This window comes from Cucumis melo, chromosome 7 (genome assembly GCF_025177605.1).
Source record: "Cucumis melo cultivar AY chromosome 7, USDA_Cmelo_AY_1.0, whole genome shotgun sequence".
Taxonomy (NCBI): domain Eukaryota; kingdom Viridiplantae; phylum Streptophyta; class Magnoliopsida; order Cucurbitales; family Cucurbitaceae; genus Cucumis; species Cucumis melo.
Genome location: NC_066863.1, coordinates 15,702,415 through 15,846,593, shown reverse-complemented (window position 1 = coordinate 15,846,593; position 144,179 = coordinate 15,702,415). Strand labels below are relative to the sequence as shown.

General features: G+C 36.2%; 5 protein-coding genes and 1 long non-coding RNA gene across 12 annotated transcripts; 2 read left to right on the top strand and 4 right to left on the bottom strand.

The window, feature by feature from the left end:
- The first annotated feature begins 401 nt into the window (after positions 1-401).
- On the top strand, positions 402-920 carry LOC127150384 (pectinesterase inhibitor-like). The gene has a single exon (XM_051088090.1). It carries the CDS (start codon positions 402-404, stop codon positions 918-920), a length of 519 nt encoding a protein of 172 aa, XP_050944047.1.
- A 27,324-nt stretch (positions 921-28,244) lies between these two features.
- LOC103503110 (pectinesterase inhibitor-like) lies at positions 28,245-28,763 on the bottom strand. Its single transcript, XM_008467268.2, has one exon. It carries the CDS (start codon positions 28,761-28,763, stop codon positions 28,245-28,247), a length of 519 nt encoding a protein of 172 aa, XP_008465490.2.
- A 3,568-nt stretch (positions 28,764-32,331) lies between these two features.
- On the bottom strand, positions 32,332-32,998 carry LOC127150254 (uncharacterized). Its single transcript, XR_007822455.1, has 2 exons — positions 32,804-32,998; positions 32,332-32,624 (listed from the first exon to the last, which is right to left on the bottom strand). It is a non-coding gene; the product is annotated as an uncharacterized LOC127150254 (long non-coding RNA).
- Positions 32,999-90,386: 57,388 nt separating this feature from the next.
- On the bottom strand, positions 90,387-95,840 carry LOC103495764 (uncharacterized). 3 transcript variants are annotated; one of them, XM_051087621.1, is made up of 5 exons: positions 95,740-95,840; positions 92,136-92,342; positions 91,919-92,000; positions 90,876-90,971; positions 90,387-90,780 (listed from the first exon to the last, which is right to left on the bottom strand). In XM_051087621.1, the coding sequence occupies exons 2-5, from the start codon at positions 92,279-92,281 to the stop codon at positions 90,697-90,699; spliced, it is 408 nt and encodes a 135-aa protein (XP_050943578.1). In that variant the 5' UTR covers positions 92,282-92,342; positions 95,740-95,840; the 3' UTR covers positions 90,387-90,696. The 3 variants fall into 3 exon arrangements, 2 of the variants coding, with proteins under 2 accessions (XP_050943578.1, XP_050943579.1); XM_051087622.1 differs by lacking the exon at positions 95,740-95,840 and having other exon boundaries at positions 92,098-93,210; XR_007822454.1 differs by lacking the exons at positions 91,919-92,000; positions 92,136-92,342 and having other exon boundaries at positions 90,876-91,860; positions 95,740-95,754.
- An 18,907-nt stretch (positions 95,841-114,747) lies between these two features.
- LOC103495763 (probable ribosomal protein S11, mitochondrial) lies at positions 114,748-117,004 on the top strand. 5 transcript variants are annotated; one of them, XR_007822453.1, is made up of 4 exons: positions 114,786-115,071; positions 115,167-115,857; positions 116,471-116,635; positions 116,731-117,004. XR_007822453.1 is itself a non-coding variant. In XM_008457419.2 (2 exons), exons 1-2 carry the CDS (start codon positions 114,885-114,887, stop codon positions 115,805-115,807), a joined length of 828 nt encoding a protein of 275 aa, XP_008455641.1. In that variant the 5' UTR covers positions 114,748-114,884; the 3' UTR covers positions 115,808-116,150. The 5 variants fall into 5 exon arrangements, 1 of the variants encoding a protein (XP_008455641.1); XR_007822452.1 differs by having other exon boundaries at positions 116,411-116,635; XR_007822451.1 differs by having other exon boundaries at positions 116,471-117,004.
- Positions 117,005-117,828: 824 nt separating this feature from the next.
- Positions 117,829-134,679, bottom strand: LOC103495762 (potassium transporter 7). The gene is made up of 10 exons (XM_008457418.3): positions 134,087-134,679; positions 133,603-133,831; positions 133,060-133,308; positions 132,778-132,828; positions 124,709-124,969; positions 120,895-120,947; positions 120,475-120,589; positions 120,118-120,372; positions 119,043-119,565; positions 117,829-118,918 (listed from the first exon to the last, which is right to left on the bottom strand). The coding sequence occupies exons 1-10, from the start codon at positions 134,366-134,368 to the stop codon at positions 118,381-118,383; spliced, it is 2,556 nt and encodes an 851-aa protein (XP_008455640.1). The 5' UTR covers positions 134,369-134,679; the 3' UTR covers positions 117,829-118,380.
- Positions 134,680-144,179: the final 9,500 nt, after the last annotated feature.

The window sequence follows — 144,179 nt, the reverse complement described above, 5'->3', positions numbered from 1 at the left end:
TTGCTTAGCTCAACAACTTGTAGGCGATAAGCAAAAGGACATACACAAAAGAAAAAAAAATTACAACCGTTGACTTTACTATGTCGTCTAGTACTTTTCCATAGCACCCCTTAACGTCTCAGCCGTATCTTTTCAAAAAAAAAAAAAAAAGTAAATAAAAAACCCATCTTGGTTATTCATGAATTGATTTTGGTTAACTTTTTAAAGATAAAAATAACAAAAGAACGAAATAAAACAAACAAAATACTAAAATAGGCTCTTTAATAATGTAATTACAACTTCCCTTTCTCCTTCATAAGAGAGAAACCATTTCTCTAGATTTCATCTATATATATATATGTATTGATGAAATGACCCACATCAATAAGGACACAATACTATCAAACAACAAAGAAATTAAAATGGCCAATAACTCTTGTTCCATTATTATCTCTCTCTTTGGAGTTTTTTTGTTCACCATCATTTCAAATGTGGCATCATCTATCGACAACGTTTCCACCGTCTGTCCAAACACCTCAAACCCACCATTTTGTTCAAATGTGTTGAAATCTGCAGGCACTACAGATTTAAAGGGCTTGGTCATATACACCTTAAACCTTGCCAATACAAATGCTTGCAAGTCTTTGACACTAGCCAACTCACTGGAAAAAACCACCACCAATCCTCAACTTAAGCAACGATATTCGTCTTGCGCTGAGAGCTACAATAAAATTGTTGGTCACATTGAAAATGCCCAAAAGGACTTGGCAGTTGGTGACTTTAATGCTGTCAATATTGTAACTTATGATGCCATGACAGAAGTTGACAACTGTCAGGGTGAGTTCGGGCAGCCACCAAAGGATACGTCGTTGCTTTTGAAGAATGGCAAGACTCTGAATGATATATGCAGCATTATTTTGGTTATATCCAATCTTCTTTAAGGGCTATGTACTTGGACATTTTTATCAATAAATAAACTGAAGTTTAATTTTTAAAACAATAATATTACTATTCGATGGTGATTGAAATTGATTATTTCGGTTAATTTTTAGATGATAAAAATATTAGTTACTAGATAATTCTAACAAATCAAAATAACTATAAATAAAAAATCAGACTTGGAAGACATTGTCCGTAATAGACTTATATTAATAGATAATTCCAAGAAATGAAAAATTACTAAAATTTTACTATCCTTTGTAAATATTTTTGTTAATTTTTTCATATTTGAAAATTCTTCTTCACATAATTCACATGATCTTGAAAATAAACCACTCACTATCAATGAATCAATCAACCGGGATTATACGTTGTCCCCATTTAAATTTGGCCTGAAAGAAAGATTAAAGTCTGTCAGTTTTCTTCACTCAGCAAGACGGCACAACAATCTCCAAAAACACTTCATTTTGAGCATTCAAGCTATTTTACATTTAGATTCCTTGCATTCTCGAATCTTCTTAGACTAGACTAAAAATCCATTTTCCAACCTTTAAACCTCAGATTTAAATTCTTAGTAAAATGGATGTCCTAACTTAAGTCAAACTCATTGGATTTTTCGTTTCAATACACTCTCAATATCAACTTAACGAGTAAATAACTTAGGAACTTACCCAAACTCATTTAGACAACCTCAACCGTGTTGATCAATGCTTCCAAGTTTTCTAAATCTTCAATTCCTCATACAAAACAATATTAGTAGCAGAGAAGGCTCAAAGAATTTGAGTGGAGCCCGCCATGTCGGAAAGAAGACCTTCCTTGTTTTCGGGGATGGTTACTAGAAGGAGTCGGAGGCATTGATTTCTTAGTCGAGCCTGATGGTTTCACCAGCTTTGAAAGGGATCATCATCAGACTTTTGGCACACCTGGGGGAAGGACTACCTCATACGAAAGGGTCAATTAAGAAAGTGAATTCACTGATAAAGAGACGAAAGTCAGAACCATTAATATAAACTAAAGACGGAAAGATCACGGAATACTTTTTGAGAGATACCCTCAGACTGAGTGAGTCCTAAAGCCGAAAGCCGAATGCTGAAGCAAGGATAGCAGTGAAATTCTCATGAAAAGGAGAGAGAGTTAATAAGAAAAGAAAGAAAGTTAGGAAGGGAAAGCGGCCTAAGCCAAAGGTACGAAGGAGCAAGCGGAGGCCCCCATTCGAGACAGACACCATGTCAGGGTGGAATGGGGCGGGCTGTAGGAACCGGTCAGATTCGAACCAATGAATACAAGTTTTGCAGACTTATGCCTTAGCCACTTGGCTACGGTTTCCTATCAATTCCATGTCTTTCTCCACTCTTTTGCTGAACAGGGTGAGACCTGGAATCAGAGATGCCAGAATGCTTTGGGAGGAAGGCCACAACATAGGTGGAGATGGATTTGAATCAAAACTCTCTAAAACGTCTTATATCTCAGAGTTCTCCCTACTTGGGCGAGAGTATAAAGAAGCATTTAGGGATTTCTTCATGATCCTAGAAAGTGGATCAAGCCTCTGAAACTGGACTCTTTCTTCCCTCTCTCTTCCATCCATATCTCGTAGAAGACTGGAATTCCTTTCCAATTCCGTAGAAAAATGAACGGGTACAGGGGGCTCGACTGAAAGGAGAGAAGAAATCAAGCAAAAACCAACCGCAGAGTGGGGGATCCAATCGCTAACGTCTAAGTCGAGTGGCTGCGCACCAACAAAGAAGGTGATATTCATTCCTTCTCATGCAAACTCAGCACAACCGAGACAGATGCCTCTTTATGCAATATTGTTCCCTGGACACTCGCCTTCCTCCCAGTGGGCTTAGGGGATTATGATGATTTCATCCTATGGGGATGCTTTCTTCTATTTAGAATAGAGTGAGTTCATTAACGAGATGAAAGAAAACAAAAGGAGTGGAAACCTTCCCTAGATTCCTACTCTCGTAAGCTTCTTATACTACACATCCGAGATTTATTTCTTTTTCATTCCGAAAGAGATGAAAGAACTGCTACAATCGGCTTGGGCTGATGCCTTATGCCTTTCTATCTGTTTGGGAAAGAGCAACGGAAAGGGAAACTTCCCTTCCAGCCTCTACTGATCCTAGCGCGGAAAGATCTGGGTCTTTGAGGCTAGCTTCGATCCCCCTTTATCTCCTGAGAAGTCGTATACCGATCTGGGAGTTGTTCCCTCCTTGTCAGGGGACCCGTCTAGCTACCGATCCTATTCATTCAACTTACAGTCTGAGATCTCTTCTTTTATCCTTCGTTATAGAAGTTCATGAGTTAGTTGGGATCTTCGTTCTTTATAATGCATTTCTCTTTCATTCTTTCTTTTTCAACAAAGAAAGCCAGTCCCAAGGCGGCTTCTTTCTTTATGTTTGAGTAGAAGCTGATTTCTGACACTAAACTCTCGTATATTGAATGACCTATTGATTTGGTACCAGCTCCTCTCTCTCTTCCTCCCTTTCCTGTAAGCAATGGAGATCGGTCAAAGGTAAAAAGACATTGCCACAATAAGAAACATCTCTTTATTGGAAGAAAATGACCGAAAAACCAAGAAGCTAAATTCAGCCAAGGCATTAGTCCTCTTTCCATCTCTCCCCGCTTGGCTATCACAGCATGAACCCCCTCTTTCCCACTCCAATTCAAAGCTTTAAGCACGAGTTGTGGTTCGCCAATCGCTATGTCTGGCTTCAGATTCAAGCCAATTCCCCTAAACCAATGAACCAACCATTAAAGCAGGCCCTTGATTACAGCATTCGCTACTTAGCCTATAGTCAGTCAAGAATGAAGAGAGATGAGAACCGATCCTAGCTTCCCTGAGAGGGCAAAGTCAAGGCATAAGGACCGCTATCCAAGTGGGATGGTTAGTAATCTGAGATATTATGTCCTTTGGTCTCGACTGATAACCTCTTCCCAAGTCTCAGACAAGGCTGAAAAGAGCGGTAAAGAAAGATAGCCATCTATTTGTCCTCTTCATAAAGTACCGAAGAAAGAGGAATAGGGGCAATCAAAGGAATAAGACGAGACTGGTTCGGAGGACTCATTCATTGAAATAGCGAGACCTGTCTGGAGGATAGGCTTTCCATTCATTCCACTAATATTTGACGAAGGACCTCTTTAATCCACTAAGTCAAAGATGGAACTCAAAGAATTGGACGGAGGATGGGAAGAGTCCCACGGTGTTTTAGTGACTTACTAAACTCTGATCTACTATGCGGTTAGATCTCTTTCGCAAATTCTTTGCGCCTTGCTTCTCTCTTAGATGTGAGATATCTCAACCCCCACCGGGAGAGGGGAATGAACTAGCATCAGTGGTTTTGGCTCTTTCCTTATTGTCTTGTTAAATAGACTTAGCATTTCGCCTTTCCTTTTCAGGGACAATTAGAAAGATCGATTGGTAAGCTTTCAATCAAAGGCTGGACTCAGGCGTTTCTTCTTTCTTTGACGTAAATCAAAGTCAATCACACTTTTCACTCCTCCTTAAATGAAAGAAGACGAGGAATCTCCTGCAGCAACCACGGAAACCTACACTCTCACTGGAAGAACCGCCTCAATGAACAAGGGGTAATTGACATTTGACCTCTCTAGGCTTTCTCTTTCTTCCTTTTCGTAAAGTCTTTGACTTTATTTAATGATCTTTGAGCCTTCCTCTTATATCCTTTCTTTCAAACTACTCCTCCTTATCTTTCAAACTACTCCTACAGAGCCTTCCACTTTGAATTTCTTGGACTTGTTTATGGAATTTCATTCTTACGGCGGAGAAGGCTAGGCTTTCCGATTATTTTTAGGTTTATTGGCTTTCCTCTTGAGATATTATGTCTTTCACCTCTTTCTTAAGGAGGGCCTCTTTTTATTTGAATATGATTCTTTCTGTCCGGACCCCACTACGCGGAAGACGGAGCGGAGCAGTCTTATCTGAATCTGATTCTTTTTCCTTCTACTCAAATATCCTTTTATTCTACAAAGTCCTTAAGGACGAGGACTTCCATTGACCTTTTATGAAGTCCAGATTGGTCCTACATAGCTTAATAGACTCCGTTCGGACGGGATAGACTCTTTCTCTACTAGCTGAGGAAATCCACTTATGAAATGGAAGAAGGAATGATAGCAAGGAAAGAAAGACCCTCTCCCTCTCTCCTCCTTCTCTGGAACTCCAACTAATACTGAGGCTTCCGAAAGAACTAAGTATGATATGATTCCTATTCGAATTCACGAGAGCTTCCTACTCCTCCTCTCCCTTAGTATGCGGCTTAGAATCAGAGTGATTGAGACCTATCCAATCCCTATGGTCGTCTGATACCTCATGAGAAGGAAACTTCTACCCTCTCCCGAATAAGGGTTGTTAGATACCTTTATGACTCCCAGAAAGAGAAAGCCTATCTTCGGAAACTGATCATGAAACTGGGACGGAAGGGTTCTCACCTCCTCTTTACGGGACCAAAATCGGTACTTGGTAGTTTAATTAGATTCGGCCGGTCCTAGCTTACTCTTCCGATCCGGGGAGACTGAGAATACCGTCTTACCTGTCTGACTCAAGACTAACTACAAGAGCTAAGCCACAGCCGATTGAAGTGACTGATGAACTTCACTAGGGGCTGATAACCTAATTCCTGACCCTAAAAAGGTACTCCCCAACTCGATATAGACGCTTCGCTATGATCCAACTCGGCAGCAACGGGGGAGTCTAACTCTCTTATGATAATAGTGACTCAGTCTCTTTCGATCCGAATGTCTTCCGCTTATTATGAGCCCCACACGTCTTTTCTTCCTATGAGCAACCTGAGAATTCCCACCGCAACGGAGTTTGCTACTTCAGCTTCAACAACGAACGAGGCTACCTCAGCTACTTCTTCGTTGACCCGGAATCTCGTCCTTATCCCCTCTTTGTCAGACTCTTCTTCTTGAGCGCTCCGTTAGGATCATAATTAAGTTACTGAGGCCCAAAGAATTTGTGGAGAAGAATTTGACGCTTTCATTCCAAAAAATTGCCAGAGAGTGAAAAGAGAGAAAATTACAGCCTTCAAGCCTTAAGCGAGAGACTCCGCATTCGCTGGACGGAACCTGGCTTCGTTCTATGTAGGAGAGGGTCGGAAGAGTCAAACAGTCAGTCGGGAAGAGGATCGAATCCACCACTACGTGGGGAAATCTCTTAATCAAATAAAAAAAAGAGAAAGATCAGATTTCAAGAAAGTGAACCGAAACCGTCACACTGAATAGGAGAAAGTTCAGTCAGGATCGATGAAATATGATTGATGAGAAAGAAATCAATGAACAAGGGCCTAGCCTTTCATTTCATTTTGTGCTATTTGAGCTAAATATGCCACTTTTCTTAGAAAGGAGAAAACTAGTGAACTCAACTGACTCCTTCTTCAACCTGGAGGCAAGGTTATTACATAGCTCGACGCTCAAAGAATTTGAGAAGTGACTGAAAGTTCGCCTTTGAATGTCTCATTAATTTAATAAGGACACATGTTCATATGTCCTTATCAATGAGACTGATCGATGTTCTTGTCAATCAATGAAGAAGAATTAAACTACCATGTACCAGGGAATGAAATCGATACCGGATAGAAAGAAGAGGCCAAAGGTTAAGGGAGAAATCACAAAGGAATCTGGACTGCGACGGAGAAGAAAGATCAAGGGTTTTAGCCGGATTATCCAGCCAGGTGCCTTCAAGGTTCAGATATGGAATGAGTACGGGAAAGCGAAACCTTGAGGTCTTTTTCCTTAGTCTTTCCGGACTTTGTAAACTGACTCCAAGGTATAGGTCTGCCTTCTTCCCTTACCGGTCCGCGGTAGTTTAATTTCGAAATGGGGACCTCTGGCCACATCCTCTTCCGAAACAAGAACTAATCCAGGGATGGATTATGATGCCCCGATCGGCCGATCTCGAGCGCTGTTGATTGGGAACTGATCCTTGACTCGTGCACTCGGTCTTTCCTCCATTACTAGGGACCTCTTTTTTCTTCTTTTCATGGACATATGATAGTGAATGGTCAAGCTTCCGTAAACTCTTTTTCTAGTGCCTGCCCCTTACTCAATGAACCGAATAGCCACTAGCATATTTCATCAGAAATAGGGTGAGGCTTGTTCGGAAAGACATCCCTGGAACTGTGGCGATTTAATTGACTCTTGAATATATGCAATTACCTACCGGTTTAAGTGATTCGCTGGTCGTACTTCTTTGTCCTCCCCAAGACTCTTCCACAACTGTTATTCTAAGAATGATAGGTTATTATGACAGAATAAGAGTCAAGTATCCAGCACAAGACGAGGCAGAGATCCCGAACTACTAGAAATCAGGTTCAAAGAATATCGACAGGTTCAGACTAGCTTAATTAGGGCTTTCTCTTTCAGTGTGTGACGAAAGAATGCATCACTGATCCAGTCGGTCCGGAGTCTATTATTAAACTACGTAGGACTCCGGAGGACATTCGTTGCCATAGATTGCTTAAAGCTACAGACGAAGGACCTCTTTATGGAATCACGGAGTGGGCGCTAGTCCAACTAGTACTACGACAGCTTCAATCATGCTCCTGGGAGTACACGACGGATGAAACGGGTGGGGTTGCTCGCTTCTTTGCTTGCTCTTGCTCTAGCTTAAGTGGAATAAACAAGGATGAGGACGTCCTTCCAGAGTATAGAGGGATCAATCAAAAGTTCGATTCTATCTATGCTACTCATTTGAAAATGGTATCCACTCACACAAAGCTAAATAGAATTTAGACTTCGATCTATAGATCATTTGAACTTTCTGTTCTAGTGAAATCACTTCCATCTGTTCGAAGGACTCATCAATCCATATGAAATACAGGAACTCTCACTTGAACTACTATTTCCGTCGGTCCGTGGTAGCTTAATTAATCGAAAAATCTCACTCTCAATACGGAAAAGAGCCCGAGGATAGCTGTCAATGCAAGATTCCTACTATGATCGGAGTATCCTACATGTAAGGTAAATAGTGGGACAATCAGAACCCTCCTAGATACACATTCTTTTATTAATCTGTCAATCGGGAGCATGTATGATAAGTTTACCAGATCTCGTTCTTTCAGCAGACGGGAAACCGATTACGTCAGGTAACCGATTAGTAGAACTAACAACAACTCGGATGCCTCCATCAAGGAATGAGTCCATTATTCCCATGAATAGTAGGGTGCACATAAATAAATGAAATAAAAGGATGAAATCTGACGTTAGGGAATAGAGATAGCAGCAAAGCAAGGACAGCAACTACGGCTCCTTCAACCAGGTCCGCTGGATCCCCATCCATAATATGACTCTCCCTTGGCTTAAGCAGCTTAGTTTGCCTCCGAACGGGAATAGATGTTCAAAAATGGACTCAAACCTTTGGTATTCATCTGGGAATTAGCCAAGTGAAAAGGATGAGAGGTAGGGAGGTTAGCTGTAACGCCCCATAATTTCGAGGTAAATTTTATCTTGTTATGTTAATTTTTGGGATTTAAAATTTTCGGTATTAATTTTTGGTTGGTTTAGAAGAGGGAAGAAAAAGAAATTGAAGGGTATGATTTTTTTTAATATATAATATAGTATAAATTAATATAATAATAATATAATATAAATTATATTATTATTATTATTATTAATTATATTATTATTATTATTATTTAATTTAAATATATATATATATATATATATATTATTTCTTTTAAAAACCCTAAACGCGCCCCCCCTCCCCTCTCCCCCGTGTTCTTCTTTCTCTTCTCCTTCTTCTTCAGTTTTTTCTTTTTCTTCTCCACCCGACGCTGCCACTGTCCCCTTGAAGTTTCTTCTTCTTTTCCGTCAACGCCAGCAGCTGTCTCCGTCTCTGTAGCTGTCCGCTTCACAACGTCAACGTGCAGTTGTTCGCGGTCGCCCCATTTCTGATCCTCCTCTCTGTCTCACGAAGCCGACCGTCTCCACCTTCTACAAAAAAGAACGCCGCCCACCGTTGTGTGTTCCGATTGGCGTTGCGTCACAGTGGCCGTCGCTGTACGGCACTGTGAAGTCCGACGAAGCTTGGGAAAGCAAAACCGATCGTCAAACTTCTCCAAGCAGCGAAACGCCACTACCGTCGAGTGCCCGAAGATCCGTCGCTCGTGGTTGCCCCGACTTCAAGCTGACCCGACCCGAGCCACCCTTTTTCAATCTGACCCACAACCCGAGCTGCGAATCCAAGTCGTACTCGCGTCGCGAAGCCGAGCCAAGCCGAGGACTAAGCGAGCCGAGTCAAGCTGACCTGAGCCACGAGCCGCGAGCCGCAAGCCGCGAGCCGTGAGCTGTGAGCCGCGAGCCGCGAGCTGAGAGTTGAGCTGAGCCGAGTTGAGCCACCTAAGCCATTTTCATTCCACTTCGGGTCACGGTGAGCCTTCGGTAAGAATCATTTAGTGAGTTTCCTAATGTTGCTATAACCGATTCAAGTTTAGATATTGGATTAAGACATGGTCCTACCTTTCGTTCCTTGAAGGTATTAGGGAGTTGACGCTCAAGTTCTCGGGTTCCACGGTAGGCTTAATTGGAGATAGCTCTCCTTTACTTGGGTAAGTCAACGGATGTTGCTTAGGACCATTTAAAAATGACTTTTACTAGTGTCATCGTTTAAACCCTTGTGATTTCGTTTAGGTGGATTCATTGGGCGTGGGCTCGATCAAGGGGCATAGCCAAGTTTCAGGTAAGGGATTTCTTACTACTGGACCTCGGATCGAGGCTGGAAACGTAGTAACCCACATGGGGATTATATGTTAGTAACTGTATTGAATGGATTGACGCATGTTTAACTAATACATATCACTTATATGCTCTTGACTGATTAAAGGTAACGTGACCGTTAGTTGTAGCTTATGTGCTATCATATGTAATGAGTTGTTTACGGATAGACATCGATGCCCGGATGTTCTGTGTATTGTAGTTATGTTGGTGGGCTACGTTGTGAGCTGGAATAGTATGTCGATGGACTATAAAGTCTTAAGGTTATGTAAGTGGAAGTCTGTTGTTGGGATATTGGTTATGGAGTTATGTCGTGGAAGGATTAAGAGTCCGAGAACCTCTTGTGTACATTGAGTATACGCCGTTGAATTGTGCTATGAACTGAATATAATTGTCAGATATAATGTGGGCATTACGCATAACGTAGATTACCTGGGGATACACTAGAGTTTGAACTGAGTCAAAGTATCGTCAGATAACTTTACAAAGTGAAGATTTGACTGATTGATTGGATTTAAATAAATGTCACAATGATGTGTGAATTGGATATGCATATAGCAACTGAGGAAATAGTTGTTTAAACCTATATTGTCTGACTGGCTAAGCCTATGACTGAACTGTCAGTTTGAACGTTATCGGGGTGTGATTGTTGTAGATGGTTTAGTATAGGCTGTGGGGTAACGGTTAGCTTCATCTATAGGGTAGTGTGCCTTACTGATATGTGTATCCTTTGGGATCACTAGACTGATATGTGCATCCTTCAGGATCACTAGAATGATATGTGAAGCCTTTGGGATCACTAGACTGATACGTGCATCCTCCGGGATCACGAGACTGATGTGTGCGTTCTACGGAACCACTAGACTGTTTATGTAGGGTACCCCTGAATAGGAAGTTAACTGTTATTCCCTAACGGGCCCAGTAGGGGGTCCCTTACTGAGTATATCTTATACTCACCTTTTTTTTTCCTCTTTAACTTTTCAGGTAAGGGTACAGCGAGGGGCAGACCGACGAGAGGCAAGAAGGATGCGTGAAGGCCATATGGACGTGTCTGGTTTTCTTTATGCTTCCGCTGATGTACTTTGTCACTCGTTATTTTCATTGTCAGATCGAGTCATGGTTAGAATATTTGGTTTGTGGTTTTGTGTTTGATGATTTGAGCACTGTATTTTGGAACTCTCATGAATGTGATTTAAAATAGGGCCCGAAACTGCTTTTGTGATATTTTAAACGTTTTTAATGAATCGTAACCAGTCTTTTATGAGCTTGTGTGTTTTACTGTCGAGTCTTAATACTAAGTAGTGACCTCAACTTAGTTCGGAAAGTTGGGTCGTTATATTAGCATTTAATTTGAAAATGCAATCAACTCGTATAGCCTACAACAAGCTTAAGTGGAATAAACAAGTCCTTCGGACCCTTGCCACAACTTTTTCTTCATTCCCCTAAAAAAGAGGCTGATAGCTCCCCAGATCCCGCTCAATCAATCGTCAGCGCTAATTGAGCAGTTCGTTAGGTGGGTCTCAATCCAGTCGTTATACTCTCGGCGGTGGTAAAGAAAAGATCTGTCCTAATGGGTCGAGCTTCCGATCTAAGATCCAACCCCTACTCGATTGATTGATTCTGGAAGTGCCCTTGCCTCGAACTGGTCTCGATCGATCCCGATAGCCTAGAGACTAACCAAAGTACATAAATACACCAGAAGCATGAGGATCCGAACATAAGAAGCCACTTAATAAAGAGGAGAAAAGCAACTCCAACTCCCACCGGACCAGCACGAAGGGAAGAACCCGTCGTAAAGTGGTAAGCTTCCCCACCCGAGGTTTTCTTCTTTGAAGGAGAATTTGCACGTCAAATGGATAAATAAGATGGGAGATACTGGATCGAAGTTGTCATCTCTATGGGGCACTCCCTAGGTTTCATCCTCAATCGCGTAGTGGGAAACAACTTTCTCAACCTTTAGGTAGAGGTATGAAATCGAGACCTAAAGGTTTCTCATATTTCATTGACCATTGTTCATTGAGGCGGCCTAGTGGCGGATGAAACCCTCAGAAAGGGGTAGGGAGCTTCTTGCCCCATAGCCTCACGAATCTTCTTTCATTGATTGAATTTACCATTGGGATTGGAACCTCTGAGCTTGACCAGGAAATCCATAAATACGCCTTTCTACTAGAGGCCAAAGAGAGGTAGGGGAATTCTACTTAGAAAAATGAAGGTATGAATGAAATCTTAGTGGAATTCATGAATTTCGGTCTAAAAAGAAAGCCTATCAAAAGGACCTCCGCAGATTCAATTCCGTTTCAGTTCCATAAATTAGTCCGACTATCCTGGGAAGTAGCGTCCGCTCCCTTGCTGCGTCTGTAGTTGCGGCTATTGAAGTACGAGATTCAGTGATAGCTCGACGTTTCAGAAGTGGCTGCTGAGGCAGTCCCAAGGCTTGAATATTGAAAGAAAATGAACCCATATAGAAAAGAAAAAAAACGAAATCCCTACGGGTGAAGACTAGGAGCCCCCACTAACCCCCTATCATCGAGAGGGTACATCTACATATGCCCTCTTTCATCCGCCGAACGAGAAGAAAGAGACCAATTGGGGGATCTCCGTGGCACAGTAACAATAATAAAGGGAATGAGATGTGAAGGAAGGTAGAAAAAGAGAGTAGGAAAGGTTAGTCCCCGGACAATGAAATGAAAGACCTTCGGACGGAGAAGAAGAAATCGCCCAAACAATGATCTCTTTATTAAGTGGGGAGACGCCTTACTAAGAGCTTTTTCCTTTGTGCTTGTTGTCGAGCTCTACTCCGATTCTTCATACCCCCTTGTAGCGCCACCAGGCGATTCCCACGGGGCGGTACGGGTGGGACTGAGACTACCGCCCTTGAAGTTGTTGTGGAAACTTGCTTTTCTACTTTATCTTGTTCAAGCAAAAGCTTATCTTCTTTTTCATGAATATAATTCTCATATCGTTCATCTCCATCCAAATCAAGAAAGCATTACGCCTCCGAAGGCGTGAAACGGAGCGACTTAAATGAAACTAGTGGGGACTTGTCTTCTTCTTATAAGGAATAGGAAAGAGAAGAAAGTGAAAGTGGACGACTCGACCCAAAGGCACGTTCATAGGCTCAAAGAATGATCAAAGTGTCCCCGAATTAGATCTTTTTTCTTGATGAGGACGCTGTCCCATTCTCATTCCATATAGCTGTCAAACCTTGCAAGGCCATTTCTGTAAAGAAATTTTCTAAATCAAAGACATTCCTATATATGTTCAACCTTGTCAAATGAACCATCTCTCTACAAGTTCTATCTTCCTACAATCAAGGAATGATGATTCTTAGGCTTCAACCAGCTCAATCCAATCCACAGTCGTTCTGTTATACTCTCGGTGGTAAGCACTTGTTCTAGCCAACCCCTAAAGCCTATTTTCAGACGTACGTCTTGGAACTTTGATGAATGATGTTCCCAATAGCGTGCACTAGACTCTCGATAATACAACCTTGAGATAGAGAGACTGATAGGAACCCGACTCAACGAAAGAGCAGGAAAAGTACTCTTTCTACTTCCCTTATGAGAAAAGACAGTGCAAATCTAGGATAGAAGCTGTTAGAGAGAAAGAGGAAGAAAGTCAATGAACAAGGGCTTTCTCAATTCATTAACGAGAAAAGCAAATTGTTACGCTCAATCCCAACAATCAAAGAAATTTCTAAATCATAAATGAAGAACTATTCATATCGGTAGTTCTAGCTCAGTCTCTTCATCTTCTTGGTCTGAATCTCAACCTACTTAAAGGAAGAAAAGGGGCGAAGCCAAGCGACTTAAGAGGAGCGCACAGACTCATATTACATTGAGCCTTCAGAGACGTAAGTAGGAGATTCTTTGCCGTAGGTTGTCTTTACAATCATCAAAACCTTCTACGGGAGCGCAAATCGACATAGGTTTTGATGATTTACAAGACTATTACAAAGATTACTATGCCTACCGAGTCCTTCTTAAATAAATGGAAGAAAGCCTATCCGAAGATCTTGATGATTTTCTAAGACTATTACAAAGATTACTATGCCTTCTACGGGAGTGAAAAGAGTCCTCAAGCGATTCCGTTCAAAGAGTGAACGACCCAGCTTCCGTTCCATAAATCAGTCCTTCGTCTACGACTATAAGGGTTCTGACTTGCACTCCTGTCTCAACCCTTGTTCATTGATTCAATCTCGCTCTCCTTTCAGTCGAGCCTCCGGACCGGCTGGATCCACATCTCAATCCAGTTTGAAGCTTGTCTTGGGAAAGAGAGAATACGAACTGCAACATCTCTTTCTAACTTTCCCCTACGAATTGCAGTTGGAACTCATACTCACTGGACGCTATGAAAGAGTATTCCTCAGCTACTTCGATCCCTGTCTTCTTCTTAGTTCAGTTACCTCAGTAAGAGATCAGACTTTCTTCTTCCTTCTCGTGATAACCTCTGATTCAAGTGCCCTGGCTTAGAGTACTGATCACACTAACTTCCTTGATGGATTCCTCTTCCTAGCAGCCTCTTCCGAAACCCAGCAGGCTGAGCATCTCGTACTAACGGTTAGCTACTTTTGTCAATGCATTCTTTGAATAAGAGAAAGAAGAATGAGATCTTGAATAAGTCAATAGGTCTTCAATATTATAGACGGGTATTGAAAATCAACTACCACGTACCGATAGCATGAGTGAGAGGGGGAATGAGAGAGAACAAGAGTCCGCGAGAACTCATCTTCTTTAGTTGGATTGGTAACTTCAAGAGAAAGACTTCCAGAGTCAGCTACACCGGATTGACCCTCGAGCCTATGGGAGAAGACAGGGGATTGCCGCTCGAAAAAGGTCCCATCTGGATCCCTTGAATGAGAAGAAGGAGAATTGGTTATCAGCCGCGAGAGAAAAAAGATCAGTTTCGGGCAAAGAAGTTGAATCATAAGGAAAAGCATCAGACTGAGTTTCGTAGCTTCCCGAAGCCTCACCCATTTAGTGGGGCATTGGCAGGAAGCAAGTCCCGAGGTATCGAGTCATCTCTGTAGATAGGAATGAGAGTCAAAGCAATTAAAACTAGTTAAACCGACAAAAGAGACTATTTTCACTTCTATAATGATCTTTGTCGAAAAGAATCCTTTCTGAAATTCTTTGAGCCTCGTCTGGGACTACTCTGACTCAATCCCCGAAAGAGATCTTGAGGCCCACTCTACAGTCACGAATGAAAGAGCATCCAAAAGTTCTACAACTCTGTCGAGGAGCCTTTCTTGCACTCCTCTCCTTCGTTCACTCTGTCTCCTCAATTACATCTCTAGGCTTGATCTCTTTCTTCTCTACTCAAATCAGCCTATTCAATGAATTAGAGAAAGCCTTTCATCCTGAATTTGTCTTTCTTCCTCCGCTACTGAACTAGATGCCTCAAAAAGCTCCAACCCCTGTCCCACTCCGTGGTTTTCCTCTCCAGGAGATGAACTCCTCTCCTCTACTATTCTATTAGTAGAAAGAAAGGTAGTCAAGAAGCGGCCCTTCTTAAGAAAGAGGAAGAAGAATTTCATTTTGATGGGCTCTGAATTCCTCTCTTTCTCCACTGCTGAGTATTGAGAGTTCCCCCTTGCCTAATCGACTAAGTCAGTGCCAAACCTTCCTATCTCTTTGGCCTTAGTCGATCGACTCCTACTCCGCCTTGTTCATTAACTTTCCCTCTCCTTCTTAGTCTCGTTTTACACTCCTTCGCTTCACATACTAATCTTTGGAAGACTATTAAACTACCACGTACCGGTCCCTTCTCAATTGAATCGAGCCTGAACCCCTTTAGGAATGCGACTGAGTTTTGGCCATTTTCATCAATATTCAAATGACTATGGTGAGATGGTACTTTTCACCTCAATTGGGGCATGAGAGCTCTATATATGCGAAAAGGAGATTGATGATCTTCTAAAACGGGTTTCCATCTTGAAGAAAGGGTGGAAGAGTGGAGCTTTGCATTTACTTAAGATGGGGAATTTGGTCTATGGCCTGCCTATGCCTGCCCCTAAACCCATATTCTTGGCGAAAGCCTACTTCGGAAAAGGCAATCCCCTACCTCTTCAAAACCAGGACACTGAAATCCTCGAATCCACCGGGTCTGGTCTGGTAAAGGAGGAAATGGGAGAGAGGACTTTCCCCCTTTATAGGATGCCCCGTCTTATGGGCTTTCTCCTCTTGAAGAAGTAGAGAGAAGTCGCCCTTTTTTTCTCTTTAGAAAGAAAGGAAGAAAGATTACTATCTCCGCGGTGAAACCATTGGTTGTTGCGGCTCTTGCTAAAGTAGACCTTCTTCATTCTATTAGATAATGGAGAATATGAAAAGAGTAAGTAGAATTTGAAGGAGAATATCGGGAGGCGGGAAGAGGGGGTGTAAAGAACGCCCATATTTCATTGCATGAAAAGAATGGGAGGTCCAAGAGAAAGGGACGCTCGCGAATTCAATCTTTCGCTTGCGCCCACAATACGGTGGCCTTTATCGTGATCTTGCTCCTTGACTGTATTCACTATTCACTTTCTGGATAGGCTTTTTTCGGACTGCTCTTTCGTATGGTCAACTCAACCGTCCCCACGGGTAGAACGAGGGGTTGATTCCATTTATCTTAGAATCTTTGGATTTCTTCTAGTCCAAGATTGAATTTAGGCCAGATCGCATTCTTTTCCGAAGAAGACGAAGACCGGCAGAGAATTTTCTTCTTCAACCAGAACTGGTAGAATCGCCTAGTCGAGCTTTTTTCCTGGGCGGGTCATGAATAAGATTGAGGCGGCTATGCCACAGCTCGTGCAGTTTCAGAAGCCAGGTAATTGTAGAAAGCATGAGAAGAGGAGATCAAAATTCCCCAGACGCCTACTAGGACCTGACCAATATTCCAAGGAAATCCCGATCGGTGAAGGCAGAGCTTTTCTACATTGTGTGAGTGAGGAGTTGTCCCATCTCAGTCCCCAGCTCTTTTTCTTGAAAGTAGTCGATAAGCTAGCAAATATCCTTAATGATAGAGGATTCTCCATCCTTTACGAAGTGAAAACTCGACTAAAGTGGACGAGGCGAACGAGGCTCCGTAGGGAAGAACTCGACTTCCACGGGGCGGTATGACGGGCCACAACGATTTTTTCCTAGTCTTTGAATCAGAATTTAGTACACGAGAACTATGACTTAAGAGATAGAAGATCGAACTACTAGACTTGTCCTCGAACCACGGATGGACTTCGTACTTGATTGAGTGAGAGATTTGTCCAGACCGATCCTGAGCTCGTGGTCTTCATGAGAGATCTTGCCTCTGGCATCTATTATTCATATCCTATCTTTCATAATGAATAGAAAGAGAAAGAAAGAGGATGAGGCAGAATCAAAAGAATGAAGGAAGACCATTAGTCCGCTCCTGGTTCGGAGAGTCCTCAAGGCCAATTTGAGTTGAAAACGAGGACAGCCTAGGGTGCAAACTCAAATGACATTCAATCTGCGAATGCTCGCCTTCCAGGATCGGCATATGGGGTCAGGAGTCACTCTTGCGAAGATGAGATCTAAGAGAGAAAGATCAGAGAAGTTATGATTTCTGATTCCAGGATTCCGCAATCTATATCCCACTACGCGGTAGATTTTCTCTTTGCTCCGTCCCCATTCAGATCAAAATGCTTAGTCGATTTTCCTCACTTTCTCTATATTACGATAAAGGATGTTTTTAGGTTTTCATGCCTTGCATTTTATTCATTTTTTCTAATAAACCGAGGAACCCACGTAGCGGTGCGAAGCAAAAAGTTCTCAGGAGCTCGCCGAAAGAATTGGATATAATGTCTTCGTCTATGTCCTATGGATCTCCCCGTTCTTGATTGGAAATTGGAAAGGGATAAAGTGACTGAGGTCCTCATATGCCCCAAGAGCTCACATCGACGGGAAGGGCACCTCGGTGTCGGCTTAGTTTGCTCCTTCACCTCTTCCTCCTTCTTCGATGAGGGTCGTGTCGACTTTTCTGAATTGATTCGAGCGAGATGGAAACTCTCTTATCTTAGTTCCTCGGACCAAGGGAAGAAGGATTCTCATTCTCTGAATGGTCCTATCCTCGTTTTCAGGGTCCCTTTTTGGGAAAGCATATTCATTCAACTCGGCCCATAGCGGTCTCATAGTTAGTACTGATTCTTGAGATGGTTCTGCCTTCTACTTCCTTTGGGACTGATGGGATCCCTCCAGACATGGAAGAGAAAGATCGAATTCACCGCTCCCAATCGGGGCCTCTGATTCTCATTCTACACTCAACTGGGACTCGCTTGCCTTCGGCCCTTTCTGAAAAATCTGGCCCTACTTCTTTAGACTGAGACGAATAACCTCTTCTGAGATGGATTCCTATTGAAATGAGTTCGCGCGGTCTTCTCTCTCCATGAGAATTCTACCTTCTTAAATGACTGAATAAGAGGAGTCTTTCTATCCCCCCTCTCCAACTCAGGAGCTCCTATCTTCAGTGACTCAAGAGAATTCTTCCCTTTCTAAATAGAGTAAGGCAGGAGAGACTGATTCCGCTGTTGGGATAGCTCCTTTCTTCCTCTCCGCTCCGTGGGATGAAATAGCGAGACCAATCCATAAAATAAGAGGGAGCCCCGCCCAGATAGGGACAAAGGAAAGCACAGACAGGGGGAGGCAACAAAACAAAGGCAGGGATCTTCATTTGGATGCCATTAATATTTCGAAGGACTTCTCATTCATTCTGATACCATAGTGCGAGCAGCTTCTAAATTGGTCTAAATTGGTCGTTCTAGCTTTCCCTCTTCCCTGGATGAGGCTTATTCCTCAGACCCGATCCGATCTCTCTCCTTCTACAACTCAGTCTCACTTTTCTATCTCGTTCGTAAACTCAATCTTCCACTTATCTTACTTACCTCTCCTTCTACAACTCACTCTCACTCAATTTCATCGATCCTTCTCCTCATCCTATGTGCTCTGGTGGGGACCCTAGTGTACGAGCAACTGATGCCTGCGATCCGACTTGTGGTCGGTCTGCCTTTGTTGGGCGAGTTACTTAGTCCCTTAATTTTCTTAGTTTGGTATGGAGAATGGGGAATCTTTTTGAAATGAATAAGGAGATTAATGAGTGAATTAATTAAGAAGAAAGAAGGATGCAACTGAAACTGAAAGGGAGTCCTAAAGAAGTCCTTTCTTCTGATCCAGTTGGCCTACTCCCTTGTTTTTCCTGTGATAATGGACGCTTTATTCTGTCTCCACTTTTGAAAAACTCGTTCATTCCATCGTCTTGACCCAGCCGTAGGCTTCCCATATTAAGCTACGTAGGACCAGCTTGATAAGGACGCCCCAAAAATTAGGCCTTATGTTCATCAGTTCTTCCCTTATCTTAATCGTCTTTGTTCATTGATTGTGCTCCGTAATCAAATTCTTTGTATATTCCGTTGGACTATTCACTATTCTAGGTTAATATGGTAGATTTCAGACTACGAATTAAGCTATGGAGTGACTTCCAGGTGCGAAGGATGAATGCAGAATATTGCGGTTTGTGTGAGGTGGAACGAATATTGTGAATTTGAGAGACGCAAAGAATATTGCGACTTTGAAGCCTGTTCATTTCACTAGAGTCAAATCAGAGACTAAACCAATCTATAAGTCAATAGACAAATTGGCCCCACGCCTTACGAGCGCATTCCCTAATGATCAAACTACTAAAGGAGATGGGAAAGCCCTTGAGATTCGATCAACCACTGAAGAAACTACTGAAAGAGAAAGATCCTCGTCCGCCCGAGCCCAAAAGTCTAGAGCTGAAACTGGGTTGAGCACCATTCCGATGTTCCACTCCGACTAATTGAGTGATTGCTCTCCGAAACTGCTCCTCCTTCTTCCCTTGCTGTAAGTAAGGTCTCACTACCGGTTACGATAGCAAGATGGATTCCGACGAGACTGATGTATGAAAATACTAATTCCCTTCCTTGTCTGGGACAGGTTCCCTTGATTCCGGTAAGGTCGAGCTTCGGCAACTGAGAATGCTTCACTTCTTTGTGACTATTTTTTGGTCTCATTGATAAGGACATCTAGACCTTTGTTCTTTGACCGCCTTGATTTTGCTGAACTTTTCATTGAGCGGAGGACTTCGAAAACAAAAATAATAGTCGCAATATTCTTTTGCAATATTCTTTGCACCGGTCCGTGGTAGTTTAATTCCCGTCCTCCGGACCTGTCTTATGGCGTTCTTTTTGGAGCAAAAAATTTGATCTTTATCCATATTCATTAAATAGTGGGACTTCTTAATGGAACTAATATTTTGGATAAAAGACAAAGAGATCCCTGCCTTTGTTTTGTTGCACCGCGGAGTGGGGCAACTCATCACGCAATATTCTTTGCGCCTCAAATTAACCTAGAAAATATGATTCATACTTGCACTCCTCGCAATATTCTTTGCGCATCTGCATCCTTTTTTGTAATATTCTTTTCACATCTGCTTCCTTTTATTTTGTAATGGATAATCCTTCGGATCGGACCACTATTTCATTATTTTGGAGAAAGATCAAGCTTTTGTTCATTGAGTTTCACTTTCTTTGACATTCAAAGCCTTTTTTAGGTTGAAAGTCCCGCAACAAGAGAAGTCCTAGAATACCGATATACCATAACAAGTATATATTCCATAAATCAGTCGGGATATAAGGGCTTTTTCAGTGACTTACTCAATCAACTCAACAGGAATCAAGGTCAGACTCCTCTACGCGATGCTCAACCACGAGACTAAGAAGGGGAGGCTGAGGAAGCTCTTTCATGCCCCTGACTACTCTATTGGCTTTTCACTCAATTTCCTTTTATTCTAATTAAGCTACCACGGACCGGTAGCTGGCTCATCAAGATTATCTGTTGAGTAAGCTATCCCAACATTGTGCAGTTTCATTCTCAGTTTCAGTTGAAACCTCGGACTCAAGGTAAGAAGTCTCAGTGCCTGCCAGCAGCTAGGACTAGCGCTAGAACTCAGAATAGAAAGTATCCTGGGAGCAAAGCAAGCAGCTTTCTTGGGGAGTACCTTACTACTAGGGGAGTACGAAAGGGTCAAATAGGATAATCCCACGGAGTGGTAGCAAGAGATCTTGAGTCTGAGACTGTGTCACTGACAGAGGAAGCCAACCCCACCTTAGGCTATCCTGCTGAGGAATTCGATCTTGAGGCAAAAAGGGATAGAAGTTCTTCCATTGAATAACAGAGTTTACGCCTCCTAAGCGTGAACTATTTCTTAATAGTTTCCGAGTGGTGGAAGGTTAGAATACGACTGATAAGGATTATCATGACCAAAGGGATGAGGAAGATGGTTTAACGAAAATTAAACTACCACGGACCGGTGCGGAGGCGAGGTCAATATTCTTTGTAGATTTCGTCGGACTTCTTTATATCCATATTCACTCCTTTCCGACTACTTCTTTGTGAGAACGGATTCTTTTGTTCCTTTCTCACTTTCATCTCTAGCCATGGGAAAACCCTACTTTTTTGACATCCTTCCCAGGGAGCATGTAAACCCCCGTATTTGCACTTTGGGTCGGATCGATCGGCTGAAGCAAGAGTAGTTGCGGTAACATGAAGAATCAATCTCTCTATCCTTTAGAGTCAGCTGCCTACCTAGACCTTCACTGTGCTTGAATCTCTTCCTTGCCTAGGCTTTCGTATTGATTTGAGGTTTGGAGTGGAACGCAGTTTCTAGAGGTTTCGAAATCGAGACAAAGTAACTTGGCCTAGTACGGAAGAGGGACGCTCGCCCAGAAGTTTAGTCCGCTGGGGAAGCATCAAAATTCCATTCTTCTTTCTTTCATTCTTCTTTTTTGTCTTTTCTTGCTGTTGTGAATATGGGAGAGGTTCATATGGAATTCAGACTCCTTTGTCTACATGGATATAAACAAGGACTGAGGGTCAAATAATTTGAGGGGCCTAATTAAGCTACGTAGGACGAGTCAGAAATCCATATTCATCTGAAAGGTCGAAGAAAGTCGACTGGTAAGGAGTCAATGAACAAAGGCTCATTGAAGAAAGAACTCGAGTGAGGTTAGGAAGGAGAGGTTGAAAGCTCTCAATAATAAGGGACTGTTCAGGCTCAAAGAATGATCGAAATGCGACTTCTTCATTGAGGACCCCTTATAACGTCATCTTGACTATTATTCAAAATCAAGTAAGGAAGTCCTTTTCTTGACTTGGCCTGCGTGCATTATACCTACCCCCTTTTTAAAGAACTTGATTGAAGAATAAAGAAATGAAAGCAAGACTTGTCCTCTGACTCTTTGAGTCTGCCTTGTGGAGGTCTCTTGGGTGTTTACGGCAGATCCGATCAGTCTTGTGATTCAGAGAATTTCCGATCTTCCACTAAGAAAAGAAAAGGGTATCGTCACGACAACTCAATTTTCCCGGTAAACTACTCGGGGCTCCCCTTAGTAAAAAGGAGTCATAGGGGCCTAGGGGGTGAATTTCATGAATTATGAACTTGATGACTCTGACTGATGAGTGAGGTCTTCAAAACAGAATATAATGAAATTGGATGGATTGCATCTCCATTTGTGCTTGAAGCAAGTAGGCGAGGCGAATCTATGCTTTCTATCTTGAAATGGGATATCAATTGCTTGGATGCCTTTCTTTGCAAGTCTCGAGATAGGATCCAGATCCTTACCCCTGGTTATTTATGAGGTTCATGATAGGTTCCGGTTCTTCTAGCCGTAGGTGCGCTCGGATCCATTTGAAAGGTGATTCATTTCTTTATCTTTTAGATCTTGTCAACCCCTTTTTTCATCCTCCAAAGTTAGACCTTCGTAGCCGGTTGAAAGCCTCTATTTTCAAGGCTTGTGTTATCAACCAGGGGAAATGGGGAAGGTTAGACAGAGCTAACCCATTATCAAATTAGTTTCGAAAATGCTTTCATGCTTATGGGTTGAATGACTGAAATCGGCAGCCCTTGCTTGCACTCAAGACCTTCAGAGACAGGGCCATTAGACTCCTTCTAAACCTAGAAGAGGGGAAAGCCCTTGCACTCAAGACCTGCTACCTGTCCACGACGTGTGCTTAGTTGAAGCAAGACCCAGAGACCCCCACGTAGTGGGGTACCTACTTATGTTGTATAGAATGAAGACGAATGAATGGGATTATGAAAAAGGGAAGAAATCCATCCCAGTTGCGCGAGATCTCCAGCTATCGGCTAAATCAGTAGTGAGTGGTCAAGATCGGAGTTGGGGAATTGAGTTAGCAAAGGCATTAGGCGCCAATGAATGATTAATAAAGAAGGCATGAAAGGGCTGATCTATAAGTCTTCAGTCTCGGGGCCAGAAAGAAAAGAATCTCCGAGCTTGATAAACTAACTCATCTTATTCTTTATTCTTATTTCTTGAACAGGGTTCGGAGTCTTCCTTAATCGAATCGATCATACTCTTTCTCTCTAAAAGCTGAGCACCGCTACGTGGGGTCGAGCCCTTTGTCCTCTTCTTTTTATGGTGGGCAGTTCTTTACAATTTACAATGTGAGAAAAATGGAAGGAAAGAATCAGTTAATATGGATAAAGAAGAGACCTACGGAAACCTACTTAAAGGAATGAAGGAGTCCAAAGGTCTTTCTAACCTATGGCACAGAATCTGACTCCTTCGAAGGCTACGACATTTTGATGATTTGGATTACTATGTCAAGGATTAGAAAGGAATGAAGGAGTCGGGACTTATGATAGTCAAAAACTATGTCTTGAATTAGTATTAGGTCTTGAACCTACGGCAAGGTCCTTTAATGGAAAGAAAAAGATTAAATAAGGGTTCGTCCGAAGGACTCAGAAATCCATATTAATGAATTAGGCAAGGTTCAAATATGGACAGTCAAAAGGACGTAGGACGGAGGCAAGGGATCTGACTCCTCCGGAGGGCACGAAGCGGAACGACCACCTACGGCACGGAATCTGACTCCTCCTACGAGAGCGCAAAGAGGACAAAGGACGTATGCGAAGCTCCGCTTGACCTAAAGCAAAGAATAAGACTACTCTGTAGGAGTGGGGGAGGAGGATCTGAGACTAAAAAAAGACATATGAAAAGACTTTGAATTGGATGGGTCAGTGGCTCAAGGTATTCCCGTTCTGTCCCTGTCTTTCTCTTAAATGAGATAAGTTATGCGTGGTCTAGAGCTCGTTGGTACGATTTGACGTTCAAAGATTCCCCATTTCATAATCAGTCTCGGGCAGAATTCGATGTCGAGGGCCAGGTGGTGGATGCGGCTTACCCTATTCCGAAAGCCGAGAGTAACCCAGCAAGCAGGGAGGTAAAGGAGAAATGATACAGTGAGGTTGGTTACGAACTAGAAGGCTCGATGAAATTTAGTCGATCTTGTGCAAGTTTGTAGAAAAAGAAGGAGCAAGGGTCAGCAAGGTCCTTTTAGGTGTCTTCCCGTGTCTTTGCTCTTCCTTTCAGGTACGGGGTTCTTGAGTGCTTGGTTCTTGCTTTTGTTCTCCTTTCTTTCTGTGGTGGATGTCGGAACTAGCTTTGATTCTTTCTTTGCTCATGAGAAATATTGTATATGAACGAGAATAAATGGATACGGATTCAAGGTACAAACTCCCCAACAGAGGAAGTGAAGGAAGGAGACCTACGAGAGAGTTTTATCAGTTTAGATAAGAAAAAAGACCAGAGGGAAGAGGGATCGGATGACGAACTCGGTTTCCGAATGAAGCATTCAAACTCCCCAAGGATAGGAAGTAGGTCTGGCCGAGGAAGTACTGAAAGCAGAAGATATAAGTGAAACAGGTAAAAAAGAGAAAGAAGTATTCCCAGTTGACTAGATCCGTTGTGGAAGAAAGTCGAGCTGCATTTCCCTTTTCTTAGGGTCAAGTGTACTCTTGAGGTTTCAGCTGATTAAAGATCTGTATCTGTAGGGAAGCCGATTTATTGACGGGTAAAAATGACTCAGTGGGTGGTCTTCTTTCCTAGCCGAAGAAGAATCTCATCTGATATATGAAAGACCCCATGTCTCCTATAGGACAGGACGACGAAGATGAAAAGAAGAATACCTGTGCTCCACACCAGTGATTTGACTTGATGAACTGAGAAAAGCCTCAACCCTTCTCGCCTATCTACAAGACCGGGCCTCAACGACTGCCCTCTTTCGCATTCCTGGGAACGGAAAGATAGAAAGAAAGAGAAGAGGTCGAGCCTCCATATGACCCGTGTGATGGATGGAGGTAGACCTTTCTCCTCAGTACCATACGAGCCTAAGGTGCTTCTCTATTTTGGTACATGATTTATGGAGATTAGGTCTCTCATCCATTTCTTCTTACTTGTTCATCAAATCTTTCTCTTCAGCAAGAACGACTGGGCGGCTACTTCCCCAACTGCTTCAACCGTAAGATCAACCTAGACGGAGGATACAGGAAGGAGAAGAACCGGTACGTGGTAGTTTAATTGCTACAACATCGTCCGACCCAAGACCCTACTTTCCGGATAGTGATAGTTCGCGCTCTGACTTCGTACTTTGCTTGAGGCACTGACTTCTGAGACTTTAGGAGAATATCCTGAGATCTAGCCGGCAAGATTGACAGCCGCACCTACTAAATCATCATAGTGGTCCCGATTCTGGTCCTATTCGAGTGATGCCTCCTTTCTCTGGACAACTTGTACGGATTAATCCGTATCCATTGATCCTCGTTCAGCATCAAATATAGAATAATCACTTCTTGAAAGAAAAGAAAGAACGTCAGCCACCTTTCACATTTCAACCTAAACCTCTTTTCTAAGCGGAGTGGGGTAGAGGAGTTCTTTATTGACTTCTTTTTTCAAGAAAGAAAGGGATTACTACAACTTGGAGAAAACTTTCCCATGGAGTAGGTTGGATGGTAGGTGGACTGGTACAATCGAGTTGGATTGGACAACTCACTATCAGAGTTGGGCCCCACGTAGCGTCGCAAATTCTTTGTGCCTTGTTCTTCAATATTCTTTTCACCCTTTCTTTGTTGCGCTCCTAATCCTAATAAGGGATAAGTCCTTTTAATTAACAGGCTCAAAGAATTCTCGAATTCCACTATCATGAAACTAAAGCGGACGGGTCCAGGTGTTTTAATACTCCTAACGGAGGGGTTCAGACCCGATGAGTAGACAAAGGATTAGTAGTGGCTATCATCTCAAGATTGAAGGATTGCATTACTATACTAAATTATGGAAAGGAAACCTATACGCAAGGATTGAAACCCCAAGGATGCTTAGAATCAAGGGCAAATTTAATTAGTTTACGAGGTCAAATCTCCATGGATTTTGAACCCGTGCAGTGGGTACAATTTCTAAGAAGTTTCAGTCATAATTCCACTAGCAAATCCTCCATTAAGTAAGCTACTTCGGACCGGCCCCTATCATATCTCATTATTTTGGAATTAAACTACCACGGACCGGTGAGAGGTTCACTCAGAATATAAGGTAGAAGCTTTACTTAGTGAGGTATGCTGCCCAGTCTCAATTAGGGGAGAACTACCGGATCTGACCTTGCCAGATAGACTGATTCTGGTCCGAGCTATGCCGCCTTCTGCTTTATGACTCTGCTTGGGTACGTATCGATCCAGATCATTGAGTTAATCTACTCATTTTTATTGATTATATACTCTATTCGGAAAGAGCCCACGTAGCGGTCTAGCTTTAGAAGATTTCTCTTCTATCATAGCCGGACAGATTCTGATGTATCGGGTTAGCTATATTCCTACCTTTTCAGAAAGAATACCGAAAGCTTAGTCCTTCGATCCGCACGCACCCCTTCCATTTCTTGAATCTGACCGGGAAAAAGAAAAAAAATTCATGGATGTGTCCAATCGAATGTACCAAGACAAATTGGCCTTTCATCTCTCATGAATCGAAGAACTTATCTTGCAAGGCGAAGAACTTCCACAAATAGAGGTAGCCTAGGATGGATGAAGAATTCCCCTTTCTGGACCATAGGAATCAGAGTATTTAAGAGCCCATGACTTTCTCCCCTTAGATGAATGGGATAAACCCAGACTTTCTTCTATATTATCTATCATTCTAATCTGGGCCATGCCCCATTCCCCCTTCCACACCTTTTCATTCTCTTTGAGTAGATGGAAAGAGGGAAATCAGAGTGAAGATCACGTCTTGGGCGAAAGCCCTGGGTCCTTGCTCCCAAGTCGAGTCAATCCTTGAGCTGAAACCCCCGTTGGTCTATGGTGTGGTACCAGAAGGTATGCCAATTCAGAAAACCCCTGCTTAAAGTAAGGACAATTTGAGGTTGTGTTTAAGGGGATTTTTTATTACCCATTAAGTTTAAGCTTGAGTTTAACAATATCCATTTCATTTCGTTGTTAGATTTGGATTCTTGGGTGATTTTAGCCACTGTCCAGCCTATAAGAAGCTCACAATTGGGCATTTTCATACAACTTGGGTAAGATTCTAAGCTTTATGGAGTGAGTCTTGAATATCCATCTAATTTTATTGATGATATTAAATAACTCATGATGTCGGATGCTTGATTTCGAATTTAGAAGGTACTTATGGTGCTTTACATTGAGGTTTAGATTATTAAGTTCTTAGGAGGTTTTGGAGTATTTTTGTTGAGTTGTTCTAGAGTTCTTGAATGCCCATTGGGTTTAAGCTTTAAAATTTAATTACCTATGATACTTGGATCCTTGAGTTGAATGTTAAAGGTTTAAAATCGACGTTCCATTATCTTTATAGTTTACTTGGTTGTTACTTATGTAAGCTTCGAAACATACAATGATTTTAGGTACTAGATCAGAATTTAGAAAGCCATTAATGTGCTGTCGAGGCCATTTTAACAAGGTATCGATAAGGTTTTGGATAAATTTAGTGGGTTCTCTCATAATTCTTAAATATTCATTTAGTTTTAGTGTAAACTTGATTTTACCAATATTGTTTTGTATGAGGAAATGAAGATTTAGAAAACTTGGAAGCATTGATCAACACGGTTGAGGTTGTTTAAATGAGTTTGGGTAAGTTCCTAAGTTATTTACTCGTTAGTTTGATATTGAGAGTGTATTGAAACGAAAGATCCAATGAGTTTGGCTTAAGTTTGGACATCTCTTTTACTAAGAATTTAAATTTGAGGTTTAAAGGTTGGAAAGTGGATTTTTAGTCTAGTCTAAGAAGATTCGAGAATGCAAGGAATCTAGAAATGTAAAATAGCTTGAATGCTCAAAATGAAGTGTTTTTGGAGATTTTTGTGCCGTCTTGCTAAGTGAAGAAAACTGACAGACTTTAATCTTTCTTTCAGGCCAAATTTAAATGGGGAAAACGTATAATCCCGGTGGATTGAGTCATTGATAGTGAGTGGTTTATTTTGTGAATTATGTGAAGAACCATTTTCAAATATGACAAAATTAACAAAAATATTTACAAAAGATAGTAAAATTAAAATTTTAGTAATTTTTCATTTCTTGGAATTATCTATTAATATAAGTCTATTACGGACAATGTCTTCCAAGTCTGATTTTTTATTTATAGTTATTTTGATTCGTTAGAATTATCTAGTAACTAATATTTTTATCATCTAAAAATTAACCAAAATAATCAATTTCAATCACCATCCAATAGTAATGTTATTGTTTTAAAAATTAAACTTCATTTTATTTATTGATAAAAATGTCCAAGTACATAGCCCTTAAAGAAGATTGGATATAACCAAAATAATGTTGCATATATCATTCAGAGTCTTGCCATTCTTCAAAAGCAACGACGTATCCTTTGGTGGCTGCCCGAACTCACCCTGACAGTTGTCAATCTCTGTCATGGCATCATAAGTTACAATATTGACGGCATTAAAGTCACCAACTGCCAAGTCCTTTTGGGCATTTTCAATGTGACCAACAATTTTATCGTAGCTCTCAGCACAAGACAAATATCGTTGCTTAAGTTGAGGATTGGTGGTGGTTTTTTCCAGTGAGTTGGCTAGTGTTAAAGACTTGCGAGCATTTGTATTGGCAAGGTTTAAGGTGTATATGACCAAGCCCTTTAGATCTGTAGTGCCTGCAGATTTCAACACATTTGAACAAAATGGTGGGTTTGAGGTGTTTGGACAGATGGTGGAAACGTTGTCGATAGATGATGCCACATTTGAAATGATGGTGAACAAAAGAACTCCAAAGAGAGAGATAATAATGAAACAAGAGTTATTGGCCATTTTAATTTCTTTGTTGTTTGATAGTATTGTGTCCTTATTGATGTGGGTCATTTCATCAGTACATATATATATATATATATAAAGATGAAATCTAGAGAAATGGTTTCTCTCTTATGAAGGAGAAAGGGAAGTTGTAATTACATTATTAAAGAGCCTATTTTAGTATTTTGTTTGTTTTATTTCGTTCTTTTGTTATTTTTATCTTTAAAAAGTTAACCAAAATCAATTCATGAATAACCAAGATGGGTTTTGTATTTACTTTTTTTTTTTTTGAAAAGATACGGCTGAGACGTTAAGGGGTGCTATGTAAAAGTACTAGATGACATAGTAAAGTCAACGGTTGTAAAAAAATTTTTCTTTTGTGTATGTCCTTTTGCTTATCGCCTACAAGTTGTTGAGCTAAGCAATAAGAGGTACACTATAAAGCTAATGTTAGCCCGCATTCCATTATCCTTTTATGTATATTAATATTCTCTAAGTTGTGAAATACAAGTTTAAAATCCAATGCGTTCATGTATGCGACATGCGAGTGAGGGTATCCTATGCAATGAGTTTGCATAAGACTGTACCACGAAATATAATCAATGTACCACGCAAATTTCATTCTTAATTTGAAGGGCTCTTTCTAAGTCCTTTCGCTTCTTCCCTCTCCTCTCCTTATCATTTTGAGTCGAGTTATTTTTATAACCTCCTTTTGAGTCTTCTGGCTGATTATTGACGCTAGGAGCAAAGAATTTGCGAAAAGGTCCTCAATGAACAAGGGCCTATACCACCTCATTCGTTGCACTAGAAGAATCTGAGGATAGGCTTTCCTCATTGACCCTATTGAGTTCTTGCTTGAGACTAGTCCTACTGATCTAGCTGCCTATCCCTCTTGTTGTTATGCTGCCAATGGCTTTTGATTTGAGTGACTCACGGAAACATCGACTAGAAAGAGCGAGACAGAAAGGGGAGGGCAGAATATAGGAAAAATAGGGTCCGGGGAGAAGCTATCACTAAGCAAACGTAGGCTTGGGCTCGAAAGCAACAAGAGTCAGAAGTCTCCTCATCTTAATAGGCATGAATATGCTTACGAGGTATGAAAGGTAACTGAAGTAAGAAAAGACTTCCACTGAGTATGATCAATGAAAAAGGAGCCGCTGTATAACATCGGGGAAGAGAATAGGAGAGAGACCGTTTAGCGAGAAAGAGGAAGAAAGAGTTGATTTGGATAGGAGGCAAGGAAGAAGACTCAAAAGTATGAACCTACTACCTACTAAATAGGAGTCTGAACCTACCTCAGTCCTTGTTTGAGGAATATTAGCTTTCTTTTCACAATCGATGCCCTATTTGGAATGCTTGTGCTAATGGTTTAGTTTTCATCCCACGTAAAAGTCAAAGAAAGAAATAAAGAAATAGGTCGACGGCCAGATCGCATTTTTCAGCTGACCGCAGAGTGGGGATTGATCGATCGGACTCTGACCTTTACCTTTCTGCTTCCCCAACAATTCAATGGATCAAAACAAGGGTAATGGTCTCGCCAGTTCTTTCTGCCCAAAGAGAGGGTGAATCCAGCCAAGGGGCAAAGAATTTGCGAAAACGATATGAAAACTAAGAAAGAAGGCATTTGCGCACTCCTTCCCATGTTCATTCAGGCTCCTGAAAATAGTTCAATTCATGAATGAAAAGAATGGTCAATGAACAAGGTCATTCATTCCTAGATTTCTTAGTCGGTTTGGCGAAACTGATTCTGAACCCTAGGCTTTATCTTCTTGTCTTATTCTACTTTAAGTGGATAGTCAGAGCCGTATTAAACCTAGTATTTCAAGCTAGAACAAATTTTCGTTGTGCTCATGGTAGATGTATTGTTTATTCTAAAAGGCAGTTAGTGCATTAGTCAAATCAACAACATTACAAGAAACTCATAAAGGTCATATCTCATTCTAAACATCATCTTTGTTACACTTGGCTCCTTACTCTTTAATTGAGAACATCCTACCCTCAACTATTTTAAAGAACACTAAGGCATCCTTTAGCTAATCAAACAAATTGTCAATACGTGGCAAAAGATGCTTATTATGAACTATTACCTTGTCCAACTATCACTTATTAATACTTACCGTTAGGATGTCATCTTCTTCTTGTCAACTCAAAACTAGTGCATCGAAAGAGAAATACTAGGCTACATAAAACCTTTACTCACAAATTTCTACAATGAGCCTTCAACTTTTTCAGTTTCATTAGAGTTCTGTTGTATGTTGCGAAGGGATTGGTGTTATACCAATATTGGATTCATAAATAGCTCAATTTCTCTAATAGAAATCCTTGAATTCCATTTGGAAATACATTTTGAAAACCTTTGTATCATAGGAATGTCTTCAAGTTTTAGTTCTTCACTTGGGTGCTTTTTACATAAGCCAGGTAGGTATTACAACCCTTTGTTAGACTACCTCGCTCTTACCACAAAATGACATACGCGATAAATCTTTCCATTGCCCTTGAACTCATCTCAACGTCACCTTGTTACTTAAACACTTTATCTTTTATGATATAAATCTATAGTGGTGTGATATGTTGACAAAAAATCTAATCTGATAACCTCATCAAACTCCAAGGTTAAACCAGCCATTAGACCTTTCGGATGGTAAGCGCAAAAGGTGGCTATTTGAGCACCCTGTAAGATTTATTTCTAAGCCTTCATATCCAATAAGAGCTCTCTCAACTTGTTTAGTAATATCAACAAGTTTAGGAATGAAGTTCATTCAGCACTAGGAGTATCATGAGTATAAATTTCTCCACTTAAACTATCCCTTATTCTTGTGCAATTGATTACCTCATCTTGGGGCACTAGGATGACATACCTACAATCATTTGTAATACTTTTTAATATCCTACCCCAAACATAACTTCTCTCATACAAGCTTCAGAAATTCCTTCTGTTTCACATCTTGGGATGACTTCAGATAAGTTATCATGAATAACCCTTCCATGTGCTTTCCAACAAACTAGCATGTCGCTAAGGCATAACTTAGTATAACGACATCAATACTTTGCCCTTTTCTACAACAAGGGAATGTCAAATCCCACTTGCCTATCTAATACCAAATGATGTTGTTCCTAGAGCTTTTAAAAGTTCAAATCCCCAATTTTGTTTTTTAGGATCGGCTCATAAAATTCTCCTACCAACTGATATTTTGAGTCAAAAGAGACATCATCAGCTCAACAAAATTCTTTTTCTGCCTGAGGGTAACTAGTGTCGCTTTAACTTCCTCAGACATCATCGTATGCCACAGTTGTGTATGTTTCAGTGCAACTTACTTATGCGATTCAAACTCTTGCTAAGTCTCTAGTGCATAAGCTCTTGATTTTCCAAACTCTTGCTCATAACCCTTAGGTTTCCCAAAACCATGCTCTGATACCAAATATTCACACCCCGGTCTAAGTTTTCCCCTCTAACCTAGATCGTGGTGTGAATCTACTCCTTAAACTCATACCTTTCATATATAGGATTAGTAAAACATTTTCCAAGAAATTCTATAAAAATTTTGGCATAGTCTCCCCTGAAAACGAACTAACCATACCTAGAAAATAGAAGAAAGACACACTTCTATACTTTTCAAAACTCAATTATCCTCGAGTGTGTCTCACCACACACTCATCCAACATAATCCAGAGTCCCAAACAAAGTTTATATTCAACTACGAACTAGTTACAAAGGAATTACAATTTAATAAAAGACCTCTCAGACTCAAATTCTCACCATGACTCTCGTTTCTTTTAATAACCCAATAATACAATAGAATGCATAAGTATATACTACACAATGAGATACTACAACCACTGTCAGGAAAGCACAACCAATGCTTGGTCCTTAACCGTTACCTGGAGGGGAGAAAACATTGAAAACATGAGTTGAAACTCAATGAGTGGCAATTTTGTTTATTTTTCTCAAAAACTTATAAAACATACATTTAACGGTTTAGTTATAAAATCAACACCGAAATGATAATTAAAACATTAGAATCATGTATTACCATAAACCATAAGTAAGGCCAACAAACCTGTATCCAAACCAACCATGGCAAGGCATCTAAATATACGACCAAAGATAGCTCGCACATGACTAAAAATCATGCGGCCAAAACTAGCTCACGCATATTTAGTACCCGCCACGATAACAACCTCCATCCAATCCAATCCAACCAATCCAATCCATCCATGATAGCATACTAAGCATACCGCCCAAGGATAGCTCACACATGATCCAATCCACAAGGAAACATGCGGTCAAACGGAGCTCACGCATACTTAGCACCTACCACGATAACAACATACCGCTCCTATGTGCACATAGAGCCACCTAACCATGGGTTAAGCTAGGCCCGAAGCCATGTCACAATCCTCCATCCATGTCCTCACCTAGGCTCAGGTTCTCGGATCTCTAGTCACGACCACTTTCAGCCCCAGAATCCCCTAACAACCGTAGGTGGCGCTACAAAAACACATTCACGTAGCCTTAAGGGTAATCACCAACATCCATAATATCACATAATTCAAGTTTAAACCAAACATAGTTAGAAACTCATTTTCACATCATTTTCGATCTTTTGCCATCAATACATACTTTTAGAACTTATTTAAATCTAGTTATAAATCAATGAAGATTTTAGAAATCAGTTGTCATCCAGAACTTGTTTAGTAAAGTTGGTTTCAACCACAATTCCGAAGTACAAGAGTTCATGGAATACCAAAATTCATATTTGAAAACACTTTTGACATATAGATCATAAAACAATCATACAAGTAATCGTCACAATTACAGCGTACTATAATAACATATATAAATTTAGAACGAAAATATTTGAAAAGAACCACTCACAATCAATTACTCGATCCCCTGGGATTTTACGCTTTCCCCATTTCAATTTGGCCTGAAACAATGTTCAAGGTCACATCATTGTCTTCACTCAGCAAGACAACACAATAATCTCTAAAATTACTTCATTAGAGCATTCAAACTACTTTACATTTGTTGAGTCCTTACATTCTCAAATCTCCTTGGACTAGACTAAAAGTCCACTTCAAACCTTTAAACTTCAAATTTAGATATTTAGATTTAAATCGACTATGTCAACATGAACCAACTAACTTTAAACTTCATAAGGCCACCTAGATCCATTTTATGTTTCTAAGGTCCTCAATTTGTCAAAGCGCTTAGGATTAGACTAAACCTTTCACCTACGAACCCTTGGACTTGAAATCTAGATACTTAACTCCATGAGCATCCAAGTTAGTTCAAATTCAACGGGTCTTTTATGTAGAAATTGTGAACTAAATATGATTGGAAGTAAGCTTAATTTCATAAACAAGTCAGGGGATAGCAGAAGACTTCGTTTTTGAACACTCTTTGTTTCAGGCCAGTTCTATAGCAATCTGTTAGAAATCGTATTGTCATTCCTTCAAGTAAATTATAGAGGACAACAAAATGAAGATTTTGACATAAAGAACACTCATTTTGGTGAAGTATTGGAAGAGTTATGATCATTTGAAGTTCATGTTGCGAATCTGGAAAATTTTGAGAAATGTGTTGTCGAGGTGATTTTGATATGGTTTTAGATAAATTTTAGTGGGTTCTCTCATGTTTGGGTGCTTGTGGCATTAAGAGATTAATGTGATGCTAAGGGTCCAAAGTTGGAATTTTTTATAATAGATTAAAGCATGAAGGGATAATTCAATTTAAGTCTTGGAAGAGAGAAATTGGAGTCTTTGGAGCATAAAATAGTTTGAGTTGGCTTTATAAAGTATGTTGAAGATTATTGTGTCGTCTTGCTTTGTAAAGTTAATTGATAAACTTTAATCTTGTTTCAAGCTAGATCGAAGTGGGGAAGGCGTAAAATCCCGAGGGATCGAGTAATTGATTGTGAGTGGCTTAAATTCAAGGCTGATTTATGTACTTTGACATGTACCAACTCAAATTCAGAAACGGAAGGCAAGGACAGAACTTACTAAAAGGAATAAGAACGTAGTAGGAGCCATAGGGTTCGAAGAAGATCGAATTTAGAGGATCGTAGAGGCTCGACCAGAAGGAGAGGTGAGATTAGATTGAGTCCTGAAATTCATCAGTTGTAGAACAAGATAGAAGAGAGAGTCGAAGTAAAGCTAAAGGAGAGGAAGCCTCATCCATGTTTGGAGGAAGAGGGCTAGGCCCACCAGTCTTGGTTGAGGAAGCAGAAGTCCTTTCAGTTTTTCGGGATAAGCGCTGATCCTTTTATCTACTGTGATTTGACTTTCAGATGATTTAGCCTTTATGGGATTGAACATATAAGGGAAAAGAAAAGAGGTGCTTTCTTGAAGGTTCTTCTCAAATTCTTTGATCCTTGAACTTCAAAACAAGGGTTCGCACAGGCGCGGCACTAGGCAGTTTCAGTCTCTTTCAATGAAAGGGTAGAAAGACAGCTACAATCCCAGTCAATTCAGAAAGAAGCAACGCAAACAACATCACTTTTCTAAGCAAAGAACCTCTCCTCAGGGTACCAAGAATTGTTCGTTCGTCCTTTATTGTCAAAAAGAGAATATCAAAGACCAGAACCAGAAACTGTAGAAAGAGTGGCTCGTCGCAGCGTGCGTCTGAGTTTTTTTCCCTTTTAGCCTTCTTTGATTTAGCTTGACTCCCCGCTTTCTCTTTCATCTGGGCGCGAACGAAGATCCTTGTGCCTTATCCTAACCTCTCTCATTCACAATCAAAGAACTCAAGATTCCGCATGAACTATTCAATCCTCATAATCCCAAAAAAAGAAGAAAAAAAAAGGAGGAAAAGAAGACAAGTGCACAATTCCTTGGCATTAATGGAAGAAATCAGTCCAAAGGACGGCTGCGCACCCGTCACAAGGGATCTCAGTCATTCTACGGGGGAAGAGGTCTTCTTCTAAGAAGGTAGCATTTCTCATTTCATTTCTCACCCACTCCACGCTAGCCCCATGGGAATGAAATGAGTCACTAGTTTGCTCGAAAGACAACCTACGACAAGGAATCTTCGGTCTTTAGACTCCTAATGGAGGGAGAATCGTCTTCCGAATCTAGTAATAAAACATCCTTTCATTCTCAATTTCACTCAATTTCACTCATTTGATGAAGAATTTCTCAATCCTCAGTAGTTGGAAACTGGTTGATGAATCAGTCTTTTGAAGTGATTGGAAACTCTTTGACTAGGGAGTGAGTCACTTTTTGCCTATGCTAGCAGCAAAAAAAAAAGAAGAAAAATCAGACAAGAAAGAAAGATTATCTTTATATAGAGAGAGTTGAGAAAAGAGCCAAAAGAGGTCATTTTTAGCCTTTTTTCTCGGGTTTCCGCCAAGTGAGAATCTACCCACCGATTCTTTGCTTAACACGGGTTGGTTTTTGGCAAGACGATCAGACGATCAGACGAAATTGAGTGCTCCGAATCGTCTTCTGAATCGTCTTCCTTCCGGCTTTCCCTTCTTTTTCTTCTGGGGAATTTTCCCCCTTATCTTTTTCCGGCTTTCTCGAAAAGATCCCTTGAACTGTGACTGGACTGCGCCTTTGATTATGAGTACTTTATCTAAGAGTACTTTATCTAAGAGTTCTCGATCCGAGTAGATCATAGATTGGATCGTATCGACTTTGCCTTTTCTTTTCCTTCTTTATTCGGGGAATCCTCCCCCATGACTTTATCCGATAAATTCCCCTTGATTGACTTAGGGGCCGAGAGGTACTAGCTCGGTATCGTCATTCCCTTCTTCGAGATCGGAGATCGGTATCGGCTTTGCCTTTGATTTTCCTTCTTTCTCCGGGAAATTGTCCTTGACTTAGGGGCCGAGAGGCCGAGAGGCCGAGAGTCATGCCCTTCTTTATCCTGTGGGGAATCCTCCCCCTCTTCTATTTATTATCCGAAAAATGCCCCTTTTCCTAGGGGCCGATAGGCCTCGACTCCTTCTTCTTCTTTATGCTGTGGGGAAACCTTCCCCTTACCTTTTTCTTCTAGGGAATTCCCCTTTACCTAGGGGCCTTTAGGCCTCCTTCCCTTCTTTTTCCTCTGGAGAAACCTTCCCCTTTAAGTAGTTCCCTTCTTTTTCCTCTGGGGAATCCTCCCTTTTCAATCAAGGAAGTTGCCGATAGGCCTCGACTCCTTTCCTTCTTTCTCCTCTGGGGGAATCCTCCCCATTGCCTTGACTTTATCCGGCTTTCTCTTTTGTCTTCTTCCGGTCGTCGACCTTTGCCTTAGTTCGTGGTAGATCCGAGGAGATCGTAGATCAGATCGGTATCCGCTTTGCCTTTTGTCTTCCCCCTTATCTTTATGCTGTGGGGAAACCTTCCCCTTTAAGTAGTTCCCTTCTATATCCTGTGGGGAATGCTCCCCTTTAAGTAGTTCCCTTTTGTATCCTGTGTGGGGAATGCTTCCCTTTAAATCAATGAAGTTTCCAATAGGCACTGAAGGAAAGTCAAGGCCGAAAGGCAGTAGGCTTTCCCTTTTTCCCTGGATCCAAGGAGCTGGGGGGAATCTTCCCAAAGGTCGAGAGGCCTTGAGTAGGCTTTCCCTTCTTCGACATCGGAGATCGGATAGGGACCTCCTTTAACTAAAGACCGATAGGCCGAGAGGGACCGAACCTATTCCTTAGCCTTAACTAAAGGCCGATAGGCCGAGAGTCGGCTTTGACTTTTGTCTTCCCTAGATCCGAGGAGATCGTAGATCGGATCGGTATTGGCTTTCCCTTCTTTCTTTTGTGGGGAATCCTCCCCGTTAAATCAAGGAAAGTCAAGGCCGATAGGCTAAGCTCTTGACTTTGAAAGCCAATTGGTAAAGCTTCTAGCCAAGAAGACGATTCTCCAGACGATTCCATATCGTCTGTCAACTCCTTCGGAGCCTTGCCAAAGGTGGTCTTATCGTCTTACAGGTAAATAATCCGTATATCTCAGGCAAGCTAGCCTGCTGTTAATGGCACACTGGGGAAAAAGAAAGATTCCGGCCCTGGCTCCACTAGGCAAAGGCTCAAAGATGATCGAGTTTAGAATGCCTCAATCAATGGTCGGAAGTATGCTTATTTGTTAGCCATCAACAGGAGAATCAGTGAGACACATAAAGGAAAGCATAGGCTGGCATATTTCGGTCGAAACAAGGTGATTTATTTAAATTCAATCAGGCTATTGGCGAAGATGAAATTGCTCTTCTTGAAACTAAGCAACTGCGAGCAACTGAATTTGGGTGTGCCCCTACTGTCGGGAAAGTCTGGGCCAAAGGGAGACTATTCTTGTTGTTCTTACTTCATTGCCCCTTTCAAACACAAAAAGATTCCTTACCTCACTCAAAGCAACTAAACGACCAATCAATTAAGGATCGATCACGCACACACGGTCGTCTGGTGTTGAGGGACAAGTGCAAAGGAGATTCTATCAAACAAGAGGTCGGAAGACCAGAGTCCGCTCATTAAGTAACTCAAAGCAGGCAGAATGATCCGGACAGAAAGAGTCAGATCGACTGATTGTTCTCATTCTTCCTTCTACCCGCAATCGGGTCTTCTTATCCTCTGACTTTCAAAAGTATGAATATGCGAGAATATAGATAAGAATTGAAGGACCTCAATCACTCAAGAGTGAACATCAAGGAGAGAGAACCCACCAGGTCGGTTGGGAAGCTGCTCTTTCAGGGAAATTAGTAACAGGAGAGAAATAAGTCGATTGCCCCCCCCCCCTCGGGACAAAGTCAGTCATAGAAGTTATGGACTTGAAGGGAATCGGGACGGATGGGGTTTGCGGGTCTGTTTAGTTAGAGGTTGAAGAATCTGAGAAAGAAGGACTCTACCTACGACAAAGAATCTCCTACTAATTAAGCTACTTCGGATCGATTGAAGCGGTAGCTGGTTCAGCTGTTCTTCTCGAAGTAGCCGCTGACGAATGAAATTATAGAAGAGGAAGTAATAGCTATCGTTGGTGACAAGGCTTATATTTTCATCATGTTAATTCACTCAATTCACTCTATTCTATAAAGAAGAAAGCAAAGATTCCCCCATTATAGAATACATAGAAGACACGCTCTCACAACCCCACTAGAAACATCAGTTTCAGTTGCCAGACTTTTAAGAAGGCGCTCATTTACCAGGCGTAAAGGCTGAAACTCTTTCTCTTTCATACACGGTTCAGGTCACACCCAAACGGATTGGATTGGGTGGGGGGCACGAAGAAGCTCTTTTCCATTTTCTTTAATCATAAAGAAGCGAGAGTGTGGCGATTCATAATCATAATACTGGATGGATACTATGAGAGTTTGCTTTCTAAGCTGTGTTGTAACATAGGAATTCCCATCCCAGTTGAACTGGACTAATCCACCAATAGAGGATCGATCACGAGAATCAAGGTTTCAGAATTAGCTTTCCATCATCCCGAACTCGAGAAAGAAGGAAGAGGTATTCAGTAACTCGACCGACGGAAGAGGAGCATAGTCACGAGACAAAGACGGACTAAGCACTCGACGAATGAAGTTGAGAGAGGAAGAATTTACGGGTTGAGAAGGATAGACCTGCGTGCGGGAGTGGCTGTTCCGGTTGCAGTTGAAGTTGCTAAGGCTTTTCTTGTTGCAGAAGTTCTTGTCCCAGTTCTTTCTCTAGCTTTTCTTGTTTCAGTAGCAGTTCTTGTTCCAAAGCTATTTATATAGATAATAAAAGAAGCTTTTGCTTTCCCTAGCCTTCTTTTCTTCTTTGGAAGATGTTATATAGCCTCAAGCTCTCCCTTCTTAAGGGTTAGGACCGGCTGAGTAAGCAGTATCGATTGGAGAACCCACAGCTCAAGCTAGAACAAAGATAGAATTTTTAGGGGTCCGAAGGACTTGTTTATCCATTAGAAAGAATGAAAAAAATCAAGCTCCAGATGAGTTGACGTACTAGACCACCAGTCGAGATTGACTGCTACGTGGGTTGGTCTCGCTGATGAGAGAAACTGATAGAACTCCTCCAACTTTTTATGGATGCCTTCTCCCCTCTTGTTCTTTCGAATGAAAGGTATAGGTGGAGATCAGACTCTGACTCAAGATCGGAAACAGAGAATTACTCGTCCTGGGCCTAGCTCCTCCTATTCTTTATAGGTCAAGCTGATACCTCTTCGTATCCATAATAGCAAGAGAAAAAAAGAAAGAGAGACTACTGCCTTTACCTCTAGAACTCAATTAAGCGGCTTCGTGCCTTATACCTCTTGTCCGGATCTTGCTTCAGCCGACCCGTGCGATTCTTCGATTTGTTAGGGGGCAATCTCCTTTTCCCCACGTAGCAGTTTTAGCCCCTGGGCAGATGGAATCTTTCCACTATTTACCCGGAGTCAAAACTAGTCTTTCCATGAGATAAGGAAAGTGGCACATATTACCCCTACTAGGCTTTCTTCTTTTCTCCTTTTGGAATCAAGAAAAAAGCGAAAGTAATAGCTCGACCCCACTACGTGAAGCAAGCAGGTTGGGGAGGAAATAATACGAGGTACAGCCGAGTCAAGCATGAACTCAAACGTCGACGAACAGTCTACGAAGTCTCAGTTTCTAGAGTCAGCGAAATCAGAATAAGAAATAACAAGAATGAAATGGTGGGTTGGTCGGACGCCTTTCATTCATAACAGAGTCAGCTCGACCGGTTCTAATTAAGCTAGTCCGGACCCTGAATTTCATCCATATTCATCTAAAAGGAGAGGGTCAAAGCCCTCAATCAATGAACTTGACTGAGGTTAGGAAGGCGGAGTAAGAGATTGATTCTTTACTCCTTCAAAGGAGTGCAAAAATGAATCATTAGATTGAAAGAATGTCTCGATCGGGAGAATAGGCAGTACTCAGTTGATCTTTCCCTAGATCAGTAGAACTAGCCTCCAAGAGCTATAAATCAGACTCATAAGGAGCGGAATTCTCAGTTCTTGCCTTTGTTTGAGTTTGTCCTTAGGTCGGCTGAAGTAGGGGCTCAAATCTTCCCTCTTTCCCTTGAAGTTAGTCTTGAGTCAGAGTCTGCTCTCTCTCTTGAGTAACCATGAGATGTTTCCGAAGCAAGAATAGGAAGAATGAGAATTCCCCATAGGCGCACGAGACATGAGATCTTTTTAGAGCTATTCCTTCAAGCAAACTAGTACGAGCCTAACCCCGATCCCTCTCCTTTATAGTCGAGCCTAACCCCAACCGCGTAGTGGGCCCACTCATCAACTCTGTATCCTTTCCCCGACCCCTAATACCATACCATAAGGAATAATCTACTCGACTCGAGAATAGTTATTAGATAGCTTCTTGATAGGGCTATGAACAGTGATTGCTTTTGGCTAGTTCTAACCTATCCAACTCAGGATAGATATGAGAACCCCAAGATCTACTTCCCTCTCGTTAGAACTCTCCTCAACTCCTTACTCCGCCTTTCGTACTCAGCTGCTTTGCGTAGATCCAACTCGAGACTGATTTTTTTATTGTTTTTGTTACCTGGAATCCTATTAAATAGAATAAGTCGTACCGCACCTATATACTCCTTCAGACGTCCTCTGGACTTGTTTATCCATATGAACTTCAAGATCCTAATTCAGAAGCTTCGGCAACATCTCTTTCTGGTCTAGGCCGACCTAGCCTACCCACGTAGCGGTCAATCCTGGGGGGAGTCAAACAAAGGGTGGGGTGGGGATCCTCTCGCTGACGCTCGAGCTCCTTCTAACCTCTCCTCGAGTTCCTTTGCACCTTTATTCCAAACTCTTCCTCCGTCGAGATGGATTCAGATTAAACAACCCCGTCTGGAGGTTATGAAATAACTCGACTCAAAACAAACAATAGGGCTCGAAGAAAGTCGACTGATAAGGAGTCAATGAACAAGGGCCCTTATATTATTAAATGAAATAACTCGACTCCAAATGATAAGGATCAAAGACTGATCTCAGAATTTGAAAGCTCATTCCTTATTCTCCCAATCTTAAAGAATGCAAGTTGACCTACTAAATAAGGAGAGGGGCATTTCCCTACTTGGTCCCTTCCTACATCCATGGTAGTTGTGGCTGGAGTAGCTGCAGGAGTAGCTTCATAAGTGAGTGTTCTTCTTCCAAGTTCTCTTTATTAACAATAGAGGAATCTTGCTTGCTTGGTCAGTAGATCGATCCTTTCAGTAGATCGTAAGGAAGGCGTATTTCAATTAAATTCTCGTAGACCCCATCATCTCGGTAATTAAGAAGAAGGGAGTAATTAAGCTAGCACGGACCGGTAAGGAGAGGGGCTCGGTCACCTAGACTGTTCGCCCCTTGTGCCATTGAAATGGAATAAGAAAATCCGGTGGCGGAAGTCTATCCTGTTGTATCAGATAGGTTATGCAATAGACCTAGTTACGAGTAAGCAAGGGAAGACCCGGAAGGATCCGAAAGGGAAGCTCAGCTCTTGACTTATTCCCTTTCTTTTGAGACATAAGAATCAGAATCCGTCGGGGAAGAAATTGAAGGATGACTATACTATTTCGTGGATAAGTCGGGAGGACCCGTCCTACAGTCGTCTTCAATCTACCATATTCACTTTTTAGTAGGTTTCAAGTCCAAGAAAAGAAAGGAAAGGATGAAAGGTCCCATAGGCTTGAATCTTTTTAGTAGGTTTCAAGTCCGACACGTAGTAGTAGGATAAGGACATAGAAGGTAGTAGTAGGATAGACTTTAGAATTCTTCCTCTTCCTATCATATTCCTTATAAGAAGAAGACAACTCCTTCTCCGGCCTAATGCTTTCTTTATTTCAAAGTCTTCTGCTCCGCTTCAGAACTTCTCTATATCAGATCGCTTATGCAGTAGCTCTTTGACCGCAAAATGAGAGGTCGGTCTGAGATCGAAGACTGACCAAGCTAGCATAGGTACATTGGCACGACTTCCCGATAGGAAAGAATGGCTTGTTTGCAGAATCATTTTAGAAGATAGAATATCCCCGTCATCAAAGAAAGAGAACTCGTAGAGATAGAGATTCTAACAGAAGAGGTTTCTAATAGAGGAGGCGGAGTAGGAGTTGAGGCTTGCCTTTCATCTTCTTCTGTTGACTGGAAGAGATAGGCGCAAGGCATCTTTGAAAAAGGTAAGGAGATTCTGCCTGAATGCAGTCAAGTTTTCCAATGCATTTCTATAGAAAGCAAATCAAGATCCATTTCGATCTCATTCTCGCGTACAGACAACCCTAAGATCGAAAAGGACTACGGGGGACTCTCTCAACATCTATCAGTAGAGCTATCACTAAGGTTTCTTTCAGTCCCTTTGGTTAACATGCTTTCAGGCTTGCCAATAGATGATAGAAAATCTTCATCCTTCCTCAAAGGAGTGGAAAGTCTCTCCTATAGTTGGACACTTGTCTACTTTTTCAAGAAAGAAAGCCACTACGCGGTGGTAGTGGAGATGTTCCAGGAGGCTTCGTTGCTGCTACCCACATCCCATTTCCAGGATCATCAAAAGAGAGATCGGCGAAAGTGGTCATTCTATCTAAGCGAAGGTTTTTCGCAAATTCTTTGACTTTATTTTGAGTCGTCCTCCGACGCGAAGCGAAAGGACTGTTAAGGAGTGGCATTATTTTGATATGGATTTCTGAGTCCTCCGGACGACTCCAAATAGAGGAGAGGGTCAAAGAATGATCGGTGAAAGGACGGAATTAAAGAAGGAGTGCATTATGAAATAACTCTCCAAATAATAAGGAGAGGGGAGAAGCGAAAGGACTGTTCAGGAGCCCTTCAAATTAAGAAATCCATATCAAGATCAAGGGCTCCTTCACAGTCGCTTTGCACTAATTTTTTCATATGGATTTCGATCTTGAGCTTGAAAATTTGAAGAATAATGACTTTCGCTTTCATTCAACTCCCAACCGCTCCGTTTATTCTATTGTTTTGGGGTCAGTTATTTCATAATGCACTCCTGAACAATCCTTTCGCTTCGGGCCTTCGTAGCTTAATTAGGGTGTCCTTATCTAATGAGACTAGTCTTCCTCTTCTTTTTTAGCTGAGTCTTTCAGACCACTAAAAAAAATCGAATATGATCTCCCTCTCCTTTCAGTCGAGCCTCGCGGACTCTTTTTTTCCTCTTTCTTACTGTCTGTTATGATGATCCCCTACCTGTCGATTTGTCTTTCAGTTCCCTAGCTGTAGATCTGAGTAACAACTTTTCTGAAAGGGAGAAGACCCCTACCCTAGGATTGGATGACTCTGCCTCATAAAATCAAAGAGGGACTGGACTGCCTAACTAACTAAGTCAGACCCATGGAGCGATAAAGAAGCTTTCTTTCTTCCTATCCGATAGAGAGAATGCTACCTCTGACTCAAGACTAACTGAAACTGAGAAAATGACGGAATAACTCTACGCTAAATCATTATCTACCCCCTTAGCTTAAAGCATATGAGCACCTTTCCAGGAAAGACTGAAGACTCTCTTTCTATAGAGGAAGGGGGGCGAGCTTTCAGTCTCTCATGAAACTGCACTTCTTCAAGAGAAAGAAAGATCTCATACTCTGAACTTCTAATGGAAGAACTTATCCCCGGACCAAGTCTGACTCATGAAATGGATGAGGCTTCTTCCCTTTCTTTTTGCACTTCTGTTACCTAGGCTTTCTCAAATTCTTTGAGCCTTGCACTCCCCTCCCCCTCCTACGAATAGGCGAACCTTTTCCTTTCATCTTTTGATATTATGTCCATTAAATTCAAAAAATCAGTTTCTTCGTCCTCTGGAAACTTCAGCATTATTAGTAGGCATCAATCATATTTCATTGATTCTCTGACTAGTACTCCTTTTGAGGCCTTGTTCATTGACTTCCTTCTATTTGATTCCCTTTCGGATTGTTGAATCTAATTCTTCCTATGCCGCTCCGTGGGAATCCTTCAGTTTCTTTCACTTTCTTCCTTTTCTTCATTCTCAGTCTCACTCAATTTCATCGATCCTGATCCCTGATGCATCATTCCTTTGTTTTGAGCTATTTTTTTGTGTCCCTGAACCTGCTTCATCAAAAATCCAATCAATTAATCCATCCACTTATCTGTTTCCTTGCTTCGCACCTCCCTCTTCTCAAGTTACTTTATCCCACTCACCCTCCCACGAGGCGATCGAGACCTAAACGAGAGAGTTTGACCGAGAAGGTAAAGAGGTAAATCAGACTATTTCCAGATGGAAGTTTGAACTGCGGAGTGGAATCCTTAGGCTCAAGAGTATGCTCGGCGCGCAAGGTGCGAGGCAAGGAGACGTAGTTACATAAGGAGAGATCATAAACGAGACAGAAAAAATCAAGCTCCAGATGAGTTGAGAAGAATTTGAGAAGGAGTTGACTCCATTTTTCATGGTTTTCGCCCTAGGGTATTCTATATAATCAAAGTAGCGTAAAACAAGTGTCACCTTTTGAAGGTGGATAAGTCGAGGTTAGCATACACTCTGCACATCCCGAAAGAAGAGAGATAAAGGAGGGATCCCACCATCAGGCTAGGGACCAAGCGAAGCTCACCTACCCATAAGCAGAGGATATCGGAAGTACCGATCAACAAAAGAAGAAAAGGAAGAAAGTCTAGGATCTCACACGAGAAGAGGGAAAGGAGCGAAAGCGGCTCGATTGTCAGGAGAGGAGCGAAAGCTGCTTGACCGGAAAGGAGGACCCGACCCGCCCCGGAAGCTCTGGGCGGAAAGAGTCGGAGTTCTTTATCAAGGAATGCTCTTCAGGGCATGAGGATGCACCCTCGTTCAGGACTCCCAGAAAGAGAAGCTTAAGGAAGATCAGCGAAAAAGACTCAAGAGGACCATAAAGAATAGGAGCGGAGCATAAGAAGAGGAGGACTAGTCTTGTCTTCTTCTTCTGACTTTCATCTCCTAGGCTTTCCTTTCGCCTCAATGAATCTGGGTGGGCTTGATCCTAGGTTCTTGCTTCAGTTGCTTGAGTAGCAGAAGAACTTGCAGGAAAATCAAGCTCCAGATGAGTTGACGAGACGTAGTTCACGAAGTCGATTAATAGTGGCTCGACTGAGTTCTAGAACTTGAAGGAGCGGGAATGATATGTATCTCTTTCTCCAAAGTCAATTAACTTAACTAAACTAGGCATCTAGAATCCAAGGAAATAAATAAGGAAGGACCGCCTCAATAAACGAAGGATCTCACCATGGATGAAAGTCCTTGTTTGCACTAGACTAAAAGAAAGGCCGAGGCCAAGACGAAAGAATCCTGTCCCTCACCTAGCCAAAAAATCTAAATCAGGGGAACCTCTCACTCTAGAACTCAGTCGAGCCACTATTAATCCGCGTAGTAGAGTGATTCAGAGTTGAGTAAGTCACTTCAAAACCGTGGGATTCTTAGAATACCGGCTCATAACCCTCCTCTTCCGAAATTTAGACAGATTCCCTTGATGTAGACCCCACTAAATAGAATGGACGATTGATCTTATGCTGCCAACGGCGTCCTATTGATCTGCCACTCTCTGATCCCGAACTCCTTCCCTAGGCTTGATCTTTCTTCCATTACACTCTTGTAAAGCATATTCATATTCAGAGAATTCCCTTTCATTTAGTACTTCTTCCCCTAGCAAGGGATCATTACGTTTTCAGTTACCTCGTAAATGGCAGCTGGATTCCCTAGTTCCACATTTTATGAATGCAAATTCCTCTTTCGTAAATGGATAATTCTTCTTACTTGAAGCAATAGGGAAAAGCGCGTAGTGGGCCAAATCTTCGGCTTTCATACATATTATGGTGTGAAGTTCATATAAAAAATCAGGGGACTTTCTAGATAGAAAGAGGCCTCGTGGGGGTCCTACTCACTTCTTCTTCTCTATCGGAGGATACTCTTAAGGACGGAGACCGGCATCTCTGGGACCGTGGTCCACTAGTGGAGAGTGGCGTCTGCTTTGATCAAAGAAGGTGAGACAAGAGATGAGACCCGCTACCGCTCCGTGGGACGAGAATTGACTGACTCTCTTCTTATAGTAGATGGGGAATCTTTCTTATTCAATGATATTTCAAATACAAGATCGAAATCAGGCGGATCACATCTCGCTACGGAAAGAGAGAATGACCCTTGCACTCCTAACCCCACGAGCCAACTCTGCAGCTGAAACTGGGTCCAAGGCATCCTTATCTTGGGCTTCGCTTCTTCTTCCTTTGGTCTCGACTGGTCTATCTCTACTTTTTCCTGTCTACCGATTCGTGCTAGTTTCATTCCCGTGGGCTGAGAATAAAGCAAAGCTACTTAGTCTCCCCCCTACTGACTCATTGAGAAAGCTACTTCACACCGGTCCTTTACAGTCTCTCCTATTGGGAGTGTCTAACCTTCCCCTCTTAATTGAGCCTATTCATACCTTCAAGAGAGCCGGATTCCGATCCAAGCATAACCTCGTCAACTCAACAGCTCTTTCTAGGTCAAGAAAAATGAGATCTTGGTCGTATGATAACCTTTCCAGGATAGACTGATTCTCCTTCTACCCATCTTTCTTTGTTCTTAACTGTCTTCCTACTAAATCCGAGTCCCAGGAATACAAGACTTCGATAAAGCTGCATAAGGAAAGAAAGACCCTAATCCTCGGTAAAGCTTCTTACTTAACCTAAGCTATCGGGATAGACTGAAAGAACTGATCATTCTCTAGCTTCCACAACATCTGACGCAGGATTCCTATTTTTCTTATTCATGAAAGAGATGAGGCTGCCTATTGGTCTTACCTATTCATACCTCGTTCACTCCTTCAAGCGGTTCCGAAACCTATTGGTCGAATTCTTCTTATTCATGAAAGAGCCAATTCTGATTTCAGTCATTTATTCAAGAGAGAGAGAGACTGACTCAGGATGTTCCCTTGCTGACTCTTCCCCTACTCTTTATTCTGAGTTATTGCTTTTCATGTCTGACTCATTCAACTTAGTGAGCGCTGACTGAAAGAAGGACGAATGACTCTTGAAGTTGCTGATAACCTGCCCCTAATAGGGAAAGCCTCTCCGGCACCCTATCTTCTTGTTCGCGCGGACGATTGATCTAGTGATTTGACTAGTGGAGTAGGCCGCCTAATCCATAGGTTAGACCTTGAATACTAGAAGAGAGAATGAAAGCATCTGACGAAGAAAAGCTAATGCAAGAAGAAAAGAAAAAAAGAAACTTTCTCATCCTTCTTCATCCTCTTTTCTAAGAAGACTTGTCAGAATTACTAACTCCGCATCCTAACTAATTGGGTTTACTGAGGCTAGTGAATACCTCCGGAATGATGACTTTAAGTCTTCCTTTGCCGATTTGCTTTTTGACCTTATTTTGGGATCAAGATCGAGGAGTTGTCCGACTTCCATCCTTCTCTTGGTCTATTCATTTCCTCATCCTTAATTAGGACTTAGTTAGCCTTATGAATCAAGGTGAAGAATGTTGAAGCGGGGATCCGAAAGGTAAAGCTAAAGCTGATCTAGCCTGATCCCTAATTAATGGGGAAAGGCAAATTCTTTTAGGTTCATTTGGGCATTTTCTGGTCGTCCCTTCCTACATCCCTTTCTCTTGTGGTTTCAAGGGAAGTCCTTCGTTGACTTAGATTGTGAATTCAGGAGAATTTCATTCATGATCTTCATTCCCAAATCATGAAATCGGGACATACTCACTCGCCCCGGATTTCTCGCCCCAGTGGAATATATGCCTTTTCCTTCTTTCTCAGGTTAAGGTCTTTCTTTCTCTTTCATAGGGAAATCCTTGTTAGGGAGAAGTTCTTGAAATAGGTGAGAAGAAACCTACTTAAAAGAGAAAGCCTATCCTCTGAATCTTATTCGGCCAAGGGCTTTCTTTTCTATTTCTGACTCCGATCATTCTTTGAGCCTCTTGAGGTTATGAATGAAAGAGCTGCTTCCTAGCATCTAATGGAACTACTTCTTCTTACTCTTTTCCTAACTCATGGAGTCATCTTATGCAATGACAGACTAACTAAGAAGCCTTCTTTCATTTTTTTATGATGAAGCGCGTCGTCCTACTCATAGAAAGAAGACTTCCTTCTGAAAATGATCATGCTACATCGAACTAGATCTAATTCCCCTTTCCTTTTCTTCTTATGCTGCCATGCGAGCAAGCCCACCTCTCCTTGTTCCAGTTGCTTTCCTTCTTCCAGCTTGCTCTCTTCTCGAAGAGGAATTAGAAATAGTTTAAAAAAAGGGCTAGCTCTTTTCCTTGCTCATTAGTTATGATATTCCCTACCCGATCGATCTTTCTTTCTACTAAGCAACTGCTCTTTCCACTACTACGATAGCTATTTCTGCAACAAGAGCTGCAACCGCGACAGCCACTACTTCCCTTTCAACTCCTACTTCTGCAAGAAAAAGAGCTAGCACCGACACTTTCATGACGTTACTTATCCTCTTCCTCAACTCCTTCACTCATTCGAGCTTCTAATGGGGAATCCTTCTTATGAAATGGAAGAACTAACTTCTCGCTACCTATTCCTTTAATCGAAGAAGGAGAGCTACTTCTTCCTCAAGAACCACGGATGCGGCTACTTCAACTTCTACAGCAGCAAGAAGGATGAGACCTGGTGGCACAGCCACTCCCCCATCTTTCAAGGGCAGTTACCTCAGCTACTCCTGAAACAAGATCAGCTGAAACTCTCCTTCGACCCTCATCATTGTTCTAGCAGGTTCTCCCCTTGGAAGGCAATCTGACTCTTGTCTTCGAGCTCCTTTGTTCTAGGGCCACTGCCTTCTTTCTTCATCCTTGACTGGGAAAGATCTCATTAAGATTAAGGAAGAATGAAAGATCTCTTCCTTCGGCAACCGATCAATCCGCACCCTACTCAATCTTCTGATTTCAGTAACTAATGAAAGGCGAGATCCAATTGAGTCTGAAGAGTTAAGGAGAGAGAGGAGGCTTATGAAAGAGAAAGATATCATTCTCGACTCCCCTACTTTTTCTTCTTAGTTTGAGCTTGAGGCGCCTAAACCTTCTCTAGTCCGACCCCAGTTTAGATGATTTAGATGAGAATGCACCCCAACCGAAAATCGCCACAAAGAAGGTCAAATCTGAAATTTCATGACTTTTCTTTGAATCTGAAAATGTAATGTAGAAGGAGGGATGGAGCGTGAAAGATGTATAATAAGGCCTTTTCTTTCGACCTGCTGTTTGCGGGGTTGAATCCATGGGCAGCTAAAATCAGTCCTTTTTCTCTGGATCCTCTAATCAATCACCTTCTTTATCCCAGTTAATCTTGTGAAAGGGCTTTATATTGGCCTTGGTCTTACGATCTCATTCTCTATCGATCCACGGATGATCTATAATGGCACATGAAAAGCCACGAATAAACTCATGCGTATAAGCGAGATCCGGTCACATCTGAGGCATCAAAGGCCACAGCTGCCCCTGAAAGGTGAGGCTACTTCTACTACCCGGGCCGCTGGCTCTTCTTGTCTTGATGGAAGCCCCCAAATTGCGAGGTCCCTTCTCTTTCCTAACCTTGAGTAAAAGAAGTCGTATCGGCGTGTCCCACTAACTGAAAAAGGCTTCGGCATCCACATTTCATTCATTTCTTTCCAATAATCATTAAGCACATATTATTTCTATGAACCGACCGCTTGAACCCAGGATCATGAAATCAGAGTGAAAAGAGCAAGGAAGTCTATTTCACAATAAAAAAATCAGGAAAGAGCCCATCCCTTTTTAGATGCTTCAGCCAGTTATAGACATATCATAATCAATATGATAAAAGCTAGGTTCTTCTCTGAATATTAATGAGCGGCTAATTGAATATCCCTACGAAGGAGGTTTTTATGATTGACTTGACTATGAAAAGATTACTAAAGTAGAACGTAGAAGGAGGTGGAGGTTTGCGCTCCGATACATTTCTTTTGGATAGTTTTTTCGTCATCATTAATACCGATACATTTCTTTTTGATAATCTTTCGTCATCATTAAGTAGGTTAGAAAGAGTGCAGTTAGCATTATCCCTTGAGGATGCCTCATCCGTTCTGATATCGGTATCCTCTTTCATTCTCTCTTTTCTTCTTTGAATTTCCTTCTTGATCCATGAGGAAAGAGATAGGGAATTGAACAGAGATTCCCAATTATCAGATAGAATCCCAATATTTGAGTATATAATATCATCCCGCTGCGATCCCAACCATAGGATCAGCGTCTTTGGTAGTGAGGCCTCCACTCTTCTTTCTCCCCATGAATAAGAATCAGACTAAGCCGCTAAGTTTCCGAAGAAGAATGCATCTCTCTCTCCTGAATATGTCTGAAGCTATCTAGTAGTCGAGGCACCCCGATCGGCCATGAAACTGAAATAGAGAGGGAGAGGATATCTAATTCGACTGGAACAATCTCGTGCTGCTTGTTATCTAAAGAAGAAAGCGCTACTAAACAAGAGTGAGTGAAGTGAGTAAGCCCCTGACGAGATAGGGGCGAGCCAAAGAGAAGTTCTAGCAACGAGCTACTAATACTAAGGACTGTGTTAAAGCTTCAAAGGTAGGGCTCGCGACGACTGATTTCTTTTTCTTTATGCTCTTCTGTTTGGAAAGACCAGTTAGTGCTTTTGTGGCATATCTTATGCAATCGATTGATTCTATCAGGTCTATTCTTCGGTAGTGCATAGGCGTATGCTTCTTCCTCTAGCCGAGCCACTACTCTGAAGTTGATGATTCCGCTTCCTTACTTACTTGATTAGAAAACCGTCTACTGTAGATAAAAGAATGCATGTTCACCCCGTAGAATTATAAGAGGTCTAGATGCGAAGGACTGATTTCTCCTAGTTTCATGATTCCTTTTTGCACTCCTCTCCTTCGTAAATTCATTGCTCCTACTCTCATATTATATTGATCCTCTCCTTCTTAGTCGAGCTGCTTCACACCTTTCAGATTTTATATGGATTTCTGACTCGTCCTACGTAGCTTAATTAGGCCTGATAAAAAGCAAACTTTCAGTCGCTTCTCTCCTTTCAGTCGAACCCTCATCTGGACCTTTGTTTTTCCACTCAAAGATGGAACTCAAAGACCTTCAGACAAGTCAAATCTCTGTATTTGATTGCCTACGGTTAGGAAAGAGGTTTGAAAGGCCGACGGCCACTTACGGTTTTTGAAACTCCGCATAAGGTCTTTTGTCAAGTATTCGAATTGGGAAATTCTCTCATAGAGTGAGGATATTCAGAATCTACGCTTTGCAAGACCTGCGAGAGAAAGAAGTTGCGACTGCTGGGAAAAGAAAGGCTACTTAACATAATGGTACTTCTCCGTCTGGTCGAGTGTCTGCCGAAAGACAGGTCTTAGAAACTCATACATGTACTTCTGATCCGCTATCATTCATTTGACCTCTAGGCTTTCTCTTTCTTCCTTTCAATTTGTTAATACGGGGGTTTGACTTCATGCCTTTTTCCCTGGATGCCGGTTTTGCAGCAAATGGGGGGCCTTATCCTCGCTTCGGTAAGAGATCATACTTCTCTTTATCTATAATTCGAAGATAGGATATTCAGTGAGATTCGGGGCGTCCAAGTCAATCTTTGAGTTACTCATGATGATACAGCTTCCTCTCTTGATGTGCCCGATTAAGAGTTCGCGAAAACTAATAGTCTCCCTCTTGAGTCTTTTAGTGGAATAAGACTCCTCCGGAGCGGTCTCATTCCTCAAATAAAGAAAGCACTACGCGATATCGTTGACTCAGCAGTCTCTTACCATCGGTCCGTGGTAGTTTAATTGCAAAAGCTGCTACTTATCCAATGGAAACTGCTTAAAGAACCGCCTCAATGAACAAGGAAAAAAGAAGATTGAATCGCTCAATTACAACCTTCTTCATTTCTTTCTCAGTAGCGGAAGCCTAGCGGAGCATACCGGACAGCCTAAAACCTTTGTTCATTGATTCTTTAGAAGGAGCGGAAGCGACTCGACTGTTAGGAGAGGCTCAATGCAATATGAGTTAGGACCAAAGAATTTGCGAAGGACTTGTTCATTCTACCATATTAATCTTTTGTTGCGGGACTTGTGAATGGAACTGATTTGATCCACAGGTTGATATGGAATTTCATGAGTCCTAACCTTTGTTCATTGGTTTTGACCCGTCTGAAGGACTTGTTTATATCTATATTCATCTCTTTCCCCTCTCAAATTCTTTGCGCCTTTGTTTTTCCACTCATAATTAAACTACTTCTACCTCCTCCGCTCCGCTTCTTTGCTTCGGAGCCTTCTAACTTCTTCGAAAAGCTACTTTAGCCTTCAAACTCTTCCCTGACGGATGACTCTGCCCCTATCGAGACCTCTTCCCCGTAATAAGGGGGATAGATATTCAGACCGAAGATAGGACTTCCCCAACTACTTCGTTACCAAGCTTCTTCTTTTTGTACGGATGAAAGAGAAAGGGATGCCTCTGAATCTCCATTCTTCCTCTGTCTCTGACCTTTCTTCCTTAAGAGTTGATTGAGTAATTCAAAAGCGTGGGGGTCTCAACGGAGTTCAAACCCACTATTTAGAAGAAAGCCTATCTTTAGATATTATGTGGTCGAGCAGCAACTATCTAATACGAGATGAAAAGAGAGATACGAGAAATTCATAGATGAGAAAATAGGGATGATATCTTTTGCATCTTCTTATATCGTTAAGATGCATCTTCTTATATCCTGAAATAGGATTCAGGGAAGAGAAGAAGAAGTTTCAGTGGAATTCATGGATCCTCCGGTCTTAATACTCCTAACGGAGGGGTTAGTGGAATTCTCAAATTCTTTGAGCCTCTCCTTCTTAGTCGAGCAGCTTCGCATCTTCCAGTCGCTTCTCTTTATTCGCAAATTCTTTGCGCCTTGTTCATTGACTTCTTTTTTAGCCGAAGGAGTCCAAAGGACTATCCATATGAACCTGTGGTCTCATTGATAAGGACATATTCATATTCCACTTCGGACCTCTCCGGATTCAAGTGGGAAGATCCTTACGCAGGGTTCGAGCTAAACTCAAAGAGGTTCCTTCGATTCGATCTGCTGCCGTTGAAGTTGCCTCATCTCTTTATAGAGTTTCGGCTCTTGTGTCCGCTCTTGAATGAGAAAATGGTATCCCTTATCGCGACCCGTATGTAGCTCATGAACGAGGTTCTTTGTATTTAACCATTGTCTTAAGCATATGAAAACCGATCCTTATCCACCATGAATGAATCACTGAAAGCCTTTAGTAGGCTGATTATTGCGAACTCCAGAGCATTCCTCTCCGGCTTCCTCCTATTTAAACTTTGAATTCAGTCCTCATCCATTCACGAGATTTCAGCTTTTTTAGATAAAGAGAATCAAATGATAAAGGCTCCGTAGGAGTTGAGAAGAATTTTAGAAGCGCATTTATCTAAGAAGAGAAAACGAGTCCTTCGCAAATTCTTTGCGCCTAACGGAGGGAGTGCAAAAAAGAAAGATTAGATTTTTTGAACTTCTTTTATGAGAATCAGAATAGAATGAGAGAGAGGATTTGGGACCGAAGGACAGCCGTACCCACCTACCCCGAACCCTGTAACCACAGCTATGCCTAACCACTAGGCCTAACCAAAACCTTGTTCCCTGTGCACTAAAGAACCCAAGAACTCTAGTTCAATCTCATTCTCTCCTAACCCAGTACCCATTCCACGCTATAAGCGCCTTGGCGAGAGGAGATGACGATCTTTCTGACCTATTGATCTACTAAGACAATTCTACAACTTCAAGAAAAGAAAAGTCAATCCCTTAATTTCAGGGTCCTTGAAGCCGAAAGAAGACCTTCCGCTTCGGACCAATTCTTGATTCTCGTACTTCTTCAAACGATCTAGCAGACTATGTGGGGACTCAAGCTATGGGAAATGCCCAACTATTTACGTAAATCAATGAAGAACCACGCAATAGGCCTTACCAGAGAGACATCTAGATATGATCCTGCTAACTCCTAAGTGGATAGTCGGACTTTGAAATCCATATGAACTCCGCCATCAAAGATAGGGGGGATGAATGAGTGCCAGGATCTTGTGAGGCTTCGGAGAGAATACGTCTTTCTATGATTCCTCTCCTTTATGCCCTATGAAGACTGAAACGAATAATAAAAAAAAGAAGCTCGTAGGGATAGGGGAATCTAATGAAATACCGTCCATCCTAACTAAGGATGCGCTTTCTTCGGCTGCTTCAGTGAATGCACCAACCCCCCCCCCCCCCCGATTGATTTTGTCTTTTCCCTTGCCTCGAACTGGTCTCGATCGATCCCGATAGCCTGTCAGTAAATAAATAGAGAAAGAAGAAAGGAATTCAGTTTGATCCCTTTTTATGATTCCCAATCTGAAATAAAGACGAATGGGAACAGTCAATTCACTTAAAGAAATCCCCATATTCTGAACACTGATGTGTACTTTAGGTGCAGATGTCGCCCTAGGCTCACTGCTACGAGAGAAAATGCTTTAGGAAGGGGGGCCCCATAAATAAGGTGGAACTCCGGTCGGCGCACCCAGCTTCTGAATTCCTTCTCGTCCCATAACAAGATTGAGTTCCACAGGTCCGGAGGTTATGAAATAACTCGAGTAATATGGAGGGTTGTCAGAGGATCGGTTCCTACAGTTTCTTTTTGAGAGATTTCACTCTATCAAAGTTTGTGAAACCTATAAAATTAGGTACCTATGTTGCGAAAACCAAGGTCAGAAGATCGGTACCAAGGTCGGAGGATCGGTACGAAGGGCTATAAAAAAAATCTCTTTCTCATTCCTCTATTAAATCTCTTTCTCATTCCTCTTTAGAGTCATGTTCCTGCGGTAATCCCATAAAAAGCTCTCCCAATATCTCTTTATTTGAGGCTTTGCCTGCTTTACTAGCTCTAGAAATTCATAAAACAACTGCGGGTTGGCGGCGTGAAAAAACTTTTCCGTGTGTAGATCGAGAATTAAAGAGAGGTCTTCTCCTTTGCCTTGCTGCCTTCGTAATACTATGGGCCAAATAGCATATTCTGGTTCGCCTTCGAAGAAGGTTCTGAACACCCCAGGTGCGTCAGGTTCGTCTTGTATGTTTTTTCCCATATATTTAGAAATCGGAATTATAGCGAACTTAAGTAAATTCATTTTTATTCCTTTTAAGGCAGTAATAGGCACTATTACTACTTGGATCGGCCATTGACTTTTATCCTTGTTTTTGCTCTTTATGTTTTTTCTCTTCTTTACGAGTATCAGTGGTTTGTCTTCAAGTCCTTCAAGAAAGAGTAAGGATTCCACTTGGTTGGAAGTCATCGGTTTCTCGACAACTTTGAGGGAGTTGTATCTTAGTATTGGATCCAGTTTCCCTACTTCAGCATAGTGGGTGGCCCACAAGCACATAGCTGCATATAAGGTAGCGGCAATTCTTCCTTCATCGAGGTCTTCAATGTATGTTTTAAAGTGGAGTGGAATTACTCTATTGGCGAGAGGGCTTCCCGACTTTCGGATTTCCTGGGGTAGTTTGTTTCCCATTAATACTATAGGGACATTTTCTTTCTTAATTAGTGTCTTCTCATATTTGGCATCAAGTCTGCTTTCTTGTCCGTCGAGCAGGGTTAGGAGGGTCTTTGGGTTTATTCGTTGCTCACTTTCATATTTATTGGATTCATCCATGAATTCATTGAAAACCCATAAATCAAAGAAGTCATTCGCGCCGGAGAAATCGTTTTTTCTGTGTCCGACAGAATATACTCTGAGTCCTATTCTTTTGAGTAAGCTAATAAAGAGGCTCTTTTGCGAATTTGGTTTTCCATAAACAAAAAGTTGTCTTGTTTTCAGGTGCCTTTCGAAGAGTAGGTTGACGGCGACCCAGTCGAGGAACAAATACTTTTCCCATAGCTCCTCCGGCAGATATTCCTTGAGCCACCCTTTTTTGTCTAAAAAATTAATAAGGATTTCCATGGGGGATATTTTTCTTCTTTTTTCATGCTCTTCGTCTTCCCAAAGGCTTTTAATAGAGTTATATTTATTAAGTAGTTGGCTCACCATTTCAGGGTCCTATCTTAATTTAAAGAATTCTTCACATTCGCCCAATTTTTCTAAAATTCTTTTCGTCTTTTCCTCCTTTTCGGCCGAGATTCCTTTGTGGTTTTGTCGAGCTCTTGCTTGCTGGAGAATTTGACTTCTAGAAAAGCTTCCCCAGACAAAGGGTTCCTTGTCTTCTTTTGTGATATATGTACAAATGGTATTCCATGCCTTGTGAAAGGAGACCTTGCATTGTCTCCCTTGCCATTCTGGAAAGATTTCCCTTATCTTTTTTGTTGCGCTTTTTCTATGAGCATTTTCGTTCAAAACAGCTATGTGTTGGTGTCTTTCCCCATCTTGGTGCTTCTCTTGTGCGATTACTATAGCCGTACACCGAAAGAGTCCTTGTATTCGAGAACTTATCTCTTCGGGCTGTATGTTATTTCTTTCTCCTGTCTCGCTTTTAGAGAGGGTAATAAGGATATATCTTCTTATGTTCATCACCTTGGTTCTTTTCCTCCTGAACTCCTAAGCACAGCTTCTTTTCTTGCTTGCCCTCTTGAATTTCTCCTAGTTTCTCAAAACATCTTCTAGAGTTTTTTCTCTAGCAAGTCAAGGAATGTTTCAAGTCAAGGAATGCTTCAATTATAAATTCCAATAAATGGAATCTTTCCCTTTTTGGTCGGCGGTAGCGTCGAAGAGATCTCTCTTCTCGTTTTTCCTATCTATCTATCTTTCGAAACAACACGCTCACTAAAATATTGAAAAATGCTTCAAAATGAAAAGCTTAGGAGTGCAACGAAAGAAATCCATATTAATTAATTAAAGAGAATAAAAAGAAGAAAATAATGAGAGAGAATCAAGGTCAGACGAGAGGGAGCCTACTGAAGAAAAGAGAAAAGGAATCAGACGAGAGGACTTTTATCTTATTATATCTTTGCCTTCGCCCGATATTCTTCCTTATATCTTATCTGAACCTACAAAGCCTAAAAAGGTAAGATAAAGATACTCCACAGAACCTACCGCCCCGTAGCTGCTCCGTGGGGAACCTATCCTCCTATCCTTCTACTTCTTGAGGATGAGCCGGCTGTCTTATCTTCACGTGCAAACTCAACACCACGACAAGAGGATCGACCCAAGCCATCGGCAGAAGCCCATAAAGAGGCTGTCCCCACGCATGCTTCGGCGCCCACGTAGCGGTAAAGGTTGAAAAAAGAAGGAAGAAGAACCCTTGGTGGAAGGAAGGAAGCCCCCCCCCCCCCCACTTAGGCTGAAGGAATGCTCTACGGAAGTAGGACCATCCGCCATCTGGTGTAGAAGCTGAGGAGGAAGGCAAGGATAGGAAGTCTTCTCCCACTCCTTTTTAGTTCGGATCCATATGAATGATAGCGACCATAGGACCTGGAATTCCTTTCTCCTAGAGCTACTTCTCTATTCTGAGTCCTCAACTTCTCATGAGTCCGCTAATGAGGCAGGCATCCCTCTAAGTTCGGGATCCTCAGCCTTGATATTTGACTTGGGAATGGTCAATAGCTGCTGAGGCAGCAACCACTTCAACGACATAAAGAACTTATTCATCAACGGATGCAATAATCCTAGATCGAGCCTAAACTGCCTTTGAGGAAAGGGAAAGAAAGATCTGCATGCGTGCGTGAATCAGTCACAATGCCCCGTTAGTCAATCCGGTGGGTCGTCTAGCCTAACCCCCTTAGCTATGGGTGTGACCTTTCAAACGTCAGTCAGATTCCTTGTGGATCTTTTCCTGTCCTAATGGAGGATGTAAGGGGTTTGCATCCACCCCATGGTTGAGTTTGCACGTCAATAGTCTTTTGTTCTCACAGTTGGGAGTCAAAGACAATGAAGAAGAAAGAGGCCTTGAATGAGGGGCGCTCATCGATCCAATCGAAGAAGACAGCACCGTGCAGTGGGCATCTTCTTCTCTAACAAAGGTAGAGTGCTCACTAAACGAGGTCTCAAGTCCCTCTTTCTTCAAGTTTGGGATCTCCTCTTTTAGCCCGATCTTGGGAGCCATATAAAATAATTATTTTGTAGAAAGTCAAAAGCAAGCTTCTATTTTGATGCGTTCGTAAACTCAAGCCTTCCTAACTAATAAGAGAATATGAACGATCAATGAACAAGGGAAGAAGAGCTGCTAAGAAGAGAGATCAAGAGAGAATGAAGAGAGATCTTAACTTATGACTACTTTCTCTTCTTTCATGCTTTTTGATAGGCTTGATCTTGATTTCTTTCTAGTTGTTTTGAATTGAGAATGAAACTCTCAGTCTGACTTCTCTCTTTCTTTAATGAGTTCATTGTTTTATATTTATCGTTCACTCCTATCCTGATATTAGCCTAATAACCGGTCCGTGGTAGTTTAATTCCCTCTGCCTATGAAATGGATCCTTCAACAGATCTAGAAGTAGTCTCTGACCTTTCTTGCTTCGGAAACATCACTTCTGAGATAGCACGGCGGAGTGGGAAGAGGAGCGGCTGAAACTAGGTCAAGCAAAGCTTAGCCCCTAACCAAGTCTGATTATTCCCTTGCTTTTCACTCTGACGGAGATTTCGAAAGATCTCATGAAACTGTCTATCTCGCAGGACGGACCCGTACTTATTCAATTACGGAAGAACTGAGCTCCTGGGTGGTTGCGCCTAGCTGGTTGTGTCTCATTCTTAATAGAGAATATCATCAGCTAAAGAAAGTCAAAACTCGTAACTCTTCCAGGGAAGGAAGGGGAATTTATCCCCCAAAGATGAATTGTCTTTACTTACTGAACTTCTTAGTCCCTCTCCCTATCGTTCTCACTCGATTACATCGAGCCTCGCCTCAGTTTCAACATCCTTAGCAAGATGAGCTAACTGGTCTGGCCTGGCCTTGACGGAAGCTCGCACTCCTGAACCTAATAATAATAGTAATAATAATAATAATAATAATAATAATAATAATAATAATAATAATAATAATAATAATTATTATTATTATTATTATTATTATTATTATTATTATTATTATTATTATTATTATTATTATTATTATTATTATTATTATTATTATTATTATTATTATTATTATTATTATTATTATTATTATTATTATTATTATTATTATTATTATTATTATTATTATTATTATTATTATTATTATTATTATTATTATTATTATTATTATTATTATTATTATTATTATTATTATTATTATTATTATTATTATTATTATTATTATTATTATTATTATTATTATTATTATTATTATTATTATTATTATTATTATTATTATTATTATTATTATTATTATTATTATTATTATTATTATTATTATTATTATTATTATTATTATTATTATTATTATTATTATTATTATTATTATTATTATTATTATTATTATTATTATTATTATTATTATTATTATTATTATTATTATTATTATTATTATTATTATTATTATTATTATTATTATTATTATTATTATTATTATTATTATTATTATTATTATTATTATTATTATTATTATTATTATTATTATTATTATTATTATTATTATTATTATTATTATTATTATTATTATTATTATTATTATTATTATTATTATTATTATTATTATTATTATTATTATTATTATTATTATTATTATTATTATTATTATTATTATTATTATTATTATTATTATTATTATTATTATTATTATTATTATTATTATTATTATTATTATTATTATTATTATTATTATTATTATTATTATTATTATTATTATTATTATTATTATTATTATTATTATTATTATTATTATTATTATTATTATTATTATTATTATTATTATTATTATTATTATTATTATTATTATTATTATTATTATTATTATTATTATTATTATTATTATTATTATTATTATTATTATTATTATTATTATTATTATTATTATTATTATTATTATTATTATTATTATTATTATTATTATTATTATTATTATTATTATTATTATTATTATTATTATTATTATTATTATTATTATTATTATTATTATTATTATTATTATTATTATTATTATTATTATTATTATTATTATTATTATTATTATTATTATTATTATTATTATTATTATTATTATTATTATTATTATTATTATTATTATTATTATTATTATTATTATTATTATTATTATTATTATTATTATTATTATTATTATTATTATTATTATTATTATTATTATTATTATTATTATTATTATTATTATTATTATTATTATTATTATTATTATTATTATTATTATTATTATTATTATTATTATTATTATTATTATTATTATTATTATTATTATTATTATTATTATTATTATTATTATTATTATTATTATTATTATTATTATTATTATTATTATTATTATTATTATTATTATTATTATTATTATTATTATTATTATTATTATTATTATTATTATTATTATTATTATTATTATTATTATTATTATTATTATTATTATTATTATTATTATTATTATTATTATTATTATTATTATTATTATTATTATTATTATTATTATTATTATTATTATTATTATTATTATTATTATTATTATTATTATTATTATTATTATTATTATTATTATTATTATTATTATTATTATTATTATTATTATTATTATTATTATTATTATTATTATTATTATTATTATTATTATTATTATTATTATTATTATTATTATTATTATTATTATTATTATTATTATTATTATTATTATTATTATTATTATTATTATTATTATTATTATTATTATTATTATTATTATTATTATTATTATTATTATTATTATTATTATTATTATTATTATTATTATTATTATTAATAATACAAAGAATAAAACTTACGCTCGTTGACGACTCTGAATCTACCAATCACCAATTTGGGCACCACCACTTGGAAACCTTCCTATTCTCTGATTAAGATGGTTTGTGGGAACCAAAATTGGAATAAGGGAATTGTTCTTTAGAGAAAAAATTTGTTGAGAGAGAACAGGAGAACAATTCAAACTTCGCACAACTCACCCCTCTGATTTTCGTTACGCAAAAAATTCTTTATTCTTCAGTCGGAATAAGAGGGAAGTTAGAAAGAATAAACGGGAACATGGAAAAACCACCCACGTTCCTTATTAATTTAATAAATAAATATTAAATTAATATATATTAAGTTAATTAATTAATTATATTTCATTTAAATCATATTTAAATGAATATCTCTCACATAACATATAGTTTTAATTTAATTAATTTAATTAAATCAAATTTAATTAAACGAAATTAAACTAAACTATTAATTAATTCTCCAATTAATTAATTTCTAAATTAAATATCTTATATTTAATTTAATCCAAAATTTGAATCATATTCAAATATAAATTTGTCTCATAACCTATAGTTTTTAATGTATCACATACACATTAAATTTTAACCTATAGTTTTAATATGAATCTAATTCATATTAAACTAATATTTGAACTCATTCGAATATTTTATTCTCTTGTAATTTAACTTTGAATCATATCCAAAATTAAATTTATATAATAAAGTCTAATTAAAATATAAACTTTATATTATAATGTATCAATATATATTATATTAATTCCCAAAGTAGATTTGAACATTTAAAATTACAACCAATATAAATAAATCTCATTACTCTTTATGAGCTAGGAAGGGGACCTAATGAACCTACAGATCAGAAGCTACAACGATATGAGATTAATTATCTAAACTCATTAACCACATTAATCAATATTCGTTAACTGTGTACACTCCACTAAAGACTCAGAGCTGAACTCTTCTCACTGTAGATAAATTTCTGTGTCCACGGATATACATCAATACCAGTAAGTTAGACCTTCACAGGTGTTCATAACACCAGCTGGGTCGAATTACCGTTTTACCCCTGGGTTACTTCTAGTCCTTAAATACCAGTGCTTCTCTAATGAACAACCTGTTTATGGTCCAACCACTAAACAGAAACCCCTCTCGTGCCATAGAGAGGGTAGGGCCCTTTGTTCAAGTCATGGAGACACAATTTAAGGAAACACTTATCTACTTACCCTAAATGTGGGAAGGAGTGAATTCCATCTTGTGTGATTATGTTCCCAGCTCCCCACTCGGTCTTGTCCCCAAAATGATAAGCATATTAAGTCGGCAATTTGGCCACTCTCACCCGTACAAATCAAAGGACAATCTCTCGCAAACAGGAGTTCATAATACACTCAGGATGAAGACTAAGTCACCTAGGTCATCCTAATGAAATGGAAATCCAACTAGTTAACGGAGTTACATCTAGTGATTACTATTTCGTGGTACAGTCTTACGCAAACTCATTGCATAGGATACCCTCACTCGCATGTCACATACATGAACGCATTGGATCAATGTGTTTGTATCAAATACAAAGTGAGCCGTATCCATAGTGTTAACAGGATAAGGTACCTAACCTTAACCCTATACTATAGACCCTTTAAGCTGATCTTTGAACATTAATCCTCGTATGTCTCTACATACTGTTCAAGACTCATCAAACAGCTTAGGATGTTAGTTTATTGGATTTAGGTTATTAAGACAAAACTAATAATATAATCAATAACACTTATTGAAATTATAATAATAAAACACTTTATTAAAGATGGTCAATTGATTATATTTACTATCTACGAGTTTTAGGACATAAAACTCAACATACGTTGCATGCGTCTACGATCTGTATTGGCAACATTGAGTCGCCAGGTTTGCTGTATAATTTATTCTACAACTCTTGTGGTTCTGTCACATATGTTTCCCAAAGCTTCTATGTCGTGTTCCATGAAGAAAGTTTGTACTTCCTCAACAAAATCATACTGAAAAATTGCAAGTAATACAAACCAAATTAATGTTTTTTTATTATTAAATGTATAAAATAAAACATATTAAATCCTTACCATGCAATGATAAAAAGCGTCCTCTTGGGTGATGAAGCGTCTGGTAATCGACTTGTACCAGAGAAAATAATTCTCTAATACCATCGGTTGGCTTGTCGTGGGTACTTCAACCAGAAAATTATATTGCAAATTCCACATCTCGATATGTTCCGCATGAATCCGACGTCAATCCTCATCATGCTTACCCTTCAAATCTATTTGATGCAGGCTCGGATCTATGAAACTAATCGCAGGTGGCATTTGCTACATATTAAACTGTCTAACACGCAGTCTGGTTGATGCTTCTCGACCAGATGAAAAAAATCAATGGACCCACATAAGTCCACAACGCTTGACCACTACGACATCTAAGAGGAAGTGATGCCATAATGTCGGGTATGTACGATGTCCAATTCATCTATTGAAAAAACAAAAGTCAGTAGGCAACAAAAAAATAGAACTATAGAACATTCGAATAATATTTTACTACCTGAGACTGTCTCAACCGATCAAATGTCCATCGATATGTCAGGAACATATTTGCTGGCTGTTCAGATGCAGCTAAAGCACCGCTCCATCTATTTCTGAAATAAACCATTAATAAATTATAGATATTGCAAATTCTATTAAAAAACATGTATATGAAATAGTACCTAAAACTCAAAAGTCGACCATCTAAATGTTGTAGCGGTCTCTGTGGCGCTACAATGGGGAATCTGTTGTATGCCAAACTTGTAGTAGCATTAATGGACCCGTGATCTCTAAAGACTGTACATGACTCGCACGATAGAGTTTCCTATATAACCATGCGAGGGTCATAGCGCCCCCCGCATACGTACCAACCTGGTCGAAATCGAATATGAATTGAATAAACATACAGTGGACCAGCGTGTTTGACTTATCAGCAAAAAGAAAGCCCCCAATCAACTGCATAATGTATGCACGAGCGTATCTCTAAAAGCTTACAACGTCAGCATCTGGTGGCAATTTTTGAAACTATTCTGCCAACCATGGAAGACTTAACCACTGACCTTTCATATCAGGCGGTACAACTCCCAAGAAATCTTCACATATTACCTTCCAATTGTACCTCAATGATCCTGTCAGAGCCTCCCCATCCACTGGCAACCCTAACTGCACTGCAACATCCTGCAGCGTGATCGTGCACTCCCCACAAGGCATGTGAAATGTGTGGGTCTTTGGTCTCCAACGCTCGACCAATGCAATAATCAAATGTCAATCTAACTGCATGAACCCAACCTGGGAGACCCTTAGGAATCCAGCAGCATCTAAGTAAGGTGTAATGCACTGGTCGAAGAGGATGGTGCGTTGAGACGCTGCCTCTCTCCTCAGACAACTCAACACGATAGTGGAGGAGGTATCTCATATGCTGTGTGATGTATGGGTCGCCTGTAGATATAGACGGCTATCATCAACTGGACTAGGATCCATTATGAAAATAATATAAAAAAGATTTCATTAATTACATGAAGAAGAAAAGTAAGATCATTATATAATTATATAATTGAACTAAAACAAAAGTATACATTAAACCAGTACAATTATAGTTACAATGTTTACATTTATTATCAAAGTATACTCAAACAATTACGTCATAAAATCCTATAATACATCCTAAAACAATAAATGACCCTAAAATTACATCAAACAATTTACATAGAAGCAGTTAATTAAACCTATCTAAAATCTCATAATATACAAATCATTATCTTGAAGAAGAAGATGCACGTTGAGGACAAATACGTCAGTTGTGTCCTTCTACTTTACAGAGAGTGCATCTAAGTGATTGACCAGACTCTTTCTAATCCATTTCATTATGGATTCTGGTAGTTCTTGGGTCCTTTAAGTAAGTTCGGATTTGGGCGAACTTCGGTGAATGATAACTCAGGCCAATAGTCTGGGTGTTGGATTGGATGGAATCGACCGACATAACATCGTTTGAAGTTCGACAACAAGTAACATTCATCAATGTATGCTGCATACGTCAAGTGCATGTAATTACAAACTGCAATTACATGGGAGCATGGTATCTTAAACGATTGCCACTTGTTGCACGAACAAGTCCCTTCCATCAAACTCACTACTTGTGTGTGTTGGCCTTTATATGGAGAAATCATACTCATACCCTTGTGTACCTCAAACGTCTGGGTTTCTCAATCAATGAATGTCAATGAATGTGCGAAAGCCCGTTTTTCCCACCTCTTTAGCTTTGTCATCGCATATTGCGTACAAATTTTGTCACGATCAACTGCTTCACTTATCTCATCTCTTCGGCGTTTGAAATACATAATTGTACGATAAAATGTTAATCTAACTAAAGAAGTGATGGGTAACATACGAGCTCCTTTAAATACCCCATTCATACATTCAGCAGCGTTACTTGCCATCCATCCATATTGATACCCATTATCATGAGACTGGGTCCATTTTTGCAGGTCAATATCTTCAAAGTACTCAAGACACTCTGGGTTCAATTTCTTTAGTTCTTTCATGGTTCTTATAAATTTGTGCCTTTGGTGTTGATCATCTACCCTAAACACCAAAATTTTCAGTTGCTTCGATTTGTACTTATTATTGAAGTTGCTAGCAACATGACGAAGACAATATCGATGGAATGCTTGAGGTTTACTCCAACCTATCTCCTCATTATTAATGGCAGCAAGAATAACCATTGTCTGAGATCAAGCAAATACCATCTCGATTAGTAACGTATTGGCGCAATGCATAAAGAAACTCTGACCAATTAGACGTGTTTTCCCCTTCCACAATAGCAAATGCAAAAGAAATATATGACCATTTGCATCGATAGATAGGGCAGTTAACATTTTGCCTTTATTCTTTCCATATAAATGGGTTCCATTAATCTGAATTAATGGCCTACAATATTTGAACCCTTCTATTGCAGGACTAAATGCCTAGAAAACTCTTCCAAAGATTGTTGTCCCTGGTACATCAGATGGAAGAAAAAATCAATCCACTCGAGTTCCCATATTATAATATACAACGGTACTCAACCAGTACGAGAGCTCGTTGTACAATTTTTCCCAATCACCAAAAATAGCAACCAGGGCTTTCCTCTTCGCTTGCCACACCCGTCTGTCCTTAACAGTGTAACCATACTATTGTTTTATCATTTCCACGAGCACAAGCACAATGACACTAGGATTAGCTCTCACTATGTTTTGAATTTCGACACTCATGAAATTAGAATCTAGTTGTGAGTGATCTTGTGTTAGGTTTGAGTACAGATATGAGTGTTCTCCTTCCAGTCGACTAATTTCAAACAATTCCTGGCTTTTATGCCTACTTCCACGTAACCTCCAGTTGCAACCATTACTCCACTTTTTGCATCGAATAGACCAAATATTCTGGTTCGATTCCACTACAACAATTTCGTAATGTTGCATCACACAGTATTTTATTACGACTAACTGAAGATCTTCCTTGCAATCAAATAACATTCCCTTCTGAATTAAACAGGATGTGTATACAAAATCATCCCTATTTGCCAATGTAAACCCTTGTTCACAAACATAATTTGCACTATCTAAATCTATCTGTGTAAATATCTCAGAAGGGATCCTTTCATTCTTTTTTTTTCATATTTTCTTTGTTACCAAATAATTCATCAACTTCTACATCTATATCACTATTTCCATGATTACCAGGTTCAAGAATAACTAAATTTTCAGATTGCAACGACATATTTAATTAACTGTTAAATATGAATACCTCTATCGTAACAACAACAATTCGTGTAATTAATTGTTTCCATTGGGGACCTGTGGGCTTTTTCCATTTTCAAAAATTGTTGTTGTTGTTGTTGTTGTTGTTGTAATTATTTGTTTCCATTGGAGACTTGTGGGCATTTTCCATTTTCGGTGTAATTATTTTGCTGCTTTATTATATTTTTTAAAAGACTACTATTTATAATTAAAAAATAAATATGTAATATCTCACATTAAATAAATCGAATCTCACGCAATTAAAAAATATATATGTATTATCTCACATCAAATACTCCAAACTAAAATGAATAATAAATACCCAAAGTCAAATTTGAAATTAGATCAATAAGGAAACTCTTTATTTTTTTTCAATATTTATATCATTAAAAATTTCTTTCATTTTTTTTAATAATATTAATCCTAATGATGGGTAGTGTTGTCATTTGGACCTAACTTTTGTGTACATTTGAAGCTCAATGCTTTTATGAAAAAATGGTAATTTTAAGCTTCTGATGTAATTGAACCTATATATTTAGGTTATACGAGTTAAAACCTCTTTAATTATCCCTCAATCACAGCCAATGAAAAGAAAAAATTAATAACCCAAACTTAAGATACTAATGAAAAACGTAGTGGAGAGTAATTTAAGGGTCGAGCCCAAGAGAATCTTGTTTAGGGAATACAAATCTTTAATCAAGAATTGAAGATTCTAACATATGAAAAGGGAGTTTTGTTGAAATCATTGTGAGAAATTAAAAGAAAGGAAGTAGATATTTTTGGGGATTTTGTGAATTTTATGGCACACAAAATAAAGTTTTTTTAAAGAAAATATATAACAATTTACTAAAATAATTACATTCTATATAATATTTTAGAAGCCCAACAAAAACCTAAGCCCAATCATGTATAATTATAAAAATGCTCTTGCAATTCCACGCGATTAACTTTCACTCTTTTTGGTTTTCATCTATGCTTATAATTTCCTCTAGATGGATAGAGATAGTGTATTTCTAGGATAGACAGTGATAGAACATTATTACTATCTATCTGATTCCATTCTAACAAATAGTTCCAATACAATACAATACTAATTCAATACATGTATTTGTATGCTATCACAATCTATTCTGGATAGACAAAGATAGAACACTATCACTATCTATATGATTTCATTCTACAAATAATCCAAATTCAATACAATGCTAATTCAACACATACATATATTTGCATGCTATCTATGTTGTATTCTGTAAAATGAAAACAAGATTGTGTAAGAAAGTAAATTAATTATTCAATGATGATAGAAAGAAATAGACTTCTATCTTACTCAATTAGTTCGATTTAGAGGAAAATTTGGGAATTCTTCTTGTTCAAAGCGGCATAATCAGTTCATTGACATGTTTATCATGATACACAATTCATTGTAAAGATAAATAACAAAAGATAGACAGAGATATACATCTAGAGTTCTATTTCTGTCTATCTTTATCTACGGTTCATTATAAAAGACAAATAATAAGAGGTAAAGAGAGATATATATCTAGAGTTCTATTTTTGTCTATCTCTACCTATCTTTATCCACAATTCATTATAAAAGACAAATAATAAGAGATCAACAGAGATATATGTCTATCTCTGTCTATCTCTATCCACGATTCATTATAAAAGAAGAAAAATAGATGATGATCCTAATCACAATGTAAGGATACAATTAGAATGTTTATCTATCACATTTAAACAGAGATGAGCAGATAGACAGAAATATATAGATGCCCATCTCTATTTATCTTTGTCTATGATTCACTAATGATAAATAATATCTTTCTAGAAAGATTAACGAGCATGAAGGATAATAAAAGAGACACCATCTTTGAATTAAAAGAGTTTTGGATATATATATGTGTGTGTGTATATATATATATGTATGCTACATGTATGTTGGAATTTATGTCTTAAAACTCGTAGTTTGTAGTTTAAATTATATTCTATTCAATAAAGTAGGATTTATTAGTGAAAATAGAATACTATAATCTTGAATCCAATGAACTAAGATCCCGAGGCTATTTAGTGTAGACTTAAGTTTTATGTAGAGATATAAATGTGGATCAAGTTTAAGTATCTAGCTCAAACGGTCTATAGTGTATGAATAAAGTTGGGCGACTTATTCTGGAGATACTATGAATGCGGTTCGCTTTGTAATTAGTACAAATGATGTGATCCTTAATCGCTCATGTATAGACATGGAAGTGAAGGCATCCTATGTAAAGAGTACATAAGACAGGAACCATGAAATAGTCACTTTTAAATTATAACCTCGTTGATTGTATAAAGCTCGATATTTTGATTATAATGACCTAGGTAACTTAGTTTTAATCCTAAGCTAACTATGAACTTCTGTTCACACGGAATTATCCTTAAATTTGTATAGGTGAGGGTAGCTCAATGGGACTGACATAATAAGTCTCCCATTTAAAGGGTAAGATCGAATGGGTAGCTAGAGACATAGGGTGTAAGACGAAGTTCATTCCTACCCATTTTAGGGTTAGAAGATAGGTTGTTCCCTTAAGGATTGAATTCAAGTCTTGAATAAAGGGTCCCATCCTCTCATTTTCCAAAGTGAGATTCGGTTTATAGGTTAAGCCTTAGACAAATTGTTCAATAGTAGATCACTGGGACTTAAAGAACAAGATGTAATCTCGGGGGTAAAACGGTATTTTGACCCGGCCAATGTTACGAACAATCTATGAAGGATTAACTTACTGATCATGATCATATAAGATGGACAAAAATATTAGAAACTTCTTATTAATTGTTGGATTTCTTATATATCTTTTGTGATATTGGTCAGATAAAATGTGTCTACTTGGGTTTTTTTTTTTTAGTTTTTTTCCTTATTGATTGAAAGTCTTCGGTCCTGATACCATATTTAAAAGGAACCACACCAAGGGCAACTCCATAGTTATTGGAAAATTTAATGGGTCTCAATGGATTTTTTTTTTTTTTACATGGAATGTAAATTGTTTTACAATTTGTTATATATTTGTAAGTTTTTTCAAATTAAAAGGGGTTGTTTTAATCAATTAAAGTGGGAATGATAATTTCTAACAATATTTCCATCATTGAACAAACAATTATATACATAATCAATTTCAATTCACAACTAATTAGTTCAAGTAACTAATTAATTAACCTTGATTAATGAATAAGAAATACATCAAGATTCATATTAAATGTAAATGAATACATTTCATCGTAGTGGTTTCCATGCATTCTTTAAGTTTGCAGCAAGATTCTAGATTTCAATGTTGTGACATTCAGAAGCAAGAAAAGCTTTTATCTCAAGAATGATCAGTTATTTGAACTTAATTTGAAAATTAGAAAAAAGGTAAAAAAAGAAGACATGATATCAAATTAGTAATTGTCAATCAATTTTGCTTCAAAATTCATGCCTAAAGCCATTAAAGATTAAACAAAGCTTAAGCTTTCATGATGATCAATTCAATTAAACAAGAATTCAACATAAACAAAATCGGAATACAATTAAAGATTGAAATTAAAAAGCAATTAGACATGATTATCAAGAAAGAACTGCTAGAAAACCCATTCCCAAATAAAATACCTTTAGTTTTTCATGGATCTCAAAGTAGCTTCAAAAAGAATTGGAAACAAAAGAGACATTCTTGATGAATGGAAAAAGAGAATTTTATTGATCTTGAGAGAGAATTATAAGAGAAATGCCCTAGCTAAAGTGTAATTTCGAAAACTGAAGTGAAGATATTCAATTTACATTGGAAAAATGGCTCTAATAGCTATTTTAGGTCGGTTGGATTAAAAAGGCGTCGCTTGACGAATGCTCAAAGTTCGTAGCGTCATGACGTTGAAGTGATGATGTGTGCACTCAGGAATTGAGCTTTCAGGTTTTTAGCACGCCAAAGTGCTTTTAATTACAATTTTACCACTTGATCTTCGTTTGTTCTATTTTTTTGCATGTTTTAGCTCGAAATAACTATTTCGGAAATTTTAACCTAAAAATCATATCTAGCACGTTTATGATGCTATCAAATTCACATATCAAGTGAATGTCAAAATTTTGGAAAAGTGTGCATGTAAAAGAGTGGTGGAATAAAAAGTTAAAAGAAAACAAACAATAAAAACTATAAAAAAAATAACAAAAAGATATAAAATAAAGATTTATTGAATATGAGAAAAAGTATGTTGAATTATCCAAACATGCTATGAACCTGATAGAGGATGAAGTTGACAAATTTAAGGGATTTGAAAAAGGTTCATGAGAGGAGATCTGTGTCCCCACAGTAGTAGGAGTACAATGGAATAATTTTTCCAAATTAGTGGAATCAACTATGAAAGTAGAAAGAAGTTTGAAATGAAAGCAAACAACAGAGAGAAGCTTTTAGAATCATCCATACTGCCAATTCATCAAAAACTTTTTGTAATCAATCAGATAGCAAAGGAAGTGGAAAGTTTGTATCTGGGGTATCCAGTAAAGAAAAACTTTAAAACTTGATTCAATGATCCGTTAGGTGCCAGGTTAGATAGAAGTGGAAGATTTCAAAGTTAGAGTGGTCCCGACCTAATCACTCCATTGATACTGTGAGAGGCTCATCATGTGGAACAACCTCTAGATTCTACTGATAGTTTCCCTGTAAAACCATTGTGTCCTTCGTGTGGTAGAAACCATCTAGGTTCATGTTCCAATGGAGAAAGAATATGTTTCAATTTGGAACAATTTGGACAGTATAAAAAAGTTTATCCTCAAAGGAAGAAGTATAAATCATGCAACGGATGAAATTAGATCAACTATCATCATGATTGTACTAATGTAGTAGATTAAAAATGCTTTAAAAAAACAAAAACAGAGTTTTGTATACTTACCTTTGTAGCTCAAATCTTTAAATGTTTGATGTTGTAATTGATCGCAAATCATCATAAGACAACCACCTAAGTCTTTTCTACTATTCTTTGGACTTAGAACTTGGATGTGGAACCAATTTAGTTGTCACACCTCCTTTCGGATCACCTACTTTAGAACCAAGAGGTGGCGTGATGTCAACCGAAACCATCCACCTCCGAGATGATTCCAGTTGACCCCTGACATGAAACACTTGCTAGTAGAAGTTTTTTACCTTTGAAATAACTAAAAAGTCGTAGTGTAACCTATTTGAAATGCCTTTTATAAATATCAAGTAAAATGTATAAAACATGGAAATATACACCTTTAAATAAACACAGTAAAATACTTTAAACAAATATTTCATGATGGAAAACTAAATTGGCATGGCAGTAGTACGTTCAACACTTTGAGGCTCACAATCTATACCTGAAAAGCGGGAAAATATTTTGAAAGGGTAAATCGAAAGACTTAGTGAGCAACGGTTTTATAAAACCAGTTTTCATAAATAGTTTACATAAAATTGAAGTTTAAATACATTTATTAGTAAATAGTCATTTCTTAACGTGATACTTGAACATTTGTATAGCTTTTGTAAGATAATGTTCCCTAGCCACAGGCAGTATTAAACCTCTTCGTTTAAAGACGGAACAGTTGGTAGGAAACAACTTTCGTTATAATCCCCCTCCTTTAAGGCATAAAAATATACCTTTGTTGATGGCCCATAAACTATAGGCTCATCAACCCTACAATTAGTATGAAAGTAACCGCATTTATACAATAGGTCTCGTGGAATATTCAGGCTATGAGAAAATATTTGGAATTAGGGAAACATTTTCCTTGCTTTCATAACATGTCAATAAATCATTCAACAAAGCATAACTTTAAGAAATCAGTTCAATAGACATTTATCATAAAGTACTTGATCAATAACTTGAATAGCTTGAAATCTTGGTTAAGTAATAACTTTTAAAACACTGTGTAACTCATACTACTTGAACCGATCCTTAGTCGGGAATTTCCTTCACAACCTTCTTAATTTGAAAAATCCATATTTAAACCTCAATTAATCCTTCGATCATGGAAATATCCAAAACTTCCTTTAAAATTTCAAAAAATATCAAAACAACCCAAAAATGGCCCATCAGGGCTCACTTACATGGTGATTGAGGCTGGCTGCACAGGCATGGCCTGGGGGCCTTCCACGTGCTAACCTCATAGTGAGGGGCAATGCACGCATCATAACTACATACTTAGCATCGCATGCCCTTGTGCACGTTATACTGCGCGCATAGCCTGCTTGCTAACCTCTTTTCGCAAGGTCATGCGGGCAGCCTAAGCACATGCCTTGCCACACGGCTATACCATAGTTTTGTCGCATGCCTTACAACATGCCAACTAATCTCTATGACCAAAGCACCACGCCATCACGCCCACACATATATGTCACTCGGCCACTACCTAAAACATTATTTTTCTCTCTAAATATGGCTCGATTTTGAATGCTTATAACTTGAAATACATAACTCTTTTGATAAAACTCCTATAAAGGTGCTCTAAAATGTCTTTACTTTCTTCCCTCGAATTGTTAGAATTAAATTCCAATGGACGTGCTCTGTAGTGTTCTTGAAGTGTACCTTACTTAGATTTTCTTCTAAAATGACCTTCTCGCATTTTCTTGATCAAAATGCCTAGCTTCTCGCCTGCAATTTTAACAGTAGCCATCTTCTATAAACTAGGCTTAATTACTGAACTTTTGAAAGTGGTTTAAGAGAAATTGCACTAGTAAGTTGTGAGAAATTTCTTATGTGAAGTTGCCTATTTATAGGAAGCCTTGCATGAAACTGAATTGACACCTAAACCTTGTTTAATCTACCCTCAATTCTCCTTAAGACACCTCCTACTTCTAATCCAACTCCACCTTGGCTGCATTATGCATGTGATTAGCTTAAGACACTTAGATTAAAGTTAAACCGATTGCCATAAGCTTGCCACGTAATTGTCCAAAATGCCTAGATAACCTCTATAGTCCTTCTCGCATGGCCTTGGTCGCCCAACCAAAATGCCCAAAGTCATCTCATTTTGCCTACTAACCTCTTAGTCCATCATCTCGCAATCACATCATTCCTCTACTAACCTCGAAATCCCTCTTCTCGCCTAGCATGTCCAAGATTGTCAAGCCATCCCAAAACGCCCAGACATGTCCTTGAAGGTTATTTTCCATGGTTTGGCTGCTTACTACATACACCAAAACGCTTAGGTCTGGAGGTTCTCATCCTTCTTTTGTCGTCCAATGAGTGTCATTTAGAGGCTATTTAGTGTCCCTTGACAGCCCATCCTAAACCCTAAATGCCTAATGTTTCTTTCTTTGGCAGTTAGCCAAAATTTTCCTCTTATCCAATAACCATGACACACTTTTTATGACATTTTTTATCTTTAACTTCTTTAACACTTAAATTTCAATCACTTCAAAAAACTTAAGTTTTCCAATAGTCTTAGAAAATGTTGGAGCTTTACATTAGTGATCAATTTTATCAATTTTTTAAGTTAGAAAGAGGCTACGAACACTTAACAAATTTTGGCAAAAATCTCAAAGTTCATTATCATATAACACAATCAAATTGTGTAGTTATATAGCCTATTTGTAATTTAATTTGGTACCTAACAATTATTTAGTGGATTTGGTGGATAAATTGCTTGATGAGCAACACACCAAACACATGTTAAAGTAATCCACCAACTCAAGGTTAAAGCTAACTTTTGATTTCCAAGTGTTAAAAGTCAACATTTTGATTTGATTTTTAACTAAAAATAAAAAAAATTCTCTCGTTTCCCTTGATGTATTAATTTAAAGTTAATTTAAATAACCAATTTAAAATGAATAATTAATTAAACAATTTAATTAATTAAATTCCACTTAATATTGGTTAATCTGATTAACTTAATTCGATTCCCTATTCGAATTTTTGATATTATTTAAATATCATTTCTCTCTTAATATGTAATAGTTAATTGTATAGAATATTATTAACGTTTCTATCTTTAATAAATTTTAATGATTTGAATTTTTGGATCATTATATTATAAGTATAATTGCATATTAAGCTAGTAGAGGGATCTAATGGGCTTATAGATCATGAGTTTCAATAATTCGAGATTAACTAACTAAACTCTTTTAATCTAGTAGAGGGATCTAATGGGCTTATAGATCATGAGTTTCAATAATTCGAGATTAACTAACTAAACTCTTTTAATCTAGCTAATCAACATTCGTTAACTAATCAGACTAGTTATTAAAGCTTGTAACTGCACTTTTCTCACTATACATATATTTGTGTCCACCTGATATAACTATATGATTAGTAAATCAACCATTCACATATTTTTCTGTAATATTTGGCTTGGTCTATTTACCATTTTACCTCTAAGATTACATCTTGTTCATTAAGCTTCAATTGATCCTCTAATGAATAATTGGTTTATGTTAAGTGAGAGGTTTACTGGGTGTGCATTGTATGCCCTTTCTTGTTTTGTGTACTATTATAGCATATTAACTTTTATGATGTATACCCAATTAGCTTTATGAAAAGTGAGAGATTGTTGGGATTGATGTCTTAAATCTCGTGGTCTTGTAGTTTGTAATTATATTAGAGAAGCGTTTTATTTATCTAATAAAATAAAGTGTTTTATTTTATTTGACATTTAGTTGCATTAACACACAAAACCAATAAACTAACATCCAAGGTCATCTTCTACAACCTAAACATGTATGTGAAGACATACAAGTGGATTATGTTTAAGTGATGGTCTAAATGGTATTTAGTAGATGGATAAGGTTGGATACCTTATCCAACCTTATCCTTGTGACACTATGACGACCTACTTTGTAGTTGTTACAATTGTTCTAAAGTGCTACAAACGATTTGATCCTAGTCCTTCATATCGAGACATTAGAGCGGTGGTATTCTATACAAAGAGTTTGTATAAGAGCGAACCATGAAATGAATATTTTCTCTTATTAACATTATTGCTAGTTGAAAACACATTTCACCAGGATGACCATAAGTGACTTGACCTAAATCTTGACTCAGTTGTGAACTCCTACCTATAAAGGTGATCCTTTCATCTACATGGGTGAGAGTGGCCTATGTCGCCCACTAAATATACCTACCATTTTGTAGATTTGTCTAATTAGGGAGTTGAGAAAACTGCTACACAAGAAGGAATTCGCTCCTTATCTATAGATAGAGTAAATAGAGAAATTGCTCTCTCTTAATTAAAGGCCGATTCCAGGGCTTGAACAATATTGGTCATACTCTTTCTTGCCTCGAAAGGAGTTTGGTTATAATGAGACTATAACTTATTGTTCATTAGAGGGATCAGTGGTACTTGAGGAGTTAGATGTAACTACATGAGCCAAATGGTAATTTTTGGCGTAGCTGTACTTACGAGCAATTTGTGAAGGGTCATTACCCTGTCAATCGGTTATATATAATGGACACAAAAATATATCTACAGTAAGAAGAGTGCAACTATTAGTCTTTAGTGGAATGACTGATAGTTAATGAATGGAGATTAATTGATTAATTAAAGAGTTTAATCAATTAATCTCGTATCATTGGAGCTATAATTTGTAGATCTATAAGGTCTCTTCGTTAACTCAATAAGGATAAATGAGAATTAAATTTATTTTGGTTTAATTTGAATTGTTTAAATTGATTAAAGGAAATATATTATATATGATACAATTAATACACTAGAAGAAATACAACCTATAATGTCGGACGGAAAAAATTAACACCGATGTTTGATGTCAGTTTTTAAAATGCAGATCTTTAACGTAAGTTTTAAAATAACATCAAAGATAAAAGTACAATGTTGGTCTTAAACTGATATTAAGACACTTTTTCTTTAAAAACCGACATTAGAGAAACATTTATTGATAATGTTAATTTTTCTTTTTAATAAAAAGCAATATTTTTACCAATCTTCTCCATTACTTTTCTTCTTCTCCCTGAAACTCTCTCTTTCACACCACCTTTCTCATCATCCTCTTAACCCTAGAATCATCGCCATCGTGCTCCACCATTGTTGTTGCGCTCGTCGCTCCACTGCTGTTGTCGTGCCCACTACTAAACCCTCTGCCAAATAGTCTCGCCATATCTTTAAAGATTTTCCTCATTTCCTCTCAAGTTTTCTTCTTTAAAGTTTTTCCTCATTTCCTCAAGTTTTCTTCTCACTTCTCTCACATTCTCCCTATAACCCTCCTCCTGCCAAATCTTTCAGACCTGTTCGCCAAGTCCATTAGTTCTTAGATCCAGTAACGTTTAGCGCTACCAAGTTTGTCATGGCTTTAGATATTCCATTTGCCTATCGCGAGGTCATTCTATTTCTCGTTTCTTCCATTTGTCGTCAGGCACAGATTTGCATCTCTGCCCTCTGTTGTCTTCGCCCTGCCCTCTTGCAAGTTGTTGATTTTGGTTTTTTGGGGTAAGATTTTAGTATTTTTAGGAAGCATCTTGAATACCCATTGATGATATTAGTATTTTTAGGAAGTATCTATAAGTATTTGAATATTTTCTCCCCTGCATTTTCTGTTTGGTTTTGGAATTTGGAGGATGTAAAAAACACCTCGAAATTTTCACACTTTTTGTAGAGATTTCATCATTTTACTTATACAACTTAAATGAAATTTCAATTTCTAAAGTTGGACTTTTTGATATTAGTCGATGCTCTTTATTCTCTATTTTTCTTAGTGACAAGGTTTGAAAGGTGTGTAATATGTAGTAAGGTTGTTTAAAGAGTGATCATGCAACAATATGTGCTAATTAATATGAAAAATGGAACACTAGATGCAAGTGAAAAGTATTAGGAAAAGGGTAGAGACTTATCAATTCGCCTTGACAAAAGATTATTTATTTACCCTTACTTATAATGTATTGTGGTGGCAAGTGAGGGTGTGAATCCAAAGGAGTGGAGGTGATTCTATCTTGAATTCAAACTAGGAAAGATTGTTAGACAAATTAAGAAAGTATTAAAAGATCAAGCAAGAAATTTCAAGAATCATGTTTGACAAGTAACAAGTGAATTTTAAATTGTTCCAATTCAAGACAATATGTTTGAAAAAACTACTTAATTAATAAAAGTGAGGAAATTGTAGTCGGGAGTTTAAGGGTTTTCTTTATCATTGGGAAAAAAAATGCAAAGTAAAACTTGAGGTGTTTTAAGGGTTTTGGGTCAAATTAATTTTGGGATCAAATTGCTTGAACACCAAAACTAATTTGTCCCAAAATTAATTTGTTCAAGATTCACACCTTTTTAGATAGCAAGAATCAAACAAATATACATAAAAGAAATTGCTTCAATCACATATCATTTGTTCAACAAAAGATTAGGACATGAATCTTTATTCCAAAAATTAGCAAAATGAAAGATTTGCGCTAGAATTAATTAAAGATCATCAATCTACCATGTTTACTTTAATTCACAAAAAAATGCATATTGCATACTTGCAAATCGAAGACAAATTGACTTCAAGAAAATGAAATTGGCCAAGAGAAAAGATATCATTCAACATAATTTGTATAGAAATTAAAGTAATTATAGCAATCTCAATCTAAACTAAGAACAATAATCATCAAAGAATCAAGAATTATCGAAAACAATTCTCAACTTTATTTCTTAAAATGAGTAACTTGCATACAAAGCAAAATCTTGCTTGAATTGATCGATTCATTACTACACAACCAGTTTTATGTGACGGCAGGATAGCAATTCTTAGAGAGAAGAAAGCAAAAATTACGCAAATTCTTGGAAGAAAATAAAAACTCTGAAAAGAAAACTCAACCCTAATTACTCTTTACCTTTGATTACCCGTTGATGGATAATCAAAGAAATTTCAAAATGAATTTAAGAGAAATTGAGAGACTTTTTAGAGAAATTTAGGACCCATTTGGTAACGTTATTATTCTCCATTTCCTATTTCTGTTTTCATTTTTTAAGAAATAGAGGTGTTTGATAACGTTTCTTGTTTCTCGTTCTAAAAAAAGTAGAAACGTTTCTCATTTTATAAGAAATTATTGGGAACAAAAAAAATTAGTTCTTCTGTTCCGTTTCTCAATTACTTCTATTGGTTTCCTTTTTCTCAATTTATTTCTATTTGTTTCCTTTTCCTTTTTCTCAATTATTTTTATTTGTTTCTTTTCATTTTTCTTTTATTGGTTTTTTTTCTTTTTCTCAATTATTTTTATTTGGCTTTTTTTCCTTTTTTTCAATTATTTTTATTGATTTTCCTTTTCATTTTTCTCAAATATCTTTATTTCTTTTCTTTTCCTTTTTTCAATTATTTTTATTGGTTTCATTTTCCTATTTCTCAATTATTTTTATTGGTTTTCCTTTTCATTTTTCTCAAATATCTTTATTTCTTTTCCTTTTTTCAATTATTTTTATTGGTTTCATTTTCCTATTTCTCGATTATTTTTATTGGTTTCATTTTTCTGTTTCTCAATTATTTTTATTGGTTTCATTTTCCTTTTTCTTAATTATTTTTATTGTTTCATTTTTTTTTCAATTATTTTTATTGGTTTCCTTTTCATTTTTTGTCAATTATTTTTATTTATTTCATTTTCCTTTTTCTTAATTATTCTTATTTCCATCGTCTTCTCCAAATAATCATCATCTTCCTCTTTCACTCATCGTTTTCATCTGCACACCGTCTTTCTCTTCACCTCTTATCATCTTCCTCGACAACCTGAACTCTTCCTCTTCACTGGACTGTTCCTCTTCGTCGGATCCATAGAAATCAAATGTAGTTTAACAAAATTCGAAAAACATATTGATATTGCATATGTATATTGATCTTGCATATGTAAAAACTACGTAAAGAAGGTATTTAAACTACATAATGTATACACATTAGAAATCAAATGTAGTTTAACAAAACGCACTACAAGAAAATTGCTATTTAGTGACAAATTTTTAGTGACGTAACAAATTTTTGTCGGTAAAAGTCATTTATAGTTTTTTGATATAATTAATCAATCAAATTTATAGTCATTTATATAGGTAGTGGTATGACATAATGTAAAAGTTTTTTGATATATATTTCTTGTGATGAAGTTGGTGTTATTGCATGTTGCTTAGTGATAAGTTTTTAAAATTATTATGTTTGACATCTTATAACATGTTTATATAATTAATCAATAAGATATTATTTTTTTATGTAATAAAATTCTTTTACTGACGCTTTCAATAACGTCACAAAAGCATTGATTTTTATAAAAAAAAAATTGTACGACTTTTTAGTGGCACACTTCAATACGTCGCAAAAGCTATTTGTAACGGTCCCAAAGTAACCTCCAGCAACAGTACAATTTGTCACTAAAACATCGACTTTAGTGACATGTTCAAAACATCACTATAGAAAATAAATAGTGACACAAATCATGTTACTAAAAGTAAGCCTTTAGTAACGCACAAACGTCACTAAAAGTTCATCTTTTGCAGCGCGAACGCTTGCGTCGCTAAAACTTTAACTGACACGGAATCTGCGACAGTCCTAGTGACGAAGGTCTTTTCGTCGCTAAAACTATTAGCGACGCGTTGTCAATCTTCAGTGACGCTTTCTGTGCGCCATTGAAAACGGAATTTCTTGTAGTGACGTTCATAATAAATTCATACAAAACCCATAAAAATAAATTACAAAAAAATATTGAAGTTCATAACAATAGAAAATAAATTGCGATCCTTAGTGTAAGTGACCATAATATATGAAACAAAACAATTGAATGCCTACAAACGACAATTATAATAGTACCTCTTAGAAGAGTATACTCGTGAATGGTGAGATCCTGCATAAGATAACCATCATTGTTAACATTTGTACATAAGACAAAATATAGAAGAACAAATATTTGAAAGAATATTACGTATACATACCTTCAATGACGACCAATACGATCCGAAATCAACATTGAATGACTAAATACTCAACATGGAAAGTTTAAGAAAATGCTATTTTTTTAAAATTGGTAGCCTCAAAGTTTTGAAATCCATTGAACATAATGAATGAAATTCCATAGTAGTAGAAACATAAAAAGCGAATGGAAAAAAGACAAAGAAGCATATAAGGTAAACATCAATACAACAGACGAAACAAGTACATACAAAAGAGTGCCTAATTGAGGAAGTATGAAAAGGCAGAAACAAGGCATAAACATAGGTCGCCAAACAGTGCATAAACATACATTTTCCCAAAGAGTACAATACAGATTAAAGGACAGGATATTCATGACAATTTAGAGGCCACTATATTGAATACAATTGAGACAAAAATAGACAATGGATATATGTAACGCCCCGAATTTTCGAGGTAAATTTTATCATTTTGTGTGATTTTTTTCAAAAATTTAAAAATTTTGGTGTAAATTCTCGGTTTCCTTCGATGAGGGTAGAAAAAGAAATCTAGGGTTATGAATTTCTTTAAATTAATATTTGGTAAATTGATATCTTGATAATATGATATTAATTATATTATTATTATTATTATTTACTTTTATTATTATAATTTAATATTAATATTAATATTATTATTTAATATTATATTTATTATTTAATATTAATATTAATATTATTATTATTTAATATTATTATTATTAATATTATTTAGTATTAACATTATTATTATAAATTAATGTTATTATTATTATTATTTTATGTTATTACTATTTTAATATATATATAGTAATAAATCTATGTGATTGAAGTAACGCTATTGGTCCTGGACATGCTCGACTTTGATGTAATTCTGGGTATGGATTGGTTGGCCGCTAACCATGCCAGCATAGATTGTTCCCGTAAGGAGGTAGCGTTTAACCCTCCCTCGATGGTCAATTTTAAATTTAAGGGAGAAGGGTCAAGGTCATTACCTCAGGTAATCTCAGCCATGAGGGCCAGCAAACTGCTCAGTCATGGTACTTGGAGTATCTTAGCGAGTGTGGTGGATACTAGAGAGGTCGATGTATCCCTGTCATCAGAACCAGTGGTGAGGGACTATCCAGATGTCTTTCCTGAAGAACATCCAGGGTTACCTCCTCACAGAGAGGTTGAGTTTGCCATAGAGCTGGAGCCGGGCACGGTTCCTATATCCAGAGCCCCATACAAAATGGCCCCAGCAGAGTTGAAAGAACTGAAGGTGCAGTTACAGGAATTGCTTGATAAGGGCTTCATTCGACCGAGTGTGTCACCTTGGGGTGCGCCAGTTTTATTTGTTAAGAAGAAGGATGGATCAATGCGCCTATGCATTGACTATAGGGAGTTGAACAAGGTAACCGTTAAGAACAGATATCCCTTGCCCAGGATCGACGATCTGTTTGACCAGTTACAGGGAGCTACAGTGTTCTCTAAGATTGATCTTCGATCGGGATATCATCAGCTGAGGATTAAGGATGGTGATGTACCGAAGACGGCCTTTCATTCCAGATACGAACACTATGAGTTCATTGTGATGTCTTTTGGGTTGACTAATGCTCCGGCAGTGTTTATGGACTTGATGAACAGAGTGTTTAGGGAGTTCCTAGACACTTTTGTGACCGTGTTTATTGATGATATCTTGATATATTTCAAAACGGAGGCCGAGCATGAGAAGCATTTACGTATGGTTTTGCAAACACTTCGGGATAATAAACTATATGCAAAGTTCTCGAAATGCGAGTTTTGGCTGAAGCAGGTGTCCTTTCTAGGCCATGTGGTTTCTAAGGCTTGAGTTTCTGTGGATTCAGCTAAGATAGAGGCAGTCACCAGTTGGACCCGACCTTCCACAGTCAGTGAGGTTCGTAGCTTTCTGGGTTTAGCAGGTTATTATCGACGGTTTGTGGAGAACTTTTCTCGTATAGCTACTCCTCTTACTCAGTTGACCAGGAAGGGAGCTCCTTTTGTTTGGAGCAAGGCATGTGAGGACAGTTTCCAGAACCTTAAATAGAAGCTAGTTACCGCACCGGTTCTTACTGTACCTGATGGTTCTGGCAGTTTTGTGATTTATAGTGATGCTTCCAAGAAGGGTTTGGGTTGTGTTTTGATGCAGCAAGGTAAGGTAGTCGCTTATGCTTCTCGTCAGTTGAAGAGTCATGAGCAGAACTACCCTACACATGATTTAGAGTTGGCAGCAGTGGTTTTTGCTTTGAAAATGTGGAGGCATTACTTATATGGTGAAAAGATACAGATCTTCACGGATCATAAGAGCTTGAAATACTTCTTTACTCAAAAGAAATTGAATATGAGACAGCGAAGATGACTTGAGTTAGTGAAGGATTACGATTGTGAGATACTGTATCATCCAAGCAAGGCAAATGTGGTAGCTGATGCTCTTAGTAGAAAGGTATCACATTCAGCAGCACTTATTACCCAACAGGCCCTATTGCATCGAGATCTTGAGCGGGCTGAGATTGCAGTGTCAGTGGGGGCAGTCACTATGCAGTTAGCCCAGTTGACGGTACAGCCGACTTTGAGGCAAAGGATCATTGATGCTCAGAGTAACGATCCTTATTTGGTTGAGAAGCGTGGCCTAGCAGAGGCAGGGCAAGCAGTTGAGTTCTCCATATCCTCTGATGGTGGACTTTTGTTTGAGAGGCGCCTCTGTGTGCCATCGAATAGTGCGATTAAAACAGAATTATTATCTGAGGCTCACAGTTCCCCATTTTCCATGCACCCAGGTAGTACGAAGATGTATCAGGACCTGAAGCGGGTTTATTGGTGGCGTAACATGAAGAGGGAGAAAGCAGAATTTGTTAGTAAATGCTTGGTGTGTCAGCAGGTTAAGGCACCAAGGCAAAAACCAGCGGGTTTATTACAACCCTTGAACATACCGGAATGGAAGTGGGAAAACGTGTCCATGGATTTCATTACAGGACTGCCAAGAACTCTGAGGGGTTTTACAGTGATTTGGGTTGTGGTGGACAGACTTACCAAATCAGCGCACTTCGTTCCGGGTAAATCCACCTATACCACTAGTAAGTGGGCACAACTGTACATGTCTGAGATAGTGAGATTACATGGAGTGCCAGTGTCGATTGTTTCTGATAGAGATGCCCGTTTCACTTTCAAATTCTTGAAGGGTTTGCAAACTGCTATGGGCACGAGGTTAGACTTTAGTACAGCTTTCCATCCACAGACCGACGGTCAGACTGAGCGTCTGAACCAAGTTTTAGAAGATATGTTGCGAGCGTGTGCATTGGAATTTCCAGGTAGCTGGGACTCCCACTTGCATTTGATGGAATTTGCTTATAATAACAGTTTTCAGGCTACTATTGGCATGGCACCATTTGAGGCCTTGTACGGCAAATGTTGTAGATCCCCTGTTTGCTGGGGTGAGGTGGGTGAACAGAGATTGATGGGTCCTGAGTTAGTTCAGTCTACTAACGAAGCGATACAGAAAATTAGATCACGTATGCAGACCGCACAGAGTAGGCAGAAGAGTTATGCTGATGTTAGACAGAAGGATCTTGAGTTTGATGTGGGGGATAAGGTGTTCTTGAAGGTAGCACCTATGAAAGGTGTCTTACGATTTGAAAGGAGAGGAAAGCTGAGTCCCCGTTTTGTTGGACCATTTGAGATTCTGGAGCGGATTGACCCTGTAGCGTATCGCTTGGCGTTGCCACCATCACTCTCGGCAGTTCATGATGTGTTCCATGTTTCTATGTTGAGGAAGTACATGTCAGATCCATCCCATGTAGTGGATTATGAGCCACTAGAAATTGATGAAAACTTGAGCTATACAGAACAACCCGTGGAGGTGCTGGCTAGGGAGGTGAAAATGTTGAGGAATAGAGAAATTCCTTTGGTTAAAGTCTTATGGTGGAATCACCGGGTTGAAGAGGCTACCTGGGAGCGAGAGGATGACATGAGGTCTCGTTATCCCGAACTGTTCGAGGAATAAAACTTTCGAGGACGAAAGTTCCTTAAGGAGGGAAGAATGTAACGCCCCGAATTTTCGAGGTAAATTTTATCATTTTGTGTGATTTTTTTTCAGAAATTTAAAAATTTTGGTGTAAATTCTCGGTTTCCTTCGATGAGGGTAGAAAAAGAAATCTAGGGTTATGAATTTCTTTAAATTAATATTTGGTAAATTGATATCTTGATAATATGATATTAATTATATTATTATTATTATTATTTACTTTTATTATTATAATTTGATATTAATATTATTATTATTATTTAATATTATATTTATTATTTAATATTAATATTATTAATATTATTAATATTATATTTATTATTTAATATTAATATTAATATTAATATTATTTAATATTATTATTATTAATATTATTTAGTATTAACATTATTATTATAAATTAATGTTATTATTATTATTATTTTATATTACTACTATTTAAATATATATATATATAATAATAATAATATTTTTTTAAAACCCTAAGAACGTGCGCGCGCCTCCCTTCATCCATTTCTTCTTCTTCTTCATCGTCTTCCGCTCGCGAACGCCGCCGCCGTCTCTCCAGCTTTCTCTCTTCCGCTCGCGTCCCGTCGTCGTCCCATCTCTATCTCCGTCCGCTGTCACCGTCCTCTGTCCCCGTCTCCATCTCCGTCGGTTCACAGCTCCACCGTTCGTTCGCCGCGGCCCCATCCATTCCCGATCTCCTTTCAGCCTCACGCAACCACAGATCTGCCGGCCGCCTCTGTCCCTACTGCAGTTGACATCCCCTTCTTCGTGTGCCGTCCAGTGCAGCCCAGAAGACCCGGGCTAAGCCGCAGACCATCGTCGTCGTCGCCGCGTTAAGTTTTCGTCCGTTGTCGCGCGCCGCCAAGGATAGCCGTTCGCGTAAGCGTCGGGTGTCGCGAGCCGAGCCGTGAGCCCCAAGCCGAGCTGCGAGCCGAGCCGTGAGCCCCAAGCCGAGCCGTAAGTCAAGCCGTGAGCCCCAAGCCGAGCCGCGAACCCAGTTGAGTCGAGCCGCGAGCCGAGTCAAGCCGTGAGCCGCGAGCCGCAAGTGAGTCGAGCCAAGCCGAGGGTGAGTCGAGTCGAGTTACTTAAGCTTTCCTTCCTCCACTTCGGGTCACGGTGAGTCTTCGGTAAGGATTATTTTGGTAATTTTCCTAATGTTGCTACAATCGTTTCGAGTTTGAATATTAGAGTAAGACTGGGTCCTATCTTTCGTTCCTTAAAGGTAGTAGGGATTTGACGCTCAAGTTCTTGGGTCCCACGGCAAGTTCATTTGGGAATAGCTCCCTTTACTCGGGTAAGCCAACGTTGTTGTTTCGAATGATTTAAAAAGGTGACTTTTACTGGTGTCATTGTTTAAACCCTTGTGTTTTCGTTTAGGTGGATCTGTTGAACGTGGACTGGATCGAGGGGCATAACCAAGTATCAGGTAAGGGTTTTCCTACTACCGGACCTCGGATCGAGGCTGGAAACGTAGTAATCCACAGGGGATTACACGTTAGTAACTGTACTGAATGAGTTGATGCATGTTTGACTATTAAGTATCGCTGTTATACTCTTGTCTGATGTAAAGGTAACGTGACTGCTAGTGGTAGCTTGTGTGCCATTGGGTGTAGGTAGTTGTTTACGAATAGACACTGATGCCCGGATGTTCTGTACATTGTAGTTATGTTAAAGGGCCACGTTGTGGACTGGAATTGTATGTCGATGGACTTTAAAATCTTAAGGTTAGGTCTGTGGTAGTTTATTGTCTGGATATTGATCATGGAGTTTGTCGTGGAAGGACTGTGAGTCCGATCCTGATTTGACTAGTTAACTGGATCTAAGGGATATCACAATGGTGTGTGAATTAGAAGTGCATATAGCCACTGAGGATGTAGTTGTGTAAACCTATATTATCTGACTGGCGAAGCCTATGGCGAAATTGTAATATGATTGTTGTTGGAGTATGACTGTTGTAGACGGTTTAGTATGGACTGAGGGGTAACGGTTAGCTTCATCTATGGGGTAGTGTACCTTATGGATAGGTGTATCCTTCGGGATCACTAGACTGATACGTGCATCCTTCGGGATCACTAGACTGATATGTGCATCCTTCAGGATTGCTAGACTGATATGTGTATCCCTCGGGATCACTAGACTGATAGGTGTATCCTTCGGGGTCACTAGACTGATACGTGCATCCTTCAGGATCACAGAACTGATGTGTGCGTTCTACGGAACCACTAGACTGTTTACGTAGGGTACCCCTGCATAGGAAGTTAACTGTTGTTCCCTAACGGGCCCAGTAGTAGGTCCCTTACTGGGTATATCTTATACTCACCCTTTCTCTTCTTTAACTTTTCAGGTAAGGGTACAGCGAGGGGCAGACCGACAAGAGGCAGGAAGGATGCGTGAAGGCCATATGGACTTTATGCTTCCGCTGATGTATTTTGTTAGAATATTTGTTTTTTTGTGATTTTGAGTTTGATGACTTGAGTATTGTATTTGAAACTCTCGTGACTGTGATTTAAATAGGGCCCGAAACTATTTTTGTAATATCTCTAACGTTTTTAATGAAACGTAACCGGTCCTTTATGAGTTCTTGTGTTTTGTGGTCGAGTCTTAGTACTGAGTAGTGACCTCAGCTTAGTCCGGAAAGTTGGGTCGTTACAATATATGTGAAAAATTAAAAAAAATTGCATAAACCAAATTTCATATAAACCAAATCAATGAATGAAATTGAGCAAAAAAAAAATTCAAAAATCTATCATCGATTGTGTTTCAAAAAGAGTAATGAAACAGAAGTATACCTTCCTACCATGCTTGGGTAGGACCAATTGTCGGCGAAGACAAAGCATCGAATATTTTCTACATCAGTCCAGGGCAAGGTCAAACGACAAATTGAACATCGAATGCAAGGAAGGGTTGCTTCAAGGGTAACACGCACATGCGTGTTCACACAGAACACGCAAAGAAATTTGAAAACGATTTCGGTTTGGAGGCAGCGCTGGTGGAGGGCCGCCTTCAACAAACCCCAATTCGTTTTCGAAAGTGAGGAGAGATAGATGAGAGAGATCAAGATCGGCAACTTCCATTCCGTGTATGAAACCCCTTTTCCAAAATAACGGAAATAAGTGGATTTTCGGGCTAAAAGAACAAAAAATAAACAAAAAAATACAGAAGCTTTCAAGAACATAATACACACAATAATGGAAGGCCAAAGTGAATGAAGCCGAAAAGAAGAAAAATTTTTCACCAACGGAGGCGTAAACACGGAGGCCTCAATCGAACATAATACACAGTTGAAAGAAGGCGAAAACACGGAGGCAAAATTGAAGGAAGAAGATAAAGCGTAAACACGGTTGAATGAGGCGGCAACACGGGTTGAAGGAGGAGGCAACACAGGTTCAACGAGGCACAACACGGATTGGAAAGGAAATTCGGTAGGGGTTTCAAAGAAATTTTTTTTATGAAACCGGATTAGGGTTTCCATAAACCGTGGACCAAACGGGGGTTAGGGTTGGGCTAACCCAAGCCCACAGTGCTAACCCTAACCCCAAACAGTCCCTAATAGCTTGTCCGAGCATTTTTCCTTGTCTTGGCCAAAATCCCCCAACTTGCTTTTTTGTGAATACTCATTATTTTGTTTGTTTTCTTTCGCCTGTCTTTCTTTATCTTGACTTAGAAAATTTTCTTCTCATTTGATTTTTCTAAAGTTCTAACAATAGTTTTCTAATATTTTAATCTAGGGTTTTTGTTTAAGTTCTCACTTGAATATAGAGTTTTGTTTAAGTTATCACTAATAATAAATCATGAACATGTCTCATTATTATTTATTTATGAGCATCAATGTTACTCTTTGGCTAAATCTCTATTCAATCTAGAAATTATGGTTCCAAATTGGCTATTAGTCCAATTAATGTTTAATAGCTCTTGATTTCTCAGATCTGAATTTGATAGCCAACATGAGTTCTCCATGATTGTCATTGAAAAAATGTAGTATTCTATTGTCACTTTAAATATCATAAGGATATTGATTCTGATTTCTGGATTTTCAAAAAGATTATTGTGCATCTATTTTCTTGTTTAATATATTTTGGCATTTGTATGTTATACTCGCAATTTAATTTCTGATTTGTTAATTGTAGGCGATACCTTGAAAATTGGTGCAAGTGATTACGCCATCAACCGAGGCTGATGTTGAATTGAGCCTGATGCCATTCATTTGAAAGTGTATCTTGGATTGCAATATTACTTTTTAATGATGATGATGTTGGAAATAAACATTATACGATAAAGCTACAATGAAAGTATATTTCATGGGAATTTTTTCTATAGAAGAGCTGCGGACTGAATAATAATTCAATTAAATGTGGGTTTACTTTTGTTGATTGTGCTGCTTTAAAATTTTGGACTGATTCTATCAAAGATGACGCTTTCTGCGCTGGCTCTAGGTGTTCTCTTGATGCAAGTAGGCAATTCAAAATTTTTATTTAGTAATACGTGCCTCTATGATTTCTCTAAGTGTCGCCAAAGGAAATAATATATGAAGCTAGAGGTGAAAAGAAATCTTTCCTTTAATCTTGGACTTTAGGTTTTCATTTAATTGATTGATATATTTAACTTTGACAAATTCTTCAATGTCCAGAATTTAATTTTGGGCAGGACTATCTAAAGAAACATGTCAAGTTCTCGAGAAGTACTCACCTACTAGTTTGTTATAAATTAAGAAATTTACTTTAATGAGTGATTGCCTTTTTATTTATCACATATGTCTGATAGTACACTACTACAAAAATCGGATTACTTGACGTTAATACAGTATCAAGTAAACATTTATTTGACGTTTTTAAAAGCGTCAAGTAATCGACTGTCAAGTATAGTCCGATTATTTGACACTAAAAAACTGTCAAGTATACGTATACTTGACACTACAAAACCGTCAAGTATAAGTATACTTGACACTTAAACACCATCAAGTATACATTTACTTGACACTAAAAAACCGTCAAGTATACGTGTACTTTACACTAAAAAACCATCAAGTATACGTTTACTTGACACTGTATTAACGTCAAGTAATCTATCGCACTTTGCCTTTTATGTGTCAAGTAAGGTTGTATACTTGACGCCTTTTACGTGTCAAGTAAACATATACTTGACGTTTTTGCATGTAAAGGAATATTGTATACTTGACATATATTTAGACGTTAGGTATAGTACTGTTTATTAATATATATCAAATATACAAATTTTTCAGAACCAATAGTTACACAACAAAAAAATGACAAATAATTAAGTAAACCAACAATAATTTCATTCTTCTCACCAATGTCAAAAACAATTACACAATTTCAATCCAAATATAGCCAACTAAAATTTCCTATCTGTGGCCTATTCCAAAATCAACAATAATAATAGTTACCTTATATAACCAATAATAATAACTAACTTGTGTACCAAAACTAAAGTCTATCTCCTTACATCTATTGTCTAACATGTAAGTATAATGGCTATGAACAAAACATTTACACAAAAAATGTTATGGACATTCTCCTATGTTAGCCATATACAAAATTAAGAAGATCATATATAGGTGTATATATCATATGTACCGAGCTAAAAATTCAGCCCACTCCACTCGTACTTCATCCAATTCAAGCTGTGAGTATGAGTTTCTTGTATCAATCTGTAAAACATAAAAAGTCAAGTAGACACTTTCTTAAAAAAATAGTCATATTATACCATTTATAACGTTACAATGTAAGTAGTTTAAAAACATACCGCATCAGTAATAATGTTTGTGTCCTTGCTCACGATTTCACACATGTATCTCATGACATAATATCTACATGCAACAGTTCCTACTTGTAAAGGACACTATAACACAAAACCAAAGAACAATGCATTCAGGGCACACAATTGCGTTGGCATATTCCTTTCGATACAAGCAACAATCATTAGGTCATGCATGAATCTTTTCATATTCCATTCCTAGTGCACCTAACATTTTCGTTGCTTCATACATATGTATGGAGGTCATTAGGAGAAGGTAAGATGACAATTTCCATAGTTTCAACAAGGGCAACGTATAGAAGTATTAGTTGTATTGAAAAATCCAAATATCATGAAGTTCTCTACACCCAACTCAAACTCTTTAGATAATCTACTCTTTGACATCCATGATTTATCTATACTTATAATATGATAATCTTGGATCTACAAAAAAAATTTACAATATTCAAAATCAGGTAACTCATGCAACTTACTATCCTATCAACAAACAAGTCCCAATCTAGCCTAAGTGTTCTAGTAGTAAAATCATTTACATCAAAATCAAGCTAAAATTAACAAGTGTTGTAATGGTTTGGTTTATTTTTTTAAGAAAATAAGTTCCAATCGATTTTCTCTTAATTAAGTTCTAAACGTCGATTTGAACCGTTGAATTGAATTTTTCAGTTACCCTTCTCTACTATGTAGTTGGTGTTTAATCTCTAATAAAAGAAATTGACAAAATTTCAATTTAGGTAAACAAAAAGAACAAATTCAAACAAAAAGTGGAAATAAAAATAAAAACAAAATTATAAAAAATAAACATATCAAAAGCCAAGAACCAATTCATCCTTAATTATAGAATATCAAACACCTAGGTGATCAATAAAGATGAACATCTAGAGTAAGAACTTCCCTTTATCAACAAAAGAAACCGACAGATATATCTCTTACAAGAAAATATTTGATCTTGGAAGCATGATATATAGTTTATAACCTACAGGAAACATGATAAAACAATTAACATTATAAATATGTAAGAGAAAAACTAAAACCTGAAGCCCTGACCAAAATGCTTGCAAACTGTTGAATAATGGCCAGACAAGAGCTTTAGAATCCATATTTACCTCAACATACCTACATGTATAGGAAACCAGTCACAGTATCAAATGTAAGACACACCCATTGATCATTTAAAAAAAAAGGCAGGAGAGGAGAAAAATAAAATATCTACCTAATCTTCGTAGTTAGACATAGAATGCATAACATTACCAAGGGTCATTGAAAAGATAATGAATCACAGCCCCATATGCTTCTTGAAATATGAATAGGTACTCTTCATTGCCAAACAAAAGATAAGATTGATCGAACTTTGAAACTGACCCAAACATATCAACAGAAGAGTTCCAAGGATTCATAATAACATCCAAACACTTCAATCCAATTCCAATGGTTAGGCATGATTTTCATAAGAGGCAGCTGGAGAAGAATTTATGTTACTTTACCTATTTAAGTTTTGTAGTTTCAAAGATAAAATTTAAAAACGAAAGCCAAATTAAAAGCTATAATTATATGTAAAATTCTCTAATCAACGTAGAGAGAAAAGAAATGAGAGGAAGAAGAAGAAATTAATCTAAGTTGCAACACAATTACGGCAAATAGGGCACGTAAATTTCTTACTAAACCAAACCTCAATACACTCCAAATGAAAAAAATGATGGCACTCCGGCAACGCCTGACAATTTTCTCTGGCCAAAAACTCCTCCAAAAATGATTGCAGTCGGCGGCAACGACAACTTCTCCGCCCGCTTCATTCTCCGCTCCTCCGCCATTGCCGCCTCCACGTCTTTACCGCCTCCTCCACTGGAAAATAACGCTAGGCGTCAATCTGAGTGGGTTGTCGTCAGTGAGGCTAGTCGCTCGTGGTCAGAGGTTGGGTACACCCACACCGCTGTCTGCAGGTCGCTGCCGTTGGAGGCTCGTCGGACAAGGCTGGACAAGGAAGGTGAAGATTTTGGTCGGAATCGTCATGGGTAAGAGTCTGCTGCGTGGGTCGTAGCGGAGTGGGTCGTCGTGGTGTGGATCGTCGTAGCGTGGGTCATCGTCGTCAGTGTGAGTCTTCGCGAAAGGCTTGGGTTAGCATGGGTTTTGGGATGGAGATAGAGAGGTTGAGGGTTTGGGGAGAGAAAGGGGGAAAATGAAAGGTTTTTTGGAAGGAATTTTTTAATAAATTTGTTTTCAATAAAATTATTTAATTATTTTAATAAGTTTTTTTTTACTAAATTTATTTTAATACATTTTTTTTACTAAATTAATTTTTAATAGGTTTCTTTTGCTAAATTTATTTTAATAAGTTTATTTTAATAACATTGTAATAACTTTATTTTAATAACTTTATTTTAATAAATTTATTTTAATAAGCTTATTTGATGAAATGAGAGAAATAAAAAATACTTTTATATTTTATATTTTTATATTTTTATATTTGACATTTTTAAAATATTACTTTTCAAAGTATCAAATAAAAATTTTAAATATACTTGACGTTATTTCCACGTCAAGTAAATGTCAACCATACTTGACGTGCAATAAACATCAGGTAAAATCCACACTATACTTGACGCTAAAAAACCGTCAAGTACAGTCTCCACTATACTTGACGCGACACAAAACGTCAAGTAAAAATAATTCAATAATTTTGGTGAAAATTTTGTCTTCTTTAAACTATTCTTGACGTTATTTTCACGTCAAGTAAAGTTTCGCAATACTTGACACGAATACAACGTCATGACGCGAAAAAAATGTCAAGTAAAGGTTAACGTAAAATTATCCGAAAAACTCCGTGAAAACTCCACTTATTTTAGACTATACTTGAAGTTTTTCCTTTAAAATTTTCAATACTTGACGCTTTTTTAACAAAAGCGTCAAGTATGTAAAAGTGCCTAGTGTCAAGTAAAGTAGATTTTGTAGTAGTGGTATAAACATTGTTCCTCTTTTGCTACTATCAAATTCTTAGTAGCTACTATTTGCAAGTCTAACTACAAATTCAATTATCTAGTCTACTATTTTCTTTTCTTTCCTTTTCTTTTGTAAATCTCTTTTCTTTTCTTTTGCGAAGTACCCAAAGGTTGATATGGCTGTCATGATTCTGGTTAAGAACATCGCCAATATAAGCACCTACATCTCCCTTCTTGAATACAATAATATCGAGGATATGGTTCTTTTATCTAAGCTCTATTTTGCTTGTAGTTGACCAAATCTTTAATTAACTCTTAAACTTTTTGAATTATAGATTGGATTCCTGCGCACTAGAGCTTAATGGGCAATTTTGTCTGTTGGATTCTTGCACACTAGAGCTTAATGGGCAATTTTGTTTGCCTCTATTTTTTTTTTCTTAAAGTTAGTATCATTTTTATTGGTGTAGTAGTGGATTGGAGACGGTTTCAGAGTAAAAGATTTTTTATATTTGGTATACGATCTTGAACAACCAAATAATAATTTGAAAAGAAAAGAAAAATAGATCTTTTATATTTGGTACACGATCTAGAAAAAGAATTAAAAGAAAAATGGCAGAAGAAGAAGAGAAAAAGACGATGAAAAGGAAAAAAAATTGCAGAAAAAAAAAGGAGAAGAAAGAAGATGGAAAGGAAAGACAAACCTAAAATATTTAGAAAAATATGGTCGGCTTCATGAGCTCTTTGATTTTGTTACATGGGCCATAAATATTTTGCCGCTTTGTTATATTTATGAAAAAATTTCTTAATCTAATTTAATTTAAATTAAATCAAATTAATAGAAAATGTGGGTGATTCTCTCACATATTCCAATATTACCTCTATCTCCTTCAATTGAAGAATAGGGAAGGGATTTTTTAGCAGATCAAAGATACTTATGAGTACTACTTACTCTCTAAAAAATTTTTTCCAATTTTTGTTCCCACAAACCAAAATTTCATTTTCAGATAATAGAAAAGTCTCTAAGTGGTGGTACTCCAATATTGGAGTTTTAGTAGATATATAGACTTCAACGAGAGTAAGTACTTATTTCATATTCTCTGTATTTTTTTTTTATAGCATGCTTAGCCATAGAAGATTTATTTATGTATATTTCCGATGTACTGTATACTTAGCCATAGAAATTTTGTTTCGATATATTTTCAATGCACACCAAGTATTTTTAGATCCCAATTAAATTTGAGTTATAGTTCGGTTTAAATTTATTTCATTGTAGGGCTTCTATCCCTTCAAATAGTTACATTGGTGATTTAAGATGATGAAAAAAACTGAAACAAATTATTGGGAGCATCTATATCCTAATAATAAAGGCAATAAACAAAAGGCCGCAATAATAATTACGTTTATACTAAAGCAAATAAGGAATGGAGAGTTGCTATAAATACTAAAGCAAGATCACTCCAAGAAAAGCAACAAAACCAATAAGATCCAGGAAATCGAATAACTTTCTAGACAACATTTCCTAGTCTATCCTCTTCATCTTTAAGTCAAATTTGTCGAAGAAGTAGTCCCATTAAGTTGATATTTTTTTTAATAGTATTAGCAGCTGAAGAGAATTGAAGCAGACATGAGATGCATATTCATCAAGTCAAGTTCGGCCAACTCAAGCTAGCTAGAACACCTTTTTTGAAAAAAAGACATGAGATGCAGCATATTGATCAAGACCAACATTTGACAGCAAAGATGCAAGCTTGAAAACTTTTTTTAAGAATAACATACAACTTAGACATCAATTGAAACGGGAAGATTAGAACACATCATGGCATATGGCATTTAAAGATCAAGAAGTGCGTTTCAACTCCTTTAAGAGGGAAGATATGATAAAGCAAAAAAACCACAAATCCAAAACAAGTTTGTAATACCTGCATCTCTCACTTGAAAAAGATCAGCTATTTGGTTTGAAATCAATTATAACCAGCCATCAACATAGTCTATCCTTAAATACTCCATCCTTAATCTCAAGTTGTCAAAATTATTAGAAGGAAATTTCTAATCAAACAAAAGTACTCTATCCTTATCCTTAATCTTAGTCAGCTATTGGTTGATGCAACAAGTAGTATATGAGGCCCTACGTGAGTTCACATAATCTCTAATCAAACAAAACATGATTATCATCCATAAATTTCACAATAAATCACATCTAAGGACCAATCTACTTGGCAAAGTCCAAACATCATCAAACAAATTTCAGAATCCATTCTACCAATAGTGTCAATCGAGTTCCAAAACATTCCGAGAAGTAACTTGGCAATTTAGAAGTCCCCACTATCTTGAATCAAATTACACACCACAACTTTAACTAAAGTTACTCTAAAACTAAAAAATCAGACGCTATTAGCCTACCTCAATTGATTTTCAACAACAAAACAAATCCCAAATCTAATAAATATAAAAGATCTTGGAATAAGTGTTGAATCTTGAAAAAAAAGATCGTTGGAATATTGGTACACAATCGTGTAGCAAAAAATCTTGAAAAAAAAATCGTGTAGCCAAATCTAAACGATTGTGTACCAAAGAATTTAAAAAAAAAATTCGTCTAAATCTAAACAATCATGTACCAAAAAATAGCAAAATTTAAACAATCGTGTACCAAAGAATAGTCAAATTTAAATGATCGTATATCAAAGAATAATCAAACTAAACAATCGTATACCAAATGTAAACGATTTTGGTACAAGATCATGTATCAAATATATTATGTGCGTTGTTGACTAGAACAATTTTGGTATTTTTCATTTTGGGCATGTGGACTTTTTCTGTTTTCGAAATTGTTCTATATAGTGTAAATATTTTGCCGCTTTGTTATATGTTTTAAAAGAACCCTTAAATTAAGTTAATATTAAAATAATCAATTAATTTAAAATAAATTAAATAATTAATTGAATTAATAATTAATTAAATTATATGGGTCTTTTTACAAATAGAACAAAGCGGCAAAATATTTGGTACACGATCGTTTAGATTTGTCATTTAATTTGGCAATTATTTTTTTATTCTATCGTTTAATTTGATTACACGATCGTTTAATTCGGTTACGTTTAAAATTGGTTACACGACCGTTTAGATTTGATCATTTAGATTTGGGTAGGCAAATCGTTTTTCTTTTGATACACGATTGTTTAGATTTGGCTAAACGATTTTTAAAAAAAAAAATTTGTACGTGATCGTTTACTTTTTTTTACACGATCATTTAGATTATTTTTTTACACGATCTTTTGGATTTGTCTACACGATCATTTATTTTTTCAAGATTCTTTAGTACACGATCGTTTAGATTTGGATAAACGATTTTTTTAACTATTTAAGTACAAGATCGTTTAGATTTATTTACACGATGGTTTGTTCTTTTATACAACATTTACTTTTTATACACGATTGTGTATATTTGGCTACTCCAATCGAAATGAATTTTTTCAAGATTCTTTATACAGATCTTTTAGATTCTGCTATTTTTTGTACACGATAGTTTCTGCTATTTTTTGTACACGATAGTTTAGATTTGACTACCCAAATTTAAATGGCGTAAAAAAATCGCAGAGGAAAAAGAAGAAGAGGAAAAGAAGAAAGACGATGGAAAGATTAAACGACGTATAAAAAAAGAGGAAAAGAAAAAAAGAGGATGGAAAGGAATCGCAACGGATAAAAAAGAAGAAAGACGATGGAAAGAAATCGCAGCGGAAAAAAAAAAAAGAAGAGGAAAAGAAGAAAGACGACAAAAGAAATTGCAGCGAGGAGGACGACGATGAAAGAAATCGCAGCAAGGAGGAAAGAAAAGATGAAAGGGCAAACATGGAGTATTTAAAAAATGACTAATTTTATGAGCTTTGTTATACAGACCGTAAATAGTTTGGTGTTTTGTTACCTTCATGAAAATTTTTCTAAATCATATTTAATTCATATTTTATTTAAATTATATTTAAATGAATATCTCTCACATAACCTAATGTTTTAATTTAATTAAATCAAATTTATGTAAATAAAATTAAACAAAACTATTAATTAATTCTCTAATTAATTAATTTCTAATTTAATGCAAATTTGAATCATATTCAAATATCTCGTGTTGTCACCTATTTGGTTTGTCGTCTCTACCAATAAAAATAGTGTATTTTGCTCTGTTTTCGTTTCTAAAAAATATATATTAGATTGTATGTATAAATTGTATATTGTATAGGAAAATTATCAAAAGTAGAACATTTGACAAAATATTACACTTCCTAGAAAAATCTAGTGTAAAATTTTTTGTCTGATAGTGATTTTATTCTATGAAGTTTAAATAGTTTGCTAAATGTTTCAATTTTTGAAAAAACCCCTATTGTATATTGTATATGTAAATTGTACACTACTACAAAACAGACTCTCTTGACGTTTTTAAACTGTCAAGAATTATTATTCTTGATGATTTTAAAACCCTCATTGAAGTCAGTGTCAAGAAAGTTGAAATTTTTAACGGTTGATAAAAACGTCAAGAATAGTAAACGTTGACGTTTTATAAACGTTGAGTGTACAAATTTTTATGACAATTTAAACCCGTCAAGAGTATAAGTGTTCATGATAGTTTAAAACCGTCAAGAGTATGTGTATTTCATGACATTTAATAACCGTCAAGAAATTGATTGTTCATGACATTGAAAAACCGTCAAGAATATGCTTGTTTATAACATTAAGAATGTACTTCTTTATGACATTTTAAAAACGTCAAGAATGTACTTTATGAAATTTTAAAACCGTCAAGCATATCCCGAACTTTTTTAAAAATTGTAATTCAATTATATTTTTGTTCATGTATTGTGCTCTCATTGTCATGTATAGCGGTCCAACAACAGTTTCATAAATATATATAAACAACAATATTAATCAAATATAGTTTCAAAACTTGAACATAAATATGAACGAGGACAATTGCAAAACTTTAACATATATTAACATTTTACCATATATGTACAACATTTCGAAAACTTTACATATTTGTTTGATATTGTCATATACAAAACATTATGTCTATCAACCCAACCTAATATGATAATTTCAAAATTACAAAACCAATCCTACTATGCTATTCCAAAAATCATAAGACTACAATTCTAGTTCTAGAAACACAAACTTAACTAAAAAAGCTTGAAACTCAATGACCTTGGATGAAACTTGTCTTCAAATAAACTTGCATTCCACATCCTCTATCTCCAATTCATGAGCTAAAATGAGTACCACTAATAGCAGACCCAATCTACAAGTAGATAACATCACAACAATAAAGTGGGGTCTCACGAACATGCATAGGTCAGTACATCATGAAAGGAAGCAAGATTAAGGCAATATACAATTTTCTAAATGGTCTATATTCAAAGAGTAATAATAGCTATAATGTATATTTAATTGTTTAAGAACCAAATCATATGTGTGAATGAAATTTTAATAATATGTCAGGGAATAATTATTATTGAAATTGTGATAATAATGATTGAAATTGAGATATTGATGAAATTTTAAATTTATGATATTGATATTTGAAACTTTTTATTGATGTGTTGTGGCTACCCTGCAGTTATGGTCGCTTATAGTTTATTATTTGTGAACACGAGTTGTTTGTTAGAAGTAAGGGTGCGTTTATTTAATTAGATCTATGGTTGTCCATAGTGCAAGATAATTATATGTATTTATGTTCTAGGTTTTTAACAATGGACAAGAGTTAGATGAACATTAGGAATAAGTTATCGGTTGAGTATAGAGAGGGAGTTTTCAAATTCCATGCAAGAGATGTATGAACTCGATTAGGACTCGTTAAGGGTATGGAGAGACATTTGTTAACCATTGGAATGTGCCTCTCCTATACATTAATGGGTGTATCATAAAGAGCTAGTGAACTTGTACAGAGATATAGAAAGATTTGATAAAGGAACTAGTAGTGACCCTTTTCATGAAAGAACTAACTGTAACCCCTTCCATATTGAAGGAACCAGTAGCAATTTGTTTTCTGAAGATAATGAAATGTTGGAAATGTTGCATGATTTACAAGCTCCGATCGAACACGAAGAAGAAACAGCAGAGGAAGGTTTGGTGAATGACATGTAGTTCAATAGTGGTGTAGAAGAGGAGACGACAAATATATTTCAAGAGTTATTAAACCAAGCTTGTCGTGAGCTATACCCCGACTGTTCAAAATTTTCATCCTTCAACTTTTTGATTACATTGATGCATGTCAAGGTTCTTAACGATTGGAGTAACAAGTCGTTCGACATGTTATTACAACTGTTAAAATGTGCGCTTCCAATGTGTAGTACTACTATCTTTAATTCTTTCTATGAAGCAAAACGAAAGTTGTGTGATTTGGGCTTGAGATACGAGACTATTCATGCATGTAAGTAGGATTGTGTGTTGTATTGGAAGGAGTTTGTCGATTTGGCACATTGTCCAACTTGTGGTGAGTCTTGGTACAAGGCTAGTCCTATCAAAGGGAAAAGAATCCGCACAAGGTATTGCGACACTTTTCATTGATATCAAGATTATAGAGATTGTTTGTATTACAAGAGGACTCGTCTGAAATGAGATGACATCAAGATAAACGAGTCGAAATGGATGACGTGTTGAGACATCCAGTTGATGCAGAGGGATGGAAGCATTTTGATACTAAATTTGCTGAGTTCGCTTCAGATCCACGAAACAATCGTTTGGGATTAGCTTCTAATGGGTTCAATCCTTTTGGCATATGAGTACTACCTACAATATGTGGCTAGTGGTGTTAATTTTTGACAATTTTTCACCTTGAAAATGCATGAAAAAATCGAAACTTTATCTCAGGACTTGGAATTGTTGATAGTATTGCCAAGCCGCTGAGAATTTATTGTGATAATTCTGCAGCAATTTTCTTCTCAAAAAACAAGTATTCTAAAGGTGTTAAATATATGGAATTAAAATATTTTACTGTTACACAAGAAATTCATAAACAAAGGGTGTCAATCAAACACATTAACACTAGACTTCTGATTGTGAATCCACTGACTAAAGGATTGCCACCAAAGACGTTCAATGATCATGTTGAACGTATGGGTATCAGTAGATATCATTATTAAGATCAAGATGGTGTTATTTGACACTTTGAGCTCATTTATTTATTGTTTCTAATTTTATCTTATGGTTCTGTTCTTATGATTAGTATATACATAAATGAATTAGGTAAACCAAATAGGACATCGTCTTTAATAAAGACACTTATTGTTGGACCATTATTAATTATCTTTATTATAGATAAATAGAAGAACTATTTCAGTAATACATGGAAGAGAATATGTTAATGCAATGATGTATGACCGTCGTGACTCTTTAGTAGTTTCTTTGATTTGACATGATATGTTATGAAGTTTAATTTTGTGCATTATGTCTATGAACGTATATGATAAATAATGTCAATAGGCCAAGTGAGAGATTGTTAGATTTATTTTAAATATAATATTATTATTAATGTGGTCCATATGCATTATATGTTATTTATCTCTTTCAGGCTTATTATTTTATTAGACTCATTAGGTTAAAAGATAATGTTCTAATTAAACACCAAACACCATGATAGGTGGTATCTATAAATAGAACCTTAGAGATTAGTCATCTTACTATCTTATCAAGTAGTTTATTATACTCACCAAGAAACCTAAATTAAGTTTTAAAGAAAGAAAAGTGTGAGAAACACAATTCCTCAAGAAGATTATTCATGGATCAAAGTATGTTATTCTTTAACTAAATTTAATTTCTAAAATTATCTAGTTCGAAGATCTTGTTGTATACAATGTTAGGATTTTGCAGATAATTTATGTTGGTTTTTTTTAAAAAAAAAATCATATTTTAAGTTTATATATATCAAAAGTTGTTGTAGAAAAACTATAATTTGTGTCCACTAAATTATTTTAATTGTGTGAAAATTGAAGAGATGGTAAATTAACGGCTAAATCATAAAAAAAAAAAAAAAAAAAAAAAAAAGCTCTAAACTTCACATTTTGTGTCAAAAATGTCCTATACCCTTCAACTTTAAAAAAAAAATATTCAACTTTAAAAAGAAAATATTAAAAAATATTTCTTCAACCGTCAAAAGTTTAAAAAATGCTATTCAACTTTAAAAAAATGCTAAAAAATGTTCTTGTTGTATATGAACAAAAACCATCAACACCACTTTAACTCTCTATTTTCATCTTTTTCTCCATCCTTTCTTCAATGCTCTCTTGTTCTTTTGTAAACTATTTGACAATTGTTTATCTAAAATAAATGAAACTGTACGATATATGAACTATCATAATAAAAAAGATAATAAGTAAAGTGATTTTAAAACTTAAATATTCTAACAAGATTGTACGTTAATAGTTAAATTTGTGTTAAGAGTCAAACAATGTTTTTTATTTGACTATATATTGTTTTGTTATTTTAGGATAAATTTTGGTTTTGAAATTTTGTTAGTTTCGGTGGAATTTAGGTTTTAATTTAAAATTTGGGTTATTAAGAAATTGATATAAACTAAGATAATTGAAAAATGAAGAAAAATATGAGATTGTCTGTATGAAAAAATAAGGATATATGTACAATTGTGCTTTTCCTTTTGCATGCCTGACATTGAGCTTCGGAGCACAACAAAAGTTGGTGAAAATGTGAGTTTGCTTCAAAAGTTTGGAGAATATGATAGTTATGAAAGAGAAACGAGATAGATTGGAAGATATGAGATTTTAAAATCAAAACGATAAAATGAAACAACATAAAAATACGAGATTTATTTAAAGAAAAAAAAAAACAAAACAAACAAACAAACAAAAGTGACATTCGATATTTAGATAAAATATGTGATTTTATTAGATTCTTGTAACAAAAATTTAAAAGAATTTTAGATTCTAAATATTCTGTTGTTTCAAATTAATATCAATATTTAATTAGATTGAAATTGATTTAAATGTTTAAGGGATTCTAGTATAAAAATAAGGTACTGCAAGTGAAATCTTTGTTAAAATAAGATATTATACAGTCGAACTTAATATCAATATTCAATTACATTCAAATTAAATATAATATTATGGACATTTTAGGATAAAAAGACGGTTAGTGCAACTGAAATCTTTTGTTAAAATAAGATATCATGGAGAAACTTTTTTAACTGTAACAAACTATTAAAATATTTACGACACGTGTAACAAAGTTCATAAATTTAGTTATTTTTTAAATATTTCAAATTTTTCTTTTCATATTTTTTTTCTCGTTTTTTTAATCGTTGTGTACTCTTCTTTTTTAGCTGTGACTTCTTTTTTTTACATATATCTTCTTTCTTGTTTTTCTCTCTTTTTTAGATGCGTGCATGTATTTCTTTCTCTTTCTTCTTTTTCATTTTTTTCATTTAATGCGCATTGTATCGTCTTTTTTCTTTTTTTACATCTAGATTAGGTAGTAACCAAAACTAAAAAATTGTGTATAAAAAATATTCAAAAAATCGTTTATATCAAATTTTAAAAAAAATCATTAGATACCAAATTTGAAAAAAAAGAATTGTTTAGATTTAGAACCCCAAATCTAAACGATCGTGTAGTCAAATATAAACGATCGTGTACTCAAATCTAATCGATCGTATAGCCAAATCTAAACGATCGTGTACCCAAATCTAAATGATCGTATAGCCAAATCTAAACGATCTTCTAACCCAATTAATTAAACGATCGTGTAACAAATTAGTCGTGTACCAAATCGCGTTACCAAATATATTACGCGCATTGTTGACAGGGCATTTTTTGTATTTTACACATTGGACCTCTGGGTTTTTTCCATTTTCGAAATTATTCTACCGCTTTTTTGTATTTTTGAAAAGACCCCATATCATATTGTCTAATTCTTTTTTTTTTTCTTCAAATAGATCTTTATTAAAATTATATTACACTGTAATTGGTATGATTGCTTGAGAAGTGATGTTTAATAGTTAATATGTTGTTGAAGAAAAATTAGTGAACAATAAAAGAAATAAACAAATAATGACTGCGTACGAAATAATTGATAATTAGGAATTAAAGTTACTGACAATAGAAACACAATTAGCTGTTAATTTTTTCTTCTTCATCCTTCGATTTTGAATTTTGAATCGAGCCTTCATCGTGCTATGTTCCGCTGATGACTATATTTTGAATATTCACAGTTTGATTGTTAGATTTTCTATTTTTCATGTTCGTGTCTTCCACAATGGAACTGAAGAAGTTGAGAAGTTGTAAAGGTTTGTACAAAGGAGGATAACCTATTTAATTAGAAAGCAAAAGGAAAACATTTAGGGGTCGTTTGGGAAAAAGGTTGGGTTATGGAAGGTTAAGGTTATAATAAACGAGGATTATGATAAGATGTGTTTGGGGAAGAGTTATGGATGGAGTGTTATAATAATATGTGTCTGGGGTAAGAGTTATGAAGGAAGTATTATGATAGTGTCATGATAAAATGTATTTAGAAAAAGGGTGATGATAATATTATGATAAGATGTGTTTGGGGGAAGGGTTATGTAGGTAGTGTTATGAAATTTGTTTATATATATATATATATATTAATTCATATTATAAATCCAATACACAAATTTCGTATATTTAGTTTATCAAATCGTCCTAGTTTTCGTAAAACAATTTAATTTATTTAACTACAATGTTCATTTTCAACATTTTTTAAGTATACGTTACGTTTCAATAAATTGGTTTTTATGAATGTGACACACACACAACCCGTAAATATGTAAATAAGTGCAAATAACAATCGGAAATAAGAAGTACCGAAAACAGAAAAGAACAATCAACGCTTTTACCAACTATAATTTTGTTTTCTAATGAAAAATTACAATGAATCTAGTTTTAGGTTTCTCTTCACCTAAACCCTAATTCCTAAACCTTAAATCACTAGAAGAAAACTGGGCTTTAATGTCGGTTGGAAAAAATGAATAGAGATGTTTAATGTCAGTTTTAAAAAAGCGAATCTTTGATGTCGGTTTCAAACCGACATTAAAGATGAAAGATTCATGTCGGTTTTAAACCGACATTAAAGGCTCATTTTTTTTAAAACTGACATTAAAGATAGTAAGAGATGCATTTAGGGTTTCACTTTTTTTAGGATTTCAAATCCCCAAAATCACACCCATCTCTCCCACGCCTCTCCATTTCCCTTCCCTTTCCCTTTCCCTTTCCCTTTCCTTCATCTTCTTCGGTCGAAAGCACACACGGTGCCAACATTTTTACCTATCGTCAAACGTCCATCCGCCAGTTGCCGTGTCTCCCAACCGCGCTCAATCTGACCACCGTCACGGATCTGACCATTTTTCTTTTATCATCTATCCTCCATCTTCATTCTTTTTCCCTTTTCCCTTTTATTTCTATCTCTGTCCACCAATCGACTATTCTCGTAACTCATAGCTATGGCAGCAGTTGGACACATCAAAATTTCTCAAAACAAACGTGTTACACCAAGTTTTCACCGTCGACGAACAGAGCTAGAATGTAGAGCATTAGCGACAACGTAAAAGGGAATTGAATTCGATCTTAATCTGAACTTGAATCTGCAATCCTCTATAATAGTTACCCATTTGATTACGTTACTAACCCACTTCCATTTTGTCATTCTCAACTGTTTCTATTTTTTTTGTTCTTCATCGTCATTAGTTCCAGATTCTCAGAGGCCCGTGTCATTATTTTTGTTTATGTGATTCTCCAAATACTTATTAATGGGCTAGATTTTGAGTGCTTTGCATCAAAATTTTGATTTGATAAGAGGCCCAGGTGTGGTTGCTTTTAAGCCCGTCGTCAAGTTCACACGCACACCAACTGTTTGTAGAAATGTCAGGTCTTTTTCTTTTCCTTATTTGTGGAAACTACAGATTAAAATATTTGAATTTAACATTCTGAGCTTACTAGCTTGGAGTTTTTTTTTAACATTTCAATGTGTATACTATCAATAGTACTCCTATAGCTAGGTACCTTACTTGATCTCAAGTATAGATTTAATTAAAAACAAAGTTTAGCCTCCCCATGCACTTTAGGATGTCATGCTAATCACTAAATCATAAGAATGGAACTTCTAATTATCTAGCATGATTCTCATCATATTACTTGTGATTAGTTATTACCCATTGAGCTTGTTTCTTGGGATCTCCAGTCTTTCAAGTTGAGTTTATCTCACAGTAATTCAAATTTTAATAGGATTGAGTCCTATTCTTTCTGAGGTTTTAAAAACCTTTTCTCTAGCAAGTCTTTTCATCAAAGGATCAGCCAAGTTATCATCATATCGTACATAATCCACTATCACTGCACCAGTAGTGAACAACTCTATAATGGTACTGTGCTTACGACGTATCTATCGTCTCTTACCGTTATAATAACGATACTGAACTTTTGCGATAGTTGCAGTACTATCATCACAATGGATTAGTATGGCTGGTTTTGGTCTTTTCCATGTGGGAATATCTGATAGCAAGCTTCTAAGCCATCTTGCTTCTTCACTAGCAGTAGCTAGTTCTATCATCACTGGCTCCATCATTGACTGAGCTAAGATTGTCTGTTTCTTGGATTTCCAAGCAACAACTCCTTCTGGTATATTAAAAATATAACCATTTGTAGCCTTTTGAGTCATCTAAGAGGGAGTTCCAATAAGCATTGTTATAACTTTCAAGTACAGAGGAAAACTTTTTATAATGTAATCCTAGGTTTTTTGTTTTCTTAAGATATCTTATTACTCTCTTTATTGCATTCTAGTATTCTAGACTAGGTCTGCTAGTAAACCTACATAGTAATCCTACAGCGTAAGCTATGTCTGGTCTAGTGCAATCAACAGCATATCACAAACTACCTATGATACTAGCATACTCGAATTGGTTAACACTGTCACCAGTGTTTTTGAATAATTTAACACTATAGTCATAAGGTGTACAAGTTGGTTTACTTCCGAAGTTCAATATTTTCTATGCAATGAGATTGATCTAAGAAAATTCCATTTTCAGTTCTAGTAATTTTGATACCTGAGATTACATTAGCTTCTCCTAAGTCTTTCATGTCGAAGTATGCACTCGACATAGATTTTAATCATTTATGACGTGCAAGTTTGATCCAAAGATTAACATGTCATCTACGTATAAACATATGGTAGTACATAACCTATCTTTAGTCTTATAGCAGATACATTTGTCACTCTCATCTACTTTGAATCCTTTTAACATGATTAAGTTGTCAAACTTTTCGTGTCATTGCTTGAGAGCTTGTTTTAGGCTATAGAGGGATTTATCTAATTTACAAACTTTGGATTCTTGACCGTGAACTATGAAACCTTCAGGTTGTTCCGTATAAATCTCTTATTCTAAATCACCATTTAGGAAAGCAGTTTTGACATCCATCTGATGGGTTAAAAGATTATTGCACTTCGGTCATCAACTCACGGCTTGGTCAGTTCGGCAAACTGGTACGTAGAAATCAGAACAACAATAGTAAGGTAGACCAATACTTGAACAGAAACGACTGCAGAACATAAACAAGATTAATAGATAGATGAATCGCAAAACACACTCTCTTTAAGACGTTTCGTGACTCTACTCTAAATTGTGCAAACAGATAATTGCCTCGTCGTCCCAAGGATAAAACAGCCTCTCGTCTTTAGTATATTTTGCACGAAAATCAACTGGTAATAAGAAAACACTAAAAAATTGATAGACACACTATTGCTCGGAATATCATAGAATCACAGAAGGGAAGAACGAATTTTGTTTTCTTATGTACTAGAATGAAAGAAGACCGAGATATATATAGTGATAGAAAGGGATGACCAACGGTCACAAATTTATTTGGGGGAGAAATGTTAATGTTAATTAATTTCCAAAACTGAAGAAAATGTCTTGGAAAGTTTAGGGTTTTCCAAAACTGAAGAAAGAAAATTTTTCGTAAAAAAGAATATATATATTATCTTGCCTCATCCGATGGACCGCGGCAGCACACGCATGTGGAGATATAGTCATATCCACATTTGCCTATCTTTTCCCTCCTTCCAAAACTTGTGTACCGTAAGGGCCCAAACCCATTAGTCAACCAATGAGTATAAGAAGGAGCCTCTTCATTCAATATTAATCAATGTGGGAATGCCAATGAGATTAAAATAATATTATATTTTTCTTTCACAATTTTTTTCTTTCAATAACATTCAACATATATCTCTCTGCGAGATAGCACGTTGAACACCTAATAAGTGAAACAAACACAACATAAACTTTAAAGTGCGATAAGAACTTGTTTTGAAATAACAATCACTTCATTGATATTTGTTAAAAGAGTACATTTGATAGGAACAAGAGAGTTTTCTTAAGTGAAATACACAAGTCTTAAAACACAACTTGTTGCTCTACTCACCTAACTCTACATGTTATGGGAGCTAACAGTGATTAATGCCAAGATGATGTGATTCGTTTATGGCACTACATGCTATCAAGATGGCAAGTCAAATATATGTTGGACTGGTATGGCAACCCTAAAGGAGGTGAATAAGGTTTAACTAAACTTTTTAACAATTAAGCCTACATTAAACAAATTAGGTAATTTTTAAATTAAATAAAAAAAACTTTAGCTAAATTATGTTAAATAACAAGATTGATAAAACAAATAAAAAAAGAATGTAATAGAGTCTGCAATCAATCTCAACCAACAAGAATATGCAACTAAAATTAAATGCAAAAATAATTAGAAAAAAGTTAGAGAAGAAGACACCGTAATTTTATAACGGTTCGGTCAAACTTGACCTACATGTACCTCTTGGGATTTTGATAGAAAACCTTCTTTTGACTATTTCCACGGATTAAGCTTGAACCACTATTAGCTCCTTTTCTGGGGTTCAAGAGCAAATTTGATCCTTTCGACGGGTTAGGATCCAACCGTTACAATATATTGAAGTTTTAAAAACACACAAAAGAAAACTCTCTAAAAAGAGTGAGTATACAATTTTTAAGCTCACAATAATTAATCCTCACAGTACAATAACAATTCTCTCAAGGACAAAGATGAAAAGAACGAAAATTGAAATACTTTAGTGAGAATAACAATGGTGGCTTTTGCACTTTTTGAGGATTGTAAAGTTAAAACAATTGTCCTTAAAAAATTTGGGGAAAAATTAAATATTTAGAAAGAGAGGAAAGATATTGAAATCCAAAATCATTTTGCGTCACTAGAGGTAAGTAAAAGAAAATTGAATAGTTGAGATTTAAATTCAATTAGCCGTTAGGCACAAACAAAAATAATAATATAATAATATGTCATTTTAAAATAATTTTTTTAAGGCTCAATAAAACAAGTTCAACATCTTTTAAAAAACTAGTTGTTAGACACAAAGATAAATAATAATATTAAATTTATCTTCTTTTTAAATTCATTTTCTTTTTAAAAGCCAATAAAAAAACAAAAACAAAAATAAAAGCCACTTGTTACTCCTCTTTTTCTTCAAGTGGCTTTTTCTAATTGGTTCAAATTGATTTGGCTACCACGTTACCATCTCGGGTATTTTTCCATTAAGCTTCTTTCAGCAATTTTTTTTCGTTTGAACTCCCACTTAGGTGATTCAAGAGGCGTTAGAATCATTGTTCTGAGCTCTATGTTATGGACTATTCAAAATAATAAAATTGCGAATAAAAAGTTCATACTTGTTATCATCAAAATGTTAGTTAAATAGTTTGAGATTGAAGGCCGAAAAGCCAACAAAACACTGAATGTTCTTCGCTAGCTGGGGCGAGGCGGGGTGGAGGGGGGGGTGGGGGAGGGGGGAATAAAACAAATCATTTGAAATATTAGACAAAAGTGTTTAGTGAGTGGGTTTTTGATCGATGCGTTTAATAAATACATTCTACCATAACTCGTTGCAATTCTTTTTGCAAACTATGCGATATACCTATGTACATAAGCGTCTTAGTAAGAATATGAGTTCATATCAAATCATTTCACTTCGCTAAACAATTGCACACTTCAAATCTCTTGGGCAAACATTTATAAATCATGTAGAAACCATTTTCTTGCCAACACTGATAGTAAATCATATCGCATAGGAAAGTACTTCATGTAACGCATTTTATAGATCATCATGTAGAGTCATTCTGCATGCTTAATTACATCTTTGTGCCCTCCTCAGCTCAAGCGTTACCACACTCTTTTGCTAAGTTGCGGCCGTACGGAGAAATCTCAACACAACAACAAATTCTCCATCAATTTCATTACGTTTAACACATCTTCTAATGCCAGAACACACAACAAGCAAAGGGCATCTTATACCAGAGCACAAAGCAAGTATAAAGAATCCTATTTCAAAACACACAACAAGAAAGAGCATCCTATCCCAGATCACACAAGGATAAAGCATTCCACACTAGAACACACAACAAGTGTAAAGAATCTCATCGTGTGTAGTACCAAAGATCAATTCATTGTAATCATTCCAATTCATTTTCAATTTCAATTAATTTGTAAACTAAACCATTTTAAGAGTTTGAGAAGCATAAAAGAAGTCATTGAACTCAAGAATTTCAAGAAAGAAATATAAAAACATGTATCCTAAAATTCAAACATAATGAAAATTCATTTATTTTAATAACGTTTAAAGAGAAAACCACTCCCCGTCCCCGTCCTTGCCTCCCTATCTCATTCCCCATCCCCGCTAATTTTCCCATGGGGAACGGGCAGGGATTCCACAATGATTGGGTTCCCCACGAGGAAACATTCCCCATTTTTTTAAAGTTTAATCTCATTATTCAATCTGCATTTACTTGAAAATGTATATACATTTCCAATGTTTTTTTTATTTTCAATAGAATATTATCAATTTTCTTATTTTAAACAATTAAAATGTCAAGTTCTCATTGTTTATAAAAATAAAAAATTCAACTATTAGAAGATACATTTAGAAATCCATCCATAAATTTCAAAAATTCATACAAAAAATCAAGGATCAATCCATAAGTATTCCAACAAAGTCTTCAATTATATCATTTTTTAAGACACAACAACATATTCTTTTAAGAAAAGTTTATAAAGCACAAGTCAAGACACAACATATACATATAATTTTTAAGAAAAGTTCTCAACATAGAAATGAAATTGGGGGGAAAAAGAAATGGAATAGGGAAAAAAAAAGGAAAGGAAGAGAATATCAAAATAGGTCTTTTTATTTACTATTTTACATATTATTAAATAAGTAAATAAATAAATATTTATATTTATATTTAATTATATTTTTGTTCGAGGCAGGGTGAGGTCGGGGTCAAGGAATGTATTCTCCGCCCCCATCCCCGTGTTGCCAAGGAGGAAAATAATTTTCTCACTCCTTCCCTCATTTCCCATGTATTCGGAGATTCTCCTCCCCGTGGGTTAAATGGACATCTCTAAGAAGAAGACCAAAAATATGATTACGATTTTAATAAGGGTTGACCAGAAAAATAGCAAATTTACAGGTTCACTTTTGATAAATGACAAAAGTTGATTTAAATTATTAATATAGCAAAATCGTAAAAAATGAAAAAAAAAAAAAAAAAAAGAAAACACTACTACAAAAGTTCTTAAATGCCACTACTCTTGTAAAAAAACTCACATCTCAAATACAATTATTTCAAAACCCAAAATACCCCATAATTGAATCAGGCTCCCCAAACACAATTATTTCAACTATCCCCTAATTTTAGCCTACCAAAACAATCAAAGCACTTAAAAGACATCAAATCCTCAATTTCCACCAAACTCGTTCGTCTTCTTCATCCAACTTCAAAACCGTCCTTTGTTCGACTTCTTCATCACCATTGACGTTTACCATCGAAAAAGCAGCAGCCGTTCACAAAAACAAAGTTCGTTTTGCTTATTCTTCTTTCATTCAAATTCAATTCCTGTAACTTAGTTAAATTAATGGTTAATAAAACATGGCCAATTACCTTGACGACATCCTCAATCCTTGATAGACCGATGCAAACAGCAATTTACTACCATGAATTGGTTGTAATATATCTAGATTTTCTCCTCTAAAAAATATCATCATACCTAAAAAATTTTAAAATGCCAAAAAAGATATTTTTAATAAAATTTCAAATTATTAGAAAACGAAAATATCATCACAATAAAAAACTAAATTACAATTTAATTAAGACAAATCTCAATTTTTTTTAAAAAAAACAACAAATTCATATCCCAACAACTTCAATTGAATAATAAATTAAATTATTAATAAATAAATAAATACTTTCCTGATATAAATTATTGATAAATAGATAATAAATTGGGAAATTTTCATAAATATAACAAACTACTAAAATATTTATGACCCGGGTAATAAAGCCCATAAAGTTAGCTATTTTTTAAATATTCCAAGTTTGTCCTTCCGTCTTTCCTCTCCTCTCCGCTGTGATTTTTTCTATCTGTCTTTCTTCCTTTGCTTTTCTTTTTTTCCACTATGATTTCTTTCCATTGTCTTTCTTCTTTTTCTCTTCTTTTACGTCGTTTAGATTAGGTAACCAAATCTTTTACCTAATCTAAAAGATCGTGTATAAAAATCTTTAAAAAAATCGTTTAGATCGAAGTAGCCAAATCTAAACGATCATGTAAAAAAATAAACGTGTTGCAAAAAAATTTTAAAAAAATCATTATAAACGATCGTGTACCAAATTTTGAAAAAAAAAATTGTTTCGATTTGGGGTAGCCAAATATAATCGTGTAAGCAAAATAAACAATAGAATTGAAAAAATAAATCATTTAGATTTGGCTATCCAGATCTAAATGAACAAATCTAAATGATTGTGTACCAAACAATAGCTAAATTTAACCATCGTGTATCAAATATATTACGCGCGTTGTTGACGACGTGGTTGACGAGGCATTTGGTATTTTTTATTGTGGATCGATGGGCTTTATCCAATTTTAGAATTGTTTTATACGGTCTAAATATTTTAACTTTTTGTTATATTTTTTAAAATAACCCTTAATAAATTATGATTTGTTTAAGAAAAATCTCAGAAATACATCAAATTTCAAATCCCAACAATGTATAACAAATAGTTTTTAAATTTATAAGATAATTTCAATAAATAGACGATTTATAAGATCATTTTGATAATTTCAATCAATTTCAAATCCCAACAACTTAATTGAATAAGAAATTCAATTACTAATAAATAAATAATAATTTCCTTATATAAATTATTAATAAATAGCCTAGTTTCATGGAGCCGAAGAGGTAAATTACGATTTGGTTAAGAAAAATCTAAAATTTAAAAAATGCAACAAATTTTAAATCCCAATAATTTTAATTGAATATCAAATAATTTTAAAATTTATAAAATAATTTGTCCATCTTTTTAAATTAGGAATTCAATAACATAAATTTATTTTTTTAGAAAAAATATGCTTTTACTTTACATTTAAAAAACACACAAATACTCATTTAAAATTTATACCCTATAAATTGGTTTACAATTCTAATGTAATTAAATAAATACTTTATTTTTGTTGAGTTTGAAAAATAAATTTCAATACGCAAGATATAAGGAAAAAAAACTAATGTATTGATAAAAGTGAAAGTTTAAGCATACCTAAATTTTAAAGAATTTAATAAACATTTACCATTCAAAAAATTTAAAAATGTGAATACAAAATACCTTGTATTTACCACCAAAATAGAATTTTTTAAACCAAAAACAATAAAAAGTATGAATAAATGTAATATGAACTGAAATTAAGAAATCTAATCTAAAATATAACTTTAAATGGTTATTAAAAAAATACATTATATATTATTTAATAATAATTACCAATGTCGTTAATAAATTCTTTAAAATCTAACAAAACCGAAATAAAAAACAAATTAAATTAGCAAGATTTTAGAGGAATGATAAGAAATTTAAATTAAAGTTGATTTTGGGAATCGAAACAAAAATAAATTCAAACGTATGAAACTAAAATTATATTAAAACTGGTATTCTAAATTATAATTAAATCAGCACAATTTTAGGATAATTACTTATGTAAATTCAAATTGTTATTCTTAGCATCATTTTATTTCAAGGATAAGGTATAAAATTTGAATTCAAACTAACGATTTTAGGATGAGATATATATAAAATCTAAACTCAAATTGTTAATATATATATATATATATATATATATATATATATATATATATATAAACTATGTATTATTTAATATTTAGGTCTGTTTTTTGATAAATAGTTTGAAGAATACAAAATGCGAAATATTTGAATTTATCTTTGGCATTAGGTATATGACGATTTTAAGAGATGATATAAAATCTAAATTCAAATTATTATTAAAAATATGTATTATGTATTATTTAATAAAATTTTGATAAATAGTATAAATATAAAGAATAATGTATTGAATTTATATTTGCTATTATTTTAGGGAAATTATATAAAATTTGAATCCAAATCGTTAATAAACTATATGTATTATGAATTATAGAAATAGAAAAAGTTATTAATTAATTAATTTAAATCCTAATAATTTGTAAATATCACGTTTGGTTAAGATTTATAGAAATGAAAGTTTTGATAAATAGTTGAAACTAGAGTGATACTCGTAGGGGATGTTGGTGCAATCTTTTTCTGTCAAGAAAGGCAAAAAAAAAAGTATAAAAAAAAATCTCTAGGAGGTTTTGCTATTTTTTTTTTTTCTATAGATTACTATGGTATTTATAGTGTTTTGTCTTTTAATAAAAGAAATTGTTAAGAGTATTTTAGGATTAACAAAAAGAGAAAATTGCCTCATGGGTTAGGAAATTTTGGTATAATTAAAAAGGAAAAGTTGTTAGCAATTATTGTAATATCCATGGTTAGATTAATTTACAATATTCTTGAAGTTGAAGAAACAAGAAAGTGGGGACACTCCTACTCCTCCCTCTTAATCGTATGTCTATGTCTCGTCCACCAAGAGGGGAAAATACTTCATAGGGTTTTCTTTTCCCCACTTCTTCTTATTCCCAATAATCAACCGCCTGCGCCCCTCCCACGACGATGCCGAAACTTTCCCTCTCTCACCTCTCCCCTCTCTTCCGCTCATCCTCTCTCTCTCGTTCCCCTTCCTTTTCTCCCTCTCGCCTCTCCATTTCACCATTCATTGGCTCAGATGCTCCTTCACGCTTCTCCTCCCCCCTCCCTTCACATCTCACTGGATCCCTTCAACCACACAACCACTTCTCAGGTGAATACTGCTCTCTATTTTCTATCTGATTCTGGACATGACAATTAGAATTTATGGTTTGCTTTCTTTAGTGATGAGTGTTCCGCGTATTGCAGGCTCTGTTGGTCGAGAGATTGTAGGACGTGGTTGGAAAGCCATGGGAGTTCAGGGTCCTAGTTGGGGTTTGGCGCGTTCAACTGAAAGTGTCTCCGTTCCTTATTCTATTAGCTCTAGATGTTATGGAGAGTACGACAACCGCCCTAATCCTCCAGATACAGGAAGGAATCTTAAGACTTTGAACTTCGTTAGGGGAATTTTAGAGGAAGATGAAAAGGTTTTTTCGGATGTTCCTCAGTACCTTAGGCCAACCAATATGGAACACAATGCTGATATTGTTCATATAAAGCTGATGCGTAACAATGCATTTGTTACTGTTACGGATAACAAGGGAAATACGAAGCTCAAGGCCTCTGCTGGTCGTCTTGAAGAACTGAAAGGAGGGGGGGCTAAACTGTCTCGTTATTCTGGTGATTCAATTGCAGAGTATGTTGGTCGTGAATCTAGAAAATTGGGGCTAAAATCAGTTGTGATGAGGGTGAAAGGCTTTACCTTTTTTAAGAAGAAAAAGCAAGCCATCTTGAGTTGGAGAGATGGATTTACTGATTCTAGAAGTGATCAAAATCCGATTGTTTACATTGAAGATACGACAAGACGTGCACACAATGGTTGCCGACTCCCAAAGAAACGCCGTGTGTAGATTTATGGTGCTAGATCTTGCAATTATTACAATAGCAAAGTGGTGATGAGGTCTTTCTTTTATCTTTGTTGGCTCAGTTTCGAATTTATGTAGCTAGCTTGCCTTCAACTGTTTACTTTCTTATTTACATAATGATGACAATTGGGATGTTTCTATGTGCATCAGTGTAAAATTTTCCTGGTTGAAACGGATGTAGCTTGCCTTCAAGTTCTTACTTGCTTATTACAATAATGATGACATAGGATGGTTTTCTATATACATCAGTGTAAAACATTTGCTTTTTAGTTATTGCCATATGGACTTCATTTCAATAGAACGATACGAAGAATTTAAGTGGCCCCCACCTCCCAATCTTTTTACTTTGAAGTTTATTTTCATCTGTTACTATGTTGTGGATTACACATTTCTTGGACCTTACATCTGTGCTTCTCAGTTCTCACTGTGATCCCACCCTTGCTTGGAATTCTTGTTTTACTGTTTGCGTAAAAGATTTTTGTTTCTAGTAATGGTATCAGTCGAAGGCGGCGACTGGTTTAACTACAGGACAGATGCAGTTATCATAATGTATTGACCAGTGCTTTTGTTTGGGAGGTATTTATGTAGATTTGCAGGCTTTTTGATCGTTGATACTGGATTTATACTCTGAATCTGGACCCTCAGCAGGGATGGCCACATCATGCGCACAGCATGTAGATTCATAATTGTTGCTAACAATGACATGGAGTTATACAAAACGTTCTAGAATCAGAAAGCCTTGACGCATAGTTGGTAGAGGGTGTTCCTCCACACAACTCTGAATAGAATGGAGCAATAAAGCTACTGAGGGTGGTATGTTGATATGCACATGATGGCTCATTTGAAGTTGCTGCGCTCATGTTTTCTTGCTAAGTCTTTTCTGATGATGTAATTTGTCGCTGTCTCAGCTTCGGCAGCACATCCTTTTTAGTCTTGGAGGTACTTGCATTGCATCAACTGATGTGAAAATGAATACTGGTCATAGGGATGAACTCAATGGACACGAATTTGTCTCTTTCTAATTTTTGATTATCGTATACATAGTGTCAGTTTCTAATGTATGATTATCGCATTCATAGTCTATGTATATTTATTAATGTGTGAGTTTGTAGGACATCATGTGGAAGCTGACATGAAAACCTGTGTTTATTTATTTATTATTATTAGCGTATCTTTGAAAAACTGTCTTCAAAGTAGGATGGTTGTAGCAATTATATCTCCAAACATAAATCATTTAGAAACGTGATAACACATTGTTATGTATTGTGATTTATCATTAATAGATGATATTTTATAATATTTGTAAATTTTTAATAGTTTTTTGGTTTGAAACAAATTTTTCTAGATTTAATTTTTACAATGATAAGTTTTGAGGGTTTAATTTTTACGATTAAAAGTTCAAGGGCAAGTATAGCTACCACTAGCTAGCAATACCTAAAGTTTTGATATTTTTAAATAACTTCAAAGTTACAAATGTTCAAAACTTCAAAGTTACAAATGTTTCTTAAATGTTGAGTAAATAGCTCGACAAACAAATGGATTTGATTGAATTGGAAAATGGAAAGATATGTACAAATTATGCTTTTTGTTTCCATTTTGAAAAATTGTTGGGAATTAATATGTTAGATGCAAGCATGTTCTTTTTACTGTCATAAGTAAAGAATATTTTGTTGCAAATAAATAAGTTATTAAGGCATTGTCAGCAGAAAATGTTTAATTTAGTGTCTTTAGTTTATTAGTTTCTACCACGCATGAAATCTTAATTTAGAAACTAACTTGGTGTGACAATGTACAATAGTTTAGGTAAAGCATGTTAAGTGTCTAACAAATTAAGATTTAACTTAGTACTTGAAATTTTATGTAATTGGTCATTAACTAGTTCCATACTTTCTAAAATTCACATACTTGTTGAACAGAAAATTGATATCCAGTCGTGTGAATTCTATTTTACAACATACGATATTTTGGTGTTTTAAGTAACTGAAATTGGAAGTGTTCTTTTCAAGTTCAATCATAAATAATAATCTTCCATTCATCCGCCTCAGAAGGCACCCACATTTTGTGATTAATTCTTGAAATCTAGACTCTACACACAAAATCTGAATAGAAATTCGACTATCAACATGATTTTGCATTATCATAAGGAAAAAAAAAAAACAGAACTATCTACAATGACTAAATCACTTGTGCATATGAAAGTTTCCAAATTAATTCCAAGAGTTTTCTTTTTAAGTCACATGGGCCCTACAGTGGGATCGCATTAATGGAATTCATGTAATTTCAAACACCTCAGCCGTTCATCATCATCATGCATGAAGAACTACAACGGTCACCAACCCAATATTGCACCTCGAAAAACCTTCTGCATGACACCAAGGGGGAGGGTGTGAAAAAAGCTTCATCTGAATCCAATCAGCCAAAGAAATCAAATGGATGTTGCAGCACACACTGGAGAATGTAAAGGCCATTACTTTCCTTTTTGTCTTTGTTTTTGCTCCTCACTCGTGCCGCACAAATATTTGGTAATATCCTCATTAGATCAGACAAAATTGAGCTATCTAAACCATGTACGTCATGCCAACCTGCATCAGATGGGTGTGGGGAACACTCAAGTTGGCAATACCTCTTCTGCTGTTCTTTCTTAAAAATGCATAGAAGTAATTGATGATTAGCTTCTTAATAAACCAAGAGTCCTTTCTTGCTCTAATATCTCCATGACCAAGAAGGTAAACCACTCCTGATTCTTTAGCCTTTCGTATAAAAGAAAGCTCTCTCTCAAGTGATTGCTCTGCATCTGGGATAGAGGGGTCTGGGGATTCCACTGCCTGCACCTCTTCTGGAACGTTAAGGACTTCAGTTATCGGTCTAGTGATCTCGTTAAATTCAGCAAGGAGAGGAATCCCAAGTGAATACACACTTCCATTCGGACCCACGAGAAGTCGCGAGCACCGGGTCTCATCGGTATCAGTGTCGTCATCTCCATCGCTCTCTAATGACCTTTCTTGTGCTTCTCGACGGATGAATTTCTCGAGGCTTTCAATTAAGAGCTGCTCAAATGTCTGATGATTTTCTTTTCGAACATCCTTGTAACCATACCTGTTAAGTGATGAAATCCCAGTGAAAGATCGTGAAAAGGAATACAAGATTATCCTTTTAATGTAGGTTTGCCTGAATGAGAATTCATTGTAGCCATATTTCTTATGAAAATCGAGTATCATACCTGGCAATGCAACGAAAGATGTGATAGCTCTTTGGACAGACTCGGCGGAAAAGAAATCTCTCACTCTGAGGCACAACAGGAACCGGTACATATTTGATGCAGACAAATATGATCATTGAATGAACCGCAGGAAGAGTAGTAAGAAAATGGCCAAATATTGCAGGTATTCCTTTCACTAGTTCATTATAGAGCAAACCAATGCCAGGAGCTCTGATTGTCCCGAGATTGCACCCAAGTTCTCGCATTAAATCCATTGACAGCTTTTGTTTTACTTCAGTTTCATACTTGAGCTTGCTTCCGTAGTTCCAAATAGACATAATGAAAAACATAATTACTGCGAATACCAATATGATCCAACTGCCATCACCCACACCCCATAATACTGACGAGAAAAATATCAGTTCTATCCCAAGAAAGATCATCGCAAAACCCATCACAATGATAATGTTTATCTGCCATATAAGAAGCATAACAATGGTAACCAAGACGGTTGTCATCATCATCACTCCCAGCTCAGCAATACCTACAAGAAAATTAGTTTAGCATAAAGATCAGGTAGAACATATAATACCCTGGATAATAAAGGGTAAGCAATAATTCAACCTCCTAATACTGGTTCCATACACTAATTGGATAAAAACACAGAAAACTTCATTATACATCCAAACATATTGGATACAGTTAAGAAATACAGGTTAAGATGGAATTGTTATCCACATTTATCTACCATGGGCCAAACTTTATATTTTCTTTTGAAGGAAGATTAAAAAAACTTGGCTTTCATTGAGAGAATAAAATCCGATAAAAGAAAATACACATATACACAAAAAAAAAAAAAAAAAAAAAAAAACCCAGAAAATGAAGCTGAACTACAAAAAAGTTGCTCGATCAAGAGAAATAAGACCTAGCAAATACAAAAGAGCCTGAAAACAAAAGCATTGAAAGAAATAATCTAATAAGGAACCAAATATCACCTTAAGAACTCCCATGCCCTTGGGCCAAATTATTCTCAAAGATAAATCATTTATGGTAAAGCAATTGAAAAAATAATATCATGAGAAAATGCAAACATTACCATATGCATTTCCAATCTCATACATGCTAGATATGGAGCAGACAACCACCAGGCAGACAGCCAACAAAAACCAATTCAACACCGGGATATAGATCTGCCCCATGAATTTCCTAGATGTATGAATAATCTTAAGACGAGGAAAACAACCAAGTGCTGTTGATTGTTTTATACATGAAAAGGTAGCTGTAGTCATTGCCCGACTAGCAATCAATGCAGCAACGTTAGCAATGAGAAAAACTGGCCAAAAAGCACTTTCTGTAGACAGAAAAGAGACTTGCATAAGCAAAAGCACCCAGAAAACTTATGAAAATGAAAGCCATCTAGCTTTTCGAATCAATAAAGATAATTAATGCTTACTGGGAACAGAATTAAAAAATACGTGCTCAGCTCCATTTTGGTTTGATATAAGGTAGGCAGCTTGACCCAAATAACCCAAGAAAAGACAAGGCAAGACGAGAAACACAAACGTAAGCTGCAAACATTCACTATACAACATTAGACAAGAAAATTCAGAAAATGCTGAAAGGTGAAACGTAGCACAAATAAAATCTTCACAAGTACAAAGCATCATCTAGAAAGGATGTTCATGAAGTACCTAATTTTACCTTCTTAAATTAAAAGCTGCAAACATTCACTATACAACATTAGACATAAAAATTCATAGAATGCTGAAAGGTGAAACGTTGCACAAATAAAATCTTCATTAGTGCAAAACATCATCTAGAAAGGAAGTTCATGAAGTACCTAATTTTACATTCTTAAATTAAAATGTCCTACCTGTATTGACCGGACGGAGAAATAGCAAAGATCTGCAAACATTGCCTCGGAACCTGGTAGTTGATAAAAAATAAAATAAGGGAGCTTGAAAATCTCCATGCTGATCAAAGTCACAACAAATTCAATTATTTAAAACTGCACGTAATCTAATCATTATTAGTTGCTATAGTAATTGCAAAAAATAATTTCTAGCAATGGATATAAGGATCTTTTTAAATTTATACATCTATCCTACATATGCAATATTTATTGATGAGAACAACAACAGATCTAAAGGTGGTATGGAATCCCACTCTTTTGTTATCCTACTTATGCATTCAGTAGAGCCATGGAATCACAATATGAAGGAGACACACTATAGTACTACTTTATATAGCAGATCTAAAGTACGAAGTTTTGAGGCAAATCTGTGTCCACTAGGATATAGTAGGCCTCTCCCCCACCATGGGTTTAAGAGAAACATCAGGGGGCATAGCTTAGATCCACATTATGAAATCTCAAAGTTTAAGTTCAAATGCAAATTGCAGCCCACTAGGATTAATAACCCTCTCCCCCACCTATGAAATGCCACTGTAGATGGTAGGAACTTTTTTAAGTACAACAAGAGGAGGTATATAGATTTGAACCCCCAACTTTAAAGATAGGAGTACATGTCATTTACCATTGAGCTGTGCTCACTTTTGCCTATAGATGGTAGGATCTTCTTGTATGTAATTTGATATATTAGTTAAGATTTAACAATGAAATAACAGAAGACAAAAGTGAAAAAGAAAAGCTTGGCCAACATAACAAAAGGAAGAACGGATTTACAAGGAATACATCTAACTAAATGTGATAAAAAAGAGAGGACATATTCTTGAACAAATAAGAAAAAAGAAATTGAAGCCTAAAAAGATGTTAAGGAGTTGTTTCTTAGGTGTGAATCCAAGATTCACATTGGATAGACATCTGGAGTACCCCATTTGTTTTGGGGTAATGTAAATGTGAAATCTAGGCATCCTAGGATGTCCATGTTGGAGGTATTTATCTATATTTGGATGCCCTCTTGCAACATGAGTTTTTCAAATGCCCACGTAGATGGCAACCTTGAATGACATCTTTGCCCTTCACGCTTTTCTTCTATACTTTTGTCTTTCATCCATATTCTTCATCACATTTTTTCATTTGTAGTTTTAAATAAAATAATATATTTTGTTTAATCAATCATGCACTAACAAATGACCATATGCAATTAGCCATATTTATATTTTACATTTAGATATAAAATAAATTTTAGTTAAATTGAATGGTATCTTGATTTGTTTCCTATCAAAATTTGAAGTGTAATATTCCTTTATTATACCTTCCCAAAATTTGCCCAATACTTCTATGTTTAGCAGCACAACCATTGAAATTACTCTTTTGTTTTTTTATAATTTATTTTAAAATATAATATAAATCATACATACCAAATCATTATATACATTTAAATTAGATTAAAATAATATGTAAACCACCTAAAAATAAGTGAGGGCATTACTGGTATAATACATAATCTTAACACTTGTCACTTCTGTACAAAAATCTATCAGAACAATCCCAGTTAGCCAAGTATTCACATACATTCTTGCAATTTCTTCCTCCAAAACAAACAACATAGTAATCTAAAATGTCAGGACTCAGATATATGTATTTCCACACATTTATAAATTATATAGATTCCCGAAAACAAGCATCCCGTAAAGGGAAAATAACCCTAACCTCCTAAAAAAATTTCCATAACCCTTAAACCTAATAATACTCTAGTCTTCAATAACCCTCAATGGTGAATCCCAACAATCTCGTCTGCTCTGAGGCTTTAGGCTTCTCTTTATGGAAGATAAAAGGACCAAAAATGGTTAAGGTTCTTGCTTGGCAAGTTTTCTTAGGGAGAGGCTGAGAGCTAATAGTACCTTGGATCGTGTCCAAAAACATTTCTCCTTTGTCCTCCATCTGCAGTGGTGCATTCTCTGCCTGAGGCATCAGAGGATGGGAGTGTCTCAGTTAGTGAATTTCCTTTAGAATCAGTGCAAGAGTTCTTTTGGGATCAGTAGGGTTAGAAATAGGGATGTTATTGGAGGAGGTGAATTTGAGCTCCACTCTCAGGGAGAAGAGTACAATATTGTGGCAAGCGATTTTTTCCTATTTTCTGGTCTATTTGGTTGTAGTGTAATAATAAAAGTTTGGGCAAATGTGATTTTGGTCTCTAGGGTTTGAGGATGATATTTGTTTGGTCTCTGAAGTTTTAAAAAGGATACTTTAATCTTTCAGGTTTGAAAAATGATTCTATAATGTCCCTAAATAAACTTTAAACTAATGAAATGATGGGTAATGATGATTGGATCATTATGTGCTAATGTGGAAGGGAATGACAGGTAAAATAATTTGATTAACAAGAAAATTGCCTACAACAATTACTCAAAAAGGTATATATTTAAAATATTTTAATCTCTGTGACTCAGTCTCCTGTGTGCCCAAAGTGTGAGGTGTGCCTACCAACACCCATCAGTCAACCAATTGTTGCCAGATTGTTGTTCCTCCAAAAATCAAGATTGAGGATCCTTCTTTATTAGAGTGATAATGGATTTCAGACAAGAAGGGAAGACTCTTATTTATAGGGTTGGCCAGCAATGGCATCTTGACAGAAGGATGTTGTGAAATGAAGAAATGTTGTTGACATAAAAAATAGACCCCTCAACTCCTTACCATAGGCATTAGAAAGGCATCCCAAAGAATCAAAAAGAGAAGTCAAGTTCAAGCTGTCATTTAGTTCCTGGTGAAGTATATGAACAAAGGAAACGAAGTATTCTGGTGGTAGAAATATGCAAGGAAAGAGAATAGAGAATGACCAAACTGTTAATTGAACTTTGATTCCATGTCCCAAGAATGTACTCAAGGAAATTTTCATTTTACATCAAAGTTTATTTAAGCAAGGCATGGCAACCTATGGATGTTGCCAACTGGTGAGACTCCAATGTTGTTCCTAGCAGGTTCTCAAGATTCAGAACAAATCTTGCAAAGTCCTCAGGCCTAGGAATCATGTAAATCGGGATTGGGGTAGAAAGATTGCTGAAGTTCAAGGATGCCTTTTGTAGCAAGGTCATGATATTGCTTCAAAGCAGAATGGTGAATTTCCTGAAGGAGACTGATAGACCCTGAGTTACTAAAGTCTATACTGAGAGAAATAAGAAGAGAAGGGATGGGCAAAATTAGGTAACTGGTAAGGAATGAGAATTCTACTCAAGAGCGTGAGGGTGTGATTGTGTGGAGCCCATAGGGATTGGTTTGGTTGGAAAAGCCCTCTTAAGAGGCAGTGAGGGAGTCTTTTCATCTTTTGACATCTTGTTTTTTGGCCTCATTTGAGCATTTAAGGAGAAGGGGGAGATCTTGAACACTCTATGGTTTTGCCTAATTAGCAAATATATCAATTTGGGACCTATCAGAGGCACATAATTAAGGCAAACTGAAACCGTAAATAGGAGTGCTGCTTCAGTTCCACCGGGAAAAGTGACAGTTGAAATTGAAAAACTCAACAACGAGATAAAATAACTGAAATGTTGGAAGGATTTACATGAAAGCAAGCTATATAAACTAACAAATTTAATGATTTCAAAGTCCTTATTTCATTCATGAATGAGTTTCTGTGCTTTATGTTTCTTTTGGCAGCCTGGGGTGGGGGGTTGAAATATCCGCAGGGACTTCATAATTTTCAACCTACCCTTTCATTGTATTAATGAAACACATATCTTGATTAAACTACAACAAAAAAGAAATATCAGTAGATCAGTGTTTTTACCTGTAGCACATAAAAGACAACCTCCAAGGCAATACCATGCATTGGTAGAGTTCCTTTTAAAGAAATAGTAAATATGAACAGGATTGAATGCCTTTAATACACTGCTATCATATACGACAAGGTTATATATCCCGATGCCTGCAAGTGTACAAAACCATATAAATAATGCAGGACCAACAGCGAGCCCCACTTTGCTAGTGCCATACTTCTGAACACTGAACAAAATTATAAGACAGGCAACTGAGATCATCACAGCCTCATCTGCAGAAATAACAAACGGTAAAAAGATGTTTCAGACCCAACATATATAGCAATAATAAGAAGTGATGTAGAGAAGTACGTGCATCGCAACAACTTTCATTGAGACTAATAATGAAAGGTACAAGGGCAAAGGAGCCCCCAAAAGACACCCTCATATTATAAAAGGGGTCCAATTAAGCAAAATGTGACCAATCGTATAGTTACAAAACTGCTTTGAAATTGAACCTAAAGAGAACCATGAAATCTAACCAAGGACCAGATATCATTCTCTTCTCCTAAAATTTCTATTATTCCTCTCACCCCAACCCAAATATCCCACAAAATCGCACACATCCTAGCTATCCAAAAAACATGGCCTTTTTCTTTGAAAGGCGGATTGAGAAGAAATCCACTAATTGTTGCTTGAATGTTATGATTGTTATGTACATATATGTGTATATATATAGGAGCTTATTAGTTGGTTGTTAATTATTGTAATTTACTAGTCTTTAGTGAGGGTTTCCATGTATGCCTATATATTTTGAACTCTATTGTATAGAATGAATCAAGTGAGTTATTCCATATTTTCCTCTAACTTCAACATGGTATCACCGCATCAGAGCCAAGTTAGAGAAAATTAGGGTTTGAGAATTTAGAACCCTTTTGTAACATCTAGGGTTTCGTGGAGGGGTGAGTCTATAGTTTTGCCCATTTTCGCCGTCATCAGTTTGTTTACCATCTGTTAGCTGCCGATCTATCAAACCCCAAATTTTTTAAACCATCCGACCAGTGTGTGAGGCTCACGCATTGCCTCTTCCTCCGCTGCAAGATCCACACGTCGACGCATGGGAGCACGTGGGAGATCCATTTTGTTCTCTTTCAGCTAGGTTCGTCTCCATTTGTGTTTTCTAGTTGATATGTGTAATTTGGTTACTCTGGAATCTAATCGAGTGGGAGGGTCTTTGGAAAAGTACCCTTTTGGTTCTTTGAATTTGTAGTTGTTTTGTTCTAATTTGGGTTGCCATTGGATAGAAGCTTCCAAGATCTTGGTTTTCGATCCCATAGTGATGTCTCATTTGGCTCAATTACGAGCTCCATCTATTCATGATTTGTCAACTAAATTATTGAAAGCATCTCCTTCCTATTACAACCATTGCTAATTCAAGTAACATGAATCAGTCTCTTTTCCTCCTCTACACAATGGATCATAGACTACAATGCTACTGCTCATATGGCAACTGGCAAGTAATCCCAAATTATTTTCTACAACTTTGTCATCTATATCCATTACCAGTGTTACCTTAGATCAAAGTCTTCTGTTATTGGATTTGGCACCATAAATATTACCCCATCCCTTTCTCTGTCATCTGACCTCCATTTACCTCAATTGTCATTTAACTCAAATCACTTGTGACCTTAATTATTATGTCTCATTCTATCATGGCTATTGCTTGTTTCAGGATCTTGTAATAATGAAGATTATTGGGAAAGGACGTAAATCTGGAGAACTTTATAGTTTGGATCACCAAGTATCGACATCAACAACCGTTGCTTGTTCTGGAATTGTTTTTCCTTTTGATGCCCATTGTCGTCTTGGTCATCCATCCCTCTCAGTGTTAAGAAATCTTTGTCCTCAGTTTTATAATTTCTCTTCAATGAATAGTGACTCATGTCAGTTTGCCAAATTTTATCGTATTAGCTCCAATCCTAGAGTTGACAAACAGACAAATTCTCCTTTTGAATTAGTTCATTCTAATATTTGGGGTTCGTGTGCAACTATGTCCAAAACTGGATTTAGATATTTTGTTACCTTTGTTGATGATCACTCTCGCATGATTTGGTTATATTTTATGAAAAATCGTTCTCAATTACTATCTCATTTCAACAATTTTCATGTTGAAATGCAAACGCAGTTTGGTGTATGCCTTGGAACCTTGAGAAGTGACAATGCTAGTGAGTATTTTTCAGAAGCACTAAATTCATACCTATGTACACATGGGATCGTTCACCGATCATCCTGTGCTGATACTCCATTTTTGGGATTGCAAAACAAAAGAATATGCATCTTCTTGATACTACACGACCATTTTTCAAAAGCATGTTCCAAAACATTTTTGGGTTAATGCAATTTGCACAACTTGTTTTCTTATAAACCGCATGTCTACATATGTTCTTCAGAGTCAAATTCCTTATCATGTTCTCTTTCCAAACAAACCATTATTTCCTATTGAGCCTAAAATATTTGGGGCAGTGTTTTGTTCGAGATGTTCGTCCTAATTTGATAATGTTAGACCCCAAGTCTTTGAAGTGCATTTTATTAGGCTACTCTCGTGTTCAAAAAGGATACAGATGTTATTGTCCAAGTTTGAATGGATAATTTGTCTCTTGAGACATTACTTTCTTTGAGGAGAAGTCTTTCATTACCCCTTTGCCTAGTATGAGTCGGGGGAGGAGGAGAACGATCTTTTTCTTTATATTCTCACATCTCCAACTCCCTCCCCGATTGTACCTCTAGCATCTGCCCTTAATCGTCCACCAATACCCAAAGTTTACTCTCATCAGCAACAACCCCCAGGTGAATGTTCTGTCCCAAAACACTTTTTGTTATTGGATTCAAGACCAAGTGATGACCTTCCAATTGCTCTTTGTAAAGGTAAACGTTCTTGCACATATCCTATTGCATCTTATGTATCTTATGACCAATTATCATCTCTTACATGTTCGTTTGTTAAATCTCTTGACTCTATCTCGATACGTAAGACCGTTCATGAAGCTTCGTCTCATTTTGGGTGGCATAGTGCAATGACTTAAGAGGCGAATGACTTAGATGATAATGGTACTTGAGATTTAGTGTCACTTCATGCAGGAAAGAAGACCATTGGGTGCAAATGTGTATTTGCAATTGAAGTTAATTCTAAAGGGTCAATAGCTCATTTAAAGGCATGCCTTGTGGCTAAAGGTTTTGCTCAAACATATGGGGTTAACTATTTCGATACATTCTCTCCTGTTGCTAAGCTTACTTTTGTCAGGTTATTCATTTCTATAGCAGCATCTCAAGATTGGCCTTTACATCAGCTTGACATTAAAAATGTCTTAATCCACGATGATCTTCAGAAGGAAGTCTATAAGGAGCAACCACTGGGTTGGTTGCGTAGTTGCTCGAGGGAGACTGATAAAGTGTGTCGTCTTCGCAAATCCTTGTACGGGTTGAAGCAAAGTCCACGTGTATGGTCCAAAAAATTTGGTAAAGCACTTGAGCAGTTTGGAATGAAGAAAAGAAAATCGGATCACTCATTTTCTACCGAAGATCTATTACTGGAATTATTCTGATTGTCGTATATGTTGATGATATTGTTATAACTAGCAATGATACATCAGGTATATTGTTTCTCAAATCTTTCCTTCGAAGTCAATTTCACACTAAAGATTTGAGAGTGTTGAAGTACTTTTTTGGAATTTAAGTAATGAGACAAAAGAAGGATATTTTTATGTCAGAGAAAATATGTGCTTGATTTGCTATTTGAGACAAGAAAATTGGAAGTCGAGTCGTGCAATACTCCAATGGTATCTGGTCTACAACGGTTGAAAGATGGAGAACCATTTGAGGATCCTAAGAGATATAAAAGATTAGTAGGGAAGTTAAATTACCTTACAATAACATGTCCAAACATAGCTTATTTAGTAAGCATTGTGAGTCAGTTTATGACCTCATCAGGATGTGGTACAACAAATTCTATGATACCTTATGGTTGTACTTGGATGTGAGATTCAATATAAAGATCATGGCCATATGAACATTAAATGTTTTTCAGATGTTGATTGGGCAGATAAAAAAAAGACAGAAGGTCGACTTTTGGTATTGTATTTTTTGTTGGAGACAATTTAGTCTCGCAGAAGAGTAAGAAGCAAAACGTAGTTTCACGATCAAATGCTGAGTCAAAATACAGAGCAATGGCACGAGCAGTGTGTGATAATGTGGTTACATCAACTCTTGATTGAGTTGGGTTTTAATACTATAATTTCAACTAAGTTGTGGTGTGACAATCAAGTTGCTCTCCATACAGCATCTAACCAGTATTTCACGAGTGTGCTAAACACATTGAAAATGATTGTCATTTTATTCAAAAAAAAAAATACAACAAGGTTTGGGGTCTACTGGATATGTGAAGACTGGAGAACAAGTAGGAGATATCTTTACAAAAGCTCTGAATGGAGTTCGAATAGAGTAATTATGTAACAAGCTAGGCATGATTAATATATATGCTTCAGCTTGAGGGGGAGCGTTATAATATATATATATAGGAGCTTCTTAGTCGTTAGCCCATTATTGTAATTTACCAGTCTTTAGTTAGGGTTTCCATGTATCCCCATATATATTGAACTCTATTGTATAGAATGAATCTAGTGAGTTATTTCATATTTTCCTCTAACTTCAACAATGATGTCCCGCATGATTAACACCAAAATTGTAGAAAAGGCGATTAAGGTCTTCCTCTGCTTTCCGACATATAATACAGCAAAATGGTCCCATAAGCATAGTTCTTTTCCTCACCAGCCAATCTAAAGTATTAACAAGACCAAGTAACACTTGCCAGGTGAAAAATCTCACTTTCTTAGGAATCTTAAGCTTTCAAACAACCTCAAACTCACAATCTCTAATGGGAGAATGATACAACAAAGATTTAAAATAAGATTTACGCGAAAGCCTTCACTAGAACTAGGATGCCAAATTCAGATATCCTTTCTCCTCAATCTAATTGAATATCTCTCAACGAGAGACAAAAAAGAAACAACCTCAGTCATCTCTCTATTGATCAAATTACGACAAAACCCAAAGGAAAAAGAAACAGAGCTCCCTAAACCCAAAGGAAAAAGAAACAGAGCTTTCGGGGCAGAATAAAGAATCTTATAAGCCAAACCCAGCCAAAGAAATCACATAAATCTTCTCAAACTGACAAATCAAAAAGGAGAGTTTACTAGAAGTTTCTATTAAAATAAGAATCAGACTATAAAAAATTGCATGAAAAACATCAAACTACTGCTTTTAGCCTATCTTTGTGATTCGCTTAAAAAACATCAACAAACCCAAAAGTTACTAGAATACTTGTTACTGAAGTGATGTAGCTTAAGTAGTCTCAAGAAGTAATTCTCCAATAACCAAGATTGTAAATCTTTTTATTGAAATGATAATGCTTTCATACAAGAGGGGAAGGCTCCTGTTCATAAAATTTTATAACAGGTGGGGGTAAAAAGATAATTAATCTAGAATATTAACTAATTACCCAATTAACCCCTATTCTTCTACTTTATTCTACTCCTCCAAAAAGAAAATTTCGACGAACTTTAAAAAGAAAAAAGTTATGAAACAAATGAGGAATGAAATAAACTTGTTCAACGGAGCATGACCAAACCAACCTCCTACATTATGAACAAAGATCAAAGGGTTATCAAGAGAAAAAAATCCAAAATTGCCACCCAAAGATGAACCTCTCCATCGATCGTAAACCCAAAAAAGATGTTTCCTCCAAGCTCATTCAAGACCGCATTAAAAGGACCAATCACTAAAAAACCACCGTACAAACTGAATCGTTCAAGAATCACGTCTTCTTTTCCATTAGGTTCAAGTTCTTCAATGTTTTGGTGATCAATTTCCACCACAATCAATTTGTCGTTGTTCTTGTTTGATTTTTGTATGGTGTTCGATACTTCTTTTTCCTCTTCTTCACTGGATTTTTCTTTACTTGAAACCATTTCCAAATCAGCTTTTTCAAATTCTTATTTTTCTTCAATTTTATCTGCAAGATTTTCTATTTGAAAATTCTCCAACCGTGATTCATTTGTTATTTCTTCGGTATATGAAACCAATATGTTCTTGATCTCTTGCCAATGAATAGATAGTTGATCGATATGTTGAGTCATTTTCTCCAATGAACGTTGGATTTCTTTTGTTGTTTTCTTTATTTTCTTTGATGTTATGGGATCAAAGTAGTCATTTTGGTACACTCTTGAATATGTTTCAATCTCATGGTGGGTATAGGACTCATCCATTGATATTCTTGAATCAACCTTTCTTGTTTGTGTTTCATAACCAAAAGAGTATTCAATTCTTGAATGTTTTTTTGGGGCCGTAAAATCCATTCTTGATAATTCTTGATGATTCTTTAATTTATCCAACTCCCAATCTTTGCTTTGATTTCCTGAAAAATATGGGTTTGATTGGATAGTTGGGTCCTTTTTTGATACTGTCGCCTTCTTATTCCATCCCAAACTGCTTGAGAAGCATCATCAGAGTCATGAGTATCACTAGAATCAAATTTCCAATGTGGATAATGATAGGCACTTTAAGAAAATCATGGCCAGGATTAGTATGTTGAAATTCTTCTTCTGAATCCCTTGAATAAGAACTGCATTGTTTTTTAAGAAATTGATTTTCTTGCCTATACCAACTGCTGCTTTTTTCTTGGACTTCTTCTTTCATTGGTAATAATCCATTCTTGCAAAATCTTGATAAATCTTTGGTGTCTTCTTTCTTTCTTAGAGTTTCAAGGGTTTCCCCTAATTAGATGTGTGATATTCGGCAACAAGCACAACTCGCAAAGCTCCCTCTTATGATCGGTGTCACCAAGAGTTTCTAGGTCTTCTACCGTCAACGGTCAGTTTGGCCCAGACTGGTCACTCTAATTCCAAATTGATGTAGCCTAAACAATCTCAAGAAGTAATTCTCCAATAACCAAGATCATAGATCTTCTTACTGAAATGATAATATGCTTCACACAAGAAGGGAAAGCTTACTACTTATAAAATTTTATTACAAGTGGATCTAGAATATTAACGAATTACCCAATTAACCCCTATTCTTCTACATCACGAAGCAATCCTGAAAAATGTGATTTTGTGAAAAGAAGCGTATCAAATGAGGAAAAGCCCCATGGCATAAAGTTTCATTTTAGGAATAAATGTAAGTACGACATCATAATTTAATGAGATTGATGTATCATAACTAGAAATTTCCTTGGCTAGTATATATATGTGTTTTTTTTGTTCAAGTTGAGCTATGGGATTTTAGAACTTCATTGCTTTCTCCAGTATTTTACTCTTCATCATGTCCATGTCTCTGAAAGGTTCAAATAGTTTCTGAATTATAAAAAAGCTGTCACACTTGATACAATTATCTAACTGCTGGATTGTTTGACCCAAATTGGATATTGATCTAGCCAGGCACAAGCCAAATAATTCATATTTAATGAGCTTTTGGTGTAATCTAAAAATCTTGCTGGAGCAAGTCACAAGAAGTGATACACTCAAAATAACTGTATTCAAAAGACAAACTGATTTTGTAGGTATTCAATTTTTAAGGGAAAAAAAACACTTTTTTTTTATTATTATAAGTACTTCATAGATACAAAAAAGTATAAAAACGACTAGTTTTATACCAAAATGTGTCCTTCCCATGGCCATGGTAAATCACAAATCAAATGAAGGGAAAATGCCCTCATCTACATATCCACACACAGATCATAAGCCCAGATTTCACTGTTGCATAATCATAGAACTTTGGACACCAAAAGGAAATAGCATGAAATAAAATAAACAGAACTACAATAAAATAATAATAATAATAATAATAATAATAATAATAATAATAATAATTAAAAAAAAGAAAAAGAAAAGTTGATGGTCTCTCATTATATGTTTGAAAAAGATGAATGGAGCTCAAGAAGATACGCCCCAAATGGTATAAAACACTTCAAATCTATCATCATGTTCTGGTCTGTCTAAATGTATTGCCATATAATAGGAACTAGACAGTCAAACAGGCTAAAAACTACCTTGATTGATTGCATCCACTCCAATCTTTAGTCCACCAACAGCTGACATTACTGCAAGGGGAAAAAAAGGCAGTCTTTATTCAAAATAAGTAATAGTAAACACACTCCTCAAATTCTAACTCCATTATTGGCCTAGAAGCTTTTTCCACATATAAAAGATAAAAGGTGCAACTGAACAAGGTAGTTTAAATAGTAAAATTGATTGTTTGTGGAATATAAGTGTAATTTCGTTAGCACTAGAAATTTTCCTAGGAGAAAAGAGAAGGGATAGAATACACAAACCTGACATTGCTGGTGTAACAACTCCATCGGCTATTACCATAGCAGTTCCAGCAAGAACAAGCATCAAAAGAAGCTTCTTTAAGGTCAGGGAAGCCTCAAGTTTTTCCTTTATTTTTAGTGATCTTTCCAATTCAGCTGATGGCACCTTTAATCTAAAACTTGATATTCGGGTATCCGAAGGCAGTTGATTCGGGAGTAGACTGACCTTGGCATGTCTACAAATCAAAGAGTACAGCGCAAAAGTACCACCTGCAGAAGTTGGCAAGTAAATAGTGAAACTCATCACACATTTGCTAGCATACAAAGAATAAATCATTCATGCGATGACTAGATAAGTGGCTATCAAAATTTCTCCTATAAGGGCAAACTGGGGTTATGCATATTATCTCAGTACAATTCTATCACAGTCAGCCCCTAATTACTAGACCAACCTTCGATACTTGTAGGCATGCTATTCATGGTGGAAAATTGCATCAATACACTTAAACATAAGCATGCAAGAGGGGAAATTTTAAATACATAGCATAAGTTTTGAAAGCATACCTTCACCATCATCATTTGCCAGAAGAACAACAAGAACATACTTGACTAGTGAAATCAAGATTAAGGTGTAGATAACAAGCGATAATGCCCCGATAACATCTTCATCTCCCTTAATAGGAACTTTGTTGAACATGACACTGAATGTATACAAAGGACTTGTCCCAACATCACCAAATACAACTCCAAGAGTCTGAAAAGCAAGAGCAATTTTCTTTCCCACGCTGAAGTCCTGAAAATAAGTTACGTAAAATAAAAACATCCTAGTTTTCCTTATAAACGCCCCAGGCAGATCAAACAAAATATCAAGAAACCCCACACTTCACTTCATTCTAGTTACAAAGAAACACGAAGATCACAAGATAAAATAAACTAGAAATTGGGTGATAAACAAACAAATAATAATAATAATAATAATAATAATAATAATAATAATAATAATAATAATAATAATAATAATGCAACTGAAATAGAAAACTCATAGCACCTCGTATTCATTTCTATGTGCACCAGGGACATCAAGGGCTTCGACATCGAAAGAATCAATACGTGGGCCAGTCCGAATCAATTTCTGCTCGACATTATCTTCATCCTCAGATTCCAAATCCATAGAATGACGGGCAGCATTATCGTGGGGGTCGTCGTCGTCGTCGTAGTCGTCGATCTCGGAATGGTCATCGTCCTGGAAAACCCAACGGGACTCGGAGGAATCCATGGAAGCAAGGCCACAATTGAGGTCGGGGCGCTCAAATTCAGCAGCGTCGGCCATGGATAAAGCAGAGGAAAATGGTTGAATCTTGAAAGAAGGGATAAGGGAATGGAATTGTGGGGTTGAAGGAAAATGGGGAAAAGGGGGTTTGGATTTGGGAGAAGGGATTCGGTTGCAATTGCTGAAACTTGGAATTCAGTGTGGAGGAAATGGGTTTTTTTTTTTTTTTTTTTTTTCCTTTTCTTTTGTGAAACCAAAAACGAAGTACGTTGGGAATGCCTTAACACAGTGCGGGCGGTCGACTATGGAATCTGAAGAACATCATAAATAAAAATTAGATTATTATTTTTCTTTAAAAGAAAAAAATAAGTATATTATATAAAAAAAAAAAAAAATAGCCTTTAATTTTGCAAATGAAATATGTTTCCAAATTTTGTTTTAGAGGTTAAATTTCATATGAAAAATGAGTTTGAGGGTTTTTGTTAAAGTTGCAATAATTAATGTGAGCTTTAGATATAATTTTTGATTCTAGGAACATCCTATTTCATCTTAAATACTCATAAATTGTCATTGTGATTCTTTTACATCTACTTTTTCTAATAAATTTTTATTCAAATCTTCTTTTTAAATGGGTGGTTAGTAAATAGTAATTTGTCATTCTATTTTTTATAACTTGCTTACTTTTTTATGATGCATGTTTGTTTCTTTTTAGTCCAAACAATTATTAAAAATAGAAATATGTGTAAGCTCGATCACAAGGCTTAGACACTTCTGGATATAAAAAAATCATAATAATCAATTTTTTTTAATTTTTTATGTTAAATTACAAATTTCATTTTATAGCTTTGATTGAGTCTTAGGAAATCTTAATTTTGTGAATGATACTTTTAGTTTTATATCAATCAAGTAATAATTCAATCACAAATTCAAAACTTTTAAGAATGGGTCAATGAGTTGGATATAAAATTTATTTTCATGTAAAAAAACAATTCATAAAATTTGAATTTTATTTTGGTGTAATAACCATGAACTTTCAAATTTCAACCATATACTGTAAGTCTTACATAAGTTTGCTAAACACTTTTATTTAATACAATTTTGTGAAAATTGATTATTAAACATTCTATTCCTAAGATAAAAAAAAAAGAAAAAAAAAACTAAGTTCGCTTTGGACGTAAACATGGTTAAAGTAAAGAAATTAGTTAGATTAATCAAAAGTGATTTTCTTTTACATATATCAATATGCAAATATAGCAAAACGAATTATTGTATTTACAAAATATAGCAAAGTATCATAATCTATCTATAATAGATCAAAATAAAAGCAAATTAATATAGAAAAAAGATTCAACTATAGCAAAATGAACAAAAATATGGCAAAATATCATAGTATATCTACAATGGACCACGATATATCAAGATAAACTATCAAATAGATATAAGTAATAGTGTATCGTGATATATTATATTTTGTTATATATGTAAATATTTTTAAAAGTTTTATCATTTAAAATAACTTTTCAACGACATATTCGTAAAATTTTATAGGGATAGTTGCAAATGTAGCAACTATATTCAAAATAATTAAGTATATAGCAACATTTTAAAAAAAATGCAAATATAGCAAAATTTGTCAAAATCTATCAATGATAGAAGTCTATCACCGATAGACCATGTAGCAAATGTTGGTCTATCACTGATAAACCATAGGAGTCTATCAACGATAGAAGTCTATCACCGATAGATTTTGCTATATTTGCAATTTTTTTAAAATGTTGCTAGATAGTTAATAATTATTCTAACAATTGTTATCCATTCTAATTAGAAATATAAAAATGTTCATAAGTAAATAAACCTAAATTTAAAGCAAGTAATAAACCAAATATATATAATTTTCATAAAAGTAACAAAACACTAAACTATTTACGGTTCGTGTAACAAAGGCCATGAAATTAGTCATTTTATTTGTCCTTCTGCCTTTCTTCTTTTCCTCGTAGTGATTCTTCCATCGTCTTCCTCCTCGCTACGATTCATCGTCTTTCTTCTTTTCCTCTTCTTTTTTTCTGCTGCGATTTCTTTCCCGTCTTCCTTATTTTCTGATTCTTTTTTTACGTCGTTTAATCTTTTCATCATCTTTCTTCTTTCTTTTTTTTTTCTATTGCGATTTATTTCCATCGTCTTTCTTCTTTTCTAATTTTTTTTTTACATCGTTTAAATTTGGATAACCAAATCCTAAACAATTGTGTACAAAAAATAGCAAAATCTAAAAAATCGTTTAGATTGGAGTAGCCAAATGTAAATGATCGTGTAAAAAAAAATCATCGAGTAGACAAATCTAAACAATTGTGTACCAAAAGAACTAAAATAACCGTTTAGCTAAAACTAAACAATCGTCAAAACAATCTTGTAGAAAAGAATAAACGATCGTGTAGTAAAAGAATTTAAAAAAAAAACCATTTAGCCAAATCTAAACGATCATGTAACCAAATTTTGAAAAAAAGACGTTTAGATTTGGGTTCAAATCTAAACGATCAAATCTAAACAATCGTGTAACCAAATTTAAACATAGTGAAATTAAACAATTGTGTAACAAAATTAAACAATAGAATTGAAAAAATAAATTGTAGTCATATCTAAACGATTGTGCACCAAACAATAGCCAAATCTAAACAATAGTGTAGCAAATATGTTATGCCCGCGTTGTTGACGGTATGGTTGATGGGCTATTTTTGATATTTTACACGGTAGATCATTTACTTTTTTCCGTTTTCGAAATTATTCTATACAATGTAAATACTTTGTCGTTTTGTTATATTTTTTAAAAGACACCTTAAAAAAGCACATGTTTTAAAATGCAGACCCCAAGGGACAAACTGATAAAGATATTGAGAAGAAGTAGATAGGAATAAATATATATTCGACAACACACCTCGTGAAGATTAATTACACAACTGATTGTACTTGTTTTTGGCTATATAATTCAATTTTTTTAAGGATAAGATTAGGTAGATGAGGTGTAAATCCTATCTTTTTATTTTATATACAACATAACTTTTCCGCTATATATATACACACTTTATGATTCTAAATTTTCAATCGTCCTTTAATCTTTCCCCCAAGATTTCTCAAAGGATTACACTCATCAAACTGTGTGTTTTTTTTTAAAGTTGGTTCATAAATTTGGGTGTATTTCGTTGTTAATGGATTCTAACTATATTATATTGGCTATAGTTGACATGTCAAATACTTTTTTAAAAAAGTAAAAAGTAGACAACACAACAATAAAGTTAAGGATCCAATTGACAAACTCATAGAGAATGGCTTTCAAATTAGATCGTCAAAATTTGATATCTTTAAGTGTGGTTAACTAAGTAATGTGCGACAAAGTTACTCTTGTAATTGACAAAAAAAAGCCATTAAGAGGTCTAAAGAGATGGAGAACGCCAATGAACTCACAAATATCTAAACTTCATTCACATATAGCATTTTTTTAATCAAGAGATCTCAAACGATAAAGGAATTGATTTTAGCCCTAAAAGGAGAGAAATTGAGCTGAAAACACTCTTATACAGGGGTAATAACAAATTCCTTAGAAAAAGGGTGTTCCATAGCAAGTATATATAATGTCACTACTAAAGTCACGAACAATAGCATCGACTTCCACATCATCGTTCAATATTGCTAGATCAGAGTTTACCTTGAAAGAGCACTGAGAGGTGATATGAACCAAGTTATCCTTGTGTTACCTTTAGGGCCAATCACACTTTCAAGAGCCAAAAACTACAGTTAGCATTAAATTCTCACATTTAAGAGGAGGTGAACTCAATTGACAAGATTTGAGTAGCAACAATTGATCATAAGTTTTATAATTGGACTCAATTGATGTTACAGGATGGAACCAATTCAACTTTATAATTTATTTTATCTTACAAAAATATACCTTATTTTTTGTTTTTCATTATTGGACTCATATATGTTTATTTGTGTTTTAGTTTATTTGAGTTAGGGGTAAAATGAAATTTTTATGTCCTTCTTAGTGCATTAGGTTTGGTTTAAAGTAAGGAAACAAAATATTGCACAAGAGTTTTGATGTTTTTTAAGATTTAGGGTTTTCTATCAATGAAATTTTTCTGGTAGATGACAAAGTCTCATCACCATTTTTTTTGCAATTCTTAATTCAGGATTGCATGCCAAGAACATTTAGGTAAGTTTGGGCACTTAGTTCTCTTTACCTCTTGGTCTTCGATCAAAGAATAATCGAAATTTGATTCATTCCTTTGGGTTGTCAATTTGATTAAGGGTTTTAGGATTTGATATTGGGGGTTCATCAATTGGGTTCCTAATTTTCAAGTTCTAGAGTTTTCAAAGAGTGTAAACAGGAGTGAACATCAATTACAGAGGAAAACACATGAGGGAATGATTTGTGAGGTCCACTTTTCTTTCACTTGTTTTTTGTTTTACAACAATTGCAAACAATAAAGGTGCTCCATATGGGTAGTTACAAGAAAGATTCAGTGAGGAAGTCTTGCAACGCTTCACTACAAGGAAAATCCCAATGCTTCTTAAGCATGTCAAGAGATGAGGTGTCAAGAGATAGGGTCTCTTTTGATGCCAAAACATACGCATCGGAAGATCAACTATACGCTGACATCTCATGTAATGCATCGAAAAATAGGGCAACATTCCCGACACCATTAGTAATATGTTCAGAATGACCACACAACTCCCGACATTCACATGCATGGCGTCGTAGAAAGTAATCATTTAAAAAATGATTTTGTTTATCACGATGCCATGCTTATCATGTTGTGTGGCCATTTCCGACATATTATTAGTGGCATCGGAATGTAGGGGAACTCCCGACGCTTATCATGTTGCGTTGGGAGTTCTATAAAAATCCTTTTCCAGATTTGTCATTTACAGATCTAGAAGAGAATAAGAGAAAGGAATAACAAGAGAGACGAACGGCCGTGCAAGAAGTTCTAGAATCAATGAAGCCCTTCTCCCCTCACTCGTTGTTTGCCGCTTATGCCACTCGACACTTGTGCTTTGGTCCTCCCCTGTCGTCATCTGCCTGTAAGAAAATGTTCTTTTTCCTTTTTTTTTTCTGTTTAACTTAACAAATAATATTAGATTTGATTCTTGTTTTTTGATTTAGGGTTGATGGGAATTTGTTTGATAAAATTTTTAATGAATTGTTGGATAAGAATGTAACGACCCAACTCCTTATACTAAGCCAAGGTCATTACTAATTAAAAGATAAATAAAATTTCTTAAATTAAAAATAGAAAATAAAACAAAACCTCAAATTACTAAAAAAAATCATAAACAAGTGTATGTAGAAATAAATTTAAATAAAATCCTAACTCGGGCTCTATCTAGTTTCAAAAGGAGAAAGTTAATAAAAACAAATACATAAATACTGAAATCTGAACAAATAACATAAGGCGAAGCAAAAGTGTTCCCTATGGCTCGCCACAGTCACTTCTTGTCATTCATCGGCTTCCCTCTGCTCTTGCCCCTACCTCTGCCTGTAAAATTAAACAAGAAAGAGTGAGTATAAAAATATACTCAGTAAGGGACCTACTACTAGTCTCGAACTAGGTGTCTGTTAACTTCCTATTAGAGTCTTGTAAAGTGGTACCCCTAAACTGGCATGTGCGATCTGTGATTCCAAGAGAACATATCTGGTCTTCGGTGAACCCAAAGGAACACCTAAGAAAAATTGGTCTTTAGTGTACCCCAAGGAAACACTAAGACAATCGGGTTGTGAGTGACCCCGTCGAATCACTCATAATCATGTCTAGGTCATACTGGACTGGTGATCCCGTTAGACTACACAATCATAAAAAGGTGGTGATCCCTAGGGACACCCATGTGGGTACGACTCTAATAGATAAAGATAACAATACACCATATCCATAGCATGAACATATCATCACATCATCATAAACATAGCATAAGTATCAATCATAACATTCGTATTCAAATATTATCATCATAACATATCTCAATCGAATCTATCAGTCATCATAATCATGGAATAATCCTGACTACCAATCACCATACACATGATCATATTATGCATACCAACTACATCAAAGCATAATAGAAGAATTTCATGCAAGCTCTCACTTCAATACGAAGATCTAGTAGAAGAATCTCTTACCTAGAGATTAGCTTAACAAAATTATCCTAACAGTCACAGTCAAGCTTTCCAAACACCCCAGTCCTAAACACAAGGGAACTTAATAACTAAAATTAATAAATTAGTTAATAGCCGCTTAAGGATCAAATTCGAATTATTTCAACTTACCCAAAGTTGAAGATGAATCCAAATTTATCCTTAGTTTAGGAAAATTCTACAGTACAACTCCCAATTGATCTATCATAAAAAAGTAATTCAATTAAATCCATAATTAAATTATTTATGGTCCAAAATCAATCTTTGATGGGAACCAACCCAAAATCCACTTTAAACTTACCAAAAATAGGTGAAAATGCAAAAATAGGCTAGGTGGCTCACGACTGGAGGAGGAAACAACTCGGGCAGGAGAGGTTCAGCACGGCTTGGATCCAGTGGACGCACGACACGAGTTAGGGCTTGGCAAAGGCGCGGCTCGGACGCGCATGCGGCTCGCACGCGTACACGGCTGGAAACAACTGACTTGCGCTAGCTTCAAATGACAGCTGACAGAGCGTGACGAAACACGACGGGTACTTGGTGGACGACGCGGCGAAACACCCGTCCCTGGTGGAGGAGACGCGACGGACGTGAAACGAAACCGAGAAGGCTTGGCGGCGCTTGCGACGGTGAGGCATAGACGATCTTCTCGTCAGCTATGCTTCGATCAACGGTGTACGACGGAGGAGGTGGCGACGGCGAGGGGCAGCTAGGGTTTTGTGAGATTAGGGTTTTGTGGAAGAAGATGAGTGAATAGTAACCTCACGCCTTCCAAGGCTATTTAATAATAATAATAAATTGTTATTATTTTTCTTTTTCTTTTCCTTCTTTTCCCAATTAAACCAACTATATCTTCACACACTTCATTTTAAATCCATAAAATCTTCTCTTTAAACTTAAATTTCCCTCTCTCTCCAATCATATCACTTTATCTTCCCAAAAATATAATAACAATAGTTACATTATCTTTATAATATAATATTTTATCCTCAATTCAATTAATTAATTAAAATTCTTTTAAAGAATAACATATAGGGATCTTTTACAAAATATAAAAAAGCGACAAAGTATTTACATTGTATAGAACAATTCCGAAAATGGAAAAAGCCTAGAGGCCCAACGTGTAAAATACTAAAAATGCCCCGTCAACAATGCGCGTAATATATTTGGTAACGTGATTTGGTATACGATCGTTTAGATTTGACTATTGTTTTGGTACACGATCGTTTGGATTTATTTTTTCAATTCTATCGTTTAATTTGTTACACGATTGTTTAGATTTGGCGTTCCAAATCTAAAAGATTTTTTTTTTCAAAATTTGGTATACGATTGTTTAGATTTGGTTACACGATTGTTTAGATTTGGGGTTCCAAATCCAAACGATTTTTTTCGATCGTTTATATTTGGCTTACCCTAAATCTAAACAATTTTTTTTTCAAAATTTGGTATAAACTATTTTTTTCAATATTCTTTATACACAATCTCTTAGTTTTGGTTACCCTAATTTAAATGCTTAACCAATTTTTTCAAGATTCTTATATACCATCAGATTTGGTTACCTAATCTAAACATAAAAAAGAAAAGAAGAAAGACGATATGATGCATGCAGTGAATGAAAAAAAAAAAAAGAAAAAGAAGAAAGAGGAAGAAAGACATGCACACATTTAAAAAAAAGAGAGAAAAACAAGAAAGATGATAGAAAGAAATAGATTTGGTTACCCAAATCTAAAAATAAAAAAATGGAAGAAATCGTAAAGAGTACAAAGGAAGACGATAAAAAAAAATAGCATAGATAAATAGATTTGGTTACCTAAATCTAAAAAAAATGGAAGAAATCGCAAAGATTACAGAGGAAGACGATAAAAAAAATAGCAGAAAGAAGAAAAAGATAGAAGGGCAAACCTAGAATATTTAAAAAATGACTAACTTTATGGGATTTGTTACACGGGTCGTAAATATTTCACTAGTTTGTTATATTTAGGAAAGTTTCCCTAACATATACCCTTTAAATAATTATATTTTCCTTATAATATAATTATTTTAACTTCACAATCAATTAATTATACAATCAAATGCACAATTAAATCAAATTTTCACAAATACAACAATTTGATATTTTTCCAAAATATCTAATAAGTTCTAATTTCTACCAATCAAATATTTCAACAATTAAATAACACCCAAAAAATCAAAAATTAAACTTAAGATAATTACAAATAAATACCTTAAATTTGGGACGTTATAGAGAATTTGTTTGATGAAATTTTTAATGAATTGTTAAAGAGAGGGAACCCTAAAGTCAAATTATGTCGTTGTTGTGGTTCTGTGAAATGTTGTTGTTGTTGTGAAATGTTGTTGTTGTTGTGGAATGTTGTTAAACTTATTGTGAGTTTGGAAATGAATTTGGCAACTATACTTGGAAACTACAATGTGTTTCAAATTTTGGCATGTTTGAAGATCATCAAAATGAATTTGAAATGCAGAAATTTGTTGGAAGTATTAGCTAGCTTGTAAAGATTGAAGTATGTATGCCTTTGTTGGGGTTGATGCCCTAAATCTTGTGCTCTTGTAGTTTGTAATTGTATATAATATACAAACATTTTATTTATTTAAGAATCAAATAAGGATAAATATTTTGGTTTAATTTGAATTGTTCAGATTGATTAAAGGAAATAAATTGTATATGATACAATAAATATAATGTATTTGATACATTATAATATAAAGTTTTTTTTAGAGAAGTTAATATTTGAATATGATGTAAATCATAATAATAATATGAATAAGATTCAAATAATAATAATATGAATATGAATAAGATTCATAAATAAACTATAGGTTAAATTAATATGAATTCAATTCATATTAGCACTATAGATCATATGAGAGATCTAAACCAGTGCTTATATTATATATGATATAATATAAAGTTTATATTATATGAAATATAATATGAATTAAATTTATATTTATTTTATTTTATTAATATATATTTAATTAATAAAATAACTCCTACGTGCAGAGAGAGAGAGGGAGTTATTTTGATAACTTCCCTTCATCTCTCTTAAAATGGTTGAGATATACAGAATCTCTCTCCACTCTCTGCTCTCTGATCTCTCTGTTCCAAAAAGAAATCAAAACTTTTCCCTTACCAAATTACAGAAACCCACAACTCTCTATTGATTCTCACCTTGAAAATAACAAAGAAGACTTCGTGGTGTTTGGAGAATTCAAGAAGTCCTTGGAGGTTCTACAAATGTTAGTTTCTTTCCCCCTTTTCCTCCTTAGAAGCAGCTTAGGCTTTAGATTTGTCTTCCTTTGAATTTTTTGGTTTTACAAAATGAATTTCATTTACACGACGTTCATACGCTTCTGCTTTAGGAATTCCATTCCTTCAGCCTTGTGTGGTGGGGGGAGGGGTAATGTTGCAACATTTGAACCTAAAGATTGAAGTGTGTTGTAAACTTTGTAAAGTTAGCAAGGCTGTAAAGATTGACAACGTAGCTAGGTTGTAAAGTTAGCTAGGTTGCAAACTTTGTAAAGTTAGCTTCGTAGTTTAGATCCTCCCAACTCCATTTTCTTTCCAACCTTCAATAATTAAACCTATTTATCTTTTAGGTCTTTAAGGATGAACAAGGATTGGATTAAAATTAGAAATAAATTGTCAGTTGAGTATAGAGGAGTTTC

Coding starts and splice junctions, on each gene's coding strand:
- LOC127150384 (XM_051088090.1), top strand. CDS start 402: ATGGCCAATAACTCTTGTTCCATTATTATCTCTCTCTTTGGAGTTTTT.
- LOC103495763 (XM_008457419.2), top strand. CDS start 114,885: ATGCCGAAACTTTCCCTCTCTCACCTCTCCCCTCTCTTCCGCTCATCC. Junction 115,072..115,166: donor ACCACACAACCACTTCTCAG/GTGAATACTGCT, acceptor CGCGTATTGCAG/GCTCTGTTGGTCGAGAGATT.
- LOC103495764 (XM_051087621.1), bottom strand. CDS start 92,281: ATGAATCCTTGGAACTCTTCTGTTGATATGTTTGGGTCAGTTTCAAAG. Junction 92,001..92,135: donor TATCTTTTCAATGACCCTTG/GTAATGTTATGC, acceptor CTATACATGTAG/GTATGTTGAGGTAAATATGG. Junction 90,972..91,918: donor CATTTTGGTCAGGGCTTCAG/GTTTTAGTTTTT, acceptor TTTGTGTTATAG/TGTCCTTTACAAGTAGGAAC.
- LOC103503110 (XM_008467268.2), bottom strand. CDS start 28,763: ATGGCCAATAACTCTTGTTTCATTATTATCTCTCTCTTTGGAGTTCTT.
- LOC103495762 (XM_008457418.3), bottom strand. CDS start 134,368: ATGGCCGACGCTGCTGAATTTGAGCGCCCCGACCTCAATTGTGGCCTT. Junction 132,829..133,059: donor TGTTACACCAGCAATGTCAG/GTTTGTGTATTC, acceptor TTCCCCTTGCAG/TAATGTCAGCTGTTGGTGGA. Junction 118,919..119,042: donor ATCTTTCGTTGCATTGCCAG/GTATGATACTCG, acceptor ATCACTTAACAG/GTATGGTTACAAGGATGTTC.